Source organism: Nomascus leucogenys, chromosome 15 (genome assembly GCF_006542625.1).
Source record: "Nomascus leucogenys isolate Asia chromosome 15, Asia_NLE_v1, whole genome shotgun sequence".
NCBI classification, from domain to species: domain Eukaryota; kingdom Metazoa; phylum Chordata; class Mammalia; order Primates; family Hylobatidae; genus Nomascus; species Nomascus leucogenys.
Genome location: NC_044395.1, coordinates 89012129 through 89156307, shown reverse-complemented (window position 1 = coordinate 89156307; position 144179 = coordinate 89012129).

Genomic DNA, 144179 nt, shown 5'->3' with positions numbered 1-144179 from the left:
CATGCCCACCCAAGAAGTAGTCTTCTCTTATGTCAAGTTTTGTTCCAGATGATGTTTATTTTTTCCAGGGCGGGGAGTTGAAGTAGGAAGAAGAGTAATGAAGAGTGTGTTTGCCTTAAAAGCATAAACAGAGTTATTTTTAATGTAAGTGCCCTCCCCTCTTTGTAATGCCAGGGGCAGAGTATTCTCCAAATGCCTTATACACTTACTTTCAGCACTAAATGTATTTGTGCAAATCTCATGAATCATCAAGGCTTTTGAAAATATTTATAGGGAGAGAAACTCAATCCTTTTCATTAGAGTGAGTAAAACTCACATTGGTATCTTGCTATTGTTTAAGGAGAACAATGGATGGGTGGATGAAAGAGAATGTCAGCTGGATCAACAAACAGCTGTTCCAACATAAGTCCTGCTATCCTGTACAATAAAGCAGTATTAATTGCTGCCTTCCCTGGAGTCTCTAAAGATACTAGGTAAGTGTATAGTACCCCGATGAACTAAAGCCAAAAGTTAGGGCTGATTTCAGGCTTCATCACGGCGAACACCTCACCTCCAGAGAGAAAGTTGTAGGCCTTTAAAGCTTTTGATCTCAGAGAAGACTCCACTGCCTTTCAAGGCAATAAATTCTTGCCTCTTCTCCAAATACTCTAATTGAAACTTCTGCTGTTGCAGCATAATTCAATGTGTTTTTTTCCAGACTTCAATGAAAGCAAGAATTCTCATTTTGCATGTAATTATATCCCTTATAATACCCACAGCCTCCTGCAATATTACTTTTTCTAGGCCAAATAAATAATTTTTTTTTCTAAAGGCAGTTTGGTATTCAGTAAAAGTTATAGTAACTGGGCACAGTTCTGGATGAGATTTTTGGCTCTAACATTGACTAATAATATGGGCAACTAATTTATTAAGTATGATACCCAGTTTAGTCAACTTTCTTAAAGAGGCGTTGTTAGGATTCAATGTAATAATACATAAGGATTATTTATGATAGCATGCTTAATACACACTGATACACACTATGTAACAATTTTATCACTGCTTATCCACCTTTTTTCTTATCAGTGGATGTTTTCCAAGTTTTTGTCTGTTGTTTATGTCATAGAGCACAGATAAGAACTGTAAATTCTTCAAGTAATGGAAAGATAACCTTACACTTCATAACTAATTCACATTTCTAAACACTTTACTAACAATAAAGTATAAATCTTGTGAATTAATATTTTGCTTATGGTCCAAAGTGACCCACAAATCTTTTTCTGGAATCTTCTTGAAGCCTATCCTAACTAACATATATTCAGAGATCATTTTTCTTTTCTTTACATAGTATTGCAAGCAGTGTTAAATTATATCTACACATTTCTCAAATTCTCACAGCATTTTAAATACTTTTTTATCTTGGAGTCAGATAAAGTATTATTGTCAACAACAGTATTTCTGGTCATTATTCTGTCATCCAAATTATAAATAAAAATAGTAAATAAAGTCTTTATAATTGCCAATTTGGAAGGTAAAACATTTGATATATCCTATGCACATAATACATAAAAATGTGCTTTTAAACCAAATTATCTTGTACTTATGAGCCATGCCATAGTTTTTTTTCACCAATAAAGTTCCAGAAGTCAAGGTAAGAAGGCTGAAGGGCATATTCTTAGAGACTTAAACTGCAAGAGGAAAAAAAATTGCAAGTGTGTAAGTTATAACACAACTTGGCAACTTGTTATGGAGTCCCTCTCTTTCCAGAAATCCCAGATTCCTGATAATAGAAGAGAATCCCAGACAGTTATCACCCCAAGCATTTTCATTCAAGATCATCTGAGTCTAGCTTCTGCTCTTAATTACAAATTCTCTACCATGATTTTTACAGCTCCCCACCACTGCCTTCTGTGTTTCTCTCTTGCACTAACCTCCCCTGACAGTGGAGTAGGCAGAGCATTCCAATGAACCTATGTGAATAAAGTCTCAGAGACAGAAAAAAATCTTGGCATATTAAGGAATATGTGGAAATTTGAGGTAGCTGGAGAAGACAGGAGCCTGTGAAGAGCAGCAGGAAGTCCAGGGTGATAGGTTGGGGTGAAAATAACTATCAAAATAAAGAAGTAGATTTAGTTCTATGGACAACAGAAAACTAACAGAAGAGTTTGGTTCTTCAGTTATTTTGTTTTATTTTTACACAGAAGCAAGTTCTCATTAGACTTATTTTTGGAAGATGACTCTGATGAGTAATGGTGAGGAAGATGAACTGGAAGGGTTAGCAGGTAGAAGCTGAGATCAGTCAATAGCGGAGTTCTAGGTGAGACATGATAAAGCCCTGATACAAGTCTCTGCTAAATTAATTTTCTTATCTCAGGGTCAAATAATAACATGTTTGGGTAAGTATATGCAACCACCACATTAACTTTTTAATCTGTCACAAGAACATGTCTCAGAAACACAGGGCAGGGAGGGGCCATAAAAGATGTTCCTCCAACCCATGTCATGGTTTAATCTTCTCTAATTTGGAATGTCAGGTTGCAGAACACAATTCTTGAACTAAATGATGACTGCCTGAGTTTACTGTTCAAATTTCTGAAGATTATACTTAATGTGATTTTTTTTCCCCAAGAATCTCTTAACCACTACATTAGCTTGGAGAGTCTTGCTACATCCATCTCTTGACAGTGAGACTAAATCCCATTATACTGTAACCTTTAGCTCAGTTTTAAATGTCCTGCACTTTACTAGTAAATTGCCTACATGAAGACTCAGAAACCTACGCCGGTTGTAGTCTATTGTGGAGGCTCTGTTATAGTCCCCTGGTTTAGAGTGGATGGCTATCACACACCATGAGATTCTAGAACCTGGGGCTTCTCTCGGATAAAGAAAGATAACCTAAAGTTGGCTGTATACAAGGCTCTGACAATTGCTGATAGAGCTAAGAGGATATAAAGATCATCACAGCCATTTCACTCCTCCTGAAGTAATAGTCAAACATTATCTAACAATCAGCTGCTGGGATTAAACTGTAGATGGCTTCCTGAGATAGTCCATCTTAGTCCTGGCCCAGTCAGTATCTCTTTTGGCAGCTTAACTCCAGTGATGTCAGAACATTTCATGAGTCTCACAAGATTGACCAAGACATTTACTCTTTACTATCTATTAAAATAAAGGCCTTCCTTTTTAACCTTTCCCTCTAATTACCAGACATTCTCCCCCAGTAAACCACCAACACATTTCCCAGGAACAAATGTCGATTTCACATTTCCCACTACTAACCTTTATGATAGCTATAGATGTTTGACAGCATTTAACTTAAATATATCAACAGAGCTTAGCATATTTCCCCAAGAAGCAATTGGTGGAACTGGGAAGGAAACAATATACTATTCAGTAATCAATCTGTACCTAACTGCCTGTATGTCTCCCTTCCTGTTCTCCTTCCTCTCTGGGATGTTGCCATGGTGCCAAATTACTTGTGTTGTGACTGCTGCTGTTTACAATTTAAAATGAAGTATATACCTATTATAGAAAATTTGGGAAAATATATAGAAAAGTAGAATGACCAAGAGAAAAATCCATCTATAATAAATTAATAATCATTATTTTAGAACAGTTTCAGAGTACTTGTTAATGAATACAATTTTGGAGTTTTGCTGGATTTTTTTTTAGTTTTGTTTTTAGTGCATGTACATTAGTATGATCCATATTAACTTGTTATAGTCAAGACTCCTTTGCTTGTGAGAAAAACCCAAACAAATTAACTTAAGGGGAAAACAAAAGATAATTACGTTCATGCAGGTAACTTGGGAGAACAGGCTGAGCAGGTGTTTTTCTTAGTCATTACAAACAGGAAACATTCATATAATGTGTCAAGAAGGGGGAGATTGTTTTGATGTCTTGGCAGCTTAGGACCCCAGAGGAATGAGAGGCATTCGGGCTCTCAGGGAAAGACTCTGGTTGACCCTGGATCAGTTTCAGTGTTGGTGCAGAGTACTGTCACTGACACCTCTGAGAATAATAAGTTGGAAAACAGCAATTTCCCAAAGAAAGATAAGGTGCTGTTACCAAAAGTGCAGCTAGGAGAAACAGTAGATAGTCAAAACCAAAAGATGAATATTTTATAATGTCATAAACCATTAATTTTCCAGTAAGAATATTTCTTATCCTAGGAAGGGGGAGAGTAGCAGAACACCACGAAGTGCATTTTAAAGTAGACCTCCTGCCCTTCCTCAAAAGATTTTTATTTATCACTTCTTGCTTCTTCAGCTGTCAGTCTTTGCAATAGTGATTCAATGTTGCAGGTAAAGGTGTCGTGTGCCTCAAGTGTGTTGAGTTAAAAAGAAAAGATTAAGAATCACTTGTTCATCAACTAAGTGATTAATCATAATTTACATACCAATTGATTTATTGTTGGAGGTTTATGTTGTATCAATTCTTTTAACATTTTTAATAATGCTATTCTGTATACAGTTTTCAAGATTTATGATTATTTAAGACCAATTTTTAGAAGTAGAATTACTGGTTCGAAGTGTTCATTTTAAGACCCTCAACATACTCTCCTCTGTATTGCTGAAACTGTATTTAGTGGTTGCAGTAGCTGCACAGCTAGCTTACTTTGGCATTAATTGTCCAGCTGCCTGCTTATATCAGCTCTCATTTAGAGTTGTTAGTGCTAAGTACAGTGTCTTGTGTATGAAATGCATTCCACAAATGGTTCTCAATTATGAACAAGAAGATGCTGATGCTGAGAGTCCAGGGACTTTCCTAATTAATCTGTATTTAGGATAAAGGAGTGAGAAGGAAATTCATTTTATACACAAGCAGGACACTGATGACTAATGACTGAGAGATGAAAGTAACTCACCTCATTCATTAAGTTTAAAGGGTAATTTAAGTTTTACCTGCCTGTCTGCTGCCGGCAGGAGCTTAACCTACTCCATATGTCCAAAGAAGATTAAGCAAACCAGTATTTATGGAAAGAAGCCATTTGGTGCATATAGCAGAAAGAGCTCCAGCTCTGGAGTTGTGAGACATAAGCTCCAGTGGAGGCTCTTAACCTATCCAAGTGTTAGTTTCCTTATTTGATCAATAGTTAAGAATGCCTGCCATGGCTGCTTCTCAGGGCTCCTGTGAGGAATGAAAAGCCTAATGCATGAGAAAGTTCTTTGTAAATTATACATTTCTCCACAAATAAATTATTCTGCCATTATTACTACATGTCCAGAAGTATTGCTCTTAAATGATGTGAGGTCATAGAACTCTTTGAAAATGTAATTGAAGTTATGAGCTTTCACTCTCCAAAAAATAAACATACTTTAATAATTATATAGAATTTCAGAGAGTTTATTAAATTCCTGAGCTAAAGGGTAAATGATTCTCAGGCCAAGAATTCTGGACCTAAAATATTGTAATATTTTAAAATTATTAGCTATTTCAAGCCTCAGAAACTTACATCACAGACTCCTGTGTACCCATCACTGACATTTAAAAAACGTTAGCATTGTGACATATTTACTACAGATATGTAAAAAATATATAATTATACATATAGCCAAATCCAAACATGCCACTGTATTCTACAGTATTTTATGCAAATAAAATCTAAACTGTTGTCCCTGCTTACAAATCATTTTCATGCTAATCAGATGGACATTTACAAAAAGAGAGAAAGAGAGAGAGGGAAAAAAATAGGATGTGGTCATTATGAAAGGTTAGAAAGATGAGAGAGTCCTGGGAAGGCTGAAGCCATCCAGATAATCATCACAGAGGAGCATCATTTGAGACAGCTTTTAACAAAGGGTTAAAGATATATAGGTAAGAGATATCTAGCACATAACAAGAAGTCAAGCAATATATATTAAATGAATAATTAAATATATGAATGAATAAATGAGTGGATGGATGGATTTCTTGAATGTCTGTTATGTGCCAGGCATTAAGCTAGGTCTTGGACACATAATATAAATAAATTAGACATGTTTGCTAATCTTAAGAAGATGCTGCTATAAAGGAAACATAAATGATGGTCAGAAAAGACAATGTGATACGATCAAGTCTAGTACTTTTTGGAGGAGGGTGCAAACAGGCTTTTCAGAGGAAGTGTCATTTGAGGTTAGTTTTGAAGTGTGAATAGAATTTAAGTAAGGATGACAGCATTTGGAAGGAAATAGAGATCTGAAACTGTTTGCTATTAGTAGTAGAACATAACGGGAAAGCACAGCAAATGAGGCCAGAACCAGGGAGTAGACTTGGAGTACTTTTCTAAGGAAAAGCACCTTCATCCTGAAGATAAATTCAAACTTGATGATAAGAATCACCAAATGTTTTATTAAAAAGCAGATTCCCAGCCTCTACCTCCCAAGACTCTCATTCAGAAGATGTATTGGGATCTCCATTGTTTATTCATGTCCTAGGGAGCTTTTGGGCAAGTTTAGAAAACAATACTAGAGGTAATATCCAGGCCTGGCACAGTGGCTCAAGCCTATAATCCCAGCACTTTGGGAGGCTGAGGTGGGCAGATCACTTGAGGTCAGGAGTTTGTGACCAGCCTGACCAACATGGTGAAACCTCATCTCTACTAAAAATACAAAAATTAGCCAGGCGTGGTGGCGCGTGCCTGTAATCCCAGCTACTCGGGAGGCTGAGGCGGGAGAATTGTTTGAACCCAGGAGGCGGAGGCTGCAGTGAGCTGAGATAGTGCCACTGCACTCCAGCCTGGGAGACAGAGCAAGACTCCATAAAAAAAAAAAAAAAAGAAGAAGAAGAAGAAGTAATATCCAGTGCCAGTGAGGGGTTTTAAGCTGTAAAAAGGTATAATCGGTCCTGAAATTTCAGTCATTTTCTAACATTCGTTAGATGAAGGTTGAAGCGGGAAAGTATTACAGTGTCACTTAGTTACTTAGAAACAAACGTAACAGCTTTTTTATATCTAGCTAAATTCTTCTTTCGTTTTTTTTGTTTCATTTTCATTTCTTTCTTCTTGCTTCACCCTAGTGCAGATAAACCAATACCCAGTCCTTCATGACTCTGCCTCTATTTTCCAAAGCCTTGGCTCTGAGTACTATTTGCTTTAGCTTAGGCTTTGGTCTCCGCAGATCTTTCCCACATTTACCCCCCACTAGAAGATGCAAGAGATTATTTACAACAGTAGACCAATTTCTTAGTAATCCCTGCACCTTTTTATGGCTTGACATTCTGCTTACATACACTTCTTAAACAGCAAAACAAAAATGATGACACATAGTCAACCGATTCTGTCATGTATTCATGCAACAAATATTGATTGGCTATTACAGGCCAGGCACCATGCTAACTACTAGGAACACAACAACGAATAAATATAATAGTTTCTGTGTTTTAGAGTTCAGAGTTGGCAAGGGGAGGGGAAAAAAGAAATAAACAAAATTGCCAGAAAATGTACTTACTTTTAGAATAGAGGGAAATAAAGTATTTGAGAAGCACAGAGGATAGAATCATCTAGTGCTGATCAGTGGGGTCAAGGAAAGTTTCACAGATAAGGTGATATTTGAATTGAATCTGGAAGGAATAATAGAAAGTTTCAAAGTATAAGTGGTGGATGAGGGGCAGAGGCAATGCCTGCACTCTTGGTGTTCTCCGGGAAAGACCTGGCTTTACCAGCTTCTTTCATTTGAATGTATCCCTGATCCTTGTGACACTTTCCCCTAGAAATGTATGACCACTTCTCCTGCCTGTTTCACAGCTTTAACTCACTAACAAACAGTCCCCTGGGTTTAAGCCAGTAGAACGATACAAATGCACCCAGGTTCACCTGCACACTCTATCACTATTGTGTGAGTCTTTGGAAACCAGACCTGAAACCAGATAATTTTTACATAGTTTCAAGTTTCACCAACAACAGTTCACATGATACCAGGTCCAATTCATGTATAATATAAGCAAGTGTAAAATTTCAGCCACAAGTTGCTATAGACATATGTTGGATGGCCCTTGAACTTGGCTTCACCAAAATGATTTGAGCTTCCACAGAATAAATTTTTCCCACTTGTCATCACTGCAAGTATCTTCTCCTCCAACACACACACCAACAGCCACTGGTCTAATTGTGGAGAAAACACCACCCGATTTGCACAACAAGGACAGCAGATGCACCATCTCCAAACTGACAGCCTAGTATGTCGAGGCATAACAATGGCCAGCCACAAAGCTTAGCAAAAACTAACACAACATTTTAGAATAATGGGAGATGATGAATTGAATCTGCAATGAGGACTTAATATGTGATTTTAAAAACCATTAACATATGAGAAAACTTTCCAACTTACAGCAGTATGGAAAGTAATGCAATAATATGTTTGATTAGAAAGTACTTCAGGATGTATTAATGTAAGCACTTAGCAAGTCTCTCAAACATACCATTCTGCAACGAGCATATAGATTTTTTCAAACACATCCATTTCCACTTAGGTTGTGCTCTAGCTGATTGCTTTAAATGCAGAGGAAGTTCTACAAGCTCTTTCATTTTATGTACACTAAATTCAAATCTGTTGGTCCCATTTTGCTTTTATATTTATTAATTTAAAAAAATACTAGAATCTCTGTATTTCTTCATAAGCAGTGTACATTAGCCTGGTTCTGACAGTATCTTTCCTCTTTGAATCTTTGTGAAACAATCATTTAACACTGTACCCTTTCCCTCTGATTCTCTTGAGATCCTGATTTACTTTAAATTCAAAAGGGCAAAACATTCAATCAGATAATAAATCAATAGTTAACCTGGAAAGACTTATGTTTAACTAGTCTTGGCAATGTTTGAGTCCAGCTGTTCTGATACAGGGAGCAATGCTTGAGAGCCAGGTAGAAAAACAGAGAGTGCAAGATCCGTGGGGTGTGTCAGGTAGGGGGATAGAGAAAGGCTTGTTTCCTTAAATAAAAATGATAGGAAAGCCCAATCTCAGATGGAAAACTTCAGAAGTTTTATCAAGACTGAGTACTATATGTGAATTTTGAAAAATAGGAAGAAAGGCAAACTGAAAATGAGAAAAGGTTGCAATTGTAAAATTAAACAGGTTTATCATCAGTGAGCAGAGTCTCATCCGAAAATGAACCAGGGGGTCCTGTCTCACACTCGCTGCAATCTGACCATTAGTGAAATGCACACAGAGAAGGGAAGGTAACCCAGACGGAGGCAGCGCAACCCTGCCTGAGCCAGCCTGAGGCAGCAAAGGAGAAGGTCATTACTTCCCAGTCACTCACTTGGGTGTACACCCAAATCATCTGGGGTGGTTTTTGTAAAAATACACATGCTTCGATCAGTCATCTAAGAATCTATTTCTGAACTGTAAAATACAGATTTCCCCAACACTCCTTAACACAAGAATCTGTATCTTTTTCCCAACACCCACAAAAAATCTCTTACTAGCCATGGTTGACAGTGAATCTTAAACTTCTGCCTTCACTACATCCACAATTTTCATTAATAGCCACTGCAGTCTTCCTACAGATTCATACCAGTCCCTGGAAGTGCTGAAAATACCTAAACCTTTACTTCTAGGTATGTTAGTTTCCTAGAGCTGCCATAACAAAGTACCACAAGCTGAATGGCTTAGAATGACAGAAATTTATTGTCTCAAAGCTCTGTAGGCTGGAAGCCCAAGAACAAGGTGTTGGTAGGGTTGGATCCTTCTGAGGGCTGCAAGAGAGAATCTGCTCCATTCCTTTCTCCAAGTTTTCATTTATTTTCTGGCAATATTTGTCATTCCTTGGTTTGTGGCAGCATCACTTCAATCTTCACACGGCATTCTCCTTGTGTTTCTTTCTCTGTGTCCAAATATCCACTTTCCATAAGGATGCAGTCATATTGAAGTAAGACTCCCACTGCTGACTTCATCTTTACTTGGTCATCTGCAAAGACCTTATTTCCAAATAAGGAAATAAGGCAGAGCTACTACAGATGTAAGATTCAACATCTTTTGGAGGGATACAATTCAACCCATAACACTAGATTCCTTCATTCATTCAAGCAACAAGTATTGATGGATCAGAGTCTATGAGCCAGGGACTCTAATGGACTCATCCTAGGCAATGGATGTACCAAAATTTACAAGACAACTTCAAGATGACTGAATTTTTCTATAATATGTGATCTCAGTATATAAGAATGGTGAACACATTGCATTCCTGGGAAATAGAAGTACCTCATTAATTCACTCATCTCTCGATAATTTCTGTTATGCAGAGTATAGTGTTAGGAGTCATATATGAAGAGATACAACATAGTTTCTGCCCTCAGGATGCTTATTTTTTTAGCAAGACACACACACACACACACACACACACAAACTATTAATTTTGAAATACAGACTAGATGAGAAGAATGTATATTATGAGAAAACAAAGGAGGATCCTCTAAGTGAAGCAGGAGGAGTCAGGAACTGCTTTTATGGGGAGAGAATACTTGATATGTATCTTAAAAGACATATAGAGTTTGGGCCGAGGGCCAAGAGATGAAGGGTGGTTTCGGGCATAGAAAAGAGCATGTGTAAAAGCAGGGAGACCAAAAAAAAGCATAAAATATTTGGAAAATTGTAAGCAAATCAGTGAGTTAAGGAAAGGAGGAGTGTGGACATGAAAAGGTGACAGGAAAAAAAGGTTCTGAATAGTGCTTGGAGTCTGGGTTTCCTCCAGGAGCTGGTGGAGCCAAAAGAGGGGAGCCATGGGGTTGGGTATGTGTTTCAAGAAGCTTATTCTGAGAACAGTGTGGATAATAGGATGGAAGGCAAGGCAGGAGGCAGGAAGGCTACTGTAATAATAGTCCATGGAAGAACCAATGAGGACCTGAACTAAGGCAGTCGTAGTGGGGCAAATATGGGAAAAAGAGCTGAGTTTCATGAGATATTGTGGGGTGGGGGGAATCAAATTTACAGTGACCAATTAAATATGAGGGTGAGGAGGAGGAAAAGGATGAACCAAGAACACATGTTATCAGAAAAGTTAGATTTTGTTCCCTATTTATGGATGCTTCCAATACTTGCTCTCTGCCTGAAATGTATTTTCTTCCATGAATAAGAAAGAACTCATCCCTTAATATTCAGTCCAGCATTATGGCTGGAAAGCATCCCAGTTCGTCTCTCCCTATTATATTCTCATAGTAGTTTGTATGCTTATATTCTTGTGAACTTTGCGGATACAGTCTTTGAAATAGCACATCCTTATCCCCTAGTACAGTGGTCAAATCATAGTAGATTTTCAAAAATTCTTAATTGAATAAATTAAATGTGTTGATATACATTCTACCTAGGCCATGTAGGTGGAATTATTGGCAATTTAGACAGTTTTTCATTAAAAGAAATTGGTAAATAAATCAAACTCTGTTGCTGGAAAAGTTAAGCTACAGTTTTCTGGAAATTTTGATAATTCTAGCTCACTGTAGGATAGCCTTCTCTCTTGTATTTGATAGAACTTAATTAATGTTAGTACATAGTTATTACTTAGTATGAACACTTTAACACTGAAAGTAATTATAACAAGACTTCTGGCTCCCAGTCTTTTAGTCTTTATACTTTATCAAGTTGGAATGCAATAGTATTTTACTTGTTTTTCAAATGGAAATGGGTTGAACCCACCCATGTAAAGTTCAGCAACAGCAGCACCATTCTCCTTCCTTTTATTGTTTATTTTCCTAGCACACCATCCACAGGAAAGTGGCTTCATCCATGTCCCCACATTTCCATTTCAGTTGAGCTTTTAATGTGTTAATGAAGTTAGTTAGTTGTTAAAGAAACTAAAACATTTTTCCAATGGTTAATGCTAGAAGCAATTCTTTGAACTTTGGTTCCAAAGGCATTACAGGAATCTATGAATGAAATGAAAATGTTTGGAAACTTAAGTTTCTTTAATAGCCCAAGCAATCATCAGTAAATTGCAGACTTTACAGGTATCATTTTCAGTAAGGGTCAGGAAAATTCATTCATTAGAATTACGGGAGATAAAAATTTAAACGTCTCTGTAATATTTATAGGAAAAGTGTCATCACTATAAAGCGGCCTTAAATCACATTCATTCATTATTAAGCACTCCTCTACATTTCTGAGTGAAGTTTCTAATGGGATGAAATCTCCTCAGCTGCAATAACATCATGACTATCTATTTATAGCCAAGTTGTCTTTGGTTATGGAAGTGCCCTTTTAGATTGAGTATTAAAACAGGTTTTCCCTTCAATAGGAGACATCTAACTTTAAATGAATGTAAACTATTACTTAGTAAACAGGAGAGTTCACTAAAATTGGAAACACCTACTATTTATCATTATAAAATGCATGACATGAAAGTATGGTATCACAGGTTTTCTAAAGTCTGGGCTTTGATTGAATTGTATTTTGTTTTGCCTTTTAAGGGCTAGAGTTCCACTTTCTATTTAAAAGGAGAAAACAAAACCAAAACCAAAATACAACCCAGGGAGCATAAAGCCTCATGCTTGTGCATTAAGATCTAGTTGAATGTGTTTCCCCTTTACCGTTAAGCACTCTGGAGGTTAAGTAGACCATTCTCTCTTTATATCATTAAAGATCAATTATCATCCTATTAATGCTCATTTCCTTCCCACACATACCTGAGCTTTCGACAATAATAGCCCCCTTACAATTATCACTCATGAATGACAACATGCTATTTAAATATACAGAACTGAAAACACACTGATGATGTAGCTGTTCATTTTCTATTCATAAATGATATCACCTATGTAATTATTTGCAAAGTTGTGCCTTTTGCTAAGAAAGCCTCAGGTTGCAACCAAATCATTAATTATGATATGTAAAATATTTAAAGCCAGCGACAGCACTAGTGAAACATAAGAAGAACACAGCAGGAGCAGAGCTTAAAAATAGCAATAGGCAATATTCTTTGCTTGCACTTCTCTGTCCCAATTACACAGACAATTCAGGCATGAGCAGGGATAATTGAGTCATTCCTCCACTTTGTTCTGAAGTTGTAGAGCTGGCCAAATACTAGCATTCACCAGGGCTGATGAGGATCTTCTTTTAAATAAGCCCAGAGGCTAACAAATTATAAGCGAAAAGAATAATGAAATATACTCTCATCAGTTGGTAGGAGATATTCAATTTCATACTATATGTATTTATTCAAGGTATAACGCTCTTTATTAGATCAATTTAGCATATCTGCTAAACTTTTGCCTTATAGAAAAGTTTAAGAGTCAGCAGCCCAATCAAAGAAATTCCTAGAAGCATAACTATAAAGGTGATGGAAAGCAGATTGACAAGTCAGGCTGTAATTTTTTAAGAAAATGAGATCCAGGAGATCTAAACTTTAAACTTTGGAGAGACAGAATCAATAAAGGTTAGATAAAACTCCAATGAAGCTTTGGATGTTATTCATCAATATGGATTCAAATTGTTTTATTCCAAACAGCCTGGTGACTAACTTAAACCCTATGAACCCTCTAGCAAAGAGGGTATCTATACAACACCCTGGTCAAGTTATATAGGAGCAATGTCCGTGGTAGATGACCTAAGAAACAAAGATTAGATGTCAAGACAACTGCCAACAAAATATATTTTTTACATGTAACCATTTCCTGAAACCAGAATGAATGAATGATGTGACCACTCTCCTCTGGTAACTTTTCACCCCTTCTATTGGAATGGTGCACAAAACTAACCGAACAGAAGTTCTTGGAAAACCAATAAAATAATTTTAAACTGACAATTATAAAACATGCATCTTTAACATACATTGGGCATATAAAGGGCTTAAACATCAATAACTTATATAATCCTCCCCAAAACCCTGTCAAGTGGGTTTGCTTATGAATGAATGACGCAGGATTTTTCTTGGTCACTTTGCAAGCCGGGGACCTCTGTGGCCAGCAACATCCTCGCCTGGGCCTTGGTCAGACCCAGGCCTGCCACAGGAGGCACCCTGTCCACTTGGCCTGCTGGGCTGCATTTGGCTTGTGCACTGGCCCACAGGTGTTACAACTCATACCCGCATTTGGTGGTTCCCAAGTTTTGTCCCACGTCCAAGAAGAATGAGGTTATGCTGACAATTGGAAGGTGAAGAGGGCAGAGAATAATTTTATTGAGTGATGAAACAGCTCTCAGTGGAGAGGGGACATGAAGATGGTCTCCCTCCAAGTATGGCTGGGTCTGGGGCTTTTATGGGTTCATAATGGGGGAATGCATGCTGATAGGTTTGTGAGTATGCAAAAAAAGTCTAAAACAAAGGCACCATTCAAAGGTGGGCATGATAGTGCAACAAAAACAATTAGGGAAGGGTAGGTATATGTAAAATAGGTGAAGGGTGAGAATCAATCAGAGGAAAGTATGCTAAACAGGAAGAGAGGTTCTCAACACAGTCTGTGGATTTACCCAGGACTTGTAGCTTGGCCTTCAGGCTTTAAACTATTTTTGGTTTGAAGGTTGGGTTTCACCAGGGACCCACCCCTATCTGCCTAGGCATTTGACTGCCTCCTGCCACTATCATGAAGAGGTAGTCAGAATTCTGGGAAGATGTAAGCTGAAATCTGATTCCAGAGCCCTGTATGTTTAAGGTAATGTTTTTAAATAAAAATTAGCTTTCTTTTTCTATCTAATATCTGACACAACTTTTACTGGCAACTATTTCCCTGGCAAGGGATTCCCCAAATATACTAAATCAATAATTAAGACTCATAACTCAGTGTGTTAGTGTCACTGCATTTGGTTTTCTACCAGTCTTCCATCTCTCCATGTGAGCATAACTAGGCACACAGACACTCAGGCCTCCACGCCCACCTTGCTTATCCCCTTCTGTGCATGCAGCTGTCACATCCCTCACTCATCTCAGTATGCTAATATATCATCCTAATACTGAGATATTTTTGTTGGCTTATCTTATCTCAGGTCTATACTGTTATCTCTTTAAAAGCTCCTTCTCTAGAATAAACTTTCCTTTAATGCCTCCTTCTCCTATTCTACTACCTATTCTCTTAAGATAGCCTTTCTACCCACTATTCAAGGCATAGTTATCCTTTTTTTTTTTTTTTTGAGACAGAGTCTCACTCTGTCATCCACGCTGGAGTGCAATGACATGCTCTTGGCTCACTGCAATCTTCACCTCCAGGGTTCAAACAATTCTCGTGCCTCAGCCTCACCAGTAGCTGAGATTACAGGTGGGTGCCACCACACCTAGCTAATTTTTTCTATTTTTAGTAGAGATGGGGTTTTGCCATGTTGGCCCGGCTGGTCTGGAACTCCTGGCCTTAAATGATCCACCTGCCTCAGCCTCCCAAACTGCTGGGATTACAGGCGTGAGCCACCAGGCCTGGCCTGGAGTTATCAATTTTACACAGCAGATCATCTGTCATATCACTCTGAAGCCAGTGGCTTTGCTGGAGGTTTAAGGGATGAAGGATGAGGTATACATGGGATCAGTTCTGAGGTCCTATGTTACATAATAGAGAATCAAGAATTCATGAAGATTGGGGACTCTATACTACAACATTATTCCTGCTTTGTCCAGAGCAACATTTTCTAAGCTTAAATAAAATAATGAAGTTCCATAATGATAGCTCCATATTGATATAAAACCGCAGACTAATTAATATACCACTTCTTTCTCATATCTTAGTCTCTAATTAGAATTACTTCTTCATCTGAATATTTCCCTACATAAAGGTTACTAAGTTTGTGCATTCTGCAGTTTTGTTTTGTTTGTTTGTTTTTCATTTTTTGGCATTTAAAAATCAAATCATAGCACACAGTGAGTCTGGGAACAATTTGCTCTAGAGAACAAATACTTCTATTTGTTTTAGAGAATTCAGGGTACACCAAGTCACAGCAACAGCTGACCTTCCACATACGTTCGCCAAACATGTTAGGCAAAACTCATTCTTGTTCACCGTACAGTGTATGAGCAATAAATCCTGAAAACATTTTGAGCCAGACTTTTTTTTTTTTTCATTTAATGTTGGAAAAGTTTAGATGGAAACCAAAATCACTACAGAGATCTCTGTACTCCAGCCAAGTGCAATTGAGGACTTTCGTTCTTTTCTGGTGTTTGTACTCTTGGTTAAGCTGATTCACAGTTGGGTATTTCTCAGCTCTCCCATCAGCACTTAAAGAAGGATTCATTCTCAGGCTACTGAGCATGGCTCCACCACTAGCAATAGAATCATTCTACAGAAGGTGGTGTTTCTTCTACCTAGCACCTATTTTGAGCTTTCTTCAGGGCTGGAGTATATTAGCCAGGAAGAGATATAGTCCATTCAAGCTGTGAAGATTTGCTTAATATCTTTCAGTGAAAACCCCTGCAGGTTTCATAGGATTGGTCTCAGCTTGTGAATAAAACACAATGACTTCCAGGTAAAAATGCAGTTAGAAAAGACAGGCAATGACGCCTAACAAGAGATACAAAAAGAGTTCAGAGGCAGCAAGAACCAACCACATGAAAGGAAAACAAGAAAGATAACTGAGCCTGGCACTGGAGCTAAAAAACAAAAGGCTTGACTAGGACTGGGGAGGATGGGAAAGGGTTTTTGGAGAGCTGTCCAGTGACTAGAAATGAATGAGGCAGGTGATGACAGTACAGACCTCAAAAGACCAACAATCCGGTGTGCATAGAGAAGCATTCAGAAAGGACCTCTATTGGGAAACATTGCTTGGAAAAAGTTTTAACCTCTCACAAGTACAAGAAAATGTCTTAAAAGTTGTCACTGATTGAAAGCATTTCAAAGAGCTTTGCCAATCTGGCCAAAATCAATTAGAATTAACAGTTTCTCTCAAGGAAAAGCTAATTTGACAAGGGAAATACAGAAGAATCTAGGAAGAACAAGAATTAATATATTGAAACCTTTCTCAGCACACACGCACACGCACTCACACCCATATATAAATATTTATGAGACTTGAGAACTAGAATTCCAATTGATGTTTATTTTTTTAATAAATATTGTAGGCTAAGATATCATCTGCATGCTTATTCACCTTTTTCATCTTCTGGAAACCACCCTGTACTTTCCATCCCATGATACCGGTATTTCTGTCACTCCTTTAAAGACACCTGTAACAATGTTCCATTTATCACAATCCATATTTATTCTTCTACTTATTCCATTTGTTTTTACCAAAATAAGTGATTATCAAGTCTACTATATCGGTAAGTTGCTCCCACCTAAAATATTCATATCTTTGGGGATTTTTTAATTTGCAACTCACATCTCCAAATAGAACAATAGTATAGTCAGTCTTCCTTTTAGCTCTCACTTCAGATTTATTTAAAAACCAAAATTATATCAGGCAAATGTCTGTAATCACAAATGTTGTTATAGAGAAAAGACATGCTGACCCTTGATCATTTTTTTTGTAGCCTGCTCTTTTTCCAACATATATCCAAAGAAAATCCTCAAAGTCCACAAGTAAACTTTTGACATGGATATCACAAAGAACCACTGTTTCCCTCAAATTCCCAAAGAGGTCATTCTGATTCTCTTATATCGTAATTTCACATTATACACCTAGTGTGATTTCATCAGTATTCTAGTTTTTATCTTGGCAAAATAAAAAACTACACTGAAATCAGAGAAAACGTAAGTGAATAATAGTGTGAATATAGCTATCTCCAGAGTCGTGAGGATTAAATAGGATAACCTGTGAAAACACCTTATGTGATGCTAGTATATTAAGGCATTCAATAATTCCCCTCCTCATTATTTGATTTTTATAACAATTTCTGTGTGTATATTATCTGAGGCAGCATACTTACTATAGAGTAGTGCCTAAGAATATTTACCCTGGAATAAGAGACCTGAATCCAAACATTTCTGTCAAATGACGTTAAGCAAGCATTTAATCTCTTTGTGTTCAAGCTTCACTTTTCCTATCAGATAAGAACCATAATGCTTACTGCCCAGAGTTTTAGTGATTATTACATATAAAAATAATAAATTTAAAGTCCCTAACCCAGGCACTGGCCCATGGTAGATCCTCAGTAAGCTATATCTATTATTCTTATTTTTTCCCTAATGCCCCTGAGGTCATTATCTGTATTTTATGCCTAAGGACACTAAGGGCGGAGAAGTTAAGGGACTTCTTAATTGTTATAAAAAGGACGATGAAGACGAGACAAGCATCTCTTGACCCTGGCTAAACTACCTCATTCACAATGGAAGGTTACAATCACGATGGTCTAGAGACATAGAGGTAATCCAGACTGCATTCTCCATTGCTAGCAAAGCGAATGGACTCCAATACAGTAAATAAAGAGCCTGAAATATATTCACCACGTTAAGACATTTCATTCACTAAGTGAAAAGCCACAACTCATTTAGTGGATAAATGTCAGAAAGGTACATGTTGAAAGGAAAAACATGCATTGTAATTTTTAGTCTGCTGTGAAATTAGAAACTTGAGGAAGAACAATGTTGACTCTTTTAGATCAAACTTTGCAGTCAGCTGATGGAATATTCTCTGCAGTATCATTCAAGTTGGTTGACATCATGACAGTGCTAATTATGTAGCTTATACATCATTTTTTCTCTTAGTGTTTGGTTTTCAGATATTCTCTGTAGTTCAATTATCACCTCAACTAATGTGGAGAATCTGTATCTGAATTATTTTCAATACAGCCTATAAGAGGGCAAGCAATATCATTCTTTAGGCACCTACTATGAGCCAGCTCCATGTTTGGCTTAATAAGAATCTAAAGTTCAATTAAGTAAATACTGATTTTCCCATCATTTTGAATCTACTATTAGCTGTGAGTTCACTGACTAGGCAGATAGTAAATTTTCCCAACGAAGAGGTCAAATAACAAATTACATAATGGCAAGATCCAAATATCTATTACCGATTCAACAAAACTACCCATGCACATCTATGCATCATTCTTTAATATGACTTTGTCATTTGTATGATCAGCTCATAAACTATCTTAGCAGGAGCCAGTCAAAAAGTCTTTATTTTTTAATGGTTTCAAAAAACTATCAAATGCATAGACTGAAGTTAATAGCCATTTCTACTAAATTATAGCACAAGCATGTAACTCCCAATGGTAGATCTAATAAAACATATATGGCTATGTGTAAGCCAGCTTGATAATTATTTTAAATTGTGCTCATTTGAAGCTACTAACAAATTCCTTTATTTATTTACTTATTTTTTCTGTGTGTATTTCAACAAGAGTGAACGCCCTTGGCTATTTCTGCTACAACTTATGTAGATGACCTTGGGAAAGTCAAATCACCCCTCAAACCTCAGTTTCATCAACTCTAAAATGGAGGCATTGAACAAGATGACGTATAAGGACATTTTCCAGCCCTAATGCTCTTGGATTTTGTCTCTCTTGAGGAAGCCATGCAGAAGATATAGAGAGGTTACTGGGTACTCTAAATCTACTTTTGGCCCCCTATGTCCTCTTGAGGCATGAGTGTTCTATTGCTTCAAGACTTTGCAGGCACACTTCATACACTTGTTGAATCAAATAACTTCTCTTAGGTATTATGTGACATAGAGCCAATGTTTTGAATAGCATTGATGAGAAGGTTGATTTTGGGGTCAAATAGATCTAGGTTAGAGTCAAAGCTGTGTCATTCAGTTGGCCTATGATCTTGGGTGTGTCATTTAATCTCTCTGAACAGTAATTTCTTCATGTGGGACTAATAACAATATCTACTTTAGGGTTTAAGGATTAAATGAAAAATCAGGCATAAAGTTCTTAATATAGTGCCTGGAACAAGGTACCCAGTTAGAAATACTTTTAATATTTTTTTGTTAAAAAGGAGCTTCTGTTTTTAATTTCAAGTCTCTTAAACTAATCAACACATCCTTTCCTCATTAGAAGACCGAACAATTTACTCCAATAAGTATTCTGGTTTCTCAGGTATTGTGCTTTTACATGGAGATTTGTAATCTAAGAATTGTTGGAGAAAGATTCACTTCCATAAATGGTCCCAAAGGTGTAGTTTGAATTTAAGATAGAAAAGATATTATTATAGATAATTATGTATGGAAGCTATTTCTTCCATTTTACTAAGTCTTTAAGCTCATTTAGCAAGTATGCAATGAAATCTTATTCTGTTCCAATAATCCTGTTGCCTACCCTCATGAAATGTATATTCCAGTAAGTACTCAAGAAAATTCAGAGATGTATGATGCATGCATCAGTGAAAAGTTTGCTGTAATAGAAAAGTGCATGGAAGGGACACGTGTTCCCAACTTCCAGGATCAGGAAAAGTCTCCTGGGAATCTAAAAGTTGCATACGAGAAATCAAGGAAGTAGACGAGTAGTGTTCCTGGAAGAAGAATTATTGCATTTTCTGGTTTTACTATTCAATTTCCCCCATTCTGTAAGAGCTAAACCCCCCAAATTTTACTCGTTCTTCTAACAAAGTGATTGTCCATTCATTTATGTACTATACAGTCATCAAGTGTGCCTCACATTCCATGCTCTGTACTTGGTGAACAGAGTAAAACAGCAGTGAACAAAGTAAATGAATGTTCTGCCTTCTTGAAGCTGAATGTATAAAGCAAGAGACAGACAATAATGAAAATAATTAGACATGCTGCCCAAAATTAGTTATCAAAAAATGTAATGAGAGAATATGTAATTAGAAGGAACATAGAGCAGTTTTTGATAGTTGTAGGAGCCAACATCCTTTTTCCCCCTAAAGATTCACTGAAAAAAATCACTTACATGGGGCAGATTGATTAAACGGAGAAAAGACACACAAATTTATTTAACGTGTATACAAAAGAACCTTCAGAATGAAGACCCAAAGATACAAGACAAATTGTTCATTTTTATGCTTAGTTTCAACAAAGTATAGACAGCTATGTAGAAATATGATTGTACAAAAAGGTTATAATCTAATGCTAATAGATATTAGTATTAGTCAAGGCTTTTCTGTCTAGATTCTTCTTGGCCTGAGTATGTATTACTTCCCTCTGTGTGTGAGATAGGGCCCTATCTGGAATACGAGTCTTATGATTTATGTCAAACGAGGTAGGTTAGATAACTTCTTTATGGCCAGTTTTTACATTTTATGGCTGGATTTCAGGAAAAGAGGTTCTGGTTTCCATGACCCGCCTTGGAGAAAAGGGATCCTAGTTTCTATGGCTAGCCTTGGGGGAAAATGAAATTGAGATACAGGTGAGCAGGAGAAGGTCAGAGAAACATTTTTGTTTCTGATGCTGCTGCTGAGGGCTGTATTTTGGAGGATTGTTTTCTGAAACAATACCCAACATAGTACTGTCAGGAAAGGCCTCAGAAGAGGTAGCAGTTGAGTAGAGATTTTTCAGAAGTATGTCAGCCCTACAAATATATAAAGTATATTCCATGCAGAGGGATTTCAAGTGCAGAAATCCTAAGGCAGGAATGTGCCTGGTGTTCAAGACAAAGTAAGAAGGCCATCTGTCTGAATCACTTTCCATGTGCCATGAGCTGTGCTTGGCAATGATCCATCATGGGCAAGACATAGAACTCCAGTACTCACACAGCCTAGAGACTAGGCTAGCAGATACTAATTGAATAATAACAAATAATAGTGTGAGTAAATAAAAAACTACAAAGGAAATAGGTACTTAGAAGAAAAACTGTACAAAGAAATGACAAAGTCAGAGGATTTATGGTAGATCTTCCTGAGGTAGATTAAAATGGATTTTGAGTATTTCCACTGAAATATGAGATCACAATAGCACAGAATACAGAGAACAGATCTGCTTCAAATAACTATTTCTTTACCTATAATTATAAAACTATCTTTGTGTTATAGACCAAATTGTGCCCCCTCAAAATTCATACATTATGTTGAAGCTGTAGCCCCCAGTGCAACTCTATGTAGAGACAGGGCCTTTAGAGGGATAATTAAGGTTAAACAAGGTGATAAGGATGAGACTTTAATCTGATAGAACTGGTATTCCTATAAGAAAAAGAAGACACCAGAGCTCTCTTCATCTCCCAACACCCCTACCTCCCGTGTGTGCACAGACAAAAGGCCAGGTAGGGCACAACAGAAAGGCTGCCATATAAAAGCCAGGAAGAGAAGCCTCACCAGAAAACAAACCTGCCAACACCTTCGTCTTGGACTTTCAGCCTACAGAACTGTGAGAAAATAAATTTCTGTTGTTTAAGCCAACGAGTCTGCAATATATTGTTTTGACAAGCAGAGTAGACTAATACACCACCTATCATCTATCTATCTATCTATCTATCATCTATCATCTATCATCTATCTGTCTATCATCATCATCATCTTTATGTATTTTTTTCCTGTTTTCTCATGCCTTTGGTTAGCTTCTCCTAGTAGCTGCTTCAGTTAGCTGCTTTGGATAGACTGATGAATTATCTTCTCTTGCATTCATGTGAGCAACAAGTGCTTCCTAGCCCAGTCATAATGCAACCATCAGTGGCTGCTGGAGGTTGTCTTTACATTGAAGTCATTTGGGCCTCTTTTTACTTTCTGCCTGAGGGAAAAAAAAGAAAAAGAGAGAAGGAAGAACACTGCACCCTGCGTCCAGGTCAAAGTATGAATACCAAAGGGTTGTTTGGAGAGTTATTCTCTGAAGTTAGTATGTGCTCTTTAGTAAATCAAGAGGAAGGTAGGGAAAATCCCTTCATCTTAAGATACCTCCAGAGGGATGAAGAAAAATATTTTTCTTCAAACCAAAAATACTATTGAAAGTTTAAAACTCAAATCTTTCCTTCCTTAAGATAACAATAACAATAAAACGGTTAATGTTTACTAGATGCTTTCTATATGCCAGACACTGTGCTAGGTACCTAACAAGTATTACCTTATCTAAAAATAACAGCTAACATTTATTTAATGCTTAAAATTTTTCAGACATTTTTCTTAGCTCTTCACGTCTATAACGTCATTCTACTACATACCACTCCTACAAAGTAGGAGGAATAGTTTGCATTTCATAAATGAGGAAATAGGCCACGAGTGGTGTCTCACGCTTGTAATCCCAGCACTTTGGGAGGCCAAAGCAGGAAGATCACTTGAGGCCAGGAGTTTGAGACCAGTCTCAGCAACATGGTGAAATCCCATCTCTACAAAAAAAATACAAAAAATTAGCCAGGCATGGTGGCATGCCTATAGTCTCAGTGACTTGGAAGGCTAAGGTGGAAGGATCACTTGAGCTTGGGAGGCCAAGGTGGCAGTGAGCCATGTTTGTGCCACTGCACTCTGGCCTACGTGACAAAGCAAGACCCTGCCTCAAATAATAATAATAAATTAATACAAAATAAAATAAACAAGAAAACAAGCTTAGGGAGAGTACAAGTGAGTTGTTGAGGTACAACTCTGGCAACCTGAAGAGCCAGGATTCAATCCCTGGCTCTCTAATATGCAGCCTCAGTGACTTAGCAGAAAGCAGGAAGGTAGGGAGAAATGCAGAACAAGGTAGTGCTACTCATTATGGAATGCTAGTTCCGGAAAGAACTACAAAGACAGTTTCATCTGAACTCCTTGTTCTACAAAAAGATCAACTGAGGGCTAAGGTCGAAAAAGGCCTTTCCCAACCAAAGACACACAGCTAGAAAGTGATAAAGCTAGGAGTGGTCCTCAGGTCTCCTTACTGTCTATGGAAAAAGCATAAAGCTCTTTGCAACGTAGAAACTAACTGGAGTCACAGTCCATAGAAGGAAAGGAGGCATTACTCAGTGAGATGCAGACAGCTGAGGATGTGCAAAGTCCCATAACTTCCTCCTCTTTCTCTCCCAAATAAAATAGGCTTCTCAGCAATATTATCCAAGGTCTAAATATTGCCATGTGATCCTAGTCTCTAAATTGGAGGGATTGAAAGGGCTTTGTTCCTTGAGGGAATCTGTGTTTGTTTACTAACATGAAAAGGTGAGGGATTGGACTACAAACCTCAGATAATGTTTGGGGAATGGTAAATCAAAAGGAAGAATGTTTATACTCTCTGGGAGCAGATGCTCCTTTAGAGGAGTTAACTATGCTCTCCTTTTTAATTCTTCGAATTGCTTAGGTACAGAGATGTTATCACGTTTTGCTATTACGTTCTGGTTTTGAGGGGCCCAGAATCAATGTGGCCCAAGTCAAACTTCAGGGAGAAAAGTCAGGAGAATTTGTTGCTTTGTTTTTATTTTGTTTTGTTCTGTGTTTCTTCACAGGCCCAAGGCCTAGGAAATCAAACCAGAGGAACATCTGCCCATTCTTGCTCCCAGTCCTAGTTTTCTAACTTCCCAGCAGCTCATCCCACAATTTAGTGACTAAATAAATGAGGACTCATTGGAGATCCTGACACTCACCTCTTAGGAAGCAGCTTTTCTGCCCTAGTACAGGGAGGTGCTGGTCATTGCAATAAAGCATCAAGTTCACTAAGGAATTTGCTATTTTCTAACATAAGAGCCATAACATTTTTCCTCTTTGCATTGATTTGGAAGGCAGCTTCAGAAGTACATTGAGAAATATATATGTAACTTTTTTCTGTCTTTGATAGCTCCCCAAAATGCAGGGCAAAATGTAAGATTTCTTTTTACATTTGGCCAGATACAAATTGCCATAAACAGCTGAAAATACTTTTGGAAATTACATGAGTTGCTTGAGGATGGATGTCAGCGTGCACCACTAATTGTGTCAAAATTTCTATTGCTTCCACAAGAAGAACACTTTCAAAATAATGAACATTTGTATTGAGGGTTGGCTGGAAAAATAGTTTGCTGTTGGATGACAATTGGTTTTTGCATTTTGTTTGTTTGTGCTTTTAATAAGCAGAATATCACATATATCCAGACTGTTAAAAAGACCCTTTCTGACTTCAGTATATCTTTCAAATCAGACACCTTAGACCTTCTCAAACATATCTATGTTTACCTTTTTCAGTAACCCACTCAACACTAATAATCCCGTCAAAATATTTTCAAAAAAATAAACCAACAAGGATGAGTCACATTGACCAAAGCTTAGGAAATATAATTTCAGAAGGTGGCCCAGAGATTTGAAACTACATATTTCAATGCTCTAAACAGTAAAAAGAAAACCCTCTTTGCTCAGGAAAACAAATTTATTTACATTATTAAAGGGTATGTTAGGTTTAGGAAATAGATTATCTCTTCTCGCCATTTCCTGGGTACAAAATATTATTTGAAATTTACAAGCTCTCTGAGAATGTTAATTTTAACATCTTATTTGCACTAAAGGAGTTTTGAACGCTCCCCAAATCTAGAACATTTGGTGGAATTTGGTGTGTTAGCAGCTGTGGTTGAGTTCTTGTTTTGCCTTGTAATGCTGTATAATTCCATATGTTGTATATGTCAAAACTGAAGATAATTTTTCTTTCGATCTAATAAACAAACAAACCCTTCTACTCAAGGAGAGAGTTTTATAGCACTGGGCAGACTGAAGCTTTGTGTCTGTGGAGAAGTATTAATAATCTGCTAAGACACACCCGTGGATTGTGAATGGTGGCCCATGGCATGCATATTTATGAGGTACCACAACCCAGGGCATGTTTTATTGCCTTAGAAGAGCAAAATAGATGCTCACTTATCCTGTGTAAGGAAGCAGGGAATTAATTTTGTCTCAGGAAAGCAAGGTCTTGCAGATCATGGCAACAAACGCAACTCTAAATGTGTGTGTAGACATCATAGTGAATATCAGACAGTCCCACAGCTTCTGAGTCTGAGCCCCTGGAAAACAGTGTGGAGGGAGAAAAAAAATCTAAACTCAGGTTCCTGCTCCAGCAGTGGTTAAAAATTTCTAAGGGCTCATCCCAGCTCTGCCTTTGCCAGCTATGTCCTTGTGTAAGTCACTTATATCCTCAACTAAGAACTACGGATAATCGTAGTACCTATTCCTTGAGTTTACAGGCAGACTAAATGATACGTTTACTAAAAGATGCCCATCACATTATTTATACTATTAAGTACTGAAAAAACCTATATGCCCAATAATAGGGGATCTATCAAATACACGGTGGTTTATCTATATGCAATATTATATTAAAATTAAAATGGTGCTTATAGATCACAGTACAATTTGCAACCTATATGCATAAACTTGTACATTAATAAGAATTGCAAGGAAACACATCAAAATGTTAACTGGGTTTGTGTCTGGGTAGTGGAATTTTGAGAGTTTAATTTTCCTTTTTATTTGTCACATCCTCTATAATGATCTTATAATATTTTTAAATCAGAAAAAATGTTTTATAAAATGAATGAAGTTTGCTTGCCAGAGACAAAAAAGTGATATTTGCAAAAATCATCCCCTACAATGAGAACATGTAATCTGAAGTGAGTAAAGCAATTTAGGTAGCAGTGTACTATGTTTGTTTAAAGTTAGACATTGTAGCTGAATTTTTGCTGTACTATCTACTGGTTGAATTACTTTATGGGACTTACTAACTTCTCTGTTTCTGTTCCTTCCTCTGTAAAACATTAGCTCATGAAGTTTTGTGAAGATAAAATAATAATGCATGAAAATTTTTTTTAATTTTTAAAAATTATTTTTAAAATGTTTTGTGGGTACATAGTATGTATATATATTTACGGGGTTTGAAATCTCTTTATATAATGCTTGTTGTTACGAAGTAGAGGTTCCAAGTAGATATTAAATAAATATTTAATAAATATTCCACACTTGATACATTGCATCATTTTAAGAGCCTGGGAAAATCTTACCCCCAAGTATCCTTTGCCTTAGTTGTTGTTGTTGCTGCTGCTGTTGTTGTTGTTGTTGTTGTTTTCAACCAATTTAAGAAAAACAACCCAAAACTTGGAGATAAGGCAAAAAGATTATAGCATTCTCTTTCAAAGCCCTACGGGGATATTGTTGAAAAAGCCCACACTGGGATCACTTTTTGCTTTAGGGAAAGGCAGCCATATTTGACTTTGCAATCATCTTCATTAGGGCCTGGACTTGGTAAAGCTAGATCTTAACTTGCAGAAGATGGAGAAGCTACAAATTATTTTTATCTAGTAGAAGTACAAATAATTTCTGTCCCATAGAAAATATAACTCCAAAGGTTAAGATTTTATTCTACTGCAGAACATCAATCAGTGTTGAATCTAATTCTGCAGCCTTATTTTGGCATTGTTTTTTCTTCTCTCTCTCTCTCACTCTCTTTCTCTCCATCTCCCTCTCTCTATATATACATATATTTACGTGATTTTTTTCTCATTTTCTCTTTTGAACTAGGTCTATCATTATGCATGTTTTCTTATTAATGAAGTAAATAAATATTTGGCACATGCTCACTATTTGTATGAAAGCCATGTTTTTAACTTATTGAAAATTATATTTTAACATTGATATTAGACCTATTTTCATCAGAGATTCATTTCCACCTTAAAAATGTTTGACAGATGTTTACCTTTATAATCATAACATATAAAGTTTATCAGTGATGAATATAGCAGTCAACAAGAAAGATGTTACATGAGATCTTCTGTCAGGATGCCCAGATACTTCCTGGGGAGATGCATCCCTCAGAGTGAGATACACAGGAAATGTATCTTGAAATCAGGAAATGTTCATAAATAAGGGTTTAAAAGGTAGCATTTACCCCAGGGATCCCATTTAAGATACTGTGCCTCTTGATCTGTCAAGAGTGCTGGTGGACAGGGGCAGAGTGGCACCCGCAGTGAGAGAGGGTGGGTAATTAGCCTAGAGTTAGTCATGCCTTAGAAATGGATTTTCTCAAAGAATGGTCAGAGAACCCACAGAGGTGCTTAAGAACTTTTCAGGCACAAGGTCAAAAAGATTTTCATAACAATACTATGATATTATTTACACTTTCATTGTGTTGACATTTGTGCTGATGGTGAAAAAGTAATGGTGAGTAAAACTATCTGCACTTTAACATGACACTAATCTGTACCAGTAGTCATTATATTCTTCACTAAATGAACACACAAAAAGAAAGCCAGTTTTACTTATTAATGTCCTTGATGGAGCAGTAAAATGTGTCAATCTTATTAAATCTCACTAAGAGATTAATGTATATTTTGAATATGTACTTTTAATATTTTGTGTGATAAAATGGAAAGTATGCATAAAGCCTTCCTGTCAAATACTAAAGTTGTCTTAAAAAATGTGCATAATTATGATGCAAGCTGAATTAGCAGCTTTTTTCCCCCCATGGAACATTATTTTTACCTAAAGGAATGACTGACAAATTGTGATTATTCAGACTTGGGTATCTGGCAGATATGTTTCTCAACAATAAATGAAGCAAGCATTTCACTTCAAAGAAAACCACCAATAGAATTTCTTGTCAATTAAAAACATTTCATCTTGCAAGCAAATATTCAAATTTTATAAAAGTTGCATCCACCACTGTTTGTCAATTTCCCAAAGCTTTAAGACTTTTCTGTTGAAATAAATGGTAATATTCAGAGATGTAATTTTTATGCTGTGTAATGGACTCAGTAAATATTTAGAAGAGCTAGCTACATAACTCAGTGAATTAATATTTTCCAAATGACCATTGAATGATGTTACAGAATTATGCATGGATAAAGGATTCACTAAAATATATGCCAATAAATTTTAATATACAACGCACCACCTGTCAAGTTTTGATGTAGTATCAAGAAAGAACATCCTCAATCTTATATGTAAATCATAGTATATAATTATAGATTTAAAACCAGTTGTAGTACTAATGTATCAGGAGACTAACACAGCACAAGTTGAGCTTAAAAATAACATCAGCTGTTAGGCAAGAATATCCTCAATGATTTAAAAATTCTCTTAAAGTACTCCCTTTTCAGACCACATATTAACATGATGCAGCATCTTCTTCCCATAACGCAATCAAAACCACATATTACCATAGATTGAGCGTGGAAGCAGATATAACAACCCAGTTGCCTTCGATTCAGCCAGACACTAATATTTTTTGTTTGGGAAAATATATCTATATATCATTTAAAAATGTTATTAATGTTAACCTATGAGTTTATTATTGTAATTTTTAATTAATATATGTTTTTAATTTCTTAGTACTAATTTCTAATATAGACTGTATCAGTGCATATGACCCACATAACAAAAGCTCTTTGGGGGTCTTCAATAATTTTTAAAGAATGTAAACAAAAAGTTGAGAAACACTGTTCTAATATATTGAAGCAACAGAGATATCACCATGCTCAATTAGATTCTTCATCTGAAGAACAAAATCATTTGTTAACTGACAGCAGAAATAAATGAAGAGTTTAGGAACTTGAGGCATTGCAGAGTTTGGGAATTATTTTAAGTACAAATGTTCTGTAAAGTTTTCACAACAGCTTGGAAAATAAACAATGAAACTATGATTTGATGAATAATTTTTATTTGTAAAGAGTCTGGGAACAGCTCATATTGAGGCTTCCATTTAAATAAACACAATGCTTATTTTAAAAAGCATTTACTTTATGAGTATCCACATAAAAGGCTTTCCTTTACAATACTGTTGATATTAATTCTATTTCTTTGTGTTAAATCTATGACCAAACATACAAATGTACCCAATGTTTACACAGATGTCTGGAATGGAAGGCCAAGAGGCTACATTTGATTTTCAGTTAGTTCCAACATGGAGGCGACATCATTATCTACCTGGCACTAGAGGTCTTACAAATCCTGTAATTAAAGCTCCTTTATTGACTGTCTTTCATTTTTTCCCACATTAACTTCCCAACACAGTAAAGAATCACAGGATTCCATTTAGGTGCCAGGCAAAGTCATGAGATAATGAGGAGCTGATCAAAATAATTTTATAATTTATGTTTGGAAATGTTTCACATAATTTCTGTGCCCTAGAGCCCCCAGTGACCCTGAATCACAGGCTCAGACCAAGGTCTAGAGAGCTATAGGCAAAGGTCTCCTCCTCATATGAGCTCTCCTGATATGTTAGTTACTTTTAAAACTCATTTTTATGTGTGTTCTTCAAAAGACAAGAAATAATTTCAGAGAATCTGAATCCAATACACTGACCCATGCTGGTTAACAGAAAAAGTGATGAAAAAGCCCAAAGGTGCCCAATCTCACTGATTAGTTGAAAATGTCTTTGTTCAACTGCACATGCAGTATTCACGGTCAAGTCAGACTTAAAGTGGTGGCAATGATGATGATAAAAGGAAGAAGGCTCCTGGGATAGTAGAGGAGGAAAATACAGGATTTCCTATTTTTCATTTTACCAAGTAAGGGCATTAAACAACAACAACTTTCTATGTATGGCTAGCCAGTTTTCCCAGCACCATTTATTAAATAGGGAATCCTTTCCCCATTTCTTGTTTTTGTCAGGTTTGTCAAAGATCAGATAGTTGTAGATATGTGGCATCATTTCTGAGGGCTCTGTTCTGTTCCATTGATCTATATCTCTGTTGTGGTACCAGTACCATGCTGTTTTGGTTACTGTAGCCTTGTAGTATAGTTTGAAGTCAGGTAGTATGATGCCTCCAGCTTTGTTCTTTTGGCTTAGGATTGACTTGGCTATGCGGGCTCTTTTTTGGTTCCATATGAACTTTGAAGTAGTTTTTTCCAATTCTGTGAAGAAAGTCATTGGTCGCTTGATGGGGATGGCATTGAATCTATAAATTACCTTGGGCAGTATGGCCATTTTCACGATATTGATTCTTCCAACCCATGAGCATGGAATGTTCTTCCATTTGTTTGTATCCTCTTTTATTTCATTGAGCAGTGGTTTGTAGTTCTCCTTGAAGAAGTCCTTCACATCCCTTGTAAGTTGGATTCCTAGGTATTTTATTCTCTTTGAAGCAATTGTGAATGAGAGTTCACTCATGATTTGGCTCTCTGTTTGTCTGTGATTGGTGTACAAGAATGCTTGTGATTTTTGTACATTGATTTTGTATCCTGAGACTTTGCTGAAGTTGCTAATCAGCTTAAGGAGATTAAACTGGCTAGCCATATGTAGAAAGCTGAAACTGGATCCCTTCCTTACACCTTATACAAAAATTAATTCAAGATGGATTAAAGACTTAAATGTTAGACCTAAAACCATTAAAATCCTACAAGAAAACCTAGGCAATACCATTCAGGACATAGGCGTGGGCAAGGACTTCATGTCTAAAACACCAAAAGCAATGGCAACAAAAGCCAAAATTGACAAATGGGATCTAATTAAACTAAAGAGCTTCTGCACAGCAAAAGAAATTACCATCAGAGTGAACAGGCAACCTACAGAATGGGAGAAAATTTTTGCAACCTACTCATCTGACAAAGGGCTAATATCCAGAATCTACAATGAACTCAAACAAATTTACAAGAAAAAAACAAAAAACCCCATCAAAAAGTGGGCAAAGGACATGAACAGACACTTCTCAAAAGAAGACATTTATGCAGCCAAAAAACACATGAAGAAATGCTCATCATCACTGACCATCAGAGAAATGCAAATCAAAACCACAGTGAGATACCATCTCACACCAGTTAGAATGGCCATCATTAAAAAATCAGGAAACAACAGGTGCTGGAGAGGATGTGGGGAAATAGGAACACTTTTACACTGTTGGTGGGACTGTAAACTACTTCAACCATTGTGGAAGTCAGTGTGGCGATTCCTCAGGGATCTAGAACTAGAAATACCATTTGACCCAGCCATCCCATTACTGGGTATATACCAAAAGGACTATAAATCATGCTGCTATAAAGACACATGCACATGTATGTTTATTGCGGCACTATTCACAATAGCAAAGACTTGGAACCAACCCAAATGTCCAACAACGATAGACTGGATTAAGAAAATGTGGCACATATACACCATGGAATACTATGCAGCCATAAAAAATGATGAGTTCGTGTCCTTTGTAGGGACATGGATGAAACTGGAAAACATCATTCTCAGTAAACTATCGCAAGGACAAAAAACCAAACACCGCATGTTCTCACTCATAGGTGGGAATTGAACAATGAGAACTCGTGGACACAGGAAGGGGAACATCACATTCCAGGGACTGTTGTGGGGTGGGGGGAGGGGGGAGGGACAGCATTAGGAGATATACCTAATGCTAAATGACGAGTTAATGGGTGCAGGAAATCAACATGGCACATGGATACATATGTAACAAACCTGCACATTGTGCACATGTACCCTAAAACCTAAAGTATAATAAAAAAATAAATAAATAAATAAACAACAACAACAACCCTACTATTTTCTATCTTCACTTAGTAAAAGAAAAGGCATTTTAACACCAAGAAATAAAAATGTGAGTGACACAATCTCAGAATAAAGGAAAGTCTTTCTTAAAATAAGCTGGCTAACAATCTTATACTGATTAAGTATATCAATAGAATTTGTACATATAACTATGTACTTGAGGTACATAAATACACACACGCACACACATATACATAGCACAGCACAGTGCCTGGCACTAGAAAGTGTTTGATAAAATGGTAACTATTTTAATTAGGTTTTGCACAGTTAGCTTTTTAGAAGAAAAAGGCATAGTGGTGTAACACTAAGAGGAGATGGTTGGCATAATTTTTAAAATTGCCTGCCTTCCCGGCTTTTTCCTTCATTTTATATTCTTCCACACCATAAAAAGTTTGAAATCACTGAAGATGAATCTCCATGTTCCCCATGAAGTCTTCTAAATGGGCCTCCAAAAGCACAGGGACCTAAAACAATATTAAATAAATTTCCAGGTGTGCCTGCCACTATTTAAGGGACCTTGGACTTATGTCAAAACAACAGCTCAGTTTGTGTTTTCTTTAGAAATACTCTCTTTCAAGAGATTACAAACCAAGCAGAAAGACTTGCTCAATAATGAAACTAGCAATAGGTCCTCAGGTGAATCACAGTAGCAACTGGGTATATAAATAAGTTGGTAGTAGGTATTTAATTAGAAAATAAACTTTCTATACAAATCCCTGAAGTTACATGAATTTAGCCCAATATTCTAGTCAAGGAAATCAAATAACTTAAAATGAATGCATTCACTCTCCTCTCTCATATCCATTACAGGTGTCATAACAATGCCTGTTTCTTCCAAGTGCAGAAAGAGTCTCAGAACGCCTTTTTTATTTGACACCCAAGAGACTAATACTATCAACTGGCCACATTTAGCATAGGGAATGAAATGCATTTGCTATTTCTGATCTAGGTTTTCTTTTCTTTTATGAGACAGGGTTTTGTTCTGTCACCCAGGCTGGAGCACAGTGGCATGATCACAGCGCACTACAGCCAAAAACTCCTGGGCTCAAGTGATCCTCCCACTTCAGCCTCCCAAGCCTGGGACAAGAGGTGCCTGCCACAACGCCTGGCTAATTTTATTTTTTATTTTTAAGAGATAGGGTCTTGCTTTGATACTCCAGCTGGTCTCAAACATCTGGCCTCAAGCAATCCCCTCTTCTAGGCCTCCCGATGTACCTCCTCCAGTCTAACCAACTCTTCGCATCCCAGAGTTTTTCATTCTGGTTTATAACTTCACAGACTTGAAAATGCCTTCTCTTTCTCTCAAATGTGTTTTCCCCCCAACTTCCATTAACTTTAATGAAGTCCTGTTATTATCCAAATGTCAGATGAGGGCCATCTCTTTTTAACAACCGTTCCAAAATGACTTCCCCAGAGAGGGTCTGGTATCTCTTCTTTCGGTCCTCACAGGGCCTTTGCTCAGCAGTTAGCATCTTGCACTGTAATTAATAATTTATTTTTCATCTTTCTCACCAGTCTTCAAGCTTTTGGAGGTCAATTCATCCTAACTGCCTCCATACCCCAGGCATCTAAGTCATGTTCACCACAAAGAAGGAACTGAATCAATGTGTATTTAATGACTGAGTAAATGAAGTTTCAAGGAAATGTCTTCACTCACAATGTCTGCAGGAGTTGAAATAGAAAATCTAGAACAGGTTGGGTGCAGTGGTTCATGCGTGTGGTTTTACATCAACCACTAAAGAAGAACTTGAAAATTTGTCTTTTAGATCACCCATCAAAGAAGAACTTTAAACATTCTACATTGCGAGTTTTACTCATTATTAAAGCAATTTGGCATATATGATATAAAACTTAAAAATGTATCAGGATCTGGTTAATCACCAAACCAGAAGAATAGAAGGAATATGCTTTGTAATTATCAGTGTATCTTATTTCAAAGTTAGGAATTTATAATCTGAACTATTTCCCTGGATAAGCCACCTAACATTACTAGGTATCAACTTTGTAGTTTTAAAAATAAGGCTAGTAAGATGTTCTTAACAGAGCTACCATAAAGATTGAAGAATTGTGGTACTTAGGACAACTTTTTAAGTGCTCATCTCAAAGTTTCCACCTTTTAAAAATTACAACTTTATCCTTACAATTTCTCTGATTAAAAACTTTAGATTTGCCCCTGACTCCTTTCTCTCTTTCTTTCACACCCCACGTCCGGTCTGTGAGCAAATCCTCTTGACTCCACTTTCAAAATATGTATCAATCATCTCACTCTTTCCCACCACTTCCATCACAACAATTCTGATCGGAGCCAGCATCATCTCTCAGCTGGGCTGCACAACTCAATCGCCTCCTTCCTCACACAGCAGCCAGAGATACTATAAACATATAAGTCAGACCACATCTCTCCTTTCAAAATACCTAAAGCCCACCAATCCCACTCAGCACAAAAGCCAAAGTCCTCACAGTGACCTTGTAGGCTCTACCTTATCCAACTCCATCTCTCTGTCTTTGACCTTCTCTCCCTTGCTTCCTCCATTTCAATCACCCAGACCTTCTTGTTGATGTTCAAACATGACAAAAATATCCATACCTTTACTCTGGCTGTCTTCTCGGACTAGAGTACTCTTCCTTCAGATAACTGCAAGACCTACCCCTTTGCTTCCTCGTATCACCGCTGAAATGTCACTTTATTATTAAGGCCCTTACTGACTGCTCACTATTAAAGAGCATTCTCTCTCTCAGCGCTCCCTATTCCCTGTTATACTCCTTAATTTCTCTTCCAGGGCTCCTATCACTGCATGTGATCACCCTCAGGGCTATTGTATGTTCCTTCCAAACATGTAGCAGCATTGTACTTCCTTACCCATGCTGACATGAGGCACAAACATGCAACTAGCTTTTGCCAATGAAATATATGTGTGTTCTGACTTTAAGGGCCAGTCCACACCTCACCACCTTTTTGGGGATCAAAATGCATGGGGTAAAATGAAGCCTCTATCCTGAATCCCTATGTAACTGAATTTCAGATCCTCTCTGCTAACCTGCATGGAACACACAGCATGAGTGAGAAGTAAAATTCTAGTGGGTTTAGCCACTGATATTTGGGGTTTGTTTTTTTTACTGCAGCACAACCTAGGTGATCCTGATGAAGCTATCACCTGATCCACGTTTACTTATTGATTCATTTATTGTCTGAATCCCTTACAAAACATAAGCTTCAGGAAGGCAAGGCCTTCGTCTGTTTTGTTCCCTGCTATATCATCAGCACACAGAATGATGCCTGGCACACAGTGCATGTCTATTAACTATTGGTGGAATAAATAAATATAGGAGTGAAGTCTTAATATGTGGCCAGCAATATGTGATTTGCAGCTACAAACAATAGATTTGCAGCTACCAATGAATATTATTGGTAACTGACTTAATAACTATTGTTATTATGTCCATTTTGCAGATAAAGGAACTAAGACCGAGAAGGGAATGGCTCCTGACACAAAGTAGAAAATCGGTAAATATTATGTCTGTGTCTTTCCTAAGAAGAGGGACTAGGAGTAATAAGGCACTAGAGCCCTTACCTAAGAAGTGGTCAATAAATGATGGTGAATGGATTTGGATAAATGTAGTATCACAGAGTCTATTGAGTCAAAGTAAAAGATGATTAATTTGTACCCTCATTTTGCTTTCAAAAAATGTCATAGTGTGAGAAAATTTATACATTATTCCAAGGGCATTATGTATTTGCACCAAAATACTTTCACATAATATTCAGAACTTTTCTTCATAGGTCTATATTCCTTTTTTAGTCCAAGTTCATCATAAGAGGAAGAGTGGATGAGTTAATAAAAAGCAACTTCAGAAGTGGGGAGGTGGAGGGGAGGAGATGCTATTCCTAGGTTTCAATCCCAGCTTGGAAATGCACTAGATGTGTGACCATAGATTAGTTCCTTAAAAGCTCTGTGTACATTTTTTCAATATACTATAAAGATATTAATATCTATTTATAATAGATAAATGGTACTGTGAGGAGCAAATGAAGCTATGTATGCAGACTGACAGAAACTTAACTTTAGAAAGGTAGCTATTAGTAGTAAAATAATGAAAATACATAAATGTGAATTCCTTTTCCCTCTGCCCTGCTCTATGGCAATGTTTTCTAAAATGTATTCTGGGAAACACTAATTCTGTGGAATTTAAATAGCTGTTGCAAGAAAAGATGTTTACTGTGATCATTATATTAAAGTAAACTTAGGGGAAGTGTAGCATTGCTTCCAAATGCATGAATTCTGGAGGTGCACTGCTTGACATCCATCCCATTTACTAGATGTGCAGTTCTGGACCACTTAACCTGTCAGCGCTTCAGTTTTATCAACTGTAAAGTGTACGTAATAATTGTATTGTGCATATAAGGTGGTTTTAAGTATTACATTTGATCATCTTCATATCAAGTAACCATATAATTTGTCATCCAAGACACTTTTTCCCAATATTTTACTATGGAAACTTTCAAACATACAGAGAGAACTTTAAAGAACTTTTATCTGCCAACATATATATCTTCCACTTAGATTCTATGATTAAAATTTCACAGAAATTCCTTTATTACACGTCTATCCATCCATCTATTTTTTTATTTTTTTCTAAGAAATATTTGAAAGTGAAAGGTGACACTATTAATATTTATGTGAGGACAAAGAGGTTATATTGGGACTCTTCTAGGCAGCTCTGGGACTCTTTCAGACCTGAATATGTTGTCTCCCTGTATGTAATTTACCTAGCACAGTGATCAGCACATTGTAGGCACAAAATAAATGATAGTTATTTTAGCTTCTAGTTATCTAAAAGTTCTGGATTAAACAAAGATACATGGTGTTCTGTCCTGCAGGGACAATCCTGAATAATTTCCTGATTACTCAGTTCATTACTTATTTGAGGTTGCCTCCGTATCACAGCAAAATTTATTTTATAGTACCCTACAGACTCAATGATTATTAGTGGTCACTGTGGCATCTTTGCCCCACCTCTGTTCCTTGAGAAAATTAATAAAACCTAAAAAAAATCTTAGATAGGAGGCATAAAATGTTATCTGCAGAGTTAACCACATTGTAAAATAAAATCCACTTCTGCTTGCAAAGTTTCCCAGCTGACCACTCAGTAACTGGCCTACTGAAATTCAGCCTCCGGCATCCAGACTCGTTTAATTGTTTATAGTGGAGTGATTTACCTGGAGGATAAAAGAATGGGCTCACTAGCTAGGTTTGTAGACGTCAGCCAGATTGGCCAAGGAGAGGTATACTTACAAATCAGTTTGAGGTAGAGAATATCAATAAAAGTAATAATAAAATAGAACTACCATGTATTAAGCACTTAACCGTATGTCAAATAGTGTGTTCAGCACTTTACTTGGAGGATCCTTGGACTTGGTATCTAAGATCATGTTTATGTCTCTTCTTTTAAAATCTGTGACAGTGTGACTTTTACTAGGCCACTTAACCAGCACTTTCTGGACAAAGATACCTGACCACCCTGCTTCCCAGGACAGTTGGAAGGATTGATATGATACTGTAAGTAAATGTCCTCTGTCAACTACAGGTTGCTATACAGAGTACATTGTTTTATTTTGGTTACTAGTTCTTTATCAGTACCTGGAAAATCATTTATGAATTCTACTGGTTCAGTAATAGATGCTAATTAGAAAATACTAAGGTTGAAAGAAGTGAGGAATTTCTACCTGGAAAGGGAAAAAAGTTTTATTATAATAAATAATAGTAATATAATAATATAATAAACATTTTCCTACCACATATAGAATTTATGAAACATCAGCTTGAGGTTGTATAACCCTGAATAAGTCCTGTGATTCCTAAATTCCTCATGTTTAAAATGAGGATGCTATCACCTATATTCCAAGATTATTATGAGAAGTAAATAAGACATGACATATAAAAGCAAGTTATAAAACTGAAAAACATCCCAGAGATATATGACATAATTATTCTTCCCATGTACCTGAATATTCAGTTTCTGTAACATAGAGAATTTAGACTTCAGAACTTCTTATAATTAGCACTTAAGCTGCCTCCAGAAAGGATGTATTTTATATTCCTTTCAAGAAGGCATTTTACTTAAGTTTTAATAGTCTGCAGCATTTCTAGACAAATCCAAACTGGGTTACAAAAAATGTATTATGTCATAAAGTGTTCTGCAAAGACCCTACCAAAGTAATATTTGCAGCTTGATTCCATTTAATACTACTAAGTGACACTAGTTGGAAATATCCCCAGTTCCACAGAGGGAGCATTATAATTCTGCTGACTGAGACATCCCATTTGCAGGAAAAATTGCAATTGAGAAATAGTGGATGTTGTCTTGTGTCCCCACCCAATATGCTTTTTAAGTTTATAAAATATGCTTTCCATGAAAATCAACCTTGTAATGCAAAATTAGCTTTTGGAGGGTCACTCTGTAGCTGTTTGCTAATAAATATCTTTAGAGTTGTCTTGTACTGATATTGTAATTAGTAACACAAAGAAAGAGAAAAAGAGGGTGGGAGGAGAGAGAGAAGAGAAAAAAGCTGTAAGAGCTTTTGATGCATAAATTTAATTATCTAAATATATTTCCGTTTTTTTATATTTACTCTGTAATTTCTACTCCAGAAGGAGTATGACATGGGAGAAAACATACAAGCTTAAGTACTCAAGACTCCTCTTTGAATTTCACCTTCATCTCTTCACCAGGAAGCAACCTGTTAAATATCCCAGGCCTAGCCTCATCTTTTCTCCATATTGAGAAGATCTGGATAAGTCATGGGAGCTCCAGCCCACAATCAGGGACTAATGAGTATGCATTATTATCTGCTTCCCCTCTCTTTTTTCATTCAGTCATTACCTAATTATAACTCATTCATTTACTCATTTGCTATAAAGCAAGCCAAGTACAATATGTGGAGACACAAATTCTAATTTTGTTATTTACTATTTGTATGAACTGGCTCTGAATCTCAAATTCTTCATCTATAAAATGGTGATCCATGGAAGTACCTCTGAGGTTGCCTTAGGGTAATGTCAGGGTGGAAGAGAAGGATGGATGAATGGTAAAGCTCTGGGCTCCTACCTTCTTCCCTTAACCATAGCAGCTCTGCATTTATCTACTTTACAATTTGAGGCTTCCTGCAAGATTTTCTTGTAAAGAAGTAATTCCATATATGTGAAATAAAGAAAAGAAAGAAAATATGTGGACCAGCCAAAAAGCTAAAGATAGATTTCCATTTTTACTCTAATTTCTAATGATTTTAAGTGTTCCTTGGAGGCTTATTTCATGCTCAATCCTGAAGACCTAGTTTTTCAGGGAGCTACAGAAGCTATGGGGTTTAAAACTTGGTTCCTAGTCTAAAGGAATTCAATCCCCTAAAGAAGATGAGTATTCTGCCTACATAAAGGTTGAAAAATTATGGGATGGTGCAAGTGCCACTGTGAATGATAAAGTGGTGAGTTATGGGAACTCAGAGACAGGAAATTTCCTCAAGACCTGGCATGATGAGGGTTTCAGCTAGGCAGGGAAGGGAATGACGACTGGGGTTGCAAAAAAGGAAGGCCATATGCAGTAAAGAACATAGTATAAAGCAAAGATGTGGCATGAGAAAAGAACATGGGAGGTGTGGGAAACTCCAGGAGGCTGGCCATCCCCTAGTGGAAAGTGATGAATGGAGATGTTTGTAAGGCCTTAAATGGCAAACTCAGGCATTTGGCGCTTCAGTGTATGATAATTAAAAGCAGCGAGAGTTGTTTTGAGTAGGACATGATAAAAAACATGTTTTAGAAAACTAAACCTAATGATATTGAGAAAGTTGGGGTGGGAACACCAGGTTTCTGTTCAAGAAACCTTTCAATTATCCTCATCTTACTTTGCAGCATTTAACAAAGTCAATCTCTTTCTTGAAACACTTTATTTGCTTGGCTTACAGGACATTATGTTCTGGTTTTCCTCCCACCTCACGAGCTGGTCTGATTTGCGGTTCCCTCTCATCTCTCCAGACTCTGGACCTTAGGACACCCTGGGGCCCACCCACTACCCCTCTTCATTCTTCTTTCTATATTAACGCTCTTGATGATCTCATCCAGTCTCATGACTTTTAATATCATAAATATGCTGACTCCCAAACGTAAACCTCCCACCTGAACCTCACCCTTGAGGTCCATAGTGTTACAAACACTTGCTACTTAATATTTCTAATAAGCATCTCAAACTTCAATGCCTCAAACATACTCTTCTTAAAATGACAGCTCAATTTTTCCAACTGCTTAGGCCAAAAACCCTGGCAGTCATCCTTGAATAGACTTCCTTCTTCATACCCCATGTCCATTCTATGAGCAAATCCTCTTGGCTCCAACTTCAAGATATATGCAGGACCCCCTGATACTCCTTACAGTCTCCACCAATCCTACTCTGGTCCAAGCCACCATTGTCTCTCACTCTGGTCACTGCAATAGCCTTCTAACTGGTTTCCTTACCTTTTTTACTTGCCCTTTTAGAGGCTGACCAGAGCAGCCAGAATAATTCTGTTAAAATATAAGTTAGATAAGGTCTTTCCTCCTCTCAAAGTGCTCCAACAGCTATGGCTCTTACTTAGCCTAAAAGCCACAGTTAATGGCCTTCAGGCCCCTGCCCTGCCTCTCCCATTTCCTACCACCCTTCCTCAGGCTCACCTCAGAGATTTTGCTATAAGTTGCTCACTCTCCCTGGAATGTTCTCCCACCTGATATCTACGGGACTTGCTCCCTCAAGATTTTCAAGTTTTTATGCAAAGATTATCTTCCTTTAAAGATATCTTTTAAAAAGTAAGGATTTCTGCCCTTAAAATTGCCACCCTTACTACCAGGAAAGAAATTCCCAGTTCACCTTCCCACCATGATTTTTCTCCATGGCTCTTAATTTACACAACATACCCTTTTTCTCCCCCCAGCTTTTTATTTGATTTCTGACTCACTTACACTAGAAAGGAAACTCCATGAAGGTAGGATTATATTACAGTTTTATTAATTTCTCTTTTATTTATTTTATTTTTTGCTGCTGTATCCTTGTGTCTAAAACAGTGACGACAGTACAAACTCTAAATATTTATTGAGTGAATGGATGTGGTTATGTTGATAATAATTTGGACTATGGTGGCAACAACTGTTTGAAAAGGAAAAAAAGAAAAAAATCAAAGGAGAAGGGAAACAGATGGAAAAAAAATCACAAGTACTAAGTGGTCTGCTGGAAAAAAGGAGGAAGGAAGGAGAAAGACCGAGGTTGTCACAAGAGCGCCCATTGTCACTCATACTTCTTACTATAATTGCATAAAACTAACTCTCACACAGGCACCCCTTCCCCCAAAACTAACAATGACACAAATGAAGGGAACAAAAGCCTCCTATCATGAAGAAAATATCACTTTTCATAAGGTAAATCCTCTCAACACATTAAGGAAGACAAAAAGAAACTCAGCATGTCTCGATTTCAAAAAGGTTTCTATTTTTAAGCAAGACACAATTATTGGTAGGAAAATAGGTCTGAATGTTAAATGACTTGCCTGAAAATAGTGTAACCATTCCTTGAGCACAGCGAGCCTGATAATTTTCTTAGTATATTTTCTAGTACCCAGATAGTACCTAGCATTTAATTGACTCCTGATACATGCTTAGAGAACTGAATGGGACTAAAATACAAGGAGAAAGTTAAACATTCGTCTAAATTGCTCTCAGTCCTGTATGATTCCTACTACTTGAGTTGTCTGACAAATAAGACTTACATATTTTTAGATGATGTCATATACTCCTCAATTTGTTGTCAACAAAGAGTTTCAGTAACACCTGAAATCCATGCTAAGTGCAGTACAAAAGACAGAAATAAATTATACTATGTACCATAATCATAAAAATAGTTCAATACATATGTATTTATTAACTTAAAAGCCTGCAGTCTTTTGACCTCAAGAAACCTCCAATCTAGTGGGAAGGTGAGAAGTGCATACTAAGAAAAACTATAGAAAAATCTGATATATAATCCAATTAAATTATTTTTAAAAGGAGAAAGCCAAGTTGTACAGATATTCATGTAAGGGAAAAAAATAATGTAGACAGAAAAGCTTTATATAGGTTGTGAAATAAACTAGCCCCTTTGGGGAAAATACAGCAAGGGAGAGTAAGGAACTGATCAAATGGCAGGTGGGAGAGGAGGATTAAGATAAGAACATTCCAGATGGGAGGATCATTAAGGAAGGGTAGGCTGGGCACAGTGGTGCATACCTGTTGTCCCAGCTACTTAAGAGGTTGAGGCAGGAGGATCACTTGAGCCCAAGAGTTCGAGACGAATCTGGGCAACATAATGAGACCCTGTCCCCCCAAAAAAGGGTATTCCAGAGATGTCACAAACAACATAATGAAAAAATATGACTCTTCCTCAATTCCAGAGTAAGACATAATAGGCAAGAAAACATAGTAGGCAACACTTACTTGAGAAACAACCTCTGGATCCTCAAGTCTTGACCATCCTCTAGGAGAGTAGATGATAATCAACTCTTTTTAACTTCTCTATGATACAGAAAAGAGCCAGAGCCACAGAGAAGGATAAAGAGAACAGCTCTCTGAAAGTCCTCCTACAAACTACAGGAAATAAAATCATTGAGAAGGGAGAAAAGGAGAGCTGTACACTTCTAAATCTTGACATTGCTCAGCAAAGCACCTTGCCTTAATAAAAATGAAATCTTCTCAAGTTATACATATTTAATTTACTGATTCAAAGATGAGTCAGAAGAGGAAAACAATAGTTGTGAACCTTTCAGTGGGAGGAAGAGATGTTTTCTAAAGTGTTCCCAAAGCCTTTCCGAGGTCAAGCTTGTCCTGAGGTTGCAGTAAATGCATAGAATTTGTATTCATAGAAGTGGCTTGATGAGACAAGAGTAATCACAATTCTTATGTAGTAGATGTCATTAATCAATAGGAGGGGATATAAAAAGTTGCACTTCTCCCTCCCTGTGCCAGGAAGGAGGATGGCAGTCCATTTCTGGATGTATGCCACAGCCGGCAGTGACTCATCCTGTGCCAACATACCACAGGGACGTGACGGGAAAAGGAAGAAGTGAGGACTGTGACAGCCCAGGAAAGCAGTGGCCATCATAATCAATCCAACACAAGCCTTTTCTAATAGCTTCATTAATAAGGTTTTTGCTGAATCAGAGCCCTTTAGAGCTGGAAGAGGCTTCAGTGAGCATGTAGTAAAAAACCCTCATTTTACAGATGAGCAAACTGAGTCCCAGAGGAAGATATGACTGCTCCAAGGACAGAAAGCAAGTGAATGGCAGAGTCCAACACAGAGCCAGGAGCCCTCGATCACATCTCTGTACTACTACTCCTTTCGTAACAATCACAATCACTATGAAAACATCCCAACCATCCGCAGTCCAGAAACCATCTGTAGGTTGGTTGGGGAACTTAGTGTCCCCATAAAAGTCATGATGTGTGAGATGGGGCTTTGGAGAGCAGTGATGAAATATTTAAGGGGACTGGAGTTGAGGCAGGGGGGTAATGACAGTTTCCAGATTAGTCTTTAAAACTTACTTCATCTAAAATCTATTGGAATAACCACTCTACAAATGAAACATGATTACAGCCAAGTCCCTTCCACAGCAATCCTATGGAATAATGAAGTTGGAATATTGGTGCAGGAGGCAAGCATGTACATTGTACCCTGAGTACCAACGGCTCTTGCCAGAGAATCATGGATGGAGTGTGGATGGAGGAGATGTGTTTCAGCAGCATTAACTCTGAACTAAGAGGAAAGGCAAGTCTTTCATTCAGTCACTCCCTAGTTGTCCTGATAAGAGGGTAAAAGGGAAGTAACAAAGGGTAGTGCTTTACTATGCCACTGCCCCATTCAGATGTAGGCTTTATTAAGTCTGGTTCTCAAGATCCAGGTGTGTGACTGACCCACTGTGAGCTTTGCACTGAACTGGATTCTTTCATATGGTCTAGCTTGTAAACAAAGACTGACCATCGCTGAATGGCTAGGGAGGATTGGACATAATTGCACTGACAACAACAATGAAGATAACAGATAGCTAAACGTTACTGTTTATATATTATTACGTGCTAGGTAATATGCTAACAATTGTACATACGTTGTTGATAATTTTTACACCACTTAGGTTGATGATATTATCCTCACTTTATAGAAGATGAAACTGAGGCTTAGGACAATAAAACAACTTATTCAGCACAGTTTATAAGAAATCGAGGATACTAACACAGAATTGTCTGACTGATCGAGACCACGGTGAAACCCCGTCTCTACTAAAAATACAAAAAATTAGCCGGGCATGGTGGCGGGCGCCTGTAGTCCCAGCTACTCGGAGAGGCTGAGGCAGGAGAATGGCGTGAACCCGGGAGGAGGAGCTTGCAGTGAGCCGAGATTGTGCCACTGCACTCCAGCCTGGGCGACAGAGCGAGACTCCGTCGCAAAAAAAATAAAATAAAATAAAATAAAAAAAAGTTTAGCCTTGCAAAAAGGCCATAAAATAAAGCCCTTCAGGCCATATTGGATTCTACTTTGGGCATAATTAGCACTGGATACCAGTCAAATGCCACAGCCTCAGGTGTCACTGAGCTAGGATGTGGCAAGGCTAAAATGTAATGATTTTCATTCATCAAATACGTTTATAAAATGACTATCTATAAGGAAGCACGCACCATGGAAGGCACTAGAATAACAAGATGCATAAAGTCCCTGACCTCATTAAGTTTCAGAATCATATCTTTGCAGTCTTACCCACCAATACCTTCAACAAGAGCACCTAGATCATGTGTGTGTGTTTTTTAATTGACAACAATCATCTACCCTGGATTTTTTAAGCCAGTTTATATTTTAAAAAACTACCTCTTGGTCAGACCACTTTATCACTTTTTGTACACTGAGATCAGTTTCTCAACTGGTCTCTCAACCAGCACTTTCTCATTCCCCTCTAGACTATCATAATTATTTCTGCCAAATTTATTCCTCTGAAGCATAGCTCCTTGTTACCCTGTATTTACAGCTGAAGAAACTAAGGCTTAGAGAATCTCAGGAGTTTGGCAAGAGTATCACAATCAAGAAATGAGGGAGCATGATTCAGAGCCAGGTTCATCTATCATTGAGTCCATGTTCTTCCTCTCACTCCCTATCTATATTTTGGAAGCTGAACCTGAATGGTCATAAAATCACCAGGTCATATTTCTTGGAGGAGCAATGTACATGAAGGAGTCTATTTTTAGCTGATTGGAAGAAATGCACCTTTAACTTCTAAACAGGCCCACAATCTACAGGGAAGTTGGGGCAAGCACCAAGCTACAGCATGGAAAGATAGAAGCTTCCTGGAGTAATAAAGAAGGAGGGGCAATGGATCAGCCATTCTCAGAGAAGAAGGGATGGGACACAAGATGGCAGCTAAAACCTGTCTGAAAAAACAGTCAGCATACCTCCGTTAACAAAATGTCACAGAGCTCTGTCAAAACCTTCATACCCAGTAGCCTGCCCTAGAAGCTTTTTGACCAAAGAAATTCACTGTAGCCTATTTAGCCTCTGAAGGCAAGGTACTGAATCTCTGAGCTCTGCACTTGATGGCTAAACACAACTGTTCTGCGGCTTCTAATGTTTATTGTTTTTTATGTAACAGTGATATTATCTGTGTCACATCTTCCTGAGACTAGGGACTCTGCCTTTCACTTCTTTGAATCTCCATGATCAGAAGCTTACACAAAGTGAGGGAAAATTCTCACTAAATATTTGTTCTCTGATTTACACACTGATCTATTGACATATCAGCCAACATATGGAGCCAGATTATGCTCTGAATAGAAATACACAGGTGGTCTACCAGCGATTATGTAACAATGCCCCTAACTTATTTAAAGATCAGATTTTTGGCGACGTCATCTGTCTGAAATATAGCCACAGAGCAGAACGTGGTGGGGACAGGGCCGAGGGAATAGTTCTCACAAAGGCCACATGCTGTCTGCCACAGGATGAAGTGAAACAAACCTAAGGTTACCATAAAGGGCTACAGGATGTCAGAATTTCAAACACTTTTGTTTAGTATTATGTAACATAAATAAGAATATTGGTTTCCAAGATGCAGAGGTTTAGCATCAGCAAATAAGAGGTGGGAGAGGGGTGACTAGTACTGGAGAAGTGAGAATGGAGACTTAACAGCTTATCAACAGGAGACAGAAGTAGCAAAACTACTAAACAGGGATATAAGCATCAATAAAAATCACTCTAAAATCATCACTCAAAACAGAGGGCTTTTAGAATTGGTACGACTAGTTCTGCTCTACTCGGTAATATCTGAGAAGGTTATAGCTGTGTACAGTGATTTTTAAAGTGTCTTAGGTCCTTGGAGATATGCTTCCTCCAGATCATTGTATAGGTGATAAAAATGAAGGTCAGAGGCTGGGTGAGGTGGCTCAAGCCTGTAATCCCAGCACTTTGGGAGGCTGAGGCAGGTGGATCATTTGAGGCCAGGAGTTCAAGACCAGCCTGGCCAACATGGTGAAACCCCATCTCTACTAAAAACACAAAAAAGCATCTGGGTGGGGTGGTGCACACCTCTAATCCCAGCTACTTGGGAGGCTGAGGCATGAGAATCGCTTGAACCCAGGAAACAGAGGTTGCCGTGAGTAAAGACTGCACCACTCTGCTCTAGCCTGGGCAACAGAGTGACACTTCTTCTCAAAAATAAATAAATCAATTAATTAATTTTAATGAAGGCCAGAGATATAAGGGTCTTATCCAACATCATCCTCCTAGTTACTAAGTCTCAATATACTTTTAGCACAAATATACCACACACTGATATACATGTTAGAGAGAGACACAAAAATTTAAAAGTGAAATGCCATCTTTGCCCTCTAGGGGCTCAGGTTTGTTCACTGTGTATTTATACTCCTATACAATGCTCTGGCCAACAGTTCAGTTTCATCATGGGGGAAGTGATGGTGCAGCGAGGAAAAAGCTATGAAGAAAAGGAAAGGGATCACAAAGCCATCAACAATCTGAATTCATGCAAAACCAATGTAATCAACAACTGTAGCATTTCACTAACACAGGTTAGTAATTCTCACTTAAAAGAAGATGAGGTTATTGGTGTTAATATATTTCATGTGTATATAGAGACCTACTGCTCCACACAAGATCATTAGTTTTTTTTAAGTGCACACAAACCACACCTTTAATAATCCACTTTGAGATTTTGCTGGAATTAATGTGACATTATTTAATGTATACTTTCTAGACTCTATTTCTCTTTCTGTAGCGAGAACTAATACAAAATTTGAATGTGAGGGATTAATGCATACAACAAAGGGTTAAGGAGGGCACACCTCCCCTCCCCCAGTTCAAGTAGAGAGGTACTGTCACCAGATGCCAGCAGGGGGCAGCAAATAGCAGTTGAGGCTGGGAATTCAGGGAATTCGGTCTTGAATGAAGGACTGGGTAGAAATTTGGGGTACCCAGAACACTGTAGCTATTTTATTGCAGAGAGTGAGATGGAAAAAAATAAGAAAATAAAAACTTAGAGTTTAGGGATGTGTCTCAAAGTAATAACTTTTTAGTGGCAAAACTATAACGTTTAAATTATATTTATCACATTTTATTTAAGAAGGTAGAAAAGCATGCCCAGCATTTTAGGAACATTTTCACTAACAGTAGTTAAGCTTTGTATAAAAGTTACTGAGTGACAAGTGGAACTTCCTGTTATCTAGGAAACTCACTTTTCTGGAATATACCTATTTAAGTGAGGTTTCACTGAACTATGGCTCTGTATGTGTGTAGACAAGTGTGTGTGTGCCTATGTGGTAACGGGAGGGGGAGAGATGTAGAAAGAGAGAGAGAGGGAAAATGAAGAGATACAGAGTTATGGATGACAGAGAGAGAAAGAGAGAGAAAGGTGATGGGGGCAGGGAAGAGTGGGAGGAAGAAATCCTTTGGGGAAAAGAAGATGAGGTTATTGGTGTTAATATATTTCATGTGTATATAGAGACCTACTGCTCCACACAAGATCATTAGTTTTTTTTAAGTGCACACAAACCACACCTTTAATAATCCACTTTGAGATTTTGCTGGAATTAATGTGACATTATTTAATGTATACTTTCTAGACTCTATTTCTCTTTCTGTAGCGAGAACTAATACAAAATTTGAATGTGAGGGATTAATGCATACAACAAAGGGTTAAGGAGGGCACACCTCCCCTCCCCCAGTTCTATTTCCCAAGCCTATTTTCCAAGTTTTCCCATAGTCTCCTTAAAAATAAGTCCTTCTCAACCTAAAGATATCCACACTTCCTCTGAACTCTAAGGTGAATTTCTTTTAAAAAAAAATTTATGGGAATTCATTCAGCTCCTTTCTCGGCTACATCAAGATGAATAAAATAAAATTTTCCATTCTATAAAAAAAGCCTGCAATGATTTTTCTCTCCACTCTCCGAACTTAACAAATAGTCAACGCTGGAAAGTTCAAGGCTAGCAGGATCTTAGCTCTCCTTGAAGAAGGAAAACCACATCAAATATTAAGAAAACAATGGTTACATATTTTTAAAATTATTAATGTTCAAAATTCTAGATCTCCAAAAAGGTAGAACACTTCCTTCCTGGTGTTGTTGAGGACCTTCTGTAAAGTCAGTTCTGCTGAGATGTTCCATGGTTAGGGTGTCAGCTATTCCGGTAAAGTGCTACTAAAAGAAAAGGACAGAGGTACTAAAAAAAATAATTTTAGGAAGGGCTGTCAATTGTGGATTTGCTGTGATAAATTGCCTTCATTTGGTTTCCTGAAATAATGAAAGCAGAAACATCTTGGTCATTAAAGATTTAGGGAGTTGTGGGAAAGGATCAGAGGTGACAGGGAGTTTGAAGTTGTTCAAAATAAATCCCCAACCTGCCCTTTCTGTTTTATCTTCTACCACTTGCCTGTGCACTCTAATTCTAACCACATTCCTCTTTCTTCCCACACTGTCACAAACCTTCCTGCTCTCTGGTTTTGCTCTTGTATCAGTGTCTAATGCTGCCTCCCCCAGCAGACTCCCAGGGCTCTCTCCAGAAAACCTTGGAAATTCCTATTCACGTTTCAAGAGCTAGTCTAAATGACATTTTTTCTGGAAGAATTCCTTGATTTTGTCGAGGCAGAAATAACCACAGAACTCTAAACAAACCTCTATTATTTTACCTAAAATAGGTTATTACAGTTATCTGGATATGTTGTCTCCCTGGTTAACTGTGACCAGCTTGATGTCAGGGATTTTGTCCCACAAATCTCTGTATCATCAGTATTGTAACCTGTGGTGTGGCACACAGTAGGTACTTCACAACTTTTAAAATTACCCTGTTAATTCCTTAGTCTAAGTGAATAACCATGCAAATTCTATCAACCAACAATTTCAACCATATTGGTAAGATTGCATATTATTAATATAATAGGAATTAGTACTCAGTATTTTAAGCAGATGTCATTGCATCTGTTGAGGAGCTGGATGGCTTCTCAGAAGACTCTGGTGATCTTGAAAAGTAGATGATCATATTCTGTTATGTAGAAGACTGAGGTGACCATATCCAGCCAAGATAGAAAACTTTGCCATATGTGAGGAGCATCACTAGAGAAGGAGGGTGGAATAAAGATGGCCTTGAATCTATACCCATCTGATAGAGGAAGCTCTTGTGTTCCTCTGCATTGCCCTCTCCCTGGGTGAATTGTCTATTTCCTTTTCCTTGCTTTACTTTCCTCTCTTTATGCCTTCAATACTTCACAACACTTGCCAGTTTGCCAATCTGTCTCCCCTCCTCGACTTAATCTAGCACATATTAAGGGCTCCAAAAATGATTGATGAAGGTCTAGTGCATGACTAGAGAAAAATCTGAGGAGACAGCACCCTCTGTATTTTCTTCCCAGCCAGGAATCTTGGCAAAGATTCTTATTGTGGTCTTTGCACAAGATCATTGGCAAATATTTTGAACATTTGTCTGACAAAGCTTTAGAATTCACCAGTAGGACTTGATCTACCAGTTGAAAAGTCCTCAATGTACAATAGATCTAATCATGAAAACAGGATTATCCAAAATAAACTAGACCAGAACCAAATAGGAGAATGAAGTGTTTCATGTTGAAGTGTGAACTTGGGCAAGTCATTAACATCTCTGAGCAAAGACTTTCTCATGTGTTAAGAGAGAGCTAATGATATTAGGTTGGTGTAAAGGTAATTGTGGTTTTTGCCATTAAAACAATTGCAAAACCACAATTACTGTTGCATCAACCTAATAGTAAGGTTTATTGAGAACTAACTGAGAAAACCCATGTAAAGTTAGCACAGAGCCTGAAATACAGTGAGAGCTCAAGTAATAGCCAGTCACACAATAACAACAATAATATAAACCTCAGCTCTGAAAAATGCCTCTAATAGCTGGTGTGTCCTACAAAATAAAGCACAATTGTTTTTATTAGGCATCCCTCAACAATATAATCCCAGTTTCCCTGTCACTCTAGGATCTGCTAGAATTGAAATGACTCCCCTCTTTTATTTTGATTGTTTTCATTGACATGAACCTGAAGTTTCACATCACCAGATGCAAACAGATTAAAGAGTTTCATGAGCCCTTCATTTTCTCCTAAATATGAGTCCAAGTGCCACTGATAAGAAGGTGAGAATCCTCACCAGCTTGCATTGCTAACTGGGTAGTGGACTACCCCCCAGCAAAAGACAAGGTTGTTTCTTAGCCTCTCTAAAAACCTTCCTTGGGGCAAAGATTATGGGCCCGTAAACTGAATTTTGTTTTCACTTCCTATGGTGAAATTGTATTCCGACTTCCCTTTAACTTATAGGCATACCTTAGAGATATTGTGGGTTTGATTCCAGACCATCGCAATAAAGCAAGTCCCACAAAAACTTTTTTATTTCCCAGTACATATAAAAGTTAGGTTTATACTATACTGTAGTCTATTATGTGTGCAATAGCCTTATGTCTAAAAAATGTACATACTTTAATTAAAAAATTCTTTATTGCTAAAAAAATGCTGAAAATGCTGACACCTCTGTGCCAAAAGTGAACACATGCTGTTGAAAAAAATGGTGCCAATAGACTTGCTCGACACAGTGTTACAACAAACCTTCAATCTGTAAAAAAATAAAAAATAAATAAAACAGTATCTGTGAGGTGCAATAAAGCAAAATACAATAAAAGAAGGTATGCCTGTATTTGCTTTACACATTTGGGAGTCAAAGAAACTGATTCTTCTTTGTATACTTAAGGAAATATACATACTAAAAGCAACTTAAACAAAGGAAGCTCTGCCAGGCGAAGTGGCTTAGGTCTGTAATCCCAGCACTTTGGGAGGCTAAGGCAGGCGGATCGCCTGAGGTCAGGAGTCCGAGTCCAGCCTGGCCAACATGGCAAAACCCCTTCTCTACTAAAAATACAAAAATTAGCTGGGCGTGGTAGCAGGCGCCTATAATCCCAGCTACTCGGGAGGCTGGGGCAGGAGAATCGCTTGAACCCAGGAGGCAGAGGTTGCAGTGAGCTGAGATTGCGCCACCGCACTCCAGCCTGGGTGACAAGAGTGGAACTCTGTTCCAAAAAAAAAAAAAAAAGGAAGCTCAAGTAGGGAAATGTAATATATTACACATTCTCCTTTTAAGCATACCATATAGGAAAAAACATAACAACCACAGCCTGTTTAGCTGAAGGTATCAGTTAAGGTGGTATTAAGTTGTGTATATCAGAGACCTGATAATAGCAGCTTAACCAAATAGGACATTATTTCTCCTGTAATAAGGAAAAGGATGTTGGCCGGTCCAGTGCAAGTGCCGCTCTTTAAGAACCTCATCAAATACATAGGCTTATTCAAGAATCTTGCTCCATCATTCATAGTGAATGACATTTGTCTTTATAAAGCAAGATGGCTATTCCTCTGGCATTGTTCCTGTGTTCAGGGTAGAAGCAGGGAAGATTGGGATGGGGTAAGGGAAAAAACTTCTTGCCCCATGAAACTATCCCTTTTTGTCAGGAATATAATTGCTTGCCCAGAATCCTCCCCATCCTCTTTGGAATTTTGTTTGACTTTTATTGGCTGGAACAGGGTCTATATAGCCATCCCTAGCTGCTGGGATTAGAGGAGGTGAACACTTTTATTTATTTATTTGTTTATTTGTTTATTTATTTATTTATTTGAGATGGAGTTTCACTCTTGTCGCCCAGGCTGGAGTGCAATGGCAGGATCTCGGCTCACTGCAACCTCTGCTTCCCGTGTTCAAGGGATTCTCTTGCCTCAGCCTCCCAAGTAGCTGGGGTTACAGGTGCCCACCCCACGCCCAGCTAATTTTTTGTATTTGTAGTAGAGATGGAGTTTCACCATGTTGGCCAGGCTGGTCGCAAACTCCTGACCTCAAGTGATCCATCCACCTTGGCCTCCCAAGGAGGTGAACACTTTTAACTGGGCACATTGACACCCTTTACCAAAACACAGTTCTAGTGGTAAAGCAGGAGAAAGAAGGGAAATAATGAAATACGGTCGGCAGCTAACAGTATCTGACACACTTAAGAATAATAATCATCCATTTGTTCTTGTAGGAAAGACAATTTTTTACAGTATAAGTGCTAGTTGTGCAGTTTCCCTAGGATCCCCAATAATAGCCACCTTCTATTCAAAACAGAATGACTAAATGATGCCTTTTCCTTATCTTGACATTTGTAGTACTGGTCCCCTCCTCCTGAGAAGGCTTTTTTCTCTCCTAGTCTCCATTGAAATCTTTCTCATGCTTCATGAGCCAAATCAAAAACAACTCTGAAGCCTTCTGCAAACATCTTACCCCATTCCATTCATAGGGTCAGCTTCCCATCCTCTGCAGTAACTCCAGAACACACCAACATCTCAGCTACACTGGAATTTTATTATAATTATTAGTTCATAATTAATTATTAATAGCTAATGTTTATTGAGTGCCACATTCTGCTGCTGTATGCTTCATATGCATTATTTTATTTTATCTCCACAACAAAAATTGGGCACTCCAATGTTCATTAATGCACTATTTCCAAAATGTAAAAACAACCTATATTCCCGTAAAAAAACTGAATAAAGAAAATGTGGTATATATACACAATGAATACACTATTCAGCCTTAATGAGAAGAAAATTCTGTCATGTGTGACAACATGAATAAAGACTGAGTACGTAATGCTAAATGAAATAAGCCAGTCCCAGAGAGACAAATACCATATGATTCCACTTACATGAGGTGTCCAAAATAGTCAAATTTATAGAAACAAAAAGGGAAATTTGCAGAGGCTGGGAGTTGGGGTAATGAAGAGTTTCTAATCAACAGGCGTAAAGTTTCAGTTATGCACAATGAATAAGCTCTAGACCAATAGTCCACAACCTTTCTGGCACCAGGGATGGGTTTTGTGGAAGGCAATTTTTCCATGGACTGGAGAGGGGGACTACGGGGGAAATTTGGGGATGAAACTGTTCCACTTCAGATCATCAGGTGTTAGTTAGATTCTCATAAGAAGCGTGCCACCTAGATCCCTCACATATGCAGTTCACAGTAGGATTTGTGCTCCTATGAGAATCTAATGCTGCTGCCCATTTGACAGGAGGAGGAACTCGGGTGGTAATGCTTGCCGGCTGCTCACCTCCTGCTGCGCAGCCCAGTTCCTAACAGGCCATGGACCTGTACCTGCCCATGGCCCAGGTATTGGGGACCCCTGTGCTAAACAACATTGTACCTATAGTCAACAATAATGTATCATACACTTTAAAACCTGTTCGGCAGATAGATCTGATGGTAAGTGTTCTTACTACAATAAAAAAAAATACTTAAGGCAGTCCATAATTTCCTTGAGACAGAGTCTCCCTGTGTCACCTAGGCTGGAGTACAGTGTCACAATCCTGGCTCACTGCAACATCCACCTCCTGGGTTCAAGTGATTCTCCTGCTTCTGCCTACTGAGTAGCTGGGATTACAGGTGCCTGGCACCACACCTGGCTAATTTTTTGTATTTTTTAACACAGATGGGGTTTCACCATGTTGGCCAGGCTGGTCTCGAACTCCTGACGTCAAGTGATCCACCCACTTTGACCTCCCAAAGTGCGGGAGTTACAGGCGTGAGCCATCACGCCCAGCCCATTATTTCCATTTTATTGATGAGTGGTAGGTCTCAGTTTTGAACCCAAGTTAAACTGACTATAGGATCTAAGATCATCATCACCATACCATTCATAAATGTCTGAGAAAATTATCACTCTTTTTGAAGACAAAGACTACTTCTTAAACTTCTATTTCTTTACTAGATTCTTTATAGCACTGGACTTGGTTCACTACAGGGGATCAATTAATGTTTCATTTCACAGACAAACAAATTGAGAGTGAGGGAAGTTATTAGTCATAGAGCTTGGGCAAGAACTATGTTATTTTTGCCCTGCCTCCAGTTCACTTGTCTTTACTCTACACTGTAATATACTATCCAATCTTTCAAAAAATATTGAACACCCATCATGGGCCAGGCAGATGCTATGTTTTGCCTAGGTCCAAGGGCCCTAGCCTTAAGGATTACAATCTTGTTTACTGAGAAGAAACAAACAAATACTGTAAAGGATCACATGAAATATTTTCATCTTTCAGCCTGGGGCTGTGTGAAACTGTTGCTAGTTCTGGATCCAAGGGAATGCTAGGATGAAATCCATCAAGTCTGTCATCATTTATCATTTTGTGGGGTTTCTGCCCCTGGTTTCTCCTCGGCTCCCTACAGACCATTTCTGATGTCATAACAGCAGCTTAGCTCTACAGAAGACATATGTCTGGAAATCCTCAGCTTTCACTCTCCTGGGTTCTGAGTCATACCGCTTCTTCCACTAGCTGAGGGATAAGTCTATCAGAGAACCTCACAAGACTTTCAATATGTCAGGATTGTCATTATTTGCTGTGCAATTTTTTTCTGCAGTCTTTGAAACCATTTGTAAAAAAAAAAAAAAAGAAAACATAAACTTCAGATAACTCTAGATTTTATGCCAATGAAAGTTCAGGCCTGGCATGGTGGCTCACGCCTGTAATTCCAGCACTTTGGGAGGCTGAGGCTGGTGGATCACTTGAGGTCAGGAGTTTGAGACCAGCCTGGGCAATACGGTTGAAACCCCGTCTCTACTAAAAATACAAAAATCAGCCGGGCGTGGTGGCGTTTGCCTGTACTCCCAGCTACTCGGGAGGCTGAGGCAGGATAATCGCTTGAACGGAGGAGGCAGAGGTTGCAGTGAGCCAAGATCATGCCACTGTACTCCAGCCTGGTGACAGAGTGAGACTCTGTCTCAAAAAAAAAAAAAAAGAAAGAAAAAAAAAGTGTAAAGAAAAGCCTTTGCCCCTTGTCTTTGGGTAAGCCAAGCCCTCCATCCCCTCTGACATTCAAGTGTGCACCCCCACCAGAGGTAGCTAGCATGGAACTCTGCCTGCAAGGAACTCTTCATGGCAGGGGATCTTGCTGACATTGAAGTCAGCAAAGAGGTTATCTATTTCTTCATATCTGCAGTGAATGCCCAGGTACACAGGGAGAAGGAAAGAGGGCAAAAGTTAGCCATGGCCAGTGGCTACCTGTGGTCCCAAACTTCATCTAGAGAAAAGAAACCAACCTGGACCAGTGGGCTTAATCAGTTATGAAGATGGCCTTCAAAGATCCTTTTGCAGCCAGTGCATAAGCAATAAAAATGCACTTCCTACCTCCACCACATGGACAAACTCTGACTTCTTCTTTCTCCTGGCTTTTTTATTGAGAAGCTAAGGTGATATAAATGTCCCTTGAAGAAGACATATTGAATTATTCATGCTTCTAGAAGTTCATTTTAACAGAAATTCTTTTCTTTGAATCTTTATATTCACTTCTGAGGACACAGGGGTGTTTACGCAAGGCCAGTGAAGATGATTTCCTTCAAATGATCGGGTTTGATTTGGCACTCGCTCTGAGGGAAAGGGCATAAATAAGATGTGTAAAGATGAAAGGGCACATGTAGAAGATGTCTTTGGTGCCCCTCTTCCCATGCCACGGGCATACCTGTGATTTTAGCTGCAGTTATAGTGCATTATTTCAAGAGAGCTAAGACTCACCTTCCTCTGTGAGTATCCTCTGTCTTCAGCTCCGTCTAGAGATCTTTTCTGAGGCAACAGGAGTCCATTCAGCTGGAAAGGCAGCCCAGAAATGCAGGAGAATTCATGTCTGTGGGGGTAATTCTCAACCAATGAGGTCAAGAGTTGGTGGATACACAAGCCAGCCTCCCTCCACCAGATAGACAATTCTGGGAGATACTCTCACACCTCTCAGGAGGATTGAGCAGCTACCTCAATGCTTTACTCTTACGTTGGCCTTTCCTCCTTCTCTGTCTCTCTCTCTCCTGGAATCTCCATCCCTACTTCCTGGGACTGCCTTCCCAGTTCAGAAGTCCCTGTATTAGGTATTTCTTTCAGTAAAATCCAAACTCAGATGCTATTGATATCAAAACAGCTCATTACTAGATTCAAGTCAGTCAACTGGATAAATTTGAGAGAAGAAAAAAAATCAACTCATACTTATTGACATTATATAAGCTTAGGAAAAAAGTGTTTGATTAATTTTTTAGTGATTATGTTGACAGTGCTTGAAAGCAGACTACAGGTGATATTATACTTGAAACAACTGGTCTACTGTAACAAAGGATTATGTAAAATTTATTAGCACAAATATTGCATACACTAAGCCTCCTTAGCTCCTTTATATTCTTACCTAACATAGACCTTTTTGCCAGGCAAAATGTCCTCCAATTTGGTGGTCAGACAACAAAAAAATCATGGCTCCTGAAATTTAACTAATTTCCATAGTATAGACATATTCTAGACTATCAATATATTTGCAGTTCAAAGAAGAAAATGCAATAGGCTTCACTTTGCCATAATCAGGCCCCTGTCACATGCTGGTATTGTGCTCTAGGACTATGATTTAGCTGCAGCCTATCTGACAACATGTCATAACAGAGTGATTAAATGTGGTTCAGCTGTATATTGATAATTGTCATAATCTGGTCTGGTTTGACATAGTTATAGAAATACTGTAATTGTCTTACATAATTGAGTCGTAATGCATTGAAAATCAAATAGATTATGTATTAGTTAGGGTTCTCGAGAGAAACAGCCAATTGTACACACAATGTGTGTGTATAATGTATATATGTATGTATACACTGTGTGTGTATATACATGTGTATATATATATGTATATACATGTGTATATATATATATTATATATCTATACACACAGTTGGCCCTTGAGAAGCTTAACAACACATGTTTGAACAGTGCAGGTCCACTTATAAGCAGATTTTTTTTCAACAAATATATTTGGAAAATTTTTGATTTGTGACAATTTAAAACAACTCACACTGTAGCCCAGAAATATGTTTATAATGATGAAAAAATTAGGTATGTCATGAATACATAACATATATGCAGATACTAGTCTATTTCATTATTTACTCTCATAAAATATACACATATCTATTATAAAAAGTTAAAATTTATCAAAACCTATGCACCCAAACACAGACAATATATGGTATGTTATTCACAGTTGAGAGAAATGTAAGCAAATCTAAAGATGCAGTATTAAGTTCTAACTGCATAAAATTAACTGTAGTACATACTGTGCTACTGTAATGATTCTTTAGCTACCTCCTGTTGCTATTGTGGTGAGCTCAAGTGTTAGAAGTATTCACTTAAAACTGCCTGTGACGCTAATCATCTCCAGTAAATGGTGTATTGCAGTAAAAATGGTATTTCACAGTTCTTGTGTATTTTTCATCGTGTTTAGTGCAATACTGAAAAGCCTGAATAACATCATGGGACCCATATGAAGTGCCACTAGTGATGCTAGAAGGCTCCCAAGAAGCAGGGAAAGGTCATAACATTACAAGAAAAAGTCCAGTTGCTTGATAGTTAACATAGACTGGGTTCTGCAGCTGCAGTTGCAAACCATTTCAGGAAAAATCAATCCAGTGTAAGGACCATGGTAAAAAAAAAAAATGCATTCATGAAGGATTTGCTACAGGTAGGCTAGCAGCCATGAATACCTTGCACTTTTTACAAAATACCTTTTTAACTTGAATTGAAAATACAGTTCTTTTGTAGGTGCAGGATTGCTATAAAAAAAGCCATGCTTACAGACTCTAGTATGATTTGAGAAATAGTGGACTCATCATATGACAACTTAAAGTGAAAGGGAGGTGAGGGATCTAAGACTGGATAATTTAGTGCCAGTAAAGGATGGTTTGATAATTTTAGAAAGATATTTGGCTTTAAAAATATTAAGATAGGCAGGGCGCAGTGGCTCATGCCTGTAATCCCAACAGTTTGAGAGGCCGAGGCAGGCGGATCATGAGGTTAGGATATCGAGACCATCCTGGCTAACACGGTGAAACCCTGTCTCTACTAAAAATACAAAAAATTAGCTGGGCGTGGTGGTGGGCGCCCATAGTCCCAGCTACTCGGGAGGCTGAGGCAGGAGAATGGCATGAACCCAGGAGGCGGAGCTTGCAGTGAGCCGAGATCGCGACACTGCACTCCAGCCTGGGTGACAGAGCGAGGCTCCACCTCAAAAAAACAAAAAAAAAAATTAAGATAACAGGAAGAGCAGCTTCCGCTGACCAAGAGGCAGTAGAATTCCCAGATATCATTTAAAAAATCATTGAGGAGAAAGAATATATGCCTGAACAGGTTTTAATGCAGACAAAAGTGCCCTATTCTGGAAAAAAGAAAAAAAGCCACAAAGGACATTTATTAGTAAGAAAGAGAAGCAACCACCAAGATTTAAGGTAGGAAGGGCTAGACTAACTCTATTGTTTTGTGCAAATGCAGTCAGATTTACAATCAGGACTTCCCTTATCTATAAAGCTGCTAACCCCAAAGCCTTGAAGAGAAAATATTAACACTAGGCGCCAATCTTTTAATTGTACAATGAGAAGGCCTGGACAAAGGGAACCCTTTTTTTTGGATTGGTTGCATCAAGGCTTTGTCCCTAAAGTCAGGTACTTCCTTTAAAAAGTGATTGCTTTTTAAAGTTATCTTGATATTGGGCAACGCCCATGGCCACCCAAATCCCCGTGAGTTTAACATTGAAAGCATCAAAGTGTTCTAGTTGCCCCTAAATAAAAACATCTCTAATTCAACCTCTAGATTAGGGGATCATAATGATCGTTAGGGCTTATTACACATGGTATCCTATGGAAAAAATTGTCAATGCTAAGGAAGAGAGCCCTGATAGAATATCATGAAAGTCTGGGAGGATTACACCATTGAACATGCCATTGTTATAGAAAAAGCCACGAAAGCCATCAAGCTCAAAACAATAAATTATTGATGGAGAAAACTGTGCTCAGATGTTGTAAATGACTTCATAGGATTTATGGGAGAGCCAATCAAGAAAACCATGAAAGAGACTGTAGATATGAGGAAAAAGGTGAGGGTTGAAAGGTTTCAAGATAGAGATCTTGGAATAACTCAAGAGCTAGTAGACACTACAGCAGAGGAATTAACAGAAGATGACTTGATGGAGATGAGTGCTTCCAAACCAGTGCCAGACGATGAGGGAGAAGAAATAAAAAAGGAAGCATGAGAAAAACTGATATTAGACAATCTGTCAGAAGAGCTGTGTTTATTCAAAATTGCTTTTAACTTCTTTTGTGACATAGATTCTTGTAAGACATGGGCACTGAAACTAAAGCAAACAGTAGAAGAAGTGCTACCACAGAGAAACATTTTTAGAGAAATAAGCAAAAGAAGTCAGAAATTACAATGTAGTTCCATAAAGTTACACTGAGTATGACTGCCTCTCCCGTCTCCCCTTTGACTTCCTTTGCATCTCTCACCCCCGAGACAGCAAGACCCACCCCTCCTCTTCCTCCTCCTCAGCCTACTCCAGGTGAAGACAACAAAGATGCAAACCTTTATGATGATCCACTTCCACTTAATAGATTATAGTAAATATGTTTACTCTTCCTTATGATTTTCTTTTCTTTAGCTTACTTTATTGTAAGAATACAGTGTATAATATATAGAACATACAAAATATGTGTTAATTGACTGTTTATATTATCAGAAAGCCTTCCAGTCAACAGTAGGCTACTGGTAATTAAGGTTTCCTGAGCCAAAAGTTTTATGTGAACTTTGACATTGCAGGGAGTGGGCACCCCTAACCTCTGCATTGTTCAAGGTTCCACGTATATGTATGCATATATACATATGAGGAGATTAATATGGGAATTGTCTCATGTGATTATGGAGGCTGAGAAGTCTCACGATTGTCTGCAAATTGGAAAAACAAGAAAGCCAGGGGTGTAATTTAGTCCAAAATTGAAAGTCTGAGAAGCAAGGGGGCCACAGGTGTAAGTACCAAGCCCCAAGAACCGGGAGCTCCGATGTCTGAGGGCAGGAGAATATGGATGTCTCAGCTCAGAAAGAGAGAGAGAGAGAACTTACCCCTCCTCCACTTATTTGTTCCATCAGAGGCCCTCCACAGATTAGATGGTACCCACCCATGTTAGTGAGGGTATGTCTGATTCAAATGCTAATCTCTTCCAGAAACGTCCTCACAGACACACTCCAAAGTTATCTTTTACCAGCTTAAAACTTAATGACCGCATTAAAGGGCATCCTTTAATGCAATCAAATTAAAACACAAAATTAACTATTACAGATTAAAAAATGGAGATTAGCTTGTCCCTTCCAGGTCCACCTGTGAATGACATTCCATAACATTAACACAATACATTTTGATAATTGTATTTACCTATCCTATATAACTAGATGCATGTTGAGGGACAATATGTGTTAGATGAAATTGGTGCTAAATAAATATATGCTAAATGATAAATCAATCCATCAAATATTCATTAAACCAAAATAGAATTAGAGGAGCAGTTTATTTCATAGAAGACTTGGAAAATCTCAACCAAGTTCCGGATGATAAGAAAGAATCAAAATTGCTATAATCTATGCATTTTTCCTCTTCAGAGTAAGATGCAAAGTCTCCAGAACTCATAAAGTTTCTCAGTCAAAGCACCATTTCCCTCCATCCAGAGCTGCAAATGTATGTTTTCATCAGATCACAGAGTCTGCTCCCAGGCTGCTCAGTGATCTGTGGGCCTCCTTGCCCCCCAACCCCAGCCCCTGCCCCTCCCACCCTCCACCTTCCCCTCCCTCGGAGTCTATCTGTCTGGGACCAAAAGTTAAGTTAAATGAAGCCAATTGGCAATCCATTCTGCTACCGGCATGAACAGCTTTGTCATGTCAAAATGGTTCCTCTGCTTATGTCTCCTGAAAATTTATTTCCTTAAGTTTTTGTCAGTCTGGCCAAATTTTCTGATCTGGGAAATGCTTGGAAAAAACTGGGAGGAATGTTTCAACTCTACTATTGTTGAATTTTGTCTCCACTTAAAAAATCAAGTGGTATACCCCAAAGTGCAGTGTGTACATGAGCTATTTGTAGCCACAGTGTAAAATCTGCTTTTGTAATCAGGTTACCAAATCCCAACAAGAAGTACAAGGGCCAAACAGCTCAAAAATCATGACACTTCATTTTCTTGCCATTATTTAGTGCTAGTCATAGCTCAGAGCTGAATGCACTTAATAAGCTGTATGGCTTATTCCATTTAACTTTCACAACAATCCTATACATTTGTTCAGTTCTTACTATCTCCATTTAGAAAACCCAGGCTGACAAAAATCAAGGAATTTGCCCAAGGTCACACAATTAGAAAGAGGTGAAGACAAAGTCATGATGACAAAGGCAAATTTTAAATATTCTGTGTTATTTTTTAAATATCACTAAAATAACCTATTAGTCAAGCAAAACTGAGTTTATTGCTCACTGCTGTGAGAATTTACTACCTTGACAGAGATAACGGTAATGTTTCAAGGCAGGAGGGCAAAGCTGAGATATTTATGAGGTTGGGTGGGGTGGTGCTGGTTTAAGGTGGGCCTTTGATTTGATTGGATAAGGATTATAATACAATGGTTTATGACGGGTGAATATATTGAAGTAAGGATTTTAAAAGCAAGAGTTTCAAGGAGTCTTACAGAGGAAGTAGTTGTTTTATGCTGTCTATTAAAATAACTGAGCAGTTTTAAATGAGTTATGGGTAACTTGCTGAAAGTAAGAGAAGTCATTCTTTGGATTTTTAAATTTATGGGCAAAAGTTTTCTGGAGTAGTAAAATTGTGTTGGAGAAGAATGTGGAAGAAAAAAATGGCATATTAATGTAGAACAGTAAGGTGTGTGGATGCTGATGGTTTTGATTCTCATCATCAGACAATGGTATTATATTTGGAAAATATGGTTACAAAACTTATCCTCAAAGGGTTAAAAAGTATAAGGAGATGGAAGTTTCCCAGGTTTCAAGTTCACACCCTACTCTGGCTGAATTTACATATCAACCTTCAGAATGAAGATCCTTCCTGAGAGGAAAAGGCCTTCTAGATTAGAGACTGGAAATGAATAAACTCCTGAGGGAGAAGGAAGAATATATTGTATTCATTGAGGATTCCCAGACCCTAGAACTGTGCCTGCAATAGAAGATGTGCTTGATAAAGATTTATTGAATAAATACTATATTATTATTAAACAATATAATAACAATTATTAATAAAAGTTCATATTAATATCTAATGAGATTTTTTCCTGTACCAGTTATCAGGCTGATACTATTTAATTCCCATTATGCTGAGGACAGACTTCCAAAGCCCACACTCAAAGATGCAGAGCCAGGATTGGAACCTGGACTGTAGAGCTCAGAATGCTGAGCCCAACATCTTGCTCACTATCCTATGAAGAATAAAAGAAAGCAAAAGAATATTAGATTACAAATTGGGAGGAAGAAAATTATAAAGTGGAAACTTTGACTGTAGGATTGCTAGACGTGTTTTAAGTGTGTGTAAATGCCCAGCCTTGCAGTTTCTGTCATGACATGTTTGCTTTGTTTTTGTTTTGTAACTTTTCTTCACACTTTGTACAAATTTATACTGTTATAGCAAATATCACAGTACAAGGAAATTCCTGCTTCTGTGGAGTCCCACCTACTGACCCCTAAGCTCTTTGAGCTTATCTTTGTATCTCAAGAGTCTGGCATAATTCTAGGTACAGATTTGACATTCAACAAACATATCTGCTGAATAAATAAATATCACTTTCTCATATTAAATAGCAATAAACACTTCAAATGCAAATGCTTAGGGTGTTTCTATTTTGGGAGACTTAAAATTTGAGTCTAACAAATAATACAACTCTTCCACATCCCCACTCTGGAGACATTGATAAATAAGACACTGATAAATATTTGAGAAAGCTGATTTTGGAGAATGTAGCTTACATCTGCTGATGTGTAGGTTTCTTCATACTAAACTTCAGAATTAGCAGACATCTATGTAGTCATAGATAGTTCTGGAAAGCTGCAGTCATCTGCCCGTAGGAACAGGGCCTTTGTCACTAAACTCATTTCTTCTGCAAGCAGGTAGGTTCCGCTGAAGGCAAAGGAGAGGAAGGGGCTGAGTTTTTCAAAGTCATCTATCAGATTAAGTCTCCCCTCCACCCTGGCCAGGAGGCAGTTAGAAGCAGGAGGACTGCACTAGTAACGTTTCATCCACAGGAAAGAAAACATTAAGAAAAGGATGTTTGTGGTATCTCCCAACTGTATTCTAAGACAGCCAAGATAGAGGCCATCTTGAGATTACAATGAACTGTGCAGCTAGCCTGATAAACCATAAGAAAATCAAGGAGAGGCTGACAAATTTGTGAAAAGAAGCAGCCATTGAAATTCTAAACGTTTGAGGAGGAAGGAAAACAACAATGCAGGTTGCATTGTAGCAATGGGCTGTTTTACAAACAGAAGACCTACATAGTTTCCTGATAAAGCTAATTATCTATCAGTGCAATTTCCGACACCATGAGGCTTACAGTAAAGAGTTCCTCTTTAAGATTTTGTATACATTACATAAAGGGGTGACAAACCTGCCCTTTCAAGACTATATTCTCCCCAAGGTTATAGATGGTTTCCTACTCATCTTTATTGTAGCTGCTAAAGGAATCCAGAAACCAATTAATCCATCATTCAGTAGGCCAACCTTACTTGTGATGAAAATGATCACAGACTAGCCTAGAGCTTGTATTTTCTCATAAGAGATGCTGCATGAAGAATTTGACCACTTTCCAAGAAGATTCCCCATGTTTTCACAGCAGTGGCTTCAGACTGGGAAAAGCACCGGTACCATTTACTGGCATTTCAGCAATTAAGTGAGTGAAGGAGAAAAAAGCAATTTTATTTTTAAGTTAGAAAATCCTAAAGCCAGCATCACAGAGAGACTTAGAATTCAACTGTTTGCCTTACTGGAAACCATCTCTTAAATAATGCAAAGGGAAAGCTGCATGTACATCCTCAAAGACTGAGTGTTATGAAAAGGCAAGAAAGCAGGCCTACCAGATCCCGGAAAATCCCAGTGCTGCTCCAGGGCACACCCAGGCTGTCAGGTGGGCTCCGCCTGGGCAGAAGGTTGTGCAAAGGAGACCAGCCCAGGGCTCCAGCCTGGAGGTAAAAAGCACAACTCAAGCATTCTTATCACCTCAAGGTATAAGAGACATATGAGATTAGAACCACATTCTGGACACATCAGCCTTTGTTCTTGGGGTTAGTTTCTTTGTTCAGAGACTGTACCTAACACTTTGAGATGAGAGACATAAGAAGTCAGCATAGAGGATGACAGAAAGCAATTTGGAACTCAGGATCTAAGTTCTTCCTATCTGTCGGAACTTGGGTAAATCTTTCACTTCTTTGAGTCTCAGTTTATACATACACAAAATGGGAATACCAGTCCCTTCCATGCAGGTTTATTGAGATGAACAAGTGAGATAATTATGTTGGTACATTTTGCGAAAGGGAAAGCAGTCAGTGTTCTAGGAAGGCCAAGAAAGCAGCTGCCTGAGAAACTGCCTGCAAATAGGTCTGAAGCCACAGCCAGGTCTGTCTTTAGGGATAAATGTAGTTGCTGAACTTTAACTTTGATCTTCTCCCCTTTCCCTGCCCGTGACCCTCTCCACTTGTTTTAGCCTTCCTACACCTCCCTTCTTTCTTCATACATTTCCCCTTTTTCAGGATCTTCTACCGCTACAGTTTTCCCTCGGGATTTTCATTAGGTGATAGCATTTTAAATTAATTGAGTAGCTTTCCCTTCTTTCTTTTCTTCCCTGATCAAAACTTGTTTGTCATTCCATTTCCTCAAAGCTTTTATCCTTTGTTAGGAAGGGGGAAGGAATGACTGACACCAAATAAGCTACTCACTAAACTAGACACTGTACTTATATTACTTCATGTAAGAATTCTCATAGTGACCAAGAGGTCAGCATCTCCTGGGAACTTGAGAAAAAAATGCAAATTCTCAGGCTCCATTCCTGACCTGTGGAATCAGAGTTCTAGGATGGGACCAGGACTCTGTATTTTAACAAGTCTTCCAGGTGATTCTGTGCACCTCTCAAACTTGAAAACCACTGATCAGATGCAATCCTCCCAACAAGATAATCATGATTAGCATTATGCACGTAAGAAAATTGAGTCTGTGAGGTTAAACAACTTGCTTGAAGTCATACTGCTTATAAATAGCAAGGCTGGGATTCAGATTCAAGGCAGTCTGGCCACAGTCTGGCTCAAGTCCATGCCTCCTCCCATAACACCATAATGATCATGACTGAAAATGTCATCTTATTCCTAAGAGAGAATAGTTGTGTTCTAGCAGCCACACAGTACTGGGGCTAGAACACAGGGTTTGGGGTCACTCACACATTCAAACCCTGATCATGTTTCTCTTAGCTATGTGACTGTGGGAAAGTCATCCTGCATCTAAGACATCATTTCTTCATCCGTGTATCTTTAACTTGATTTAATTTTCATAAGCTTTAGCAACAAAGATTCCAGATAATTCTGTCATCATTCATGCAAGAATGAGTGACATTTTAGGCAGTGACATTATCTTACCTTCACTCCTACAGGTAAAACTTTTGTGTTTTGAAGCTCTGGGCCTCTTTAGACTCATTCAAGTTCTATTGTCCGAGAGAGGGAGCATGACCAGCTGTTCTGTTTAAAGGAAAAGGAGGGGAAGCTATAAAACAGATATGTTATCCAATCCCCCATAGGCAGAGTTAGGAACAAACAAACTGAAGTCCTTAAGGACCCAAGCTCAGTTAGAGGCAACAAGATCTTTTATCTGAAATGAGAACAAATGGAATAAATACTTTTGTGCTTAGAAACTGAAAAGGAAAATAGCCCAACTATTAGACGAAATCCGAGAAATTGTGTGCCTGAGTCTGTAGTGGACACATACCTGAACGTAGTCTGGAAATAACGAGTCATGTTATTTTCCTGATGGCTGGTCCTGTGGAGCTTGACCCTTGCCTGGAACTGATAGACTCAAAGACTTAAGTTGTCATCTTGGGGGAATAAACAGAAGCACATTTTTCTTAGCTCAGGCCGAAGTGAAAGAAGTGTAATCTTTCTCCTTCAGTGAATCTCAATTTCCTCATCTGTAAAATAGGAATAAAATGAATGAATGTTTCTAAAATGTCATTAATAACAACAACATTTATCAATTCAATTTCATTGCAAACTTCTATTAATTTTTAGTGGCAACCTTAGAGAGCTACGTTTACAAGGATTCTGAAGCTCAGTGTCATAGTTGATTAATAATGAATGGCACGGACATGGGGAGGCCAGTGGGCTACCTTTAAGATACAATCCAAATTCCTCAACGTGCCTTAAAATAAAGACCTTCGTGACAGGGACTTCTCCAGTCTCACCTCATCTCATCTCTCAACTGCTCACCTCATCCCTGACCACCTAATCTGCTCTAACCAAAATAAATAATTTTTACTGTCTCAGAGATAGCATTGTAATATTGTTTCTTCAGCCTGGGATATTTTTGCTGTCTACCTTTTCTCCTCCCAAGCTTCATCATAGCCCCACTCCTTCTGCCCACATGTGTACACATACACACATCCCATATTTTACAGGAAGTTATTATATCCTCCTATGATATGTTCCTTAGTATCCCATCCTAGCCCAAAAATTTTATTGGGTGTGATTATCACTTTTCTTGTCTTTCACTGGATTATAATTGCTTGCAGTCAACAGTACTGACCTAAGGAGTATTGTGTGTAAATATATAGAGAATATTTAGAAAGTGCCTGGCATATAGCAAGCACAGCATAAATGTCAGTTACGATTGTCATTATTTGGTATTAACCTGTTATTTTGAAATCACCAAAATCTGGACAGTTTCTTAAATCTTGACCATAACAAAATAATGAGATTAAATATGTGAAAAAGTCTTTAAATTTAAGTAGTAAAACCAGGAATTACAACCTCAGCACTTAACTCTTAATTCTGAGCTCTCTCCACTGATATTAGAGCTGTAATAACTGAAATACCTCCTTTCTTAAGCACTTAAACATGCAATCTGGATCCCATAGTAAACTGAAACTGATTACAGCATGCTATATTACACACAACACAACAAGTATAGATGATTTTATTAACACTGAAACATATTCTAACTTTGCCCACTCTAGGCTGATAGACAAAACTTGCACCTCCTATTATATACACGATACTTACACATTAAAATATTAAATAATTGTGACTGGCTATGATCAATAAATTATTTTTTCTGGCATATAATGCATTATTTATTATAACTTGCCTAATCAGCATTTTGATATTTTAAAAACACAATTTCAGAACACTATTGAATATCTAGACCTATCTATTTATTTATCCAGTTCTAAACTGTAAAGAAAGTGGTTTCAGGGGTCATGACTGAAACCTGGTCCACATTTAACTTTCTATGGCTCTTCTTGCTTTGATGCTCAAATTCAGAACACATCGAAACTCTGTACTAATAACATGTTTTCACCTCATACAATATAGGTAAAACAGTATCATTTGAGAAGTATGGAAGGCCAAGGTCTTTACTAAGCTTAAATTCAGAATAAGATTTTCATTTTTCCCTAAACTCATGAAAAATGACATAATATTCAGGTTCTTTGAAGAATCAGAAGTCAATATTACCTCATATACCAACAACAAGTGAGTTGCTCAAATGTAGATCTACTATTGCAGATCTACAAAGATTGCAGATTGTAAAGACCATAAGAAAATGAAAACTAATGTTAGCTGTATATAATTGATAAAGCTATGAATTTATGCACTCATAACAATATGTTTGCTGTAAGTAAGTATCTTTAGAAATAAAAGCTATTGCCATTTTGTATACATCAAGGTGTCAGAGAGAACTACTCATTTCAAAACAATGATGGACAACCCCATAAACCTTGGGACAAAATTATCTTATTGATCTTTAATTGCATGCCTAGCAAAGGAACAGACAGAGACACAAAGTAGGCCCTCTGGAAACATCTGTTGAGTTGATCTGAGCTGAAACAGAGCTGTCATCACAGAGGATATCTGATTCTTCACAAGTTTAGTCAATTTCAATCAAATATATATATTTTATTTCAAAACATCTCTCAAGCTTGTTTAGTGTCATATACAGCTACATCTTATTTAGGGAATTGCTTTCCATTTGAAAATCCAAGCCTAAATCCAAAGTTCATAATTTCATGTGAGTTTTCCTTAAAACAGCATAAAATGAACCAGAACTCATTGGCAACTAAGGAACATAAGCAGAATTCAACTCTCAGAATAATTTTATTTGTAAGGGAAAATGCCTCTGCATCTATACATTATTAAAGCAAATATTGTCAGGTAAATAAGCAATGAGTAGGAGATATTGATATTGTTCATGGCACCCCAGGAAGAAAGAATATAGAAGGAGAAGGATTGAATGAGTTTACGTCCTCAGAACCCTGCATATTATATTGACACCAGCTTAGTGAACAAGAGGACAAAAAAGAACAAAAGAGCTGGTTATTAAAAAGGATCTGTGAGCCTACAGTACCCTGCAGATCCTACAGAATCTACTTGAAAAGGTGCCGAGTAGTGAGTCTGTCACCACACACTCTCCAATGACATATGGCCAATAGGTTGTTGGTAAATATTTAATACACTGAAACTAGAGACTCTAATGCCAAACCACTAGGGTTACAAAGGAGAGCCATCACGACAAAGCCCGGGCCTGCTGGTGACAGTGGTGCTGTATTACTGAGCTCTGATCTGCAGACTAAAATTAAAACTCACCCCATTCACATAACACAACTCCCTGCAGGAGACCTTGGTAGATTTTCTCTTTAGTTAAAACTGTCTTCTACGGTTCGGCAGCTTTAGCACAGAGGGAAATTATATTGTTGGACCTTCACATCTATCTTACATACTCTACAGTGACCGAAGTTACTTTTTGGTCTTGGGTTTCCCAAATCTCCAATGCAATGGTAGTGTTTACTTTTTGTCAAACTTGCCATGAATCTCCTTATTCTGATAATGTGGGATATTTTCCGTGTTAGCTAATCCAACGTGAGGGAAACAAGATATCTGATTAGATATATACATATATATAGATTGTTTTTTAAATCAGAGGTCTGAATTTTGGTTGATAACCATAACCCAATTGTTGCATAGTCCTGAAGAAGTTTTAGAGTATTCAACAATCCACCAAATAGGAGCATTCATTCCTACTTCCTACCACCCAATACTGTTGACTCAGCCCCAAAATTCAGATCAGGAAAATAACTGGAGAGGAGAAATGTTAATAATATTACTGGCTTCTATTTTTTTGACTGCCTATTTGCACCAGGTCCTGTGCTAAATGTGGTTTGTACATTATTTCCTTTCATCTTCACCATAACTTTGTACAGTAGGTATTATTATCTATGTTTTGTTGAAGAGAAACTGAGACTCAGAAAAAGTCATCTGTCTCAGAGGCATAAGCCCAAAATTAGAATATAGGTGCCTGTGATGTAAAACATGTGCTGTTTTTCACCAAACTATGATAACAGGTCTCTGAAAAGTCCTTTAGGGGAAGGGTCCTATGGGACCAGGCAGGTAATACAGTGAGAAGTGGGATGAGAGTAAGACAGAGGTATATCTATAAAAAACTATTTTTCTCTGTTCTAATTCTAAAGGGGAAAAAGACTAATTGCAATTGACATTTTGTCTTTATATCAGGGATACCTCAAAGGGGAGAAAAGTTTAGAAGTTAATGAAGGGATACCTCATACCAGTAATGAAGTTTGGCTGTCCTGGAGGGGCTGGTCTGCACTTGACGTTGGAGGACTGTGCTGCACACGTCATCATCTTGCTTTAAGGAACATTTCCCAAGAAGATCACTATAAAGGGGCGATGATGTAGCACATGAGATCTTTCTTCAGATTCAACCTTCCCTTGTTTATTGGGTACCAAATATTTGTAAGACACATATAAATGCATGAAGCTGTTAGTGGATCAACTATAGTCTTACATTTTAATAGAAATTTTAATTTAATATTTTCATAAGCATTTTCATATACATGTTTCAAAACTTATTATTAAATGCCTATAAAATAGCTCGTCAGCCTAGGACCACCTAAATGGATGAAGGCCATTACTAATTATATGTGCCCATCCTAGTGTTTGGCCTTGGCATCTGTTCTGATCTTATTGTAAGGCACACTATTCTCCCCACCCCCAATACACACGTTAATACACTTAGGCCTGAACTAGTCACCCCTGGTCAATGCAGCGGTCTTTAGGACATAATTTGATTTACAGTCTCAACATTTTCACTGGGATTATAGATCCTCAAAAACCAGAGTGTCTGCCTGAAGGTCAGGTGACCAAGTCTGTGTTGCATTACTCATTGTCAAAATTGCAGCCAAACGAGGAACATATGTAAAATTTATAGACATTCTGGCATCACTCTTAATTAGTAACCACGATCTGAGCATTTGTTATTTAAGCTCATTTAATTCCAGCCAGATTACAGTGTGTTGCAATGCACGCTGCCTTCTGCATCATGCAAGGTTCCATTAGCAGGCTTCAGGGAAGCATGAAAAGTCACATTCAATCAGTTCTCAGAGCATACTGTCCTGAGCTGTGGAGGCAATGTGAGCCACCAGGGGCCACAGCTCTGGCATGGTGGACCACCAGGTGGCGGTATCAGTGAGGAATTACTGGCCGGCACACTAGTGACTGCCACAGGCCTTTTTAATTTTCTGCCATATGTTACATAATAAACATTATTTAGGAACCATGCGTTTGTGAGTGTGTGTACTCATTCACCCATGTGAGCAGGGAGAAAGAAATATTTTTTTTTCCAATGTAGATGGTGTGGTCCGGAAATGCCATTGTTGACCTGGGTGGAGGGTGGGATGCTTAATGAAGATTAATGGATTTTTAAAAATGAAAACAAGTGTCAAGTTATGGGTTCAAAGGTTCTCAGTTGGCCATGTGGTTGCATGTCAGAGGGCTTGATGCACTGTGGTCGAAGTGTTACAGCTCTTTCTAATAAAACCTAAAACTTTTGAATACAAAATCTGGCAGGGTATGTCTCTCCACAAACACGGAGGGCAGTTTGTGCCAGTATGTGCAGAAAAGCGAGCAGAAGGGATCAGGGAAGAGAAAGATGTTCAGTAAACGAACGCGCTCTCTCTCTCTCTCCTCTCTTCTCCTCTTCTTTCTTCTCGGGGGGGAAGGAGGTTATTTAAGGACCTTTTGCCTATAGGGGAGGACTTGGTGGGAAGATAGGTGTTTTGGACTAGAAGGAAATAAAAGGAAAACACTGGGGGAACGTGGGGTGGAGCCCAAGGGAAAACGATGAGTCATTGGAATGTGGTCAGGAACAGTGCACTGTCATCCAGTCTATCTCAGCTCTCACCTGGGATTCTAGTCCTGATTCCCCTCGTGTCGGATTTGGGCCAGGACTGTATTTCTCTGCATCTCATTTTCTTCACTGGTCCTACAAGGAATTGAATGACATGACCCTACAGATCTCTTCCCAATTTGAGTATTCCATTATTATTTTATGTGATGAAGTCTAACTTCTCTGCAATTCTTATTGTTTGAAATAAATCCCTGTTTATTTAGACAAATTTCCTCTATTTTAAAGCATAAGCAGAAATATGTTTAGCAACAACTAATCTTTTAATAAAAAGCTTTGTTATTGAACTTAAAACTTGTTTCAATGGATCAATGTGTGTTTAGGACCTTTCTTGGGCTCAGTCCTCTGGTGAGAGCTGCTGGAGATATGAGACGTAAGAAGCAACTCCCGCCCCCAAGGAGGTGGCAGGTCAGTGGAGAGAAGACACAAATACACATGAAGCAATGAGTAAATGGGACAGCATGGGATACAGTGGCACACTGTGAGGGGTCCTTGAGGGGAAGAGTCTTAAGATAGATCTTGGAGGATACAGAATGATACTGAGCTTTGAAAAACAGCCACAAAAGGGTAAAGGCAGGGGATTGCCTAAACAAAGAAGAGGAAGTCATTTATAATTTACAGGATGTATCCAAGCAGGGAAAGGGGCAGACGGGATGGAGCAATAGCAAGGGCATGGCCTAGACTATGGAGAAGTAGTCACGGAATGAAGCAGTGGAAAATGTGAGAACAATACAGAATCAAAAGACCTTAAAGGCCAGCAAAATTTAAAATATATACTATATCTATCTGTCCATTAGATCTATGCTAGCTTTTGATCATAGTCTTTAATCATACTATAGTCTTACATTGTATCAGGCATTTTAATTTAATATTTTCATAAACATTTTTATTTCATAGGCTTCATAAACTCATTAAATACCTATAAAATAGCTCATCAGCTTAGGACCACCTAAATTTGAATCTTTGCCTTACCATGTGCTATTTGGGGCTGATCTTGGACAAGTTTTTATCCTCTCTTTGCCTCAGTTTCCTCATCTGTAAAATTAGAATATTAATAAAATTTTCATTAAAGTTATATGCATTAAGGTATCAAAAGTGTCTAGAGCAGTATCTGGCACAGGGTTAGCACTCAATAAATGTTAGCACTTAAGTAGATTTACCATAATTTATTTAATCATTATCCAGTTTTAGGAACTTACATTGTATTTTCAATCTTTCACTATTGAAAGAGACATCACTGTGCACCTCTTTGTGCAAAAAGCTTTTTTGTTATTTAGAATTAGATACTTCTTCAGAAGAAAAGTTCCCAGAATTGGAATTAACAGAGTCAAAGGGTGTGAATATTTGAAGATGTTTGTAACATATTGCCAAAGTAGCTCCCCAATGGACTGTACAGCCTTGCCTGCATGAGATAGGGCCTCCTTTAAAGAGAAATAGAAAAGTCCCCAGTTTGATAGAGGGGATTGGTCTACCAGTGATGTCAGTTTGATTTGTATTTCCTTAATTATTAGTGAAAACCAACATCCTCCCATCTTTGTAAACAAACAACATTTTCACTTTTGCGAATTATCTTTCAGAATTTTTGCTTATGTGTCTGTTGAGGTCTTGGTCATTTTAACACTGCTTCCTCTTGGCATTATGTATTCAGTTTGTACTTGGATGATATTTAACAGGCACTGATACATTCCTCCATAGTTGTCCTCATGTCATTTAATCCATATGTGTTTCCTTTTCAGTATAACAAGAACATTATCTCATTCCTTAGCATCCATTTCTGACAATTCTTAGTACCTGAACAAATGCTTTGTATACAGTAGGTATTCAATAAATACCTGATGAGCCACAAGAAGAATGCTATTTTTCTTCACCGCTTTAATCAAGTTTTCTATAATTTTAAATTCAGATTATATATCTATATCTACATATATATTTGTAATGCTCAGCACATGACTCTCAACTATACTCACATACTTTTATTAGAGAAAATGCCAAACTTATGCCTTTTTACAGACTGCATTATTGAAGCGTGGTCAAGGAAGAATAGTATTCATTGATAAATCCCAACAGTATAATCAGACGATCTTGAACCAGGGAACAATTTCCTCAATCCAAAATCTGAACTCCGTTTTTCAACAAGATCTCAGGCCTGGAAAAAGGGAGAAAAGAGAATGCACTGTTTTCCCCTCATACTTTTTGGCCATGGAAGGTTTGATGGATAGCAGAGGAGTAATGAAGTGCATATCCTCCTGGACAGTCTGACATCAGCAGGGAAAGCAGAGTGGCCTATATTTCAAGAAGCAAAACGTTGACAAGGGCCAAACTGCAAGCTCTCAGCACTCAGGCCATTTAATTAGCATTTGTTATTTTTATACATTGGTAGTTATGGATGTCAATGGCATTTTAATATCCCAGAATGGTCATAGCACCAGTACACTCACTCCCACTAATATTTCATGGCTTATGGATCATTTCTAAATCAAGAGCCTGGTTGGTAATACATTTTAACACTTTCTATAACAGAGCTAGAAGGAAGCAAAAAATGATACTCTCTCCTGAGTACACAACATACTCTCTCCCACTTAGTTTATGATAACCAATATTATTTTTAATTTATTTTTATGAGATTTATAGGTCGTATTTTCTCCAGAGGATTCTGTTCAGAATTACAAGTAGTTAGGTGATTTGCTTGCATCCTATTAATTTTTACTTACTGTATTATAGCTTTATGTACATATTTTAGACTCAGGAACTGATGCATCATACCCCTCTTAAAGACCCAAACCAAATATTAAGCCTCTCTGTGAAGTCTTTATTTTATGACCAATACCTTCTTAAAAACAGAACTAATATAAATTAAGCTCTCTTTCCCCACTCTATCATATTGTTACACGATATGTAACAACATAATATAATTAAGGGGGCTTAGTTTATATTAATTCTCCCTGTTGTGTAGAAGACACCTCTTGAATGGTCTGCTCAACTCCTTACTATGTTAACCAACATCTTAGAGAGCAACAGATCACAGGGTAAGATGGCGAAAGCCACATTTTACATTGTAGCCCACCCCTATCTACCGCTAATTGGCTCAGAAGTAGCTATCTGACAAGTTAGACCAAGCAGAATCTTTCCTAAAAATTTGAAATTAGGAGTGAGGGTATGGGGGGTGCTTTTTCACCTTTTAGCGAGGATCAAGTGGACAGAGAGGAGAGAAGAGGGAAAAACTGAAAGATGAAGAGGTGGAAGACTGAAGAATGGAAAGAAGAAGAGATTCAGAAGTCCAGTAAGAAATTTGACTGTAATTGATATAGAATAAAAAGTGGCGTGATGTGGCTACCCCTGTTCAGCCACAGGTATCAGAGGGGCACACCCGTGTGTCCAGGAAGAGCAGAAGAAGCAGACAGGTAGGGAGGAGCAGAACCCAAAGTGGAGAGAGGTTTAATGGCTCTCTAGATCTTGTCTCCAATCTCCTCTCTAGTCCCAGTTATGTTCTTTTCTGCTTGTAATACATGCCCTGTTTTAAACTTAGATCAGATTATTAAATTGGTTTCCAACACTTTTGACTACAGCATCCCAATATTATAATTGTAAACGTCTCCCTAGTTCGACTATGAGTTTCTTAAGGGAAGGGACTCTACTTTATCTGTCTTGATTATATCCTAAAATGTCTAAAGGAGTGCCTGGAAACAGTATATGCTCAATTAATATTGGTTAAAAATATTGAATCACTGAATCATTCAACACACACCCAGGAATAACACACGAAAAAGACCCATTGTGAATATTTTGGGATAAATTTAGCAAGTATTTTAACAATTGCCACTTCAGCTTGGGACTTAGTATATGCTACCCACCTTTGAATGAGATAGAGACTAGATAATTTCAGATTATTTCAGTTTCTTTCTGGCAAAAAGGAAATAATAAGCCACAGTATCACAGTTTTTACTTTTCTTAAAATGTTCCAGTCTAGTGTAAAATATTTTGAACCTAAATATTATTTTTTTAAAGTAAGACCTTAAAATTTTCCAATTCATAATAGGTGGATAGCTATTCATTTATTCTACAAACATATGCTGAGTCCCTTATACTAGGTACTATGTCAGGTACCAAATTGGAAAGGAAAGAGAGTGAGAGTCTCTAATCTTGAATCCATCTAGGGAGAAAGATAGTTATCAAAATACATGATTGTATTATTTGACATGGTTCTAGAGTGGAGGTCTCTATGAAACATAATGGAAAGCAGGACTCAGTGGGGGAAAGGATAGGAAAGCCCTCCCAAAGGAAACAAGTTCTGAACTGGATACTAGATGATAAATAGTAGTCAGCACATTACAGCAAATAAAAATTATTTATATTAAGTTGTACAAAGTAGAATATAAAATAGCAAGGGTTGGGAAGTTGTTTGGGTCAGATTGTGAAGGCCCTATTAGAAGCTATACCTAGGAGTTCAGATGTTCTTGATGACAAAAAAATTGAGAGTACAAGACTATCACACATGTGTTTAAGTAATTATTTAATAGATACCATTACTGAGAATTTAGTAAGTGACAGATACTGTGGTAAATATTTTGTAGATGTAATACTATGAATCTACAGGGAGAAATATAACTTTTGTAGAACTCTAAGTGGTATTATGTGAAATTGTGGTATTATGTGAAATTGTATGCATAACAAGAATATGTTAGCTATCCCCCAAATGTTATTTCCCTTTTCCTTGATTGTAATCTTAGAACCAATCCACTAAATAGCAAACTCTTTGAGAGTGAGTGCTATGTTTTATTTTTCTTGGAACTGAAGGTACACGGTAGGAGAGTAATAAAAGTTTTGATGAATAAATGGATTAACAATTTATACAATCACTAGTGAGTCGGGGAGGCACACTGGATGATGATCTTACTTAGAGTCAGAAAATTCTCACAACTGACTTAAAGCTCTCTCTTGTATCTTCTGCAATAATCCTTTATTCCTCTCCAAAAGACACTGCCATAATGATAACAGCAATAAAGTATAAAAGAAGGGGCAGCTCTTAAGGGTCATCAATGACCTTGGCCATGATAGTGACCACTCTGGAAGTATTCCTTCATTCATAGGAGTCTGCTTACCACGGGGGTGGGAAAATTTAATATTGTGAAATGTAAGGTATGGTATAAATGGCAACAACTGTATGAAATGATAAAGATTGAGTTAAAATAGACAGAATCATTATTAACCCAGGGCATTGAGTGATGCAAAAATAGAAGGAAATAATCAGGAGAAATAGGAGGAAATAGGAGGAAATTATCAGGAGAAAACAAGATTTTAAAAAAACAAATCCTCCACTACCTATGTCTTTTCCTTCCTCCCCAACTACAGGATTTCACCAGTTCAGATTCCATGTTCAGGGATGAGACTTAACTGATACAAATTTTTCTACAAAATGCATACAGTAATGCCTTTTGAGAGAAAAGTCAAGATTAAAATAACATAGCTGTTGTACCTCTTCAACTCAACCGTCTTCAATCAATACTTAGGACTTATGGATGACCACTGGCTGTGGGCAGAAAGTATTCTCTCCCCACAGGCCTGGCATATTGGGTCAGGTGCACCAGATGAGGAAAGATTCATCTTCTTTAGATGAATCTTTAGAAACATCTAAAATAGGCACTTGCCAGAGGCAGGGCACCAGGCTGCAAGGCCCATTGGCCTCTGAAATATTTTGAGAACTGATAGAAAATGTGTTTGCAAATGTGACATTCGCCTAACTTTCAAAAGAATGTAGAAGACCACACTGAGGTTATACAGAAAACTGAGGAACCATTTGATAAAGGCCACCGGACTTTCTGCTCATCCTTGAAACCAAAAGATCTAGAGTCCAGGCCCAGAGCCACCACTTATGTACCAGCTGTCCCTAGGCAAGTCACTTTGTTTCTGGGGCTCTGTTACGTCTTGTGCAAAATAAAGGTGTTGGACTGAACGTTGGGTGTTGGGATAAGGGACAGGAGTGGACTCTGGCTAAATTAAGTTTAAAATAAATGTATTAGAAGGATTTGGGTTGCTCACAGAATTGAAGGAAGGCCTGGACAACCAGGTCAGGAAAGGACAGGGACCAGAGATGCCCTGTGGACCCCAGGAGCAGGAACTCCTGCAGAGCCTAACCAAGATGACCATGCCAGAGAGAATGAGCATCAACTTTTCTCTTCTTTTTTTTCTGTATTTTTATCACATTATACAAAGCCTAGAGGGAGAGAGCCCACTGACCTGGTTTCTGACTCTGCCTGTCTATTGGCTAAGCAGGAGCAAAAGAAGTGCCCAGTAAATCCAGTTAAAGCTGCATGTGATGGGGGAGGGATTATTCCCCAAAATGAAGTATGGCCGAAGCCGAAAGAAGATAGGATGAGCTCCAAGTTGCTGAAAATCCATGTGTCCAGTTCAGTGGGCATTAGAGTCCTATAGAGCAGTAATATCCAGGGATTTCATTTAAATTTTATTATATCATAAAAAATATTGATACATAAGTGAAGGTAATCAACAACACAAGGGAGGTATATACTTAAAGGAAAATGGTGACTTTTCCAAAGAGTCTGATTTAGAAAGTCTTGGATGGGCCCATGAATGCGTATTTTCAGAATGTTCCCAAGCGGGTTCTGATGCCAGGTCAGATTTGAGAGTTACCACTCTCCTTTCAGTGTATTTAGCTAGAAACTACACACACACACAAACACACACACACACACACATTTTCCCTTCCAAGAGTGCTTTCACATATTATCTAATGACAGCCAGAGTAACAGCCATACAGCCTAACATCACAGTTCCCTAACCTCCTCTACCTTATACTCTAGGCCTGGAGGGCAAGAGAGCACGGTATTACACAGTACAGTTTAGCCCAAGCAAGAGCAGCAAATACTCTCCCACTCTCCTTTATTAGAAACACTCAATTTAGCAATCCTCCTCCCTCCTGCTGTGCTCACTGCTCCTTCTCCCCACCTCATACGCCATATGCTTTTAATCATGCCCCCACGGTTTCTCTTCCTGCAATGTCCCGGGCAAATTAAACTTGAAAAACAGAAATCTGAGAACTTGGAGCAAACATGGAAACTCGTGACAATGGTGGGAATCAGCAACCAGGCTGAAATCTCTAGCCTACAGGCGAGGAGATTGTTTTGGCCCTTAGCATAGCTAAACCCATAGTATACAGACTTCCCATGAGAGGGTTTAATTGTACTTCTTGTGACTTCCCTTAAAGATTTTCTTCATGGGCCCCTGAAATTTCATTCTAAAAGGTCCTCTTAGATCCTTACTCAAAATTTCACAATCTTATTTTTGTATTTTTTTCCTTGAAGTTCCATTTAACTATATTTAAGGGCGTCTATGAAATCTCTGACACTGCCCCCAGAATATTGAGTGATGTAATCATGTGTATTTTTCTAGGAATTTTCACAAAGACTTATCCACTTCAGAAAACACAAAATCCATTCATCTTAAAGGCTATAAATTAATGACTACAGTGTTTAAATCTACAGGTCAGAGAAATCTGCTGCAATTCCTTTCTTCATCACTTCCAAAATATGAGACCCTAGACAAGTTACTTCTAAATCTGTGTGCATAGTCATTTGGCAATAAGAACATCTGGTTCATCACATCATCTTACAAATTAGATGAATTAAAAATACAAGTTATCACACAGAACCTGTTACTCCATAAGTAATGGATTTTAATATTATTATTAATATTATACATTATTATTATTATTGGCAGATGCAGAATCTGAAAGCCACAGAAGTCCAATATCATCAGGTGCTCACAAAAAAAGAACATGAAAGCAGGTCTTTCAATTTCCAGGGAGATTCACCAATGGGAACAGATTCCGAATTATTTTGGATTTATCTGGATCCTCCAGCCCAAGAAGGGGAAAACGTTATTATATTAGAACCAGGTTTGCAACATGGCAAACATAAAATCTGACAGGCTTTGCTTCTGTTAAGGATGAATTAAACTAAAAATCTAACTAATGAAATTTACAGCTTCACAAAGATTCATGGGACCTTGGGAATCATTATTCCCAAGCATTTCATTCCTGGGTGGAAAACTGAGGTTCAAATTGGTCAGGTAACTGAGACACAACAGAAGTCAATTTGAAAGTAAGCCACAGGGCCAGTTTATTATGGGCTAAAAGTTAATTCTGCATCCTCATTGCATTGCCTAAAATTATACCTGAGAGTCATAAGAATTGGATTTTAATTTTTGGCTGTAATATATATACTAAATGTTTATTCTCACAATATTTAGCAAGTACCAATTAGGTGTAAGGCATTGTAAGCTTCAGGGAATTCAGTAGTGAGTAAAACAGATCAGATCTCTGACCTTACAGAGCTTACATTCTAGAAAAGAAGATATATACACTAAACAAGTAGTTACAATTGATTACAATTGTGCATAACAACTCCATGGGTCTAAACACACCTGCCTCACACACAGGGCTACCATGATTACATGGTATTATGTGTTGGGCACATAATAGAGTGAGTGCTTCACACTCATTAGCTATTATATCATCATATCAGCTTCCCCATTCCCTACATTGTTTGCCAGATACTGCTTTGTATGTAAAATACAAGTCAAGAAATTTCATCTCACAAAGTGCGTTGAGTTTTGACTCCAGTTTGGTGGAGGTCACCATGATTTTTTTCATGGACACCGCTGAAACACTTTCATGTTTTAGAATACGTTAGTGATCTTCTCCAGGTTTTATTCATTTTTCCCCCAGTTCTGAGAAAGCCTTTGACAGGTAAAATCATGAGTGACTTAAAATGAAATCACTTTTTTAAAAATTTAAACACAAAAAGATGTTTCTTTTTCTTCACCATTTAAAGAGGTGGGGCATAGAGCGATGTTCCGGGAGGTTCTTTTCTTCATGCTGACCTAAAAGGCCAGGACTCTGTGAAGTTAAATTGTATCCTCACTGTATCTCTAGCAGCCAGGTTGAAGCCCAGCCATCCCTGGCTCTACTCACCTTTAACCATCTCCCAGCCTCTCCTTTTTTCTGTCTGCTCCACACTGACACCACATATTCTTCCAATTCTTCTTTTGTGAAATCCCTGCCCCATGCCAGCCCCCGAGTTATCTCCTTATTATTGAAGGATCAAGTTGAACTTCTACAGACTTTCTAATCCCAGCTCTGCCTTGGACTCACTGTGTGGCCTTGGGCGAGCTCCTAATTGTTCTAAGCCTATTTTCTATGCATGTAAAAGGGGCAAATACCAAGAGCGGGTGATTGCAGGATTAAATGAAATGCCATGAATTAGCTCCCAAGGCTACATTCAGTAGGTGTTCAAAAATGTATGTCCCTTTTCTTCCTCTAACAGGAAACCTAGCCAACGACTGGGGTTTTCTGAGGGTGTTCTGTGGAGCCCTGGCTTTCTGCAGAGGGGCCTCAGGATTACTATGGCCACTGAGAGGAGAGACAGACAGCCAGATACTGAACCTGCAGCCCTGCTGCATCTAGAGCAACTTCTTTTACATCTGCTCTGTGTATTGGGATTCTGAAAGCATTTTGTTTTAAAAAATAATTTTAGATAAGAATGAGTTGAAAAGTGGGAAAGTTAGATAACTGTAAATTTAGAAGGAAGAGTCCACAAAAGACTCCACTCACTTCTGACACCAACTGCAAGTCCATTGGGTTCTCAAAACCACCCTCAAATACAACAATTCACTAGAAGGACTCAGAACACACTGAAAGAAATTATATTCACAGTTATAGTTTGTTACTCATAGAGGATAAAGATTGAGATCAGCCAAGGTAATAGGCACATAGCACATAGGGCAGAATCCAGAAGGGTGTCAAACATGTAACTTGAAGTTATCCTCCCCCTGTGGAGTCAGAGACGTATTATTCTTTTGATTTCACTATGTGACAGTACTCCCAGAGTACTGCCATCTAGAGTAGCTTACTCAAGCCTTGATGTCCAGAGTCTTTAGCGGGGCTTCATCACAGAGTCATGATTGACTACACACATGGAGCTGATCTCGGTCTCCAGGCCCTGTGAAGTTGGATTAATATTGTGTGACCCCAAACCCACACCCTAAATCTCTTGTTACCGTCTGGTATGGGCAACCACCCCCTAAATCACTTTGTTAGATTATCTAGTATGACCTAAGGCCCTGAGGCAAAGATACTCCTATCAAGCATGACATTTCACATGCCTAGAGATTACCTCTCAGAAGCCAAGGGCAAACATCAGAACTCTCTTTGAGCCAGGTTAAATTCTTTACTATACAAAAAGCTACTCTCAAATGCACCCTATCTACTCTAAATAAGTCTGTCAAGATCTGCCTCACCTTGATTTTTTATTCCTTCCCCACCTAGAATTCCCTATCACCTTCATTCTGTTTACCCCCAGATCAAGGCCTATCTCAAGTCATACCACTGCCATCAAAGCCCTCCTTGACCACACTGGTCCATGTCGACCCTTCATTTTTCTTATTTCCAGGAATGCATTTTATCTATGTACTTTCTAACTCTTCAGTTCAACAAACATTTATTATTTGTATAGTGATCTAGGAAAAAGGAGAGACAGAAATGACCAACACATTGATCTCTGATTTAAGAAAGTTTCACATCTAGTAGGACAGGCAGGTTATTTTCATTTGCTTATTTAATAAATATTTATTGAATACCTACCCAGTACCAGGACCTAAACTAGTTTAACTAAGTGAAGTAACTAGTTAAATAAGTGAATGAAACCTAAATACAAGAATATATACTTATCTATAATTACAAACAGAAAAAATATAAGACCCAATGAGAGAAGATGAGAATGACAAAATCTGATTCTTGTAGGTCTCAGTAACACATTATTTCATGAATGGTGAAACATTTACCCTAAGATGATTTTTAAAGTTAGTAGTTTTGTATTTATTTTAATGAACTTCTTATAAAAACATTATGTGATCAATATACTACAACCTGGGATTTCAGTTATTATTGTTTAAAACAAGGCAAATTATAAAGAGTAATTTTCAATTATTTAACAACTACTATGGCCATATTGCTGCATACCAGCTGAATCATAGATAATCTGCAGCTATGACTAAAGTCGTGTAATCAGGATTAGAATAGCCGAAGTTTGGGAATTGCTTGACATGCTCGGATATGGCTTCCAGTAAAGTCTCCAAGGAACTGCCATGAAAAAAATGGATCAAACTGGGATAAGCCAGTAGCTAGGGAGACCAGTGAAGATGCTATTGGAACAGTTCTGGTCAGAAATGAGTAAGATACAAATTAGAGCAGAGGAGTGGAATTGGAGAGGAGGGGATAGATTTTTAACAGTCTTTAGGACTTTGAGGATGGACCACAAGTAGGAATTAAGAAAGAAGGGAAAATCTAGGATGACACCTGGGTTTCTAGCTCGTAAAACTCAAAAGATTATGGTGGCGACCAAGGAAATGTGAAAAGAGAAACAGGTTTGGAGGGGAATCAATTGAATTTTTTAACAAGGTAATATGAGTCTTCACTATATTTAAATGTATGAAACTATCTCATCGTTTCATATGTATAAATTATATCTCTTCAATTAAAATTTAATCAAAAAACTATAAATAATTTTTATTGTAGTACCCTTTTTTCATAAAAAATAAGAAATGATATTCCTTTTTTATATTTCCCAGGAGGACATGTTTAGTGGAAGAATATCCTCTTTTTATTAGAAGGCTTTTAGAGTCATTCCCAAATAGCTGTGTGATCCAGACAAAGTTGCTTAACCTCTCTCAATCTCAGTTCCACATCTCCAAAATGGGATAATAACATTAATACCTGCCACCACATTGTAAAGAGCTGCACGAGTTTTAGTTAGGTGGGGGATGGGAGGTGGTCTTGCGTTGAATAAGAATTCCTTCTTAATTGGTTTGACTCTCTTTTCAAAATATCAGTAGTGAGAAACTATCTGTGAGGAGGCCTTGTTCAGTAACCACATGTATAATATTTTTCTTCCAATAAAACTTTCAAAGAGCAAAGCTGTCTGATGACTGTATCTAGACTTCAAAATGAAATAGATATTTTCCTCTCTAACCCCATGTTTCCTTCATCCTTGAGATAAACAAAGCTCCACACCTTAAATTCACTTGCATGGTCAAGAGGGCTTTCTCCCTTTCTTTTCCCTCACCCACTTGCCTCAGTCCTCTCAGGCTATACCCAAGCCTAGTTGTGATATGTGTTGTATATTTTAATGCCTAACTGCTGGGTAATTCTCTGATGTACAAAAAGGTTAGGCTTTCCAAGTGGAAAATGAAATCCACCAGGGTATAACTTAACAGTGTGTTTCCAACATGGGAAAAATGTCAATAAAAGGCTTCCCAGAGCTTCTACAAGAAGACAGAAGGAAAAGATCAGACTACAAAGAGAGAAGAACAAGATTTCAAATACCTCAGTGCTGAAGAACACAAGTGATTTCTAGTTGCCAGGTACATTGCACTGGAATTCTTTCACTTGACCCACCAGATCCATGGTCCATCCTCCTCCATCTGACCTTGGTAGATTATATTAACAGGCACTCTCACCCTCTGGCTTCCTTTTTGGTCCAGCCAATGGGAACCTGAGCAGGAGATTGGAGGGAAAGAGAAGATTACTATGATATTGTATTCTTTCAGCTTTCTCTCTGGGGACGCAGGGAGAGTGGGGACAGCAGTCAAAGTGACTGAATATCCTATCAAGTGCTCCTTTCTAAAACATTCTCCTCTGCCAGTTTCTATTAATCACTCTCTCCCCTTTCCTCTTCAGGCCTAGGGGTGGTAGATGTGCTTTCTGTGTCCTGCTGTTGAGTAGTAAGTAGTATTTCTTGGGGCAAAGCCCTCATTCCTCATCTTTCTTTGCTGCATCCTTCAGTCACTTACCTACTTCAGCTACCTTTGCTCTGTAGATAACTCCAAAATCTTTGTCTCTAGCCAGAAATTACCATTCTTAACATATTCATCATTCCTTTATTACTCTCTCAACAATTTTGAGTGTCTACTATGTATTAGGTTTTCCACAACACACAGGTAAATAGCAACATCAGCCTTAATAATGGCTCACAGTTATGTTGTATTTTTATATGGCAGACACTGTTCAAGGGCTTTACATACATAACTCATTTAATCTTCATACAACACTGTAAGTTAGGGTTATTATAGTTCCCATTTAAAGGTAAATGAACAAGCACAGAAAGATTCAGCACTCACTAGAAGCCACACAGTGAGTAGGCAATAGTGCCAGCATTTGAACACAGATACACTGGCTCTAGAATGTAAGCTCCTTAACCATTATGTTACACTGCCAGTGTCACACTTCTGGGGTAGTCCCCATCTATCTCATGCCAGAAACTATGGTTTTAAACCTTCTATGAGGTATATTCACAGTGTACCAGAATCTAGAGGCTCTCACTTCCTTTTTTACAGCTATCTAGAAGCAAAAATATCTGAAATAAGCTTAAATGTAAGAGTTTGCATGTATAGTTTTTTTTTTTCTAAAGTCATTGGTAATACATATTACTAATGTGGATCAAACCCAGTCTCTAAACCTCAGAAAATAGTATCTGGACAGAGAAATCAGACATCAAGACAGAGACGTATGATAGAAGGAATCCACCTCTTCCCACCCTGGAAGGCAATTTGCACAATGTCTAAAAGGCTGTAAAAATATGCACATTGTCTGATTTGGCAATTCAATTCTAGAAACATATTCTGAAGAAATAATCAGAGAAATGTAGAAATATTGATAAAAAGCATGTTCATCTGGAGCATGAATTATAAGAATGTCAAACTTGAAATAACTGAAACGTGTAGCAAAAGGAAACTTCTTATCCATGGAATGTACATTAAACAGTGACTAAGAATGAATATATGTGTATGTTCATAGAGAAAATGCTCATAATTTGTTTATTTTTTAAAGTAGTTTAAAAAGAGTACATATTGTGTAATCACTTTTTTTGTTTAAAGAATTATGCATATGTGTAAGATAATTTTAAGAACCTGGAAGCATATATACCATGTTGTTCTCTCCAGATTGTAGAGTTGTGGATGGATGATTTTTATACTCTTCTCTATTCTTACTGCTACTTCCAGTGTTATCTCAATTAACAATTTTTTTTATAAAAAGTCGCTAGTTTCTTTAATAAATGGCATATTAAATTTTCTTCCACAGAAGCCAAATCAGAAGTGGATATGTTAGTATTTATTTGCTAGAACATGATTATTTCCAAGAATCATGATTCTGCAGAAATCAAATACAAGTCTATTTATTGTAAATTTACAGCCACCAATTCCATGATAGATTTCTTTTCTATTTAAATTGTCAGAGTCTAATTTACAGGTAACTCTTCTTGCCTTTTTCCTTAATTAAAATTTGATAAAGGAAGGCAGACCGTTCCCTGATTGGATGGATGATGAAAGAAACAAACATACACAAATAAATAAATAAAAACAATGGGAATACAGATCCCTGTTCTGCTGTTTGCTGGATAAATGATCTCAGAAGAAGTTAATCTTTTCTCATCTCAAGTTAGTTTCCATATATGTGGGGATGAAAAATAACAAATAATTCAAATAAACTTAATGAGAGTTTAATAAGATGTATGGAAGAGGCATTCTGTAAATCGAAAGTGTTACGTAAATGTTAATCAGGGATAGGTGATAGTATTTTGTTTGTTTTCTGTCACTAACTCATTGTGAAACCTTGAGCAAGTCACTTAATCTCGATGACTGTCAAGTCCTTCATCCTTAAAATGAAGAAATGAATGGTGCTAGTGACCTCTTGAGTTGTTTTTGACTCTGTCATTCTACTATTTTATGACTCTACTGGGCTGTTTATGGGTCATGACAGATGTTTGCAGAGCCCTGGAAAATGATATAAACATTGCAATCATTGAGTTTGGCAGGAAACATGAGGCTGCCTTCAGTGCTGATGTGGTGATGGGTAGGATGGCTTTAGAAGAAATGCTCAGTCCTGGTTCCTGTGAATCATTTTCTCTCCAAGTGAGGACAAAGATGAAGAGTGAAGAGATTCTGCAGCAACCGTATACATGGAAACTGACCCAGAGTACCTTCCCAAGGAGCCTCTTGGGAGCAATGCCCGGAGGACAATCTCTGTCCCCCTGGAGGTCTGCTGCTGCCTTCCCAAAATGCTCTGGCTGACTCTCCTGCACTGCCTGTCTTGGAAAGCCCTGTGGTAAAACTGAGTGGTAATGACTCTTTAAATGTATTTATGGTAGCAAAAAAAAGTGTGTGTGAACACTGAGCAGAAAAATGCTCCTGACCAGAGAAATGTGTTACTTATAGAAAATAACTTCTGGAAAAAACAAGCCATTTTTCTCCCAGTGAAAGGTACAAAAATCTTCAGAAAAACTGAATATCAGAAGCACAAAGGTATTTAATGATCAGTTGATTCAGCTCAGTCTACTATAAAGGTGGAAAGTGAGTCCAAGTGGGAAGAAGGGGGAACAATAAGGGAGATGAGTTACTCAATACCTATTGTTTTCCATTGCTTAGAAAGGTCTAATTTTTATCTCCTCTCTCCCTTTCTCACACACATACACCTGATATGTATACATCCATATACACATATACACATATATACATATATACACATATATAATAGATACATATTACATATAGTATATTTGTGGGTATAATACTTAGATATATAAATAGATTTCATGATACCAACTCATAAAATGGACATAATTCATTCTCCATTTCTGTAATAAGAAAGCAGAGATTAAGCTAGATTGAATGATTTCTCAAGGTCACAAATATAATTAGTAGAAGAGCTTGGGCCTTTTGTCCTTGACAATCAGAATCAGAGGAAAGAAAAACTTTTTTTTTTCCAGCTTAGAACATCCGGCCCAGGGATGAGTAAGCAGACACTAAGGTACTTTTTTAACTTCCTAAAGATATAACAACTTGGATGCCTCTAAGTATCAGCCAGTTATTCCTTTACAGTCTTGCTTTCTCTCCTGGCCACTGGCAAAGTGGCATTATTATCCTATGAGTCATCATGCTAATAAATATATCTAATTTGAAGATAACCCCTTCTTCACTTTGCAGCATGATTTAACCCTCCCTCCTCTTCATCTTTTTCCATTCCCAGCAACAGTCTCTCATGTCTAAAAACAAAATGTCACTGAAGCCAGTTTCATGAAATGAGGAGAGGATGATAAGATCCTAAAATATTTCAAAACCATGACTTTAGAATGGAACTTTTGGAGCTGTTTAAAATGACTTACAGAGTGAGTGCCTTTGATGACAGAAAGGATGCAGGAAACAGTATGTTCAAGTACATACTACAGTTTGCAAAGAGACTGTCTTCTGAAAATTACTGGTAGTGGTCAAGGAGTGATATAGAAGGGAAGCGGTCAGGTAACAAGTCCGTATTTTTTCAGTTCTTCTTCCAGCCTCCCAAAGCAATTTGTACCTTGGTTTGTGATTGCATTTATCTCCCTGCATTTTGACTGTTTATTTTCATAACTGTATCTTCAAGGGCAAAGATTATTGATTAAAAAGATAATACTCAGGGACTAGCCTAGAGATTGGCATAGAGAACATTTTTGCAAATATTTGCTTACTGGAAGAATAAGGTTCACAGAAGTAGAAGTTTGGTGAGGTGTTGAATGGTTTTTATCTGTATAGCATTTCTTCCTCGTCTCTCCAATTCTACAATAATTCTTCTCACTTTGAAACATTCAAGTGGCTATAACCCTCACTCACACTGAACCCAGTGATGAGCTTCTGAACCAGGTCTAACCAGCAAGAGCTTGCTACCCCTAGGCCCAACAGGTCAGGTAAATGCGTATGATTCATGACAGACCAATCAGGGCTTTTCCCTAACATTCTGCAAGCATACTTGGGAAAGTTTTTTTTTTTTTTTTCTTTTTCTGACTGCATGTGCTCTAAAGACCAAGACCACCATGGGGCCTTTTGCTAATGAAAGACAGAGAGAGAGAGAAGAGAGAGAGAGGTTATATGAACATTCAAAGGCTAACAGAGTTAAGAGAGAAAGCCTTAGTGCCATTCTATAAACACTTGAATCTAGCCTTTACATGAATTTTCCCTCTTTGTCTTTCCAGATACAAGAATCAATAAATTATCTTACCATTTCTGTTGGTGTTCTTTCACTATCAATCAAAAGAGACATTTCCAAGACAATAAATCATGTGATTTCTCACAGTCCCTTTCCAAATTTTAGATTCTTTCATCCCATTAATGGAAAGGATGAGCTACTGGCTCATAAAAACTCAACATAAAGGTACCAGCCAGGGGTTTCATGGGTGACTTATGTTAAAGAAAAATGCATATTAATGAGAGTTTTTTTCTGGTTTTGTTTTGTTTTTGTTTTTAAAACAGTCTGGCTCTGTTGCCCAGGCTAGAGTGCAGTGGTGCAATTATAGCTCACTGCAACCTCCATCTCCCAGGATCAAGGGATCCTCCCACCTCAGCCTCCCGGGTAGCTGAAACTACAGGTGCTTGCAAACATGCCCAGCTAATTTTTGTACTTTTTGTAGAGACAGAGTTTCACCATGTTGCCCAGGTTGATCTCAAACTCCTGGCCTCAAGCAATCTACCTGCCTCGGCCTCCCAAAGTGTTAGGAGCCATTGTGCCCAATCTTAATGAGAGTTTTCTAGCCCTGCAAAGAGATTCTCAGCAAAAGCAGTAAAAGAATATTTTCTTCCAGAATTTCAAGTTCTGGCACATATATTTAAGCTCTCATCTGTTTTCCTTGTCACTGTTTCCTAGAACAGTCCATGTGTAATAGAATGATTATCAGGAGTGGACTCAGAAACCCTGGGCTTTAATATCTACCATGCAGTACCTCACTGCAACCTTGAATAAAGTCACATTAATCTTTCCATGTCTCACATTCCTTATTGCTAACAAAGGAATAATAATAGCTATTTCCTGGATGGTCACAGAAGTTAAATGAAATTAATTACATATGAATATGGAGGCCTGATGTCTGGCACAAAATATCATTTGTATTTTTTCATTCTAGCAATTGAATCATGCAAAAAAACTTTACTGAATGCCTACTATGAGCCTACTGTGCTTCCTATTTTATTTAGTTTTTTAAAAATATTCAATGGACATTGACTGACATTTTCATGTGGACAAAAGAGAGAGGCTCGATGAAATTTTCCAGTGAAACTTCATCAAACAGTCTTCATTAGTTAATCTTGACCCTCTTTTTGCACCCTCATGAGATGGATGGGCATCAGCTCCTGCTCTTCCTAAATACCGTAATTCCCTCCAAATCTCTTTCCTCTCTGGAGCCGCTTACCGTTGTGAGATTCTGATGTCTGAATCCTCACACGTATTATTCTGATCAGTCCATCAAAGATTTTCATTTATATCCCTACTTTTTAGAATATAGAGGAGATGTATATAGTATTTTTTTCCACTGTCACATTGATTTTTCTCACATCCTTCTCAAAGATTCCTACCATAGGTCTTTGAACCTAAGGTCTATAGTGTGTCTTTTCCACAGACTTCTTGAGCTGGAATTTTGTTAATTATTATTGTTGGCTTATTACAAAACAATGACAATATTCCTGCTATCATAATTAAGCTATCAACATGATTGATACTCTTTTTTCAGAGTCTAGTTTAGATACTAAAGCCATGACCAAATCAAGGATGCTCCCTTGTGATATTTACATACCAATGGGGAAGAAAGAAAAAAAATAAATATATAATAATATAATATGTAACTATATGTCAGGAATTGATAAGCTTCACGAAGAAAAATAAAGCAGGGTAAAAAAGTTACCACTTTACATAGAGTAATCATGGAAGGCGTCATTAAAGAGGTGGTTTAAGTAAAGAGCTAAATGAAGTGAAGTGATAAGCCATATGATTATCTAGGGAGAAACATTCCAGGTGGAGAAAACAGCCACTGACATGGCTGAGGACCAGCAAGGAGGTCATTAAGACTGGAGTAAAGCAAACAAGGGAAGAGTGGTAAGAAACAGCATGTGTGTCTGGTTTTAATATAATTGTCCATTTATATATCTGTTTGCCACACTCTACTAAACTCCTACTAAGCAGGGCAGCATCTTTTGCATCCACATTTCCAGTGCCCAGCATAATACAAACAAAGAGTGGATGCTAAAATTCTCAGTAAATATTTATAATAAATGATACAGGCATGATTGAATTATTGGAACTCTATAAGTGATTGTCAGATTTGGAACCGAATAATACATTCTGGTTAGGCCAGATGTGACATGTTTTAAACACATGTAACTACAGAAACTATATTGCATGGATAACAAATAGCAAGTCTTGTGTTTTGGTGCTTTTCCGTCAGAGATCACTCATGTGAAAAGCATTGAGGTGTTACAGAACTGCTAGTGGGCATATTTTTGTATGTGACTCCTAATTAATTTAATGTGCTAAATGTGCTAAGAATGTTATCTTATGACTTCTGTGACTGAGAAATGTGAAATACAGGAGAAAACAGTGATGAAGGGTTAGGAAGTGAGTGATGCAAATCCATTGTTGAAAAACAAACATGGTAATGACACCAGTGACATCTTTGGCACTGAAATGACAAAATAAATTATTACTTGCCTAATTCTCCTGTTTTAAGTAGATACTGCACAAAGCTATTTTTCTAGACACACTAAGAAATAGAGAATCTTTTACACTTGTAGACATTTTGAAGTTTTCAATAATATTATAGTTAAATATCAAAGTATCCTTCATATAAAACACTCAGAAAGGTGATATCACATGACTAAGGTCACAGTTGTCAGGAAAGAACTTCAACTCAAGTCTTATAACTCCCAATCTAGTGTTCTTTCCACTTCAGAAGGATTCAGCCACTAATAAGAATTGAAGAATCATTCAGACTAAAGCAAACATGGAATTAAAACTTCTAAAAGTGGCTAACTGTGTTTTGTTTTTTTTTTAAATGTCCGGGGCAGGACTACTTTAAGTAGGAAATAGTCTTAATTTCATAATTATATTGAACTAACCATGAAATATATAAACATATATTGCATGCAAAATATAACAATTTACTTTTATTCAGGATCTTAACAGAACAAAGTCCAATTTTAGTTCATTTTGAGGACATTTTTATTTTTCTTATCTAGGCTAGCCTTTCATGAATTTGCATGATTCCAAAACAAGGTCCCCTTTATGTCAATATACATAATTTAAATCCCTATAATTACCAGACTATAGGAAATAAATCATCATACAATGGAAATATACAGGTAAAATTTTCCTCTACTCTAATATCCTTTCTTTTTACTAATAATGTCTTTCCTACACTTTACTTTATGTTAATCATTTTCTATTGTTTGTAAGATATTAAATATCCAAACATACAATGTAAACACAATGCAAATTAACTAAAAATAAAAGTACACATCTTGTAAGAGATTTACAGCTCTATGAAGTATGTTAAATTTTCAGTGCAGAACTTCTCAAATCTTCCCCCAGTCATTCATTGAATATGAATAAATATGGTAAAATTTCATATTTTACCATATGACTTTCATATGGTAAAAATCAGGAGAATATGGTAAAATTAGATCAGCTAATTAATACAGAAGAAAAATCATCAAGGATGATTAGATATGCATTTCAAAGTAGAAAAAGTTTAATACCAAAGGATTAAGAGCAGTCCTATAGAAAATTAGTGCCATTACAGAATATTTTTGCAAAAGTAACCCTCTTAATTATCATGTTATAAAAGTCAAATGTAAACTAAACTTCTAATATTGTACTGTTATAAAATTATGCTGAAAAAACTTGCAAAATGAAATCAATGCTCAGTATACTCTTTGTCCTAATACTGAGACATAGTTGCAATAATAATTTAAGCATTATCAAACATAAGATAAACTGTTTTCAAGCTTTAAAATTGTAGAAAACATACAGTGGCTAATTTGTGATTCTTTTATAAATCACCTCCAAAGCAAGAAAGGAACAAAAAACAAGAACACAAAATCCTTCTTCACCAAAACTATAGCAACTAGAATGTAAATAGTCTACGTATGTAAACTACACATATAGAATTCTACATACATAGAATGTAAATACAGGGAAGAATGATAATTGAAAATTTTACTAGGGTATGGAAAGACAATGAATGAGGATATCCATAGCTATAGATCTCAAACAAACACAGAATAGGTTATTTATCCAAAGTATGTGTCACATCTGGGGAAACGAGACTCATCAGAACAAAAGGTGAATGGCATGGGAAGCATATAAGTTGTAGTGGGAGCTTCCTTAAATCAATTTAAGCATAAAGTCTAGATTAGCTGGGAAAGCATGACAAAATATAAAATATCTGGAAAGCAACCCGTCAGTGAGGCATAGAAAAGAGATACATTCTATATTATCAACAGTACTAGAGTACAAATTTAGTCCTTCTCATCCAGACTAGAACTTTTGTTGCTCTCTTACATTAACCACCTGAAAAACTCTCCCAAGACCAAAAGATGCTATATGAGAAAAGGAGACAAAGAATAGGACTTTTATAGCACAAGAAAATTGTGACAAAATGTATCACTATGAATTTTTACAACATAGTATAACAAAAACTTTTATAAAACAGGAGCACAAGGGAGATCTAAAAGAGCTCAGGAATGCTATAAAACGTAAATAGAAAATAAAGCATTAGAATAAATGGCACAGAAAAGAAGTGGAAGAAAAATTAAAATCAAACTGGGCCAACAAGAAGTTTCTATGAATTCCAAAAAGTGGAAAAAAGTAAAGATAATATTCCCTAATCAAAGTATTAAAAAAACAAAGGATGAAAGGAGGGAAGAAAAGAAGAAAGGAAGGAAGGAAGGAAGGAAGGAAGGAAGGAAGGAAGGAAGGAAGGAAGGAAAGAAGGGAGGGAGGGAGGGAGGGAGGGAACTATAAATTGACAAAAAGAAAGGAACAAAAATCTACCTACAGGAAATTCTAAACTTCTCTCGAACAAGTATTAGATGAAAGAAGAAATTAAAAGTAAAGCTGAAAAATATTGTTAAAATAACCATAATTTAAAATAACCATAGTCTACATTTTGAATTTATGAAATATAGCTAAAACAGTGCTCAAAGAAAAAAATCATAGTCATAAAAACTTATGTCAATAAAGGGAAAGAATAAATGAATCATTGGGAAATAATCATTATTTAATAAATAATAATGAGTAATAACATACAATAAGCTAAAAATAATAAGGGTAAAAACATACAATTATTTCCATAGATGTGGCAAAGGTTCATAAAATTTAACACCCACTCTTGAAAATACCTCTTAATAAAATAGGAATAGGACTTGGAGCTAGCATCTTAATTAATGAGGAAACAATGGGACTAGCTGCATAAAGTAAAAAGCTAATTGAGAATGTCTTTATCATCATTAGTATTTAACACTCTGTGGAGAAATTAACCAATGCAATTAGGGAAAAAAAAGAGGTATATAAACATTTAAAAGATGGAAGTAAAATTATTATTCATACACATAAAAAATGATTTCGTAGGAAACTCAGAGCATGGATAAGAAACTATTACAAATTTAAAATAGTATGGTATCTATATACAAAATTTATATGCAGAAAATAATGGGCTTAATATACGCCAACAAAACCATTAGATGAAAATATCTCCATTTACAAAGGCAACAACATAGATAAATTTCAAACTTAAGAAAACACATATATGATCAACATGAATACAACTTAAAAATGCTAATCATTGGCTCAGAAGTAGTAGACAAAAACATGAAAAGTTTTGTCATGATCTTGGGTGAAAAATTCAAAATCACATACTTCAGTTGTGCTTTAATCAATAAACTTAGTGTATTTTCAATTTTTAAAAAGGCAACAGATGTCTTTGGGAAATAGGAAAGTAGAAAAATATTACTATTTTTATAGATAACAAACAATAATAATCCAGTATATTTTAAATAAAGGAAGAGTGCTAAAAATAATAATTGTATCAGATATAAGACATGTTATAGAGCTGCAATAATTTTAAAATGTGCTATATTCAGTGAAAAGATCATTTCTGGCTCTTGTCTTGGAAGTAGAATGGACTAGCTTTAGATCCAAATAAGCTGGGACTCATTTAGAAGGAACTCTGGGACTTAAGAGACAAAGAATTCCCAACCTTCGAACTGTTGTAGCTTTGGGGTGACTGCTGAGTTTGATGGAAAAAAAAAAAAAAGTCAGCAGAGCCAATGATTATTGAGGAATTGGGTCACTTTCTTTCAATAATTATTTACTGAACAGTAGTAAGCCCCATGTCAGGCCTACGTCAAGCACTGAGAGATAAAAGAGTTTTATGATATATTCTTACATCACCTATCCTCACAAAGCCTATTATCCTTCTCTCTTTTTTTAACCTTTTGTTGTTGTTTTGTTGTTTGTTTGTTTGTTTGTTTCTAAGAGACAGGGTCTTGCACTGTCACCCAGGCTGGAGTACAGTGGAGGTTGAGTGCACTGCAGCCTCAACCTCCTGGGCTCAGGCAATCCTCCTGCCTCAGCCTCCCAAGTAGCTAGAATTGCAGGCATGCATCATCATGCCTGGCTAATTTATTTTTATTTTTTGTAGAGACAAAATCTCATTATATTGTCCACACTGGTCTCAAACTCCTGGCCTCAAGCAATCCTCCCACCTTAGGCTCCCAAAATGCTGCAATTAGAGGCATAAGCCACTGTGCCTAGCCCTTTTGTAACTTTTATAAGGTTGAAAAAGTCAATTACAGATTTTCTTAATCTCCCTTGTAAGGGCAGCCATGAGTCATCGTTAGGAGAAGTACAATGGGCTGCTCATGAAAAGACACTTCCTTCCCAAATAAGAAAATGGTGAATGAGGAGAAAGGCTCTCACCACCATTGCAGTCCTCTTGCTTTCTGACTTTGAATGAAGTCATGACTTCTGGATCTGTTGCAGCCATCCTGAGAGCATAAATGATAAAACTATGGTAGAAAAGCTCAAGAAAGGTAGGTCAGAAAAATAAAGAATTGTCCAGGTTCTTGTTAATATTGTTGAATAATTGAACCAGACCAGCAGCTACTATCTCCAAACTTAAGAGAGAAAAATACTCCTATTTAGTTAAGCTACTGCCAGTAGGGCATTCTGTTATTTGAAGTGGAATGCATTCCTAGTAGAAAAGATGAATGTAAAAAGCAATAAAAACTAGGCAGATACAGTTCCTGCTTTTACAGAGTTTAGAGTAGCAAGGAACACTAAAATACAATGTCAAAATTGGTTCCAATTTTGTTACTAACCCTTGTTTAGAATTTGTGTCTTACTGCCCATTGTTTAAAAATCATTTTTTATCTATTTGTTTTGACTCACACAAACTCCACGAGTTAGTCTAAATGATGGGTGTGTGTGTGTATGTTTGTGTGTGGGTGTGTGGATGTGTCTATGTATGTACATACACATATGCACTACTGCCATGGAACACTAAATTGAAAGATTAGGCAGGGAGTAGAATGGATGTGTGTGCCCCTAGTAAAAATGGCATGGAAAAGATTGCAACTCTTAGGTTCTAACAGATGAACTCCAATTCAGTAGTTAGTGGGTAGCTAGAGAATTTGTCACTGAATTCTCTGAAGGAAAAGACAGAGGCCGCCTTACATTTCATGTCTGTCATTAAAAAGGCATGAGTGAGTAGTCCTAACTTCAAGCTGGTTTTCCTTCACGTTTGACCTGAGGCTCCAACTAAGATGCTACAGTTTCTTGACTCTCACTGGACAAAAGGATTTGCCCCCAAGAATACAAGAACACTCATACATATGGGCAAAGCCAGCCAGAATTCTCCATGCAAAAGTCTCCTCACATTCTTTGTCATGTTTATTAATTATCCTTCCATCAGCTGGAAGACAGTGGGCCCCCTGGAACGCCAAGCTGGCTGAGGTAGGCACCGCATTCATCACCGGACAACTGGTGGAGGCTGACATAATGTATACAGATCCGATTCCAGACAGAGATAACCTTCCGTCGCAAATGCTCACAGCCGTATGGTTTCCCAGACACCCAGTGCCTAAAAGACAGGTTGACCTTTCCAAGTTTAGCTTATCAAGGTACTTGTTCACCTCACCAGGAAAAAAAAAAGAAAAGGGAACATTCTGCCTATGAGTTCAACAGAGGAAGTTTCTGCCTTACCTGCGGATATACCATCCGTCTTCAGATTTTTAGTATGAAGTGGAGCCAACAAGACACTATCTTGTATATATGGCTCAAAATTTAATTCGCTCACTTGCTAAAGCACATATAAAATGTGATCATGTATTTGAAAAAAACTTTATAAACACTAAAATACTGTATCTATATATGATATGAATATTAGGAGTCCTAACATAAAACAGTGACGGTGTTATGTCCTTGTTCAAAAAACATAAAAGCCTTCTATTTCCTACACAGGTAAGTTTTAACTCCTTATCATTAAGAGAGAATGGTTATTCCTCTTCCCATGGTCTCTATAAAATATAGGAGGGTACTTCGGGTCTACTTTCCAAAAGACAGTCATACGGGAGGCACATTTGCTGTCCTTCTCTAGCAAAGTGATTAATATAATTGGTGAAAACCATAACCAGAGAGTGAAGCCACCCCACTGATCAGTTGGCAACAGATCCCGGAACCCAAGGGGAGATTTCTGCTTTTCTGCTCCAGCTTCATCTCCTACAAACAGATGGAGGGAAATCTGGGTCATGTGGCCTCAAGATATAGGCTTCACTCTTTTCTATCTGTTTTCAGAAAGTCCTATCTAAAAGTGGTCCCTTGCCCCATCTGGCTCTTCAACCCAGAAACTTGAAAGTAAAAAGGGTGAGTAGGTGGAAATCAAGCACCAACCTACACTGAGGCCCCAACATCCTCAGGGCCCTCCAAAGTCCCTGCCTATGTTTCTAGCCCCATCTGTCCCTACATCTCCACAGGTTTTTCAATGCTATGATCATGCTGGATTAGTCAACATTCCAAAGTCGCGCCTCTTCTTTCCTTCCCAGTGCCGTCCTTTATGCCGTTTCTTCAACTTAGAATTCTCCTCCTTCTATTTCTGCTTTTTGAGGCTGTGTGATTCTCAGTCCTGGTTGCATATTAGACTCACCTGTCAAACTTTGAAAAATGCAGATTTCAGAGCCTGCCCCCAGAGATTATGATTCAATAGGATCAGAGTGGGACCCAGGCACTGGGTTTTTTTTGTTGTTTTTTTTTTTTAGTAAAGCTCTCCAGATTGTTTTAAGGTGGAGCTATACTTGAAAACCACTGATGTGTCTTTGCTCAAGTCCTACTTACTCTATGAGGCCTTCCCAAAAATGCTTTTAGCCAAAAAAAAGTAACATCACTTATTACAGGTAATAAATGTTGACATTTACTGACATATTCCATGTTCCAGGCAAGGATTATTCACAAGGGTTGTTCAAGGGTTATTCACACAGACAAATCCTTTTTTTGTTGTTTGTTTTGTTTTGCTTTGTTTTTATTATGTATTAATTTTTTATTTTATTTTATTTTATTATACTTTTAAATTCTGGCGTGTATGTGCAGAACGTGCAGTTTTGTTACACAGGTATACATATGCCATGGTGATTTGCTGCACCCATCAACCCGTCAACTACATTAGGTATTTCTCCTAACGTTATCCCTCACCTAGCCCCCCACCCCCCGATAGGCCCTGGTGTGTGGTGTCCCCCTCCCTATGTCCATGTGTTCTCACTGTTCAACTCCCACTTATGAGTGAGTGAGAACATGCGGTGTTTGGTTTTCTGTTCTTGTGATAGTTTGCTGAGAATGATGGTTTCCAGCTTCATCCATGTCCCTCCAAAGGACATGAAATCATCCTTTTTTATGGCTGCATCGTATTCCATGGTGTATATGTGCCACATTTTCTTTATCCAGTCTATTACTGATGGACATTTGGGTTGGTTCCAAGTCTTTGCTATTGTGAATAGTGCCACAGTAAACACACATGTGCATGTATCTTCACAGTAGAATGATTTATAATCCTTTGGGTATATACCCAGTAATGGGATTGCTGGGTCAAATGATATTTCTAGTTCTAAATCCTTGAGGAATTACCACATTGTCTTCCACAATGGTTGAATGAATTTACACTCCAACTAACACTGTAAAAGTGTCCCTATTTCTCCACATCCTTTCCAGCATCTGTTGTTTCCTGACTTTTTAATGATCATCATTCTAACTGGCGTGAGATGGTATCTCATTGTGGTTTTGATTTGCATTTCTCTAACAATCAGTGATGGTGAGCATTTTTTCATATGTCTGTTGGCTGCATAAATGTCTTCTTTTGAGAAGTGTCTGTTCATATCCTTTGCCCACTTTTTGATGGAGTTGTTTGTTATTTTCTTGAAAATTTGTTTAAATTCTTTGTAGATTCTAGATACTAGCCCTTTGTTAGATGGATAGATTGCAAAAACTTTCTCCCATTCTGTAGGTTGCCTGTTCATTCTGATGATAGTTTCTTTTGCTGTGCAGATGCTGTTTAGTTTAATTAGATCCCATTTGTCAATTTTGGCTTTTGTTGCCATTGCTTTTGGTATTTTAGACATGAAGTCTTTGCCCATGCCTATGTCATGAATGGTATTGTCCAGGTTTTCTTCTAGGATTTTTATGGTGCTGGGTCTTACATTTAAGTCTTTGATCCATGTTGAGTTGATTTTTGTATAAGGTATAAGGAAGGGGTCCAGTTTCAGTTTTCTGCATAGGGCTAGCCAGTTTTTCCCAACACCATTTTTTTAAATAGGGAATCTTTTCCCCATTGCTTCTTTGTGTCAGGTTTGTCAAAGATCAGATAGTTGTAGATGTGTGGTGATCTGAGGCCCCTGTTCTGTTCCATGGGTCTATATATCTGTTTTGGTACCAGTACCATGCTGTTTTGGTTACTGTAGCCTTGTAGTATAGTTGAAGTCAGGTGGTGTAATGCCTCCAGCTTTGTTCCTCTTGCCCAGGATTGTCTTGGCTATGCAGGCTCTTTTTTGGTTCCATATGAAGTTTAAAGTAGTTTCTTCTAATTCTGTGAAGAAAGTCAGTGGTAGCTTGATGGGGATAGCATTGAATCTGTAAATTACTTTGGGGAGTATGGCCATTTTCATGATATTGATTCTTCTCATCCATGAGCATGGAATGTTTTTCCATTTGTTTGCGTCCTCACTTATTTCCTTGAGCAGTGGTTTGTAGTTCTCTTTGAAGAGCTCCTTCACATCCCTTGTAAGTTGTATTCCTAGGATTTTATTCTCTTTGTAGCAATTGTGAATGGGAGTTCACTCATGATTTGGCTCTGTTTGTCTGTTATTGGTGTATAGGAATGTTTGTGATTTTTGCACATTGATTTTGTATCCTGAGACTTTGCTGAAGTTGCCTATCAGCTTAAAGAGATTTTGGGCTGAGATGATGGGGTTTTCTAAATATACAATCATGTCATCTGCAAACAGAGACAATTTGACTTCCTCTCTTACTATTTGAATATGCTTTATTTCTTCCTTTTGCCTGATTGCCTTGGCCAGAACTTCCAATACTATGTTGAATAGGAGTGGCGAGGGAGGGCATCCTTTTCTCGTGCCAGTTTTCAAAGCGAATGCTTCTAGTTTTTGCCCATTCAGTATGATATTGGCTGTGGGTTTGTCATAAATTAGCTCTTATTATTTTGAGATACGTTCCATCGATACCTAGTTTATTGAGAGTTTTTATCATGAAAGGCTAAAGGCTGTTGAATTTTGTTGAAGCCTTTTCTGCATCTATTGAGATAATCGTGTGGTTTTTGCCATTGGTTCTGTTTATGTGATGGATTATGTTTATTGATTTGCATATGTTGAACCAGCCTTGCATCCCAGGGATACAGCCAACTTTATCATGGTGGATAAGCTTTTTGATGTGCTGCTGGATTCGGGTTACCAGTATTTTATTGGGATTTTTGCATCAATGTTCATTAGGATATTGGACTGAAATTTTCTTTTTTTGTTGTGTCTCTACCAGGTTTTGGTAAAAAGATGATGCTGGCCTCATGAAATGAGTTAGGGAGGATTCCCTCTTTTTCTGTTGATTGGAATAGTTTCAGAAAGAATGGTACCAGCCCTCTTTGTACCTCTGGTAGAATTCGGCTGTGAATCCGCCTGGTCCTGGACTTTTTTGGTTGGTAGGCTATTAATTACCGCCTCAATTTCAGAACTTGTTATTGATTTATTCAGAGATTTGACTTGTTCCTGGTTGAGACTTGGGAGGGTGTATGTGTCCAGGAATTTATCCATTTCTTCTATATTTTCTAGTTTATTTGCACACAGGTGTTTATAATATTCTCTGATGGTAGTTTTTATTTCTGTGGGATTAGTGGTGATATCCCCTATATCATTTTTTATTGTGTCTATTTGATTCTTCTCTCTTTTCTTCTTTATTAGTCTGGCTAGTGGTCTATCTACTTTGTCGATCTTTTCAAAAAACCAGCTCCTGGATTCATTGATTTTTTGAAGGGTTTTTTGTGTCTCTATCTCCTTCAGTTCTGCTCTGATCTTAGTTATTTCTTGTCTTCTGCTAGCTTTTGAATTTGCTTGCTGTTGCTTCTCTAGTTCTTTTCATTTTGATGTTAGGGTGTCAATTTTAGATCTTTTCTGCTTTCTCTTGTGGGCATTTAGTGCTATAAATTTCCCTCTATACACTGCTTTAAATGTGTCCCAGAGATTCTGGTACCTTGTGCCTTCGTTCTCATTGGTTTCAAAGAACATCTTTATTTCTGCCTTCATTTCGTTATTTACCCAGTAGTCATTCAGGAGCAGGTTGTTCAGTTTCCATGGAGTTGTGCAGTTTTGAGTGAGTTTCTTAATCTTGAGTTCTAATTTAATTGCACTGCGGTCTGAGAGACTGTTTGTTATGATTTCTGTTCTTTTGCATTTGCAGAGGAGTATTTTACTTCCAATTATGTAGTCAATTTTAAAATAAGTGCAATGAGGTGCTGAGAATAATGTATATTCTGCTGATTTGGGGTAGAGAGTTCAGTAGATGTCTATTAGGTCTGCTTGGTCCAGAACTGAGTTCAATTCCTGAATATCCTTGTTAATTTTCTGTCTTGTTTATCTGTCTAATATTGACAATGGGGTGTTAAAGTCTCCAACTATTATTGTGTGGGAGTCTAAGTCTCTTTGTACATCTCTAAGAACCTGCTTTATGAATCTGGGTGCTCCTGTATTGGGAGCATATATATTTAGGATACTTGGCTCTTCTTGCTACATTGATCCTTTTACCATCATGTAATGCCCTTCTTTGTCTCTTTTGATCTTTGTTGGTTTAAAGTCTCTTTTATCAGAGATTAGGATTACAAGTCCTGCTCTTTTTTCTTTTTTTTTTTTTTTTTGCTTTGCATTTGTTTGGTAAATATTCCTCCATCTCTTTATTTTGAGCCTTTGTGTGTCTTTGCACATGAGATGGTTCTCCTGAATGCAGCACACGGATGGGTCTTGACTCTTTATCCAATTTGCCAGTCTGTGTCTTTTAATTGGGGTATTTAGCCCATTTACATTTAAGGTTAATATTGTTATGTGTGAATTTGATCCTGTCATTATGATGCTAGCTGGCTGTTTTGCCCATTAGTTGATGCAGTTTCTTCATAACGTCAATGTTCTTTACAATTTGGTATGTTTTTGCAGTGGCTGGTACCAGTTGTTCCTTTCCATGTTTAGTGCTTCCTTCAGGAGCTCTTGTAAGGCAGGCCTGGTGGTGACAAAATCTCTCAGCATTTGCTTGTCTGTGAAGGATTTTATTTCTCCTTCGCTTATGAAGCTTAGTTTGGCGGGATATGAAATTCTGGGTTGAAAATTCTTTTCTTTAATAATGTTGAATATTGGCCCCCACTCTCTTTTGGCTTGTAGGGTTTCTGCAGAGAGATCCACTGTTAGTCTGATGGGCTCCCTTTGTGGGTAACCCAAGTTTCTCTGGCTGCCCCTAACATTTTTTCCTTCATTTCAACCTTGGTGAATCTGAACAATTACGTGTCTTGGGGTTGCTCTTCTCAAGGAGTATCTTTGTGGCGTTCTCTGTATTTCTTGAATCTGACTGTTGGCCTGCCTTGCTAGATTGGGGAAGTTCTCCTGGATAATATCCTGAAGAGTGTTTTCCAATTTGGTTCCATTCTCCTCGTCACTTTCAGGTACACCAATCAAACGTAGATTTGGTCTTTTCACATAGTCCCATATTTCTTGTAGGCTTTGTTGGTTCCATTTTTTTCTTTTTTCTCTAATCTTGTTTTCTCTCTTTATTTCATTAACTTGACCATCAATCACTGATATCCTTTCTTCCGCTTGATCGATTCAGCTATTGAAATTTGTGTATGCTTCACGAAGTTTTCATGCTGTGTTTTTCAGCTCCATCAGGTCATTTATGTTCTTCTCTACACTGGTTATTCTAGTTAGCAATTCATCTAAACTTTTTTCAAGGTTCTTAGCTTCCTTGCATTGGATTAAAACATGCTCCTCTAGCTCGGAGGAGTTTGTTATTACCCACCTTCCGAAGCCTACTTCTGTCAGTTCGTCAAACTCATTCTCAGCCCAGTAGCCCAGTTTTGTTCCCTTGCTGGCCAGGAGTTGTGATCCTTTGGAGGAGAAGAGGCATTCTGGTTTTTGGAATTTTCAGTCTTTTTGTGCTGGTTTCTCTCCATCTTTGTGGATTTATCTACCTTTGGTCTTTGATGTTGGTGACCTTCGGACGGAGTCTTTGAGTGGACGTGCTATTCCTTTCTGTTTGTCAGTTTTCCTTCTGACAGTCAGGCCCTACTGCTGCTGGTCTGCTGGAGTTTGCTGGAGGTCCAGTCCCAACCCTGCTTGCCTGGGTATCACCAGCAGAAACTGCAGAACAGCAAAGATTGCTGCCTGATCTTTCCCCAGGAGGCTTCGTCCCAGAGGGGCACCTGCAAGATGCCAGCCAGAGCTCTCCTGTATGAGGTGTCTGTTGGCCTCTACTGGGACCCTTAGCAGAGCTTGAATACTGTCCTGGGAGGTCTGCTGCTCTCCTCAGAGCCATCAGGCAGGGACATTTAGGTCCGCTGAAGCTGCGCCCACAGCCTCCCCTTTCCCCATGTGCTCTGTCTCAGGGAGATGGGGCTTTTATCTATAAGTTCCTGACTGGGACTGCTGCCTTTTTGTCAGAGATGCCCTGCCCATAGAAGAGAAATCTGGCAGTCTGGCCACAGTAGCCTTGCTGAACTGCAGTGGGCTCTGCCCAGTTTGAACTTCCCAGTGGCTTTGTTTACACTGTGAGCATAAAACCACCTACTCAAGCCTCAGCAATGGCGCATGACCCTCCCCGCACCAAGCTCTAACGTCCGGAGTCGATCTCAGACTGCTGCTGTGCTGGTGGCAAGAATTTCAAGCCAGTGGATCTTAGTTTGCTGGGCTCCATGGGAGTGGGACCCACCAAGCCAGATGACTTGGCTCCCTGGCTTCAGCACCCCTTTCCAGGTGAGTGAATGGTTCTGTCTCGCTGGCTTTCCGGGCGCCGCTGGGGTATGGAAAAAAAGAACTCCTGCAGCTAGTTCAGTGTCTGCCCAAATGGCCACCCAGTTTTGTGCTTGAAACCCAGGACCATGGTGGGGTAGGCACCGGAGAGAATCTCCTTGTTTGTGGGTTGCGAAGAGTGTGGGACAAGCACAGTATCTGTGCCAGAGTTCCTCAGGTTCAGTCCCTCACAGCTTCCCTTGGGTAGGGGAGAAAATTCCCCCACTCCTTGCGCTTCCTGGGTGAGGCAACACCCCACCCTGCTTCAGCTGGCCCTCTGTGGGCTGCACCCACTGTCCAGCCAGTCCCAGTGAGATGAACCAGGTACCTCATTTGGAAACGCAGAAATCATCTGCCTTCTGCCTCAGTCTTCCTGGGAACTGCAGACCAGAGCTGTTCCTATTCAGCCATTTTGCCAGCAATACCCTGACAAACTCTTTTAAAGACACGTATCATAGCGTAGTCAGTGAGAACTGGGATCCAGATATCTTGGTTTGTTTCTTAGATCTTCCACTTACTATTTAGAAGACATTAGGTAAGTTATTTAACTTCTCCATGCCTCAGTTTCTTCACTTATAAGTGAGAAAAACAATAGTTTCCATCTCATAGGGATGTTATGAGGATTAAATGAGTTAATATTTACACAGGGCTTAGAAAAGAACATGGTATGAAGTAAACTGCTATATAAGGGTTTGTTGAAGAAATAAATTTAATTATTTGAAATTCACAAAAATCCTATGATACTGAGATTATTATCTCAATTTTACAGCTGGAGAAATTGAGGCAGTCTTACTTTGGAATCTGTGCTTCTTAACCACAGTTAAGCTACTCCAAACATATAGGAAAAGTTACAAAATAGGAAGAGTTTCAGACCAGGAACTGAAGGAGAAAAAGTATAGGGAAAGGAGGAGAGAAATAAGAGCAGAAAGCAGAAGTGGGAGAGAAGAAGCAGAAAACCTAAGATAAAAATTAGGGGAATGCATAATCAGTGTACTTGTTAAAGTCTCAAGAGAGGAAAGAAAAGTGAGGGAATGTCCAGGTTTCCACTATAAACAATGCATGGGTAACAATGGTATGATGAACCGACTTGAAGCTTTCCTTCTCCAAAAGTTCTGCAACAATGCAGGGATTACAATTACTAGAGGACTTTGTTGTTTTAAATAATAATTTGGGGGGAATGCAAATATTCACCCCATGGCAGAAGGGGAAGGGTGTACTTTACAGAGTACTTCCCAGAGCCACTTCAGGGAAAGGGCCCTGAAAGCATTGTGTAGGAGTGTGTCTGACAGGAGCCTGAAATCCCATTTCTGATTGGGACATCCAGTTAGTGTCTAGTTTTGCTAATTAGTTCCTGAGTTATTGAGATAAAGTAAAGGGCACAGGTAGATGATACAGTGATCCAATCTGGAAGAGGGTCCCAAGATTCCAAGAGGCACTAAATAAATATCTCATCTTTGCCCCAGGGTCCCTCAAAGGGTAGACATTAGGCTGGAGATGCAAGCTTGCTGGAGTCTACTACCTTGTAGAGCAAAGAGGAACACTCATCAAAGGACTGTGCCCTGAGGCCATCAGCTGGAGGTTACCAGAAGACCAAGTGGTGCTTCCCAAGTGGCCACTAGATTTCCTTAGAAAGATCGTCAGGCACACTGGCTCACGTGGCTCATGCCTGTAATCCCAGCATTTTGGGAGGCCAAGGTGGGCAGATCACTTGAGGTCTGGAGTTTTGAGACCAGCCTGACCATCATGGTAAAACCCTGTCTTTACTAAAAATACAAAAATTAGCCAGGTGTGGTGGCATGTGCCTGTAATCCCAGCTACTCAGGAGTCTGAGGCAGGAGAATCGTTTGAATTGGAAAGGAAGAGGTTTTAGTGAGCCAACATTGTGCCAGTGAGCCGAGACTGAGCCACTCCAGCCTGGACAACAGAGTGAGACTCCGTCTTAAAAAAAAAAAAAGACAAGCGTTCAGTACTCAAGGGACAGAGACTATAAAGCCTATAAAGTAGACACTATTCATATTTCTATCATTGATATCTGATTAAACCAGTACCGAGATAGTTCAATAACTTCAGCCACCTCATGCAGAGACAGTCAGGGCTAAACCCATCTTCTGATTCCTCATTTAGTGTTAACTTGTTTTATTCCTACTCTTTGGGTCGCCTTGTCTCCAGGTTGGAGCTACCGAAAGAATTTGGTAATTTACGTTATTGCAGCAGAGTTCTAGAGCAGGTAGTTGGACAAGCAGAGCTGCATCCACTACCTAGAAATACTCTCCTCAAAGCTAATTCTAGGCTGTTGAGTATCTGGTCATAGCTACACCTCTCCATCATGCTGCATTACAAAATACAGCAGTGTGAATTATTTTCCTTTCAACATTAGCTACCATGAGCTAAGTGGCAGTAAAGAATAGGCTCCCATCATGGCCATCACTGTGAAAATGCCAGCAGCAGGTGCAGCTGTGTTGGAGCTCATCAGGAAAAGGCAATGTGACCAGAAGCTGAACTTCAGTTCCAGAGTGGTTATGTATAATTAATTTCCATGTTGAAAAATAAGGGAAACTTTTACCATATTACATTGTACCCCAAACGATGGCAGTCTTCTGAGCCAGAGAACCAAAGGGAAAGCAGAAGCAGGATTTCTTCCAGCACCTAAGTATACCTAAGTATACCATTAGCCATGCATTGCTAAAATACCTGCAAGTTATCTTCTAGACTTCAGGAGGGTAGGAGAGAGGGGCCAAAGATGAGGGTGTGAGCCATCTTAGTATTTTCATTTCTATCACTTACACTATCTTTGAAGAAACTTTGTAAACCAAAGCTATGTGGGAGGCTTAAGTAATCTGAAGTTGGAGCAGGATGCTGTTCCTGCTGCCACTGCTACCACTGTACATCAAGCCCCACCAATTTGACTGAATTATGGACACCATCACTGGCACCACTACTGCCATGACTGGATATTGAATGCCACTTCTACCATTGGCATTGGTGGAATAAATTCTAAATCACTGCTGCTTCTCTGTAGCATCTGGTTGGTCAAAGTTTAGTCACATGTCCTGGTCCTCAGGTGGTTACCAGATTTAGCAAATAAAAATACAAAATAAACAGTTACAAGTTGTATATAAACAATAATTTTTTTCAGTGTAAGTACTTCCCATGTAATATTTGGAATATATGTATACTGAAAAACTGTTTTTTATTTGAAGTTCACATGTAACTGAGTGTCCCTTAATTTGTCTGACAATCCCACCCTGAGGGGCCAGCAGAAAGGAGGGGCGAATGTCTGGCTTTTCGTGTCTGCCACGTAGGATGGTAAACCCAGACTTCCACAAAGATGTACACTATGATGAATTTTCCAAATATAGAAAAGAGGTTATTTTGTTGTGCTGCCAGTGGCAGGGATATCTACTCTTCAAAGTCAAATTAATATGTCATCCCTTGCATAACCAATATAAAAAAATACTTAGTTATTCTAACTTCTCAGGGATGCATTTTTAACCCAAACACCTGGAGGATGGGATGAAGCAGGCAGAAAGCCATGTTCATGTTTGCTTCTCATGAAAACTTGGTATTTGCAGATGTGCAAGTACAAGGCATTGGATATTTTACATATTTTTTAATGTCCAAGTCTGGGCTTCAGCCAGGAACAAAGATATGCAGAAGGCACAGATGTAACTGACTACAACTTCATCTGTGAACTCGACTGGGCTGTAGGGTTTTCTCAGCCATAGACCTTTTAAAGAATTTCATAGACAGACAGCGTGGATGCTTTGGGTAGGGGCTGTTACTCAGAGACTGTGATGAGACCATTTCAATAAGCACCATATATCCATAGTGCTTCAGCAGACCCAGCAAAAGTATGGCCTTAAGGAACCCTGCTCCAGTTTTGATATGCTTCTCCTAGACCCCAGGACTGCTGTCTGTGCCTGTGCTGCTGGATAGAAGCTATGCCTAGGAAGGGCCATGAACCCCTCTGATATATAGCCCAAATGAAGGGGAGGTGTTATTGTCCTTGAAAGGTACCATCTCCCAGATAAACAGAACCATATGTCCCATGCCTGTGGGGCTTTGTTCTCAGCACGATGTCAGATGCTGTCCTGCCTTGGAATGTACTTGCTCCATGCAACCAGTACCAGGTGGGAGGAGGAATCCTCACTGAGCCCCTCCCCCAGGTCATCACAGGCTTCAAAGTCTCCCCAGGGCAATCAAATCATTCATCTCTGTCTTTTACACATCCCATCCATCAACCTTTTCCAAACAGAAAAAAGGAAAATGATGTTTTCAAAGTGTTTCCCCTTCCTACCTGACACTTCGTCTAGACAGTTTCCAAAAGAGCCTCTTTTTAGAGCCCTCTTTTGTGTGCTAGATGGGGAAAAGAAAAATATTTTCTAAGTCTCATTGTGATTTTACAAAAATGTTTACAATCATTCTATTTCATAATATCCTCCCTACTCCTTCCCCAACATACACAGACACTCATCAGATATTAAATCATTTGTTAGCTTACTTTTATTTGCAAATATTTATTAAGTATGTTGTTATCATGAGGTACCAAGTATTATGCTATGCATGAGTGATATAAAGATGAAAAAGATAAAGTGATCTTGGCCTTCACAGAGTTTTCTTATTTATATACTTCACAGAAATAGGTATAAAGCTTTACATATAGTTCATTTCAATTAAACTAGTATTTAATGAGTGACTGGAATTCCTTGAGAGAATAAAGTCACGAGGAGAATTAAATCTTATTGAGAAGATAGATGCCCTCCCTTCCTTCCCCCCTTCCTCCCTTCCTCCCTCCCTCCCTCCCTCCCTTCCTTCCTTCTTTCCTTCCTTCCTTCCTTCCTTCCTTCCTTCCTTCCTTCCTTCCTTCCTTCCTTCCAATACATATTTACGAAATGTTCATCTTGTGTCAGGTGCTGTGCTAGAGGCCAAGTATCGAAGAATGAACAAACTCTCCGAGGAATCGCTCTTCTAATCACAATTACAGCCTAGTGGGGGTGAGGCACATTAAAAGATCATCTCCAAAATGAAATTATAACTGCAAACTGTAGTAAATTATGATCATCTCTGTTGACTGAATGAATAAATGAATAAAGGGTACTATGAAAGTATTCAACCAAGGAGTCTGGTAAAGCCCAGGGGTCAGAGAGCTTAGATTGAATTCAGTGTATGACAGTATTACGGCCAAGTGAGGAAGAGGAGGGAAAGTGGGGAAAGCCTATCATACACCAGGCACCGTGCTATGAATTGACAAATTTTGTTTCAGCCTTTTGAGGTATTCATTATTATCTGCATTTTGTGAACAAAGAAACTGAGAGTCACGGATTTGAAGTAATTTGTTCACCATCATAAGGCTACTTAGTAATGGTAGAGCTTAGATTTGAAATCAGAACTGCTTGACTTCAGGATTCACATTGTTTTCATCACACCACATTCTTTCTCCCTAAAGCTACTAGGGAGCTACCTTCCAGCAGATAAGCGAAAGAGTAGACATGATGCTCTCACGTTCTAGCAGCCTGTGCTTTGCGCACTTGGCTCCACATTGGCCTTTGTGTTCTTCAATCATGTTCCCATCTCAGGGCCTTGCACCTGTCTATATGTTTTTGTATCTCTGTCCCTCCCTTAGTCAGATGTTTGCTCAGCAGTGACCTCCTTAGAGAAGGCTTATCTGACCACATTTACTAAAATAGTGCCTGTCACTCTGTTTGCTCTGCTTTATTTTCCTTTATACCACTTATCACCATATAATAATGTATTTGATATTCATTTGTTGGTTGTCACTGCCCCATAATATGTAAGCTCTAAGTAAGTTAGGGACTGAATCAGGCAGGGTCTTAGCAGGACAGGAATTCTACTCTGATGGTTTCACTGAAAGGATTTAAAAAGAAAAAGAAAAGTGGGCACTTTACAGAGGTATTCAGGCAGGTTTAAAGAAAACAAAGAAAAATGTTGAGACATCCAGAAGTGTGAAAAAAAATGGAAGTCATTACCACCCCTAGGCTTAGAGGGAGGGGTAAGGGGAGGAAATACTGTTCCTGAAATCAGTTATTGCTGGAGTTTGAAGGAAGGCCTGACCAACGGCAGCTGTGGTCATAGAGGAGATGGCCAATGCTGGGGCTATGACCTCTGAGCAGAGAGAAACCCCAGACTAAAAACTCCAATCTCTCACCACTCCAGCCTCGCATCTTTTGCATTGCCTATCACTGGATAAACCCAGCTGGAATCCAGCCAGTGAGATTACACAGGTGCAGTCTACAGTAATCCGACTCCCAGGCACACAGCAGGGAAGAGAAGGCAGAGAATAAATCTGAGACTAGAAGCAAATAGGGAATAATCAAATATAAGGACTTCATGTGTTTTGTTTGCTTCATTTTCCCACCATCTAGAACATTGCATCCCATACCTTGAATGGTCAATAATGTGTGTGCATGAATTTTAAAACAAATGCCCTGTAAATGAGAAAGACATGGGATGGACATCAGAACACAGGTTTGGTTCAAGGAGGACTTCTAACCAGGTGATGCTTGTGAGCATGGAACGGAAAACCATTCCTGAAAGCTGCTTCTAAAAAGTGACTAGATTTCTGTTTGTTCAGTGTAAAACACTTCTGTAAAGTCTAAAGGTCATATACATTGCGAGACACAGATCATACCCACAAATGTTAAGGAATGCCTTCTGCATGCAGTATAAACCAACATCTACCCGTTCCGTTAGTCTGAGCTGGTGTCCAGCTAGGAAGGAGAAGGGAAGAGCTGAGGTTAAGTGCTCATGCTGCCTGGTGCCTAAGTTGTGGATCATCAAGATGCAAGTGATAGAAATGCACTTAAATATGCTAAAAAACAAAACTAAGAATATATCATGAGGACACAGGGCTATCTAAAGGGACCTAAAGAAAGGAGATGTAGAGGAGGGACCACTGTAATTACTCTTTCCACCTCTATAAGGCTAGATGGTCTGTCAGTCGTTCAGCAAATATTCTGAACTCCTACTGTGTGCCAGGCACTGGCTTAGATTCTGAGGTAAATACAACAAAGAGTCTCATCTCTGCTTCTCTGGTTATATTTAAATACTCATGTTCTCTGTCACTCTCTCTCTTTCTTTCTCTCTCTGCCTGTCTCACTTCCCAACCCTCTCTCTCATTGGCTTTACCTGGTTTTGTGCAGACAGCCTAAACTAGCAACACTCACCCCTAACATGTCTTTACTGCCTTTTGAAGTGTAGTACCTGCAGAAATATGAAGTTTCTGTGTTTTGATTCTAAGTTCCAAGCAGAGAGAATCTTAGGAACTAATTGGAGGGTCCTGTTGTCCAGTCAAGCCATCAAGCAGACCAGTGGTAATTCCCGACCCATTCAGCACAGATAACAGAAGCATATTCTGTGAAGGGAACATGGGCAGCCTCTCCAAGAGGAAACTGGAGGGAGGAGACATTATTAGTATGATAGGACATCTCTTCTTCATCTCCACCCATTCAGCCTTCCCATGCCTTCTTTATTTGTACACTCCACAGAAAATGTGTAAGGACAGGATTTGAAAGAGGATATGGGAGGGTGCACAGGTGAATATAATATTCTGGCTCTATTTATGAATGCCCTGTGAATGGAATCACACCATCTGAGGATTTATTCTTCCAGCTTGTTTGTAGAATGGTCAAGCATAACTCATCAGACGACCTATCTACCCACAAACTCTGCCCTCTGGGTCTGTCACTGACGATACACAGCATGATATATGGCAAAATATGAAAAAAGGAAATGCATTTCTGCCTCTGATTTAGTTCTGACTAAATGAGCAACTACAGTGAAGACAGGCAGATCAAACCGAAATTCCTGACATTAGTCCACACTAATGAAAACATCTATAGTGTAATTAAAGATACAAAAAAAATCTCTTGTAAAATGTAGAGCCCATAGAAAGATGAGGTGATTCACACTAAACCAAATATAAAGCAGTTTAGAATCTGAGTCATGTGGTACTCAGTGAATTATCTATTCTTGCCAGTGGCAATAGTGGTAATGTTCAGAAAGTTTAAAATATTAACTTTATTTAGTTCATTTATGCTTTGCCTTGAAAAAGCTGGAGAGAGGTGGAAATCCAGAGAAGATCAGAATCACATGCGATTGTGTCCATTTTACTGTTTTATTCTATTCAGGCTGCTATAACAAAGTACCAAAAACTAGGTAGTTTATAAACAACAGAAATTTATTTATCACTGTTCTGGAGTCTAGGAAGTACAAGGTCAAGATGCCAGCAAATTCCATGTCTAGTGAGGGCTGTTGTCTCATTTATATATGGTGACTTTTCACTGTGCCCTCACGTGGTGAGGGGTGAACAAGCCCCATTGGCCTATTTTATAAGGGGATTAATCCCATTCTCATGGGATGAAAAGACTCCCTCATAAGGCCTTAGCTCCTAATACCATCTCTTTGGTAATTAGGTTTCAACATATGAATTTTTTAGGGACATAAATATTCAGGCCATAGCATCCACATAAAAAATCGCTCCCAAAATGCCCCTCACCGTTGATAGGTGTCACCATGATAGGTGTTGTCAAGATTAGAGGAGTTAGAGCCATGAATGAACAGAATGGTCCATACGTGTTTCTTCATCTCTGAAAAGAAGCTTACATACCAATAGGAAGTGGGCAGTGGCACTGGAATCAAAGGGCTTCACATGGTACTGAAAGGGCAAGGGTGGCCCACCTGTTTCACCCCCAATCAGCCTGACCAGGAGAACCTTCAAGAGCTTCTAGAAGGCAGTGGACACGAATATGTTTCATGTCAGTTCCAAAGACTCATAGAACCAGCAGTGACCTTAGCCTTAACAACAACAGCTCCTTCATTTTATAGGTGAGCAAAATTGGGACCCAGAGTGGTAAAACCATATCACCCAAGGTCATAGGTAGTCATAGGTCTGCCATGAAAGCTAATTACCCCCACTAGCATATGTCTTCTGCTATACAGAATTCTTGGATGACCTGCAACGATTCTCATCTCTGTATAATCCCCTCCCCTTTGGGTGTGGGTGGCACCTGTGAAAATGATGAGCTATCACTCTCATGATTATGTTACATTTTGTGGCAAGGAGATATTATCCTGGGTGAGCCTGACCTAATTAAAATGCTGGCTTCTGGCTAGTGGCAGGAAATAAAGTCAGAGAGATGAGCTCTAGCTGGCCTAGAAGAAAGTATCTACTTTGTGAACTGCCTGTGGGGACCATGTGGCAAGGAACTGCCAGGGGCCTCTAGTAGTTGAGAGAAGTCCCTGGATGACAGCTAATAGGAAAATAGTAACTTCGGTCCTACAGCTGTAAGCAAATGAATATTTCTAGCCAACAAGTTAGACTGGAAGAGGACCCAAACCCCAGATGAGAACCAAAGCCCCAGCCAACACTTTGATATCAGACTGGTGAGATATTAAGCAGAAAATCCAGCCATGTTGTGCTTGAACTTCTGATCTGCAGGAATTCAAAGATAATAAATGGCTTATGTTTTAAACTGCTAAGTTTGTGGTAATTTGTTATGCAGCAAAAGAAAACAAATATACTCCCAAATGAATTTATCTGGGCAGGGCTCTTTTGATTTCAAAGAACTGAAGCTTTATCAAACCAGCTTGAGTAGAATAGAAAATGGGGAAAGAGATAATTATTGTAAAGACAGAAATTGCATAGAATCCAAGGACAAAAACAAAATAAAAAACTGAAGACTAAAAATAAATAAATAAATAAACTAAAAAGACTAAGCCTGAATTCTTGCAAAACCTTTACAACTGAATCAGCCACCTCATCCACCCACCCCATGTGAACCCCATATTCCAGATGCATGAACTAGTCAGTTATTTAAACTACTTCCCTGCCGCTATGCCAGGGTAATAAATACATTTTCTCTTGATGCCCAGTCCATTTGACTAGCCATAGCTGTCTGTAGGGCTGCAATGAGGAAGATTATGAGATTGATGTTTAGGATCAGCAAGAATGATGAATTAGGATAGCAGGTAGTGGCTGCCTGAGCGAGGGAGGGGCTAATAGCCTGTGGCCATCTATTTGCCAACCCAGTGGTCTGTCACTTTTTATGCTGTCTCTCCAGCTTGAAATTGTTCCTCCTTATTTTACCCCTGCTAGCCCAAATTCTACTAATCATTCAAGGCTTCTCCAAGAAGCCAATCCTGATAACTCCTCACTCTATCCATCCACAATTAGAATTATTCTCTCCCTCCTCCTGGTCCCAGAGTACTTAAAGAAAATATTTAAATAAAGCACTTTAAGGAAGTGCTTTAAATAAAAATAACTCAATTTTTAAATGTAATACTCTTTTGGGTTGAATTACGTCCTTCACAAAGATATTTTGAGGTCCTGACTCCCAGTACCCCAGAATGTGATCTTATTTGGGAAATTGGGTCTTTGCAGATGTCATTAATTAAGATGAGGTCACACTGGAATAGGGTAGGTCATTCTTCCAATATGACTGTTGTCCTTACCAGTAGAGAAGGAACAGAGACATGACACCCTTATGGAAAGATGACCAAGTAAAGACAGAGACAGAGATTCCACTTGTGCTGTCAAAAGCCTAAGAAAGCTCGTGGCTACCAAAAGCTGAAAGAGGCAAAGAAGGATCCTCCTCCAGAAACTTCAGAGGAAGCTTGACCCTGCTAACACCTTAATTTTAGACTTCTATCCTCGAACTGTGAGAGAATAAATTTCTCTCATTTTAAGCCATCCAGTGTGTGGTACCTTGTTTTCGCAAGCCCAAAAAACTAATACAGCTACTCTATTAGGTTTTCTGTAAATTTCTGTCTGCTTTATTAGAGTCTAAGCTCCCTGAACACGAAGTCCGTATTGTATTTACCTTATTTTTTTACATGATAGATGTTCTCAGTAAATTTGAGATAGGTGGATGGATTTTTTAACACATTTGTTGATTCAGCAAATATATATTGAGTGTCTATTATGTGTCAACTACAACTCTAGGCCCTTGGACATATAGCAGGGTACAAAATCAGCTTTTAAGATCCTGACTTCAAGAAGCTTTTCAATGAATGAATTAAAGACAAATGGATGGATAATGAACAACTATTACATCTTCCAGTCTGGCAAGGATTGGTTCACATATCTGAAGTAAGCCAAATTTGCAGAATGAGTTTAATAGTTCAATTCATTCATCTTCTAAGGTTAATGCAATGGCTCCTAACAGGGGCAATTTTGACCCCCAGGGAATGTTTAACATTTTCTCGTGACATTTTTTATTATTACAACCAGGAGAGAGGGCTACTGGCATCAGGCCAGGGTTGCTGCTAAACATCCTACAATGCACAGGACAGACCCCACAGCAACAAAAAAAAAAAAAAAAAAAAAAATCATCTTGCCCAAAACGTCAATGATGCTGACATTGAGAAACCTTCAATTAGAATATACAGGGAAACCAGGGAATAGATAGGAAAGCAAATGAATCTGTAGCACCTCCCATAAGCTAAGCACTGTGCTGAGATAGTTAGATATGTCAATGTACTTCATCTCACTTTATAGATGAAGAAACCAAGGCTCAAAGTTAAATAACTTTCCCAAGACTGAACATTTAGTAAGTGTTAATGCCAACATTAACCCAGGTCTGACTCCCAATGTTCTTTCCTCCATATCACAGCAGCTTTGTTCAGTACAACTTCCCTGACTTGAAATTGAATAGAAGTTGATCCCCAGGCGTGAGGACATTGAATCCTAATCAATAGACATAAAGGAGACTCCTGGGGCCATTGTTATACTGCCAGGCCTTCAAGAGTGCTCTGCAGGGACTATCAGTATCATGGAGTAGACAGCCCCAACTGGGGATCAACTCAAAGGGGGCGTGGGGAGATTGAAGAGTTGACCCTCCCCTAAACTTGCGAGCCAGATAGAAACATAGGTAATGAAAGGTTATTCTCTAGTAATACAAGAGTTTCATAAACTAATGAGGACAATTGGGAAGTGGGGGTAGGAGAGAAATATCTAAAATGAAATAATGAGAATATAAAAACTACAGCAAATAGAAAAAGATAGAGATGAGAAATATCTGAAAAGTGGGGTTAGAAACACAGTTTATTTATTTGTCCATTCAACTAATATTTATGAAGTGCCTACTTTGTGCTAGGTAATACGCAAACACTGGATTATACACTGGTGAACAAGTGGATGTGGTTCCCTTTATCATGAGTTACAGTCTGATGGAACACGTCAAAACAATCTCATAATAGGGGTGTGTGTGTGTGTGTGTGTGTGTGTGTGTGTGTGTGTACACAGATTTAGTCTCAATTACATTTAATGGCAGTTTGGAAAATCAAGAGGCTATTATGTAACCTTGAGTTTCCGTGTTTTCTTAAATTATGCATCCTCTGTCAGCCTCTTTACATGTTTTCTTCAAGGGTAACAGCATAATGACGATAACGATCTTCTTTCTTGTGTTCAAAAGATTGCTCAGCAGCCTCTGATGAGGCTTAAGCAGTAGGAGACAAAAGAAAAAACAGGACTGGGTTTGGAGTGGCACATTAGAGGAAATTAGCTGGGAGGATTAAGGCTCTTCAGAAACAGAAAGGCTCTTTCTAGAGTGACCTAGTTGAAATGATTTAAAATATATCATATTTGGCACTCTAATAATTTAAAATCCTATTTTTCTTGTTGTTGTTACCATCTTCATATTCCCCTCTCACAGAGAGCTTCACAACAGTCAGTTCTAAAACAAGTGACTACAGTAAATTACAGATTATTCTGGGGAGGTCTCTGATAAATGTTTGAAGCAGGTAAATTCCATCTTCAGGGTTCATTCACGCCCAATGCCTAGAAGAGTTCTAGCCCATAGTAATGACTCAATAAATATTTGCTGAATGAATGAATGAATGCTCTTTTCTTTAGGACAACCTCCCACCCTTGCAAGGTACTTAGTACTCTCGCTTTCTTTGATGACTGTGGGGGTCACCCTTGTAGTTCCTGATACCAGTCACCCATTTATGTATTTGATGAGTACTTACTATCTGTCAGACACTGTGCTACCAGATACTTCAGGACTGAAGTTTTATTACAGTTACTGCTGTTATTGGGTTATTTATCATGATCACCCAGGAAATGATATGCACTCTTTAATGGAAAACATCAATTTTTTAAAAGTTAATATATTTTAGCAAAAGATTCTCTATTATTCTATCAACCCATTTACCTCTGCTCCTTACTAGAATGTCAATTCCAAGGAAGCAAAAAACTTGCCTCTTTTATTTACAGCTGTGTCATCACTGTGTGAACACAGTCTGGCATATAGCAGCTGTTCAATAATTATGTATTGAAAGAAAAAATAAATGAGTAAATTTGTAAATGCATAGAAAGAATTTTGGAAGAATATAGTGGGCAAGGAGCTTCGTAGGTAGGAAAAAGGAATGAAGAGAATGTGTCTCCTTACTTAATACACTTTTATATTTTTAAATGTCCCACAAGAAGCTTGTATTATTTGTAAATTTTTAATAAGGTTTTGTAAAGATTTTTATAGCAAAGTTTGATCGTTTATACAAATAGTATAACTCAGCTTTCTGCAGTTGAATTAAAGTCCTATTACATGAAGTAAACTATCCTTAACAAAATATCATAGGATAAGAATATTGGGTACACAAATAAGAAATGACAGAAAATGAGCAAGGAATAACCCAGACTGGATTTAGCCATTGCTATGGTCTGAGTGTTTGTGTGTCCCCCAAATTTATATGTTGATATCTTAACCCCCAAAGTGAAGGTATTAGAAGGTGGGCCTTTTATGAAGTGATTAGTTCATGAGGGTGAAGTGTTCATGAATACAATTAGTGCCTTTTATAAAAGATGACTCAGAGACTTGCCTTGTCCCTTACACCATGTGAGGACATAGTTAGAAGGCACGATCTATGAGCCAGAGAGTAAGTCCTCACCAGACACTAGTGGCACCTTGTTCTTGGACCTCCCAGCCTTCCAAACTGTAAGCAATAAATTTCTGTTGCTTATAAGCCACCCAGTCTAAGACATTTTCTTAACCCAACCAGACTAAGACAGTTATCATCAACCAATAATTTTGTCATTTTTAGAAATTCTTGTGTTAAACCTTCTAGAGAGGTGGTTCCTTCTGCACTGCTATACAGAAGCTTCTAGAGCAAGAAGATGGTTAAAAAATATGACTGTCTTTTAAAGGCTTAATTTTGTCTGAGTAACACATTACATATATACATACATGTATACATTATACATACACATTATACTAGATATATAAGTTATAAAGGTATGTAAGGTATATCTTTCCTGTTCCCAAGAAAGAGCTGCCGCAAGAAATAGCTTCAGGTTTGATGGGTAAGACAGATATGTGAATAGAAGAATTGTGATACAATGTGCCAACATCTGAACAAATTGTTCTTCATAGGAGTTTGCTTGTTAAAGAAGTTAGGAGAGAACTAAGGGAGAAATATATGTCTGGTAGTTCTTGGTGAATAATCAGTCTTTCCTGTAGCAGCAACCAATGCTCCTGAACTTTTAATACACAAACATTGACTGGTAACTTAATATGTGTTTAGCAGGGATGGGAGAGTATTAGAAAGTGATAGTTGAAACAGTATTTCACTTCCTCAAGCCCTGCTTGTTTGAATCATATGTAATTAGCTAATGAAAAGAAATATACAACAAAGGCTAATAACTACCTTGATGACTACTTGCTTCAAGATAGTATTTTCATTTTTGCCCCAAACCCTAGCCCTTTACCCATAAAATAAATATTATAAGATATTGAATAGGTAGAGCTGTGGAGGAATAAAAAGTTTGCTTTTTCCCAAATTATACCACATGGATAAGTGGCCATGCTGCTACTTAGAATAAGAATTATCAATGGACAAAGCATCTTGCCAACACCTCTGACATTTTGTGTTCTCATTATACAGAGCTACTTGCAATTTTGCAAACACATACATACTGCTTAGGATTTCCACTCCCTTCCCACTCGCAGCAAAACCCTACTTAGAAATCACCTTCTTCTGACTTCCCCAACTCTCGAAGAGTCTATCACTCATTCTTGCCTTTGAATTAATGCTTTTCCTGTTATGTTCTTCTCTTATAATAACTAACTCATGATAGTGTAGTTTCTGGTTGTTATGGTTCTTTCCTACCCACTATCAGCTCTTTGAGAACAGAGAGTATCACAGCTCACTCAACTTCGCATTTGCAGTATCTAGCACCTTGTCTGGGACAATGGTGGTGTGAAGTCTGGACAACAGAAATTCTTGAGCCAGAATAATCAGTAAAGAGATGATGTTTGTTTAAACAGAAAATCCAGGGGCACAGTTCATCTTTTCTCCACCCATCCTAAATATCAAATTCTTATACACAAAGTTCAAATGTACTAAGCCATTGTGTTTTAAACCTAATTATCAACCCCTCTGCTATGGTTTGAATGTATCCCCCAAAAAGCATTTGTTGAAAACATAATTCCCCGTGTAACAATGTTAGGAGGTGGGGCCTGGTAGGAGATATTTAGGTCATGAGGGTTCCACCCTCATGAATAGATTAATGCTGATTATAAAAGGGCTTGAGGGCTGGACGCAGTGGCTCACACCCGTAATCCCAATACTTTGGGAGGCTGAGGCGGGTGGATCACAAGGTCAGGAGATCGAGACCATCCTGGCTAACATGGTGAAACCTTGTCTCTCCTAAAAATACAAAAAATTAGCTGGGCCTGGTGGTGGGCACCTGTAGTCCCAGCTACTCAGGAGGCTGAGGCAGGAGAATGGCGTGAACCCAGTGAGCTGAGATTGTGCCACTGCACTCCAGCCTGGGTGACAGACCGAGACTCCGTCTCAAAAAAAAAAAAAAAAAAAAACATAAAAATAAAAGGCTTGAGGCTGCCAGTTCAAGACCCTTTATACTTATATATGTGCTCTTGCTCTCTTTTGTTCTCTCTTTGCCCTTCTTCCATGAGACGACACAGCAAGAAGGCCCTCATCAGATGCTGATCTCTCAGTCTTGGACTTCTCAGCCTCCAGAACTATGACCCAATGAATTTATGTTCATCATAAATTACCCAGTTTCAGGCATTCTGTTATAGTAGCTCAAATGGACTAAGTCAAGCTCCTACACCCAAAACTCACAAATATATTCCTATTTCTGTGGTTCTGATCTCAGTGAATGATACCACCACCCACAGTTACCCAAATCAGAAAATAAGGCATCACATGAGGTGGACATCTATTGTTTTAGCTATCCACTAGCTCCTTACTCTCATTCTGATGACCATGCCATGAACTCTGTTTGGAGGAGCTGTCCCTGGCCAACTCTTAATCCAAGTGCTTTGGGATAACAGAGTATCTAGGGGAGGTACACATACCTTGTCAAAATCAGGCATACTCATTTCACCAGTCGCAGTGATTGGCTCCAAGAAGGACAGTGGTCTAAGTTAGACAGACAATGTCCATAAGGCTCAGTTCTATGACTGTTGTTTGACCCACTGGAGAAGTGGAATCTCTCTTTCCTGAGGCTGGGTGCCGAGAAAATGTCATCCTGAGGTTACTAGGGGCATCATGCTGAGCCTAAGAATAAAGCCTGGAGAAAACAGTGGACAGATGGTCCCTGAGAACATCTGACACCATGAAGTTACACCTGAAGATTGTGTAGTTACTTGAGTCAAAACACTTCCTACTTGTTTAAGCCAGCTTGAGTTGGGTTTTCTGTAATTTGCAATAGAAATTTACATCATTATGGACTCTCCCTCTCTTATCCAATCAATTACTAAATGGAGTCCATTGCACCCATGTAATATCTCCTGAATCTGTCTAGTTCACAAGTAGACAGTGCCATATCCACTGGCAGGAGATGCTTGCTATTAGCATAGCTTACTGAATTTTAGCCTCAACTTTCCACTCTTGTTTATACCCTCTCCAAGCCAATCTCTATCCTATAATCAAGGTGATTTTTCTAAAATGCATAACATGATCATATTACTGTGCTGAAACCACCACCTATATTAAACTTTCCCTTACTCTTTCAGGCTACCAGGGTCTTTCTTTCTGTCCTGTCAACTGACATTCATTGGTATTGTGTGCAGGCCACTTTTCCACAAACAACTCTAGCAGTTGCATGACTTTTTCCTCAACCTTCTGCCCTAGTCTTGTCCTTCTCCAGTCCAGTCTCTACACTGCACCCTGTATGAATTTTCTAAAATATGTCATAGGATAATATTATTGTCTTTCTTAAAAATTCTTCTGGCTGGGTGTGGTGGCCCATGCCTTTAATCCCAGTGCTTTGGGAGGCCGAGGCAGGTTGGATCATGAGATCAGGAGATCAAGACCATCCTGGCTAACACGATGAAACCCCATCTCTACTAAAAATACAAAAAATTAGCCAAGTGTGGTGGCAGGCGCCTGTAGTCCCAGCTATTCGGGAGGCTGAGGCAGCAGAGTGGCATGAACCCGGGAGGCGGAACATGCAGTGAGCCGAGATTGCGCTACTGCACTTCAGCCTGGGAGACAGAGGGATACTCCATCTCAAAAATAAAATAAAATAAAATTCTTCCATACCTCCCCATTGCCTGCAATATAATATCTGAAACTTATACTACATACAAGGTCTATGCTTACTTCTCTAGCTTTATTGCTAACTACTCCCCTCACCTGTAGTCTTCTCTCCAGCCATACTAAACTACAATCAATTCCCTTAATGCACTGACCTGTCTTATCTCCTGACTTTTGTTCATTCAGTTCCCTTGTTTTGGAAAGATTTCTCTACTGCTTCCTTTTTCCCCATCCGACTCCACCTAGCATCTCCTACTTATTCTTAAAACAAGTGCTTAGGCATCTTTCTTAAAACAATCCTTAGACATTAGTGTATCTGGAAGCCTTGCCTTTTGTGCCTCATCCAAGTCTGGGTGAGGCATACTCCTCCTGGGTGGTACATAATAATCTTGTACATACCTCTCTTGTAGCACTGAATTGTAATTGCCTGGCTTAATTTGTCTGTTTTCTGCCTATACAAAAATCCCAAGAAAGCAGGAATTGTGTCTTATTCAGTGTCATATCCTCAGCATCTGACACAGAACTTGGCACAAAATCAATGCCTAATAAATATCTGTTGACTGCAAGGTAAGTGTATAGTAACTTGAAAAAATATTCTACCCTAAAGTTGATAAATATTTTCTCCTAAAGATGGGAGTCAACCTTAGCTGCTGCCTCCCTCAGAGCTGAGAACAGGTCTCATTGCAGCAGAGGGAAAAAAATAAGCAGGAACAGATGATGCGGCATATGCAGCTCCTTGCTCTTTTCCTGCAGCAAGAATTCACTTTCGCTTTCAGGTAGGCCCAGGCTGCTGTGCAGTCTATTCCATGGCCTCCTCAGGGAGCCTAGAGGAAAGACAACTTGGCACTGAGTGAATGAACTGCGTTCTGATGAGAAAGTGGGGGGGATTTTCCATCGCATTATCAGTCCAGCAGACTGCTAAGCAGCTGCATTTGTTGGGTGATGGGGAGGAGGAAGGAGGACTAATAGACTAACCCTGGCCAATGGCGCAATGCAGCTTCCAGGAAACAGAAAGCAGTGAATTTTCCCTGGCCACACACCACACTACAAGAAGAGAAGGGAGGTGGGGAGGAATGGGTCCTTTTCGAGGCTGATCTTGTCCCAGATCTGAGTAACTCCAGCCATTCCTTACAAGTCTGTCCAAAGAGTGCCCTTTGCTGTGTGCCTACCGTAAACCCATCGCCTCAATTAAACCTTCCCTAACTCTCCAACATACAGCAATCTCTCTGGCTCTCCTACCAACCACCATACCACTTACTGACCATACATCCATTGGTACTAAGTACTGACCACTTTGCCACAAACTGCTATGGCTGAGTTGCTATGCATTTTCCTATTTAACAATAGAAGCAAGCTTTCACTTTCCTCCCCAACCAGATTGAAAGGTCAGGGATTATATTGTGTACTTCTGTAATATGCCCTTTATACTTTTGCAGCATTAAGCACAGTGCTGTTTGTGATTAAGGTATCAAGAATCAGGGCCAGGTATGGCGGCTCCTGCCTGTAATCTCAATGTTTTGGGAGGCTGAGGTGGGCAAATTACTTGAGGTGAGGAGTTAGAGACCAGCCTGGGCAACATAGTGAGACCCCATCTCTTTCAAAAAACTTTTTAAATCACTGGGTGTGGAGCCACACACCTGTAGTCCTATTTACTCAGGAGGCTGAGGCAGGAGGATCTCTGGAGCCCAGAAGTTCAAGGCTACAGGGAACTGTGATCATGCCACTACATTCCAGAAGGGGTGACAGAGAGAGATCTTGTCTCAAAAAAAAAAAGAATAGAGAATCAGTCAACAGATGAATAAATAGATCAAGTCTGGCTCATTCATGGAAAGACTCAGTATAAAGGAATCTACTAAATAGACACAGGTAAGGCTTCCTACAGGAATCAACTTCTCCTGACCCGAAAACCCCAGAGTATCTGTGGCAGATCTTCACTTTACCCTCAACCAAATGACATTTGATAGACAGGATCAGGTGCTGGAAAATATGAGCCTCCATGGATCCTGTATCATACGCTATCTATCTATGTCCTCTTATGTTGTCTACACTTAGTTCATAATCTGCAATGCTATCCCCAGAGCTCCTAGGGTTATGTTTAGTACCACTGCTACTAGTCCCTATTAGGTTTAAATGGGATTGAGATGTAGGTTAAGTTGTAGTGAAGTGTCTGTTGTTTCAGAGAAAGAGTTTGGCCTCTGTGCATTTGACAAGTACGAGTGCATCCCCTTTCCTGTGATATGGGAATCAATGTAGAATATTCACAGCTACTACCACATTTAAGGAAAGATATTATAAGCCCTTAGGGCTTCCAGGACAATCAAGATATGTCTCGACTCTCAAAAGAGATTGCAGTCTAGAACGTGTATTCAGCAAAGTGTCAGTTCACCAAACAGTAGGAGTTCAGAAAAGGGAGTAAACATGTCAAAGGAAAAGGAACTTGAGTTGAGCACCAGTGTATCCATGGGATTTAGTCAGTGAAAGAGGTCAGTTAGTGTGAGGTCATTCTAGGCTAAGGAAACTAAGAAAGCCAAGTATAAAGGCAGGAATGTGCCAAACTCTTTAAGAAACAGTGTGAAAATCAATCATTTGCAAAACAGATAAGTAAATGGATGGTTATTCACATAACAAGACTCACAGTAGCAGTCTCTTTAACAAAATTTGAAACCTATTACTACAGTCGTTTTAGAGGGTTGTTGGAAATCTACAGTTGTTTTAGGGAATTATTGGAAATCGGCACTGCATCTTTTAGGATTGCAGTATGAAGCTGCTTGTGAGGCTGCATTCATTGCTGAGAGCTGGAACAGTGCTTCTCGAATCTTAATACAAATATGAGTCATCCGGGGATTGTGTTAACATGCAAATTCTGATTCAATAGATAAGGGAGGTAGGTCCTGAAATTCTATATTTCTAACTAGCTCCTGACTGACATGGATGCTACCGGCCCATGAACCACAGTTTTAGCAGCAAAGTGCTAGAACATCTTTCACTTTGTTGAAGAAATTCCTATCTATCATTATAGATATTTCATTAAACATTGTAGATGAGAGAATCCTTGGAAGAAAAGATTATATGTTACAAAATGTATAAAAGAAGAACTATAATCAACTTTATCCCCTATATTAGTTCATACAGGGGCTGCTCACCATCAAATGTGTATTTCAGTCAGCACAACAATGTAGGACTTTTATGGCCTATAATAGGGATCAGCAATCTACTGCCTATGGGCTAAATCCAAGCCCCCACTTGTTTTTATAAATAAAGCTTTATTGGAATACAGATACACCCATTCATTTACACGTTGTCTATGGTAACCTTTATGCTACAATGTCAGAGTTAATTCATTGCCACAGAGAGCACATGGCCCTCAAAATCTAAATTATTTGCTATCTGGCCCTTTTTTCTGTAACGTTTGCAGACTCCTGGGCCTGTAAGATTGAGGATATGATTTCTGAATGTCTTACTAGCTATGAATTTACACACTTAGCTGCCCTTTAAGCTTTCTGCCCTGAAATCCAAATGTTCACTTTCTGTCCTGAAATCCAAATGTCTAGGACAGTGTTTAGAAGAAATATAAAGTCCCCCCAAATTATCTTGTCCAGAAAATCCCTACATCATCTAGCTAGTTGGAGAGATCATAGGAGATCTGAACCAAGAGGGCTTATATAAAACTCTTGGCAAATGCAAAACACTTTCAGCACATTTATATCCTTGGTGTTGGGTGTGATCTGTGAACGAATGGTGTGCTGGTTCAGAAGTAAATTCAAGCAAAGGCAACGTTAAACTGCAGGTATGTGGTTGTTTTCACCCATCCTGGAACCCAGATCAGAGTCTGGGGTCTGACCCATCTTACTTGATAAAAAGCGAATCCTTTTGAGAATCCTTGTTTCAGTGTCTATGCCAATCTTGTCATAGAATTATGAGAGCTTCAAAAACACAGGAAGTAAATCTCTGCTAACTACCTGGGGAATTTAAACTGTCCCAGAAAACAGGCATTTTCCTGGATACTCTTCTAACCTGTTTCATTGGCCTGGATTGGTAGATCATGAAGATCAAAAGGAAATTAGGAAGGATGCATGTGAAGGAGTGACAAGGGCAAAAGTAAGGTGCCCTTAAAAGTTTGGCATGAGGAAAGTAGAGGCCTCCTGAGAATTAAACTATAAAATCACCAGAAATGAATCATACTAAAAATATGAGAAGTCATGTTAAAGATTCAGAAAAGCACTTCCAGGCCTGTAAGACTTGACATTAATCCAGATGAAATTATTTGTGCATTTAAAGGGGGGAAAATGTGCCTGGCAACAGAAAAACTGCTCAGCAACAGAAGCCTGGAGTGGAGAGGAAGATTTGAGAGTTAATATTTGTGGTACCCTTCTTTGCCCAAACCAGAGAAGAGGATGCTCAGGACTTGCCTCTTTGGAGATTTCGTCCTTCCTTTCTCCCTAACCTCTCTCCTTCTCTTCCCTCTCCAAAACTCCTCTTTCCCTTTCACCCATTCCCCTCTCTCCACCCCCCTTTCTCTCTCTCATCTTCCCTTTTTCCTTTGCACAAATATGTATATAATATATATTCTGCATTAGGCCCTGTGCTGTACGGTCTGGGAATATAATGCGGAAAAAAAATGGACATGATCTCCACTCTCAGGAAGCTCAGAAATCCAGTGGAGGAAGCAGGCATTAATCAAATAACGGTACATAGAAATGCATAATCACTCTAAGTAATGCATGAGGTAAATGCTATAAAGCAGTAGCACAATGCAACCTTAGGGTCTTTGGCCTTGCTATTTCTCTTATCTAGAATCTGCTTTTCCTAGATACCCTTAAGGCTATCTCCTTACTTCCTTCAGGCCTCTGCTCAAACATCATTTATCAGTGGAATCTTCCCTGATAACCCTGTATGTAAAACAGCAACTTCCTCCTTTCTCACATCTCTTGTGCCATTTACATTTTCTCCATCATATTTATTACTTTCAGATATTACATATATGTATATATTTCATATTTTCTTTTGGTGGTTGTCCTTTTTTGTATGGCTCTGTTCATGGAAGGAAGGAATGTTAGCTTCATGAGAACACGGACTTTGCTCTGTTATATTACTAGTATCCACAGTAGACACAGATAAATGTTTATCAAAAACATGAATAAAAATATATCTGATCTGAAAGTGTTATTACTCATTTGTTAAAAGAGTAATAGGAGTTAACTAGGATAAGGAAGAGGAAAGCCATTGTAGGAAGAGAGGAGCAGGTCAGACCTTGGAGACTAAAAGCAAACCATGAAGCTAGAGGGAAGACGAGGCAAAATCATGTCAGACTTTATGGAACAAGTTATTTTTTCCACTTTTATTTTAAGAGCAGTTCAAAACCATGGAAGGTCTTAAACTGAGAGATGACATGTTCAGATTTTCATTTTTTAAATGTCATCCTGGCTACCAATTGGATGGTGGATCAGAGGTATCAGAAAAATGCCATAAAGCATTTGAATCATACAGCAAACTTCCCTTTCTCTGATTCCATGCTCACTAAACTCTTAACTGATTCGAATTTGGCTTTCTGAAATTTGACAAAGAGAGACCATGACATGTGCTTTCGAATGTACATGAAGGATACGTGAGTCAGTAGAAAGCAGTAAATGCATATTCTGTGTTTCCTGTCAGTCTCTTCAAACTCAGGTTCTGTGACACTCTCCTGTGAGATAGATCCTGCCTCTGCGAGCTCACATGCCAGGTTTCTAAAGCAGTAAAGCTGAGGGTCAGCCCTTAGGTCTCACCCACAAGGCTAAATTAAATGTCCATCTTGCAGTGCCTCGGCAGCCCTCCAGAGAGCCTGCCCTGATAAATCCCCAAACTCAAACCTTGCTGTCCACTCAAGTCTTTGGGCTACTAAGCAGAAAATCACTGTTTAATTCTGAAACAGGCTTTTGAGGGCTTACGTGAAATTCCGAACCAATGCAATTTACAACTCTGAATTCTGGGGGAGCAACTCCAAATGGACATCTATAAAGATCATTATTTGAAGTGATAACAAGGTAATAAATAAGGCATTTGTTTGAAAGCAAATAAAACTACTCACTTTGAGGTTCTGCTGAACTCATTTGGAAAGAAATTTGCCTGCTGAAAATGTGAAACGCAGCCAATGAACCAACCATACCCATTAAAGGACTAAAAGGGACTTCCAAACAATGAAGTACAAATGAAACTTCTGAAAAGTCAACAGCTTGTTCCCTTAATACAACCCCATTCCACCAGGTTTTTTTCTACCTGGGCATCTGAAGAGCCCAGCCATCACACAGCTTCCCAGATGCCCCCACACCCACTCCAAATATCGCTCTAAAACCAAATTTCTCCAGGTTGGCAGTATAACCACATGTTCTCCTATACAAAGTAAATAAAACAACATTATTTCCACATGTCATCCTTGACATCTACTTCTGTGCTTTTTTTTTTTGACTTCTAGTTTCTAAAGAAAACGTCACTTCCTCCAGGATTCGGTGTTAAGGACAAAAAACCAAATGCTACATGTTCTCACTCATAGGTGGGAATTGAACAATGAGGACACTTGGATACAGAAAGGGGAACATCACACACCGGGGCCTGTTGTGGGGTGGGGGTAGGGGGGAGCTTTAGGAGATATACCTAATGTAAATGACGAGTTAATGGGTGCAGCACACCAACATGGCACATGTATACATATGTAACAAACCTGCATGTTGTGCACATGTACCCTAGAACTTAAAGTATAAAAAATAAAAATAAAAAAAGACATTAATTCTACTCCCAGCTTTGTTACTAACTAGCTATGAGACCTTGAAAAGGATCTGAGCTATAGTACATGACATTTATTTGTTTATTCATTCAACAGCCTTTGATATTTTACACAATGCCAGGCCCCATGCTATGTTCTTAAGAAATAAGGTGAACAAGAGAAATCCTTTTATAAGCTGTTCCAAGTTCCTTGGGGACAAAAAAAGCATTGCAACAACAGCAACATGCTGTTGCAGAAATATGCACAGAGTATTAAGTGGGCTTAGAGGACAATGCAACTCTGCCCAAGGGAAGCTGGAAATCCATCCAAGAGGAAGTGACAGCTGAATTAAGATTTAAAAGAAGAGTTGGAGTTCACCAGGGAAGTGGGGCGGGCCTCCTCTGGGGATGGAGGATATTCCAAGCAAAGACATAGCATGAGCAATGACACTGAAGTAAGAAAACAAACGTTTTTTTGAAGGAAACTGCAAATCTTCAAGAGAACCAAGGGTGCTATGAGTTGTGCAGGATAAGAATGAACAGAAGATAAGGGATAGGGCATTGCGCCCTATACTGCCAGGCCTCTGACCGTATCCACTCAGTACTCATTGTTCCCATACATGCTGACTACGCTTTCTGCCAGCACCAGTGAATCTTTTCCAGAGTGCTTTCTCTGATCTCAGGAGCATCTTCTTCCTATTCACAAGGTGGACTGAAGTACTGAGGTGTTGGAGCCACACATCAATGATGAATGGTGGTTGATAAATACTCAACAAGCTCAGCCTCTGAGACACTTTCTACATAGTGCCCTATAACTCCCAGTGTGCTCATAAGCACACATATTAGCTTTCTTCCCTTCCCTGTCTCACTTCTCCACTTGCCTAACATAGCTTCCTAGGATCACTCCCTGATATGGTTTGGCTGTGTCTCCACCCAAATCTCATCTTGAATTCTAGTTCCCATAATCCCCATGTGTCATGGGAGGGACCCAGTGGGAGGTAATGGAATCATGGAGGCAGTTACCCTCATGCTGTTCTTATGATAGCAAGTGAGTTCTCGCGAGACCTGATGGTTTTAAAAGGGACTTTCCTCCCTTTTGCTTGGCACGTCTCCTTCCTGCCACCATGTGAAGAAGGATGTGTTTGCTTCCCCTCTCACCATGATTGTAAGCCTTCTGAGGCCTCCCCAGCCATGCTGAAGTATGAGTCAATTAAACCTTTTTCCTTCATAAATTACCCAGTCTTGGATATGTCTTTATCAGCAGTATGAGAATGGACTAATACACTCCCCAAATAAATAAATAACTTGCAGTGAAATCTTTGTCTTACTTTGGGGTTTCCATTAAAGTTTTCAGTACAAGTAATTTATCTGGCATGTGTACAGCATGTGCTGCATCACAATTACTAAGATGTTCATCTCCTGAGGGGTGGGATGAAATGCGGGTAGAAGGCTTAGGCATTAGCTCTAGGATTTTAAAGACAGGAATGCAATATTAAGCATAAAAATGGTGAAGTTGTTTGTATTGTTTTAATGGCAACAGAACACTTGAAAGTACAATGACAGATCAGCCAACTACCAACTCAGGGCATAATGTGAAAGGTGGCGCGACTCCATGGCAGCATGAAATGAGACTTAATTTCCTGCAGGCTGAAGGCCGACTATGGCTGAAAATAACACCCAAAGTCTGATTGTAAAAATGACAGAGCTAAAAAGGAGGCTAAATTCACAGCTCTGGCAAGACCCTTATGTGAGAGTTCAGGTCTTAAAGGGAAGGAGTGAGTTCTTGAGAACAGGAGTGAGAATATTTGGTGAATCTGCTTGAGAACATTCAAACCTCAGATTCCCCTCATCCTTCTGGGCTAGCAGAAGAGGCTGCTTCCACATGGATAAAGAAGAGCATCCCTCCATGGTCTGGAAACCATGCAAAGTCCTTCATTTGAGACAGATTCATTGTAAGATAATCTTGGCTTCTTCAGGATCTGCCCTTATCTTCCCTCATCGTTTTGAGAAGAGTGAAAAATACATTTGACTAATTAGAAAATTTATTGTTAATTAACTTTTAGCATATGTGTGGTTCTCACTGTATACATTTAAAAGAACTCATACTTTTAAGTGTTTTATGTGAACTCACTGAATTTTAAAATAGATTTCATTATAAAGATTTATGCCTCTGTGTTTTACTTATTTTGCAAAGGTAGAAAAGGGACAAAGATAAACACAGTCTTAATAAGTTTATTTTTCAAATAGGGTAGTGCAATTATGTCAAATATATAGAACTTCCAATCACTGCAGAAAATACTTTTGGATAGCAGTGGCTCTAGTCATATAGGATATATAGGACCAAGTCACAGCATGGCCCAAGCAGAGACTTATTGAAATGGGAAACAAGACCAAAATGGCAACCATGATCCTTGAGCCACAGGAATCTAAGGTGACTGCTAATAGACCATGCATGTGCCAAAGGCAAGGTAGATGGGCAGCTAACAAGAATAAAGCTTAACTCATATAGCAAAAATATAAAGACAAAAATATGACTCTCAAAACTCAATAATAACTTTCAAAATAAACCAATAAAACAGTGTACAAAACACGTGAACAGATGCCTTGCCATGAAAGAAACCCAGATGGCAAATAAGCACTTGAAAAGATGATCAACATAATTAGTCATTAGGGAATGCAAATTAAAACCACAAAGAGATACCACCACACACTTACTAAAATAGCTAAAATTAAAAAGACTGATCATACAAAATGTTGGAGAGGATGTGATGGAACTGGAACTCTCAGAGAACAACCACTTTAGAAAAAAACTGGTGGTTTTTTTTTCTTTTTTTATTATTATTATTATACTTTAAGTTTTAGGGTACATGTGCACAATGTGCAGGTTTGTTACATATGTATCCATGTGCCATGTTGGTGTGCTGCACCCACTAACTCGTCATTTAGCATTAGGTGTATCTCCTAATGCTGTCCTCCCCCCTCCTTCCACCCCTCAACAGTCCCCAGAGTGTGATGTTCCCCTTCCTGTGTCCATGTGTTCTCACTGTTCAATTCCCACCTATGAGTGAGAACATGCAGTGCTTGGTTTTTTGTCCTTGCGATAGTTTACTGAGAATGATGGTTTCCAGTTTCATCCATGTCCCTACAAAGGACATGAACTCATCATTTTTTATGGCTGCATAGTATTCCATGGTGTATATGTGCCACATTTTCTTAATCCAGTCTATCATTGTTGGACATTTGGATTGGTTCCAAGTCTTTGCTATTGTGAATAGTGCCGCTATAAACATACGTGTGCATGTGACTTTATAGCAGCACGATTTATAGTCCTTTGGGTATATATCCTGTAATGGGATGGCTGGGTCAAATGGTATTTCTAGTTCTAGATCCCTGAGGAATCGCCACACTGACTTCCACAATGGTTGAACTAGTTTACAGTCCCACCAACAGTGTAAAAGTGTTCCTTTTTCTCCACATCCTCTCCAGCACCTGTTGTTTCCTTTTTTAATGATGGCCATTCTAACTGGTGTGAGATGGTATCTCATTGTGGTTTTGATTTTCATTTCTCTGATGGCCAGTGATGATGAGCATTTTTTCATGTGTTTTTTGGCTGCATAAATGTCTTCTTTTGAGAAGTGTCTGTTCATGTCCTTTGCCCACTTTTTGATGGGGTTGTTTGTTTTTTTTCTTGTAAATTTGTTTGAGTTCATTGTAGATTCTGGATATTAGCCCTTTGTCAGATGAGTAGGTTGCGAAAATTTTCTCCCTTCCTTACACCTTATACAAAAATTAATTCAAGATGGATTAAAGACTTACATGTTAGACCTAAAACCATAAAAACCCTAGAAGAAAACCTAGGCAATACCATTTAGGACATAGGCATGGGCAAGGACTTCATGTCTAAAACACCAAAAGCAATGGCAACAAAAGCCAAAATTGACAAATGGGATCTAATTAAACTAAAGAGCTTCTGCACAGCAAAAGAAACTACCATCAGAGTGAAGAGGCAACCTACAAAAAAACCTGGTGGTTTTTTAAAAAGTTAAGACACACCTCTCATGTCATGCATCAATACACTCCTAGGTGCTTACTAAAGAGAAAAGAAAGTATATGTCTATAAAAAAAACTTGTATATGCATTTTTAAAGCAGCTTTATTCATGAAAGCCAAAAACTAGAAACAGTCTATATGTCCATCAACAGGTGAATGGATAAACAAAGCATAGTATATCCTTATAGTGAAATATACAGGCAAATTAATAAACAAAGCATGGTATATCCTTATAGTGAAATAGCAATGAAAAGGAGTACATTATAAGTAATACACAACATAGATGACTTTCAAAATGATTACACTGAGTAAAAGAAATGGGGCCATGTCTACCCTCACACAAAGAGCAGAATTGCTTTTGCTTGCTACAAAAGCAGTAACTCCCCAAGCTCAGTGTTCCTCGACCATGTTGCAAACCTATTGTGTGTGCAGCATCTACTCAGGCCTCTCCACATCATTCCTGTATGATTTTGACCAGTGGTAGTGGCAGGGATAGAGGCTATGCATGGACACAACAGCATGATTTCCCACTCACCAAGGCTAATGTAGTAATCTCCACTGTCAAATATTTAACTTGTTGGCTAATGCCAACAGGTTGGGATACCAACACTGAGCCCTTGATATAGTACCATTCCTCAAGGGAACCAACCAGCCATTTGTTGGTAAGTCAATGATGTCGGTCTCCACTCTAAAAGGGTAGTGAATCATCCTGAAATTGATAATGTATTCTGTTTATGAATTTTCCTTCTCTACCTGTAATATCTTGGTCAGCATCACTATTTAATGGTCCAGAGAATGTCTATTTACTGAGAACCCATATAATATCCCCTCAGACAAATGACTCACTTTAAGACAAAGGAAATGTGAAATGGGCATGTGATGATGAGACTAACTTTTCCTACCAATACTGCATTATCTGGAAGCTGCTGGCCTGATAGAATGTTGGAATGGCCTCTAGAGATGTAGTTAATACACCAGCTTAGGGATTAACCTTGCAGAATTGGAGTGCTGTTCTTCAAGATACAGTATATGGTTCTAACAAATGGTCATTATGTAGTGCTCTGTTTCTAACAGAATACCAAAATCTGGGAACTCAAGGGTGAAACAACTACTTCCAGTGATCTGCTAAGGTAATTTGTGCTTCTCATTTCCACAACTTCAGATTCTACTGGTCTCCATGGGGAGGCACTTTTGCCAGCAGACAGTAAAGGTCCTTCTAATCCTAAAGCTATACCTGCTGCCTGATCATTTGGGGCTTTCTATTGACAGGAACAACTGGAAGTGTCTACATTGTCAGCAGTAGCTAATCCTAGGAAGCATGAGAAGGTTAATGCTATGGAGTTGGAGTAGTAGAGAGAATTATATGGAACTTAGGGAATTCACTGGGGCATCTCTTGCTATTTCCAGACTGTTGATAAACGTGAACCATCAATTCCAGAAGCAACAGACTGACTAGGGCCAGTAATAAGGAAGCTGACCCTCTCAGGCATAAAGGTCTGGATTACTCAATAGCCCAAGCAACCTAGAAAAGCAGAAGTTTTGGCTGAGGATGAGGGAAATCTAGATGGATGGTAGAGGAAGGAGACGCTAAGTATCAATAGTGGCTTCAGGACCATCCACAGCAGTGGGTACTGTAACTTATGCCACTAAATCTCTTTTTATTTTTTCTTCCTAGAAATTGTAATAATCCACTATAATGAAGAACCAGTAAGGGAACTGAATAAACTTAATATGGGGCACTAGTAGATATCAGAGGGCAAAGGAAGAGTCCATCTGGTGGGCTAGTAGATATTAGAGGGGAAAGGAAGCAATTCCACCTGGTCTCCCAGGAGCCCCCTCAGCCTTGAGCACAATTGCCTTGCAGCAGGAAGCTTCTCATTGATCAATCTTATGTTATCTTCCTTCCCCTCCTTCTCTCATTTTCCCACTAGATGAGGAATGCGAAAGAGTATATGAGGAAAGTTGAACTGGATGACTTCCACATTCACTTTTATTCTAAAGTTCTATACTTTGAAAACCAAATCTGAGACTCAACCCCTTTGAGATGTTTCCCTTCATGAGCCCCATATCAAATTGAGCACATCTTAGTTCTTCTGCTTCTCAGTACTGGCAGTTTGGATGACAACTTTAATTCAGATTTACTTCACTTTCCAGTTGTGGAGTCCCAGTGTGGTCTCCACAACTAGATGCCAAGTCAAACCATGTCATCTAAAGTAGTTAGTTTCTAAGTCTTTTACCCTCAGAGTAATAATAATAACTTCACCCAAGTACTCACAACAACCTTGTGAAGTAGGTTCTATTATTATTGTTCCTATTCTGTAGAAACATGAACTAAGACTTGGGGATATTAAGTTATTTCCCCAAGGGCACTCGGCTCATAAGTGGAAGCATCAGGCTTTGAACTCAGACACTCTGCCTTCTTAACCATTATCCTCTGCCACTTCTCAAGGACTATTTTTAATCATGTTTTTCCTTTATGGAAACCTTTTTTGAAACATTTGTCTGTATAAACTAATTATATATGAATTACCAAATTTTATTAAATAATAAAATCATTTTCTTTTTTAATTAACCAAAGATGTATAGAATTTCCAACCATAAACTTGAACAAGCTAGTATAATAACTATAATATAATCTCTATAACAGCTATTTGTTGAATGAATGAATTAATTAATTAAAAAGCTTAGCTTATGTAATTCCAGTGAAAGTTAAATACACTTGATATTTAAGTTACCTCTGCAGCTTGGATGGGGGTATTTTCATGTTAAGTTACTCCAGATATAAAATATCAAAAACAAATTCAACAAACTTCATTGTCACCTGCTGGACTCTAAGTGGTCTAAGGATTCCAAATGTTTCCTTATCTGCTGAACTCTTTCTGAAGGGGTTTGGAGAAGAAGTGGCTGTTGTAGTTTTGTTTTGTTTTGTTTTGTGTTTTTGATCGTTTTTTTCTATTGGAAAGCCTCAAGACTCCTTTGCAAAACAAAAAACTGATTAATCAGGAATGTTTGAGCTACAGTGGTAAAGAATAGAGCACTCAATCTCATTTGGACTACTCCTGATATACTGATTTCTCTGGTTTCACACTTGTCCCCATATGTCACAGTTATAATTATCACTTAAAAGTACAAATCAGATCCTAGCACTCTCCTACACAAAACCCTTATGGGGCTGCCAATGTTTACGTTAAATTAAATCTCAACTTTTTACCATGGCCTATAAGACTCCATAAGACCTATTTTCCAAGAAAAATACTATATGTTTCTTTTTTTCCCTTGGAAAACTGAACAATCCCCAGAAAATCTGTGAAATTTGGTGTATCTTCCTATTGAAATGTGTCGCTCAACATTCAATCATCTGATAGTAGTCCACCAATCCATTCTCAGACACAGAACTTTCAACTGGTCTCTTGGTGCCTCACACTTGAGTGGGAACTGACAGCTAAGGATCAGCAGGTGTGTTAGGAAGGCTTCCAACATGGAAGAAAAAGACTCAAACAGGCAAACAAACAGAAACAAATCCATACTTAATAGCCTCACAATTAACAAAGGATAATGAAATTTTTTTGCATCCAAATAAGAAGAAGATTCCATGAAAATAAATAAACAAGTAGCAAAGAAGAAATCACTCCTGGTAATTTAAAGTAGCCAAACTAAAACACTCAATAGGAGGTTTAGAAGAAGGCATCAAGGAAATCTCTAGGAAAGTACACAAAAGGACCAAGAGAAAATAGGAAAGAAGAAAGAAAAACAGGAAAGGAGAAATAGAGGGTCAAACAGGAAGTTTAACATCTCTCTAGTGTGAGTAGCAGGGAGACTAAAAATACACAGAAGTGATAAATTTATCAGAGAAAGGATATAGCAAAATTCTCCAGAACTGAAAAGGAAATCTCCAGAAATAAATGGAAAGGAGGGCTATAAAAGAGGTAAATCTTTATTTACCTCAACACGGGCAGTTAATAACTAATGTCTAAAGTTAACAAGCCAAGAAACAGCGGTATAAGCATGTTATTTAGAAACTCGGAGGTAAATACCCAAATCAGTAAGTATGAGGGTCGAAATGAATCCCTCTGAGAAGAGAATCTGGAGGATAAGGTAGAATAGGGAAGAGTAAGCAAAGGAGTGCTATTTATATGTATATATAAAAAATCATATGTACTCTTTGGTATCTTAAAATATGCACATGTATTACTTTGACTAAAATATAAAAATAAAGCTACAGTACATAAACTGTGCAATAAATATTTTTTTCCAAGGCATGGTTTTTGTCCTGGAAATTTTGGCCTTTTGGCAGCACCTTTCAGGAATATTTTCCTCACCGTATTCCTTTCAAACTGATGTGCTTAACGTTATTTGTGATATCTTCCTGATGTGAGTTTTATGGAAGTGATCTGAGGACCATGCTTTGGGAAACTGGTCTATTCCAAAGGATTCCCTGCAATTGCAAGCATTACAGCTCAGCTAGGGGTACTGCAAGGCAATTTAAGGAAAAAACAAACAAAATAGAAAACAAAATAGTTAAGTGTGACTTTAGTCTTTTTCTTTGTCCTATATCTTCTATGTCAATTGTGGAATTCGTTGTGATTATCAGAAGTGCTGGCTGAGTTTTCAGGCCCCGGGGTACCCTCATTTCTCCTATCTATTCCTTATAGATATGGCTCACAGCAACCAACACAGTGGTTTGCCCAGTATTAATAACTAAGAAGGTACCTAATAGTTAGGGAAAGAAGAAAGAGACAGGAAGAACGGGATAGAAAAAAGATATGCAGGACAGAATCAATTTTTTATACCTGAAATGCTGTACAATGAACAATAATAATACGTTAGTTGGTGGTTGGCTCCATATATAGAATGTAATTTAATTGTTTTGACTTTTATAATAAAAGACTTTCAATCTATAGTTATTGTACATCTAAGCCAATGACCAGCACAAGATGTAGAAATAAAAATATCATAAGCATTGACTAATGTCCATAAGTACTTTAAATTTTCCTCTGGGATACAAAGTTGACACACATGAAACAAACAAGCGTGTAGCTATTACGTGATGTGATTTGGGCAGGGAGTACAAAATAACTCATTGCCTCTCAAACAGACCAGAAATTATTACTTGAGTAATAAAACATGTATGCTACCTATATGGTAGCACTTTTCATGTATTCTTTTACATACTATGCATAACTGCTTCATAAGTAATTATTATTACTGCCTCCATATTAAGAAAGACTTAGAGGAATTACGTATGTCGGATTCACATAGCCAGGGTGGTGATGGAATTTTAACTGATTCCGGACTTAGGTCAGCTCACTTATTGTTCTAAAGAGCAGGTAATACACGGAGAGGTGCAGAAGAGAGGGAAAGCCATCAAAAGTGAGAAAAGAGAATCCGAGCTGGGATGGGTACAGGAAGATGCACCCCAGAGTCAGTGCTGAGAAACAACTGACTGGGAGGGAGCCTGGACTCAGGCATTTACAGGCTTTGGAGCCAGACAGAGTGAGATAAAAATGACAGCTCTGTATGTTACGGACTGTACGAAAGAGCAGGAAAGGTCTCCAGCCTCTGTTTCCTCGTCTATAAAATGGGATAACTGCTTCTAAGGTATGTTGTGAGATTTTAATGACACAACTTCTATTTTTAAAGAGTATCTCTCATAAATTCTTATTTCTCTTTTTTTTTTCTGATTGGAGCAGAGTATGATCGATGGTAGAAATAGTGGTGGGTTGTTGGTCACAAACACTATCATTCAAAACAGTCACCTGCACAAAAGCAGAGCTGTACATTCTTCACTGGATTTTGACAGGTTCCTCGGTTGTTTTATTTTGACCAGCTCAAATCAGTCCAAACAGTTCGTGCAGTTCTAGGAAACAAGCTGAGTTTGGCCTGTGCATTTTGGCATCTTGAACCACAGGATCATTGGGGGGAGGGGGAGAGGAGGGAGGATGGAAAAGTACCCGGCAGTGCCTCCTGAATCCAACTTCCTGCTGGCGAAATCCACCTCTCGCTGACTCTGAGTCACCAACAGCATGCCTTCCCTCCCCTGCGGCCCATCCGCCCATTAGGCCCGGCAGCTCCCCTCCTATGCTGACTTCCCTCACTTGCTCCCACACGTGTGCTCAAGGTGGAGGCAACCCTAATGAGGAAACACGAGGCAGCTGCTGTGGCAGGCGTTTCTTCCTTGGCCAGCAAAAGGAGGCCTGCAGCAGCCTCCCCTGCAGGGCCTGCTGGCCCACTGCCTTGCAGGTCACCCCTCAAACCCAGTCTCCCCTCAGCCCTGTAACCTGGAGCTTGCCCCTAGGATGGGGAACCACAGGAATTCTAGGCTGGGATCATAGACCCCAAAGGCACCAGAGCAGCCTCCGTGGTGAGGAGAAACCCTTAGACACTTGCTCTTGGGACTTTTCTCATGTATTAACACACTGGGAGACCTGAATGCAGTGTGATATGATGAGCATCAGGAAGACGTTTCCTGCAAACTCTTCTTGAAGCTACTGTCCCTCAGCCTGATATCAACATTCTCTATAATCTGCCTTTTCAGTCCAGTTTCCAAAACGGCCCTCTGCTCTAGCATAGCATTCATTATGAACTTGACTAATCTATCATGACTGCCCTCCAGCACTCGATAGAAACACAGACAGCAAGATTCTGATTCAGTAGATTGGGGTGGGGCTCGGGGATTCTGTGTATAAGAAAGACCTTAGATGATTCTCCTGATCCAGCAATATGGGGAGACGGCACTGGCCCAATGGTTTTCGGTGTTCAGGATAGGCAGTCCTAAGGCTCGGTCGAGGTGCCTCGATGGTCACTTTAGAAGAGGGTAGCAGTTGAAGCAAGGGGAGCTCAGAATCTCAAACATCCTCCCTGTCATGGGTTGAACTGACAGGTTGAATCAAAATATATGTTGAGTTCTAACCCCAGATTGCTGTGAATGTAATGTTATTTGGAAAGAGTTATTGCAGATGTTATTTGTTAAGATTAGGTCATATAGAATTAGAGTGTACTCTAAATTCAATATGACTGGTGTCCTAATAAGAGGAGGAAGTAGGAGATTTGGATGCAGATACACACAGAGGCACAAGAAAGAAGGCCATGTGAAGATGGAACAGAGATTGGAATCAGATTGCCACAAGCCAAGGAGCACCAAGAATTACTGGAAGTCACCAGAGACTGCGAGAAGTAAGAAAGGGTTCTTCTCCAGAGCCCTCAGAAGGAACATGGCCTGATTAACACCTTGATTTCATACACAGCCTCCAAAACTATGAGAGGACAAATTTATATTGTATTAAGCCACCAAGTTTGTGGTAATTTCTTATGGCAGCCCTAGGACATTAATACATTCTCTCTGGTTGTCTTCTATCACACACAAACACACACATGCACACACTCACACACAGATGTACATTTACCCCTCACACACCCTTTAATTAGAGCAGCTTTGTTATTTTGATTTATGTTATATTTTGGAGTTCAGCATAACCTTTCATTTGGCGAAGGAAAAAAAGGCATTTTATTACTAATCAAAATTTGAAAATCTATCACTTTAGCCAGACTGAACCATGACCTATTCCCCAGGCATAACCTGAAGTTTTTTGATGCTATAATTGTACTCACAGCATTCTGTATATCTGGGCACTTTACCTACTTTTCTTCTGTTAAAATATCTAACCATGAAGCTCAGCTTCAACATGATCTCCTTCACTAAGTCACTCCTGATATCCCTGCAATTACATGTGACTTCTTTGACTTTTGAATTCCAACTGAATTTTGAATCTTCTCTCAGAGCATCTATCTTATTCAACATTGTACTCTAGCTGCATGGGAAATGTCTTGGTCTCCATCTTGACTGCATCTTGGGTTCTGTGTTTTATCCATTTTTGTATCCTGTTCCCCACTCTGACCCAGTGCTTTCTAGAGTCTCTTTCACAGTGCAACTGTTATTCAGTGATCATTTAATCAATAGAAGCTTGTGGGAAAATTTCACAAAAGGCCCTATTCATTTGGATTACTTGTGTTGTGTAGGTGTGATTATAATCACATGATAAAATAAAACTTTTGCAATGTTTCTTAACTGGATATGAATTTCAAATTCCCAAGCACATTTTTCCCCCCAAAATATGCCTAGCCCTCAGAAAGTTTCCTTAGGCCATATTCTTTGCTAAGAGATGGCTTGTTTTATCTTACTTTAAAAATGTATATTTGATTTCATCCTAATAATCCAGGACAATGGGTTCTTACCATAGAAATCATGCAAGTAATAAAAAATGTTAATCCAAAAAATGATAAGATTGCAGTTGAATTTCATAATATGTTTATTATAGTTTGATATACACTAAACTCAACTTTCTTAATCCACTTTCATACTGCTATAAAAAAATACTTGAAACTGAGTACTTTATTTAAAAAGAGGTTTAATTGACTCAGTTCTGCATGGCTGGGAAGGCCTCAGGAAACTTACAGTCATGGCAGAAGGTGAAGGGGAAGCAAGGCAAGTCTTACATGGTGGCAGGAGAGAGAGGGTGCAGGGGAAACTGCCACTTTAAAACCATCAGATCTTGTGAGAACTCCCTCAGAAACTCTGAGAACTCCCTCATTATCATGAGAACAGCATGGGAGAAATCACGCCCACCAGGTCCCTCCCTCAACACACTGAGATTACAATTCGAGATGAGATTTGGGTGGGGACCCAAAGCCAAACCATTTCATCAGTCAACCAGAATCTAGCTTACTAGAGTTTTTAATATGACATATTTGCTTCTTATATTTAGGAGACAAGAGTCTGATGATCATAAAAGATACTCTCTTAGGGTTCTTATGTTAGCTTCCAGAATGTGTTTCTGTTTCAACCCGCAGTCATCTCAATCTGTTTCAGGTTCAATGGCTACCTTTAATGTTCCTTGAATGTTACAAAGCAGGGTCCTCATCTTAATCATCTTTAAGATATCCACACCTACCATAAGACCTGCTATACTGCAATTGCCGAATGAAAATCTATTAAATGGATAAAGAAGGCTTATTAATCCAAAGAAATCTTGCAGCATAGCAAGATTTTCAAGCATCCATTAGAAAGGCAGAAAATGAAATTTGGACATTTGTGAAGCAAGATAAATAATTAAACAAATAATCAGACAATATAACTGTCCGGAATCCCACAAGCTTCAGACATCTGATTATTTCAGATTTTCTGTTACCTAAAGATAAAGAAGGAAACTCCAAAAGGCCTCCCTATGTGGAGAACACTGTTTTACACCAGCATGCTACATAAAGAAAAAGAGGTCTATTCTGGTCAGTTGGCTGACAGCACTATTTTTCAGGTATCAACAATATTCTGTATTTAGTCATCAAATGATCTCCATCAGGTTACCACGTCCTGGTGCTATTCTATTTTCATAAGTGTTCTTTCGTCACCAACACAGTTTCATCCTTCTTAATATTTCCAATGGCATCACTGCACTCCACTAACGTAAAAAAACAAGCAATCTAAAAATTACCCTGTGCTGTTTCCCACTCATCCACAGAGAGTGAAGTTGCCATTTATGGACACTTGCTGTTGCCATGTTTTTCAGAAAGTTTGCCATTCCACAAGCTGTTTTTAGCCCCCATACCCACGACACTTCTACAGGCATTTAGTATTTCTTTATCTGATGCTTTTCCAAGGCAATACCTCCGCCTCCTCATTGAATCATGCGGGCTGTCTCTTAATCAAATGATATTTTTTGAAGTGTTTCCTCACTGGAACCCACAAGGTTGTTTCTCATATTTTCCCCCACACCTGCTTTGTATACTAACCTAGGGAGAACTACTTACGTGGTTTATTGTCTTTTTTGGAACAGAAACACGATAGTTGTCATTTTCCTATTCTCCACAATCTGGCCCAACAGTTGAAAGTGTCTAAAAATATCAACTAATACTTCGTTATTTTCATGCTCTCCAGAAAATAATATATTTTCTCTGTTTGTATCTGGTGTTCTATAAAAGCTTGGCCAGATTCAAAACTCTGTGGTGCCGTAAAAACAGCTTGAAAATTAGTAGCAGAAAGATGGATTTAAATCCCGTTGATCAGAGATGTGACTTTGAGTACAAGGGCATATAAACCTCAATATTCTTGCCTACAAAATGGGGATACAAATATTTAAATAACAAAGTTGGGTAAGAGTTAAATGAGATAATTGTTCTGCAGTTCACATATCTAACACACTGCCTGACACATATTAGGGAACCAACAGTGTCTCCAAATATAGAAATGTCATAACAGTGGCAAGATGGTAGAGCAGGTACCTGTGCAGAGGATGGCTGTTCACCACCCATGATATCTTAGTGTTAAGATAAAAAGAAATTACTAAAATTATTAATGGAATTCTTCTTAAGATGAAGTAGTTTTTGTTTAAGAAAAAAATATTGATACATCTATTAGAGAGTAGCAGTTGAAACCATTGTATGATAATACAATGGCAGAAAGCAATAAAAACATAGCTTAACTATTCAGCAAGATGAAGGAACTGAAATTTGGAGATGGGAGAAAGCAGAGAAGTGAAAACAGAAAAGAGAAAAATGAAGACAGCAGAGCATCATGGTGAGAGGTTAGAGTCTAAGTTAGCCAATGTGTTCAAGGGAATTTTTAAAGAAGAAAAATGGGAAATGTCCAATGATCAACTTTAAGCTACTGTTTTAATGATATGTCATCCTCCTCCATATCCTCAAAGCCTAACTCTTACACAAAGTTCTGGAAGAACATTTCATCACTCAGGTTTTGTCCTGCAGTGGTTATGGACATCAAGCAGTGAAGATAGAATTCTCCTTCTGAGGTAAGATGACAGGGAGAACACGTGTGAGGTGGTGAAATAATCCATTTGTAAGTACAAGAACTTGGATTTGTAGAGAACCATGAGTATATAAGCCCCTGGAAGATTGCAGAAAACTTAGGGAAAGTAAGGTCCTTTCCATAGGACAGGAGAAGGGGGCTCCAGCACTGTTATCCAGACCAGGGTTGGCAAACTTGTCTTCTAAAGGGCCAGCTAGTAAATCACGTAGGCTTGTGGGACATATAGTTTCTGTTGCATCTACTCAACTCTACATCATAGCAGGAAAGCAGCCATAGACAATGTGTAAACAATGGAGTGTGATTGTGTGTGAATAAAATTTTATTTACGAAGACAAGCACTTGGCTGGATTTGGTCCATGGACAGTAGTTTGCCATCTGCTGATCTTGACCAGGGTTCAGCAAACTACCTTCTAAAGACCAAGTGTAGTCCCTTGCCTATTTATGGCCCTGTGAGCTACAAAATGTATTTTACTTTTAAAAATGATTACATTAAAATGATTATATAAGTACCTACGTAATATCTACTATTTCGCTTCTTGCACCAAAAAGCCTAAAATATTTACTATCTTGCTCTTTAAGAAAAAGGTTATGCTACAGATTG